Here is a 142,815-nt window from a genome sequence, read left to right as displayed (position 1 = left end):
GTACAGTACTTTAGATGTTGTTTCTTAGATTCCTCTCTTAAGATTTAGCTATGTGGTTACTTAACTAAAAAAATACATTTTCATCGTATGAGAAAAAATCCACATAACAGAATCTTAAAAGGGGAAGTTAAAGAATAACACCTAACTACTGTACCTAAGTCTTGCTCATAACTAAAACACTCCCATTGATTTTCATCTAGAACTTATTTTTCATCACATCCACCATGAGAGGACAGAAAAATTATGAAAATGAAGCTAATATAATCTAAAAAAAGAAGGAAAATTATTGAATATTTTGAGAGTACCATAAATGCATACTCCCCCCTCTCATATGAATTATGAGTCTCACCATGAATTTAATTAATAGGACGGATAATTATGTGAGAAGGGGAAGTACACATTTATAGTACTCTGAAAGTATTTAATAATTACCCAAAAGAGAAATGGACATAGAACAAGTAAAAATACGTACTGCACTCCACTACAGTTTGTGCAAACAAATGTCAAGAAAGTTGTGCAAACATATTGTGGTCCCTGCTAAAAGAAGATATGTCAGTCATAGTATCATATTATGAAATGGTATAGAGAATTCACAAACCTACACTTTTGAGAAAATGCCACTTTATACAATGTCATAAGACCAGGTATGAAGGTGCTAGTAGTCACTTTAAATCCATGACAAATGAAACATATGTTTACCAAAAAAGACAAATGAAACATACACATTTAAGATAAAATTGAAGAAAAGAAAAGAAAAGGCATGAAACAACATAGCAATGCAGGTCAATAAGAGAGAGAGAGAGACTAGTTTGGGGAATTTAAAACCCTAAAAGTGTAAAAGAGAAGGCCATAATATATACGTGTCTGTTTAGCAACAAAATTTGATGTCTACTCTATGCCTCACAAATATTTCAAACATTTGCAACATGATAGTGCCAATCCTTGGAGGCATAAAGTTCACACTCCTTATGGAAACAAGATTTCAAATAATTTAGTTTAGCAAAAAGATTTCAAATAATTTATAAAAAAATAAAATAAAATTTAATTGCTCTGGTACTTCAGTAAACTCTACAACCTTTGAAATTAAAGCTCTAGATTTATAAATAGTACAGAATAACAATAGAAATCCTTCCAAGACAATAAATTGAAACATCTACACAAAATTCATTCTCCATAACACAATCTTTCCACATAACTATACAACAGCATTGCAATAAAAAAACTTCTTGCACACACCCCCAACATGCAAGGATTTCAAAAATGAGTGTAATTTGACCCAGCAATAAATCATAGATGAATTTAAAACTAAATGCTACAAAACCCATCAATATTTTCTTTCATATTCTCCCCCACCATTCTAGCTATAAAAATACATGTTTAGAGAATATATCAAAATACATTTGCTCTTCCAGTGCCATATTGATATCACATTATCAATTCAGATAATAACAACAACAATAGAAATGGATAAAGAAGAATTTTCATACCAAACTGTTGCAATTGATACATCTTCTATTCCCGGGGTACCTCAAAAGGCCGCGGATAGTTTTTTCAATTCTATCTTCTTCTTTGGCCTTATGCCGATTTGCCATTGGTAATGAAAAAAATAAAATCCGCACCTTCTCCATCCAACAACCAAAACTTAGTTGTCTATTTTGTTAAAAAAGAAAGAAAAAAGTGCATATATAGTGAATCATAAAGCCAAGTTGTTTTTACCACAAAGTAAGGAATTTAATTCTCGGTTTATTCTTTAATTAAGTAAAGGCATGGTACAGAAGACAAAAAAAAATGTCATATTTTATTACGTTTCCTACATTTTCTCGGCCACCAAACATAAAACAAGATATTAATGAACCCCAAAAACTTAAAAGGAAAGAACTTGGTTTAAAGGCATTTGGAGAATGAACCTGAATAATTGTGGTTATACAATACAACAAGCGAAGGGAAGAGAAAGCTAGCAATTGGTGATTGATTGTGAGAGAGAAAGAGAGAGGAAATTGCAGAGAATTGTAGTTTTGGAGGGAGAGATTTAGTACGGACAGTTGGACGAGAAAACCGCTATTTTTCCTTTCTTTTTTGAGAGAGAGAGAAAGTTGGCGGTAAAAACGGTAAGGTGAGCAGTGTTTGTGGCCGTTAAGTAGTTATGTTCCTATATTACTAAACTTAATTTAATTATATACTAATCAAATGGCCAGATCATCCTGCCTATTTAAGGATATCGTTTTTGTGTTTTTGTGTTTTTTTTTTTTTTTTTTTTTTTTTTGATAGGATCATTTTGTATTTGAATTGTTTGATAGATTGAGGCTGGGATTCTTATTAATTATATTATTATATTTTAGTCTCATAATCTATAAAATTTTATTATATTACTAGCCTCATCACAAGTGCAAAGCTCCGCACGTTTGATAAGGCTTTTTTTTTTATTTTGAGTTTAATATAAGTTTTCAATTTGAATTTATCTATTGTCAGTGAGGTTACATGTTTGAATTTATCAATTGTGTCGTAAGATACATTTAAATAAAGAGTGTGCTAATTCTTAGGAAAATAATTTCTCTGGTAGGTTTTTTTTTTTTTTTTTTGAGTTATAATTTTAACCATATTTTTTTATTTTTTAAGAATAAGGATTATCTAATTAGCTTAGGAGTTTTTTGACTTTTTTGAAAATATAACTAATTTTCTGAATCCTCTTAATATATATAGAGATAGATATTATATTTTAGTCTCATAATCTATAAAATTTATATAATAAAATTGTTTATTTTACTAATATAAGTTATTCATAAGTACTGGTTAGACATGTTAGCAGTTTTTCAGTATGAATAGAGGATGTGGTCCCCCTCAAAAAAAAAAAAAAATAGAGGATGTTCCATCATACATCAATAATGTACTCTTAGCCAATCTTGACTAATTTTCTGTTTAATGAAATCTATCTGTCTTCCTGCTATTAAAAAAAATAAAAAATTATTCATAAGTAATAATTTTTTTGTGTATAGAAAACTAACGCATCTAATTATACAGTATATACATATATTGAGCTACAAAGTTCTTAACTACACAGTTGTGTACTTGAATGGCAACACTAATCAACTAAAATTATCACAATCAAAATGCTAAAATAAAAAATATATATATATCTTAAAAATAGAATGAACACTTAAAATTGCCTTCCTTCCAAAAAATAGGTAAGGAATAAGGATGCAAACTATCTGTTGAATGCGTCAGGACTATTCCCCATTCTTTCCAATAAATCAAACTATAGTACAGCTTCAAGGAAACCAATATAGCAGTGGATGCTCTTGCAAATAATGTGTTGTAAATTTTGTAATCATGCATAAGATTTTGTAACTTATTAATCTAACCAGTTTCTGGATTTATTTTTTACTAGTCGAGTTCCCGCACATCGTGCATTTTGTTAGTTTCCTCCAGTATTTCAATAATTTTACTTCTAAAAAACTGTAATATTTAGTGTTCTATTTTATAAAAAATCAAAAAGACAATAAAAGTAGTGTAATAATTTGATTATACTATATTTACAAATTTGAAAATTGAATGATGTTGTAATTGATATAGTTAAGTTTGTTTCATACCTACTAAAAAAAATGCAAATATCATTTTGATAAATAAAAATACAATATCCTTCAATAATTTTTTTTAAAAGGTAATGTGGACCATGCCACATCAGCACTTTGTAAAAAAATTGTAAAATTGTTTGTGTCTCTAGCATTACTTTTCTTTCAAACATGGCAAAGGAAGCCGCGGATAGAGAAAACATGAGAGAGATTTTTTATTCTTTTATAGTGGTTCAACAAGAGGGAGAAACTACTAAAATAGATTAGAACTTCGTAATTTATTTTAATAAATAAGAGAGAAAACACTAAAACATGCTATATTAATTAAGTAAGATAGTGTTTTCTAAATTGTTAGATTGCTTAAAGATCTACAGTGGATTAAATGTGTAATATAATTGTTTTTATATTCTTGATTGTGTGTGTGTGTGTGTGTGTGTGTTTTTTTTTTCTTTTGTTGGACCTTGTTTCCATTCTTGCAAAAGTAACTAACTTTGTGCAAGAATGTCATATTTCTAATTATTTTTTCTCATATAAATCTTATAAAACTGATATTAAAATTTCATTATACTTAAATGATTAATATAAAAAATATATTTATTTATCATATTAGTAATCTTTTTAATTACATATAATAAAAACTACAATGTTGGTTATATATAATATCACTAAAAGAAGTTAAGAAATTTAAATGGTTATAACTACATTTAGTGATTTCACAAGTATTTAATTTTTTTTATGGCTTTTATGTCAATTGTTGTCAAAACGACTAAAAATTCTAAATAAATTATTATTATTATAAATATAAATATTTTCTCATATAAGTAAGAATGTCATATTTTAAATCAAGAGTTTGACTTACCTCCAGTACTTTTTTAACTAGACATCTCTAATTGTTTTAAATATACAATGGCAAGTAGTAATGTGTTTTAATCTTCACCTTTTATTTAGTTAGTGAGTGATCTAGCAATTTCTCATTAAAACAAAAGAATATTCCAGTTAAAAAAGTATTGGAAGTAAGCTAAACCCTTAAATCAATTATTATAATTCTAAATAAAAATATTTTCTTATATTCTATATATATATATATATGTGTGTGTAGGGGTAAGGGTAGGGGTCCAAAATTGTATATTAGGCCTTGGGCTTTGGGCTTTGGCCAAGAACGTTAATTGGTCCGAAGACGAATAAGCAGTAATGAGGGTGTTAAATTCAGAGTCTCATAAGTAACGTACAAGTAGAAAGTTTGGGAAAGGTGATCCGAGGAGGATTGGCTCCTCGGATAAACGAAACACAAATCAAATGTATATCCTATCACTCAAAGTGACTTTCCAAGAAATGCCACTGAGAGGGACGTGCATTATGAACGTACTGGAAGAAGGAGAACTCAGAAATATCTAAGGGAAAACTGTTACCTCCGCATTAAATCCTCTGCAACTAACTTTCTGACTGCATTAATGTGGAGAAGACCCTTGAATAGTGCTATCTTGGCTACCCAACTCAGAGAGGGTCTAATGAGGTGTCCGATAGGATAAGCACTCAAGTAGTGGCTTAGATGATCAACAAGTGGAGGACCAAAATCGTTCAAAGAGAACTATATAACATGAGAGACCCTCCATGGAGAATGGATCGGAAATTTATAAGAGAAAGCGTTGTATCATCTTGAACCAAATCTGTAACCATTCTCAATCAATATATATTAGAACAAACCTCCTCAAATTGTGCCGAGAATAAATTTACTTAGACAACTCCAGTTCTTTCCTGTTTAATTGTTAGTTAAAATCCATTCTAACTGTTATCCTATTCAATAGAGCCTAGTTCTCCAACCCACTTTCTACAAATTCATTGTATTGGGCTTATTGGGCTTGAATCCAATCATACTTTGGGTCCAGTGTCTAAAACATGTCCCTACAATATATATAAAAGTAATCATTTAAATTCCCCTAATATATATATATATATAATTAATATATACATTTACTCCATTAGTTAATTCAATAGACTAATACTATGATGTAAATGCAAACTTTTTTGAGGTATAAGCCTAAATAAAGAAAATCTCAAGGAATACACCACGTGACAGAACCTCATGTTCTCTCGCATGAGGTCTTTGCATTTATATATACTAGTCGCTAACCCATGCGATGTACAGGAATAACTATCGGATGAATTTCAAGGGGGGGAAAAAAAGGTCATTAATTTTGAGTTAAAGCAGTAAGTGCATTAGTATTGATGGAGACAAATAGGTAAAATGCTATATTTGGCAACTTAGAGCATTAGTATTGATGGTGCTAAAAAGCCATATTGCTATTTTTTAGCACCACCAATACTAAAAAACATGTTGCAATGGTGGAGGGAAAGCCAAAAAATTTGGCTTTTGAGCTATAGTGCATTGTAGCTAAGAAGCTAAAAAAAGTACTTTATTAAAAGTTATATTATTTTATTGTGTTGATAGTGGTGGTTGTTGTTTATTGTAGTAATATTATTTTATTGTGTTATTTATATTATTTTACTGTGTTGAAAGCTAAAATAAAACCACTGATGTTAGGTGTTTTGTAAAGTGAGATGGTAAAATAGATAAGTAGTTTTTTATAGTGTCAAATTGCTAAATTTATGGCTCCACCAATATGGATGCTGCAAAAATGCACGAAATTTAAAAAATAATAATAATGATGTTGAAAGAAATAACACAGTTTTATTAGTTAGGTAGAAGAAAGCAATGTTGTTTTATGTATTAGTTTTTTGTGGGAAAGAATAAAAGACAAAGTGTTGTGTCTCTAGTTTAGTTTGTGTTGTATATATAAGATAAGTTGTAATATATATACCAAAATGTATCTACTGAATGAAAATGTACCTATTGACGAAAAATGTGCTTATTAAATGAAAAATTGTCTATTGACCGAAAATGTGCTTATTGAAAAATGAAAAGACACAACTGTACGGTATTTTTGAATGTATGCATGGAAATATATATATATATATATATATACACACACACATATATACACCACTATTTAAAGAGCTTCCCCTATTTGGACCGGATTTTTTTTTGTTCCAAAATACCCCTACAGCTTACGTTTAAATAGGGGCAAAACTTGAGGATAACATTGTAAAAATATATTTCTAACTCTCACCTAAAACATTTCCTACAAAATAGGATCACTCTCCCACTAACCCACTTCTTCAAAGCAACTATACATTTGCTTTAAAAAAAAAAAAAAAAAAGAAAAGTTAAACAACCCTACATTGCTGTTTTTTTTCTTTAAAAAAAAAAAAAAAATCATCCTCACATTTATCTTTCTATCAAAAAATTTTATTTAAAAAAAATCCTCAAGTTTATCCCCAAAAAAAAAACTAAATAAATATATACACGTTTGATTACAATTTAAACTGCTTTTAACTTCTTTTAAAAAAAATAGAAAAATAAGTTAAACAACCTACGTTACTTTTTTTTTTTGTGCAAATTATTAAATTTTACCCAAAAAATAGAAGAACCTCTGAGCATGCGACTAGTGTGTGTATATATATATATATATATTATTGAATTGATTTTAGAACTTGATTCCTCTAATGTAATGACTTCCTGACTTGTTCAATACTTTTTTTGTTTAATAGGAATCTCTTTCTACCAAAAGAAACAAAGGAGTAAAAGGTGCCTATTCCTCAATTTAGGGGTGTGCAAAAAACCCACCAACCCGCCAAACCCGACCCAATCCAACGGCGGGTTTGTAATTTTATAATCCAAACCCAACCCGACCCGCCAAATTTTTTTTTTTGTAACCCAACCCAACCCACTAAGCCTTAAAAACCGACCCAATCCAACCCGACCCGCCGGGTTGGGTTGGTTTTTAAGGCTTAGTGGGTTGGGTTGGGTTACAAAAAAAAAAATTGGCAGGTCAGGTTGGGTTTGGATTATAAAATTACAAACCCGCCAAACCCGACCCGACCCACCTATATTTAATATATATTTTATATTTAATAATTTTTTTAAATCAATTGTAGGGCACTTATATATATTTAAATATATATTATATATTTAATCATTTAAAAAAAAGCCAGCTGTAGAGCAGCATTTCCTCAGTTCCTCCTATTAATACTAATTTAATATATATATATATATATAATATATTATATAATTAATAAATTTTTTTAAATAACCAGTTCTTCCTATCCTATATAAAAGCCAATTAGTTCACACAAATTCTAATAAATTATTATTATTGTTTAATCATTAGTGTCGTTTACCTTTAAGGAGTTACATTAATACTAATCTTTAGGTTTTTTTAATATATTAATATTTTTTTTCTACTCAATTTAATAATAATAATAATTTATCAAACCCATAGGGTTCAACCCGACCCATGTGGATTGGATTGGGTTGGACTTATGTGATGGGTTGGGTTGAATTTTTTTTGACCCACCATGATAGGTTGGGTCAAAAAATCCCTTCATCCCAACCCATGCACACCCCTACCTCAATTCACATGAACACCCTCTTATATAAGGCCAAGGTCAACCAACTGACCATAACTATTGCACAGAAATAAGCAATATATTATAGGTCCTATCATACAGCCCACCATAGAGTTACTTTTATGAGAATATGGTCCTGACACAACAATCTTTTTTCTTTTTTTCTTTTTTGAGGACTGACAACAATCTTAAACTATTTATCGGTTTAGACGAAAGTTGATAATCTGTCTTAATAAGCCTTCGCAAGCAGTTTATGGATTTATATGAAGCATACACTGCATTTTTTTTTTTTTTTTCTCATTCCATAAACATATCAATCAGTGATCGTGGGTCTGTCACATTTTCACTAATATCTAGTAAACGCCAATGTTTAATTAGACAGGAAATTGTGATTCCATTCATATGGTGTTGTATTATTTGCACCAACTGCTCCTTTAATTATCGAACATTTAAAACTGAGGTTAAGGGGAGGAAAGAACCAAATAAAAAGGAAAAAAGGAAAAAATTTATGTACAAAGATTGGCAGCCAAAATTCCATAAACCCCTATAACCTGCAGGGATCAGTACATAACTGCACTGAACAAAGAACTCATGCTGGCAAAAAAACTGGCGGTAGGAACTGGGAAATCCCACTGTTGAAGCAATTCTTTCACCTCTTTTACTGCACAGCTTCACGTTAGAAGATCATTAAGGAATCTGTGATTAATGACAAACAGCCACCACCAGTGAAAAAGTATAAACAAGATCGCTTCCAGAAAAAACAATGTTAATAGCAGGCTGAAGGAATTGGTGAATTTACAGCCCTTCATCTAATACTTCATTTGCTCATTCTATCCATCACCATTTAAGTCGTCAGAAGAAGATTTGATCGCTTCAGCAGTCATCAGAGCAACCACAGCCTTGTGAATTGCTAGATCTGCTCTGTAAAGCAACCGCTGTGCCCTCTCCCTCTTGAGCTTAGCCATGTTAACTGCATGCTGAGCAGCACCAGATGCATCACGCAACTTAAACTCATCAATGTCAGAACCATCCAACTGTTCAATGCCATGCCTCAGAGACCCATCTAAGTTATTATGCCGCTGTCTTGGCCACTCAGATGGTCCCATATTCCACCGATGAACCCCATTTCTCTTGTCTATTGTTCTCTGATTGTATGAAATCACCACCGGCTGATCATTCAATGCAAACATCCCAAATTTCTTTGATTTGTTCCTCTGAAGTTTTGGGATATGATTCCTATCATAACCATCATTGCTCACAGAGAAAACTCCTGTGCTGCTGGCATCCCGCGGTGAAAACATCCTTGGCGATGCCTGTGCCAAAGGGGAATCATCTAGGGATTCATAACTATGACCCGGATATACAAACTTGTCATCCGCAAAGGCAAAACCATTCAATCTTCTTCCTGAAATAACAGATACAACCAAATTAAGGAAAAGGTTACAAGGAAAAATGAGTCTAAATAATATGGTAATAATGTAGAAGTGTAAAAAAAATACCTAAAGCATGGAAACCATCCTGATCCCCCAAGATGGCATTGCTTTGCCCAGAAACTGAAAACTTCCTATGTGACCTTTGTTTTGACCCCCTGTTGGGAACTTCCAAACCTCGTGGCTTCAAACAGAAAGCAAACATGGGTGGCTTTTCAATTGGTGCAGCCTTCTCCTGGCATCCATTAGGGATGTTGGTATTGTTTTTGTTCAAAGCTAGCTCCCACTCCTTCACTTGTTGTTGATACCTTTCCCAGAGCGGTGGCTGAATAAAGCACAATAAAATGAGCCTTGAGATACATTTAGATATAAATACAAATGAACAAGCAGATTAAATATACACAAGCAAAATATCTATCAAAATATATATAAATATACACACACACACAAGCAAAATAAACAGGAGTTGCATGAATTTCAAGTCCCAAAAAAAGGAACTAACAAAAGCAGATGACTCCCCCCAAATTGACAATATATATCAGCACTGAATTTTGTAAAATCTAAATGTAATTTATATATGTGAAAACCAGACCTACAAGGCAACATAATGATAAGAAATAAAAAGTAAGTCAAACTATTTCTTTTTCATGTTGCACATCAATTCAAATCCGGAAAATATATTCCTTCCATCAGTAGATGTCCAAATCAAATTCCTCTCTTATTCTTTTATTTTATTTTATTTTATCCAGAAAACTTCACTCTCATCTCACATAACACGTGGCCCTCAGTTTCCAAGAGTGTTTAAAAACTCTAAACAATATTACTTCATATCATTTTAATTCCAAAGGTTTCCCTTCTTTGTTTACCACTGATCTTTGTGGTAACTCAGCTTTAACGATTTTTTTTTTCTCAAACTTGTAATAGTGGCTTTGTTTACAACTAATCTAAAATTAGTATTAGCGTCTTTGTAAAAAGTAAATAAAATTAAGATTGCTTCAGCAGAAGCTGAATCCTTTAATAACTCAAGTGCACTCTCTACCTAGGGGATTACATCCACTAAATTAGCTTATATCACAGTGCTGAACATAATATCAAGAACAATAGAAAAGTGATTCAGAAGATACCTGAAGATGTCGAATTAAAGGCATTCCCTTCCTCTCTCTTTTTTGCCACCAATGCTCATAAATGGTTTTGATTAGATCCATGGGGCCAACTCCATCCATGAGGTCTTCTATTTCTTCAAATGCGAACTGATCACACTGTTGAGTATAAGCAGCCTTCTCAAACATGTCCATTATCCTTTCAAACATCTCCTCAGGGATCTTTCCAAAGCCACAGTCGTCAATTTCAGAGGAGCTTGGATTGCTCAAAACCCACTCCTCATCATCACTGTCCATGTCATATAAGACACGTGATGGATCCAAAGCCATCTCAACGTCCGTTTCAACCTGCCGGAAGTACTTAGAAGAACTGCGAACAAATGCAACTTCTGTTCCACTATCATAATTTTCCTCTATCAAGCGAACCCCAGGAATGGGAATGTTTTTTATCAAAGCAGCACGAATATTCCGATTGTAACACTCTTCATGCATCTCCTTGAAAAGAGCCCACTGACTCCTATCTGGAAACTCCAAGATCCAATCTTTTCCTCCTTTCCACATCATAGCATGAGTGTAGCGGTTTGTTGACCCAGGCTGCAGAAACTGATGTGCCTTGTACGAATACTTTGTAGTCCCTGAAAGTTTTACAGCAAGCTTCCACTCATTATGATCAAAAAGCTCTAGTACAACTTGTACCCCACATTCTCTCCATCCTCTGTCACCAAGTGTGATTAACACATTTGCATCACAAGATAAAAACTCCAAGTTTCTTTGAGAGCCTCTAGAAACATCTGCTGGTCTCTTCTCGTTAGCTCTCCTAATTCGTTTGTGGGGAGGTGCTTTCTGGTGATGACTTCTATGCTTTGGGTTCACATCAAAACCTCCAAGTGGCAATGTGTATGAAACCTGAGTTCGAGGCTTTTTAGGTCCATTGCCAAAACCATTTTGAAAGATGTCAGCCTTACCATCTGACCATCCATGAGAGGGGCATCCATATGGTGATGAATTATTTTTATTTCGATGCCATGTACTCCTGGGAGCAGTGGGGTTGGGGCTGGGGATGATGCCACCATTCATATTCCAAGACAGATCTGTAGAATGTTGAGCACTAGGTAATTCCCCATCATCAGGCTTCTCAAATTGATTAAATGATGGAATTTCAACACCAAGACCATTCAAAAAAGAATGGGAACCGGTATCGGACTTATCTCTATCAACTGAAGGTCTTTGCGATAAAGCACACTGTTCTGACTCTGAATGATGGTTTTGCCACTTCTGCGGCTGGACAATGGCATCAGTCCCAATGTTTTCAGAATCTCGGGAACCACCAGATGTGCCAGCAATGTTGACATCACCATTTTGGTACTTCCAGGGTGACTTTATCCAATCTTTCTCCTCTGATTTAGCACAAGAAAGCCATGCCTCACAAGCAGTATCCTTAGACAAAGCCTTTAAATTATTCCCAACAGCATCCTTAGAGCAGTCCTCGGCACTAGAACTTTCATCATCAAAAAGACTCCCAGAGTTTTCAGGATGCTCTACTGAATCATGGTCCTGGAAAGTGATACGAGCCGCACAATGTTCCATTAGCAGCTTCAGATGCAAACTAAGAAAGAAAGTAGGAGCAGCAGCAAAACAAAGAGAAAATGGGGGAACTTTCCCGTGCATCTCATTGGGATTAGAAGACAACTGACTAATATTCACATAGGTGCAATCCGTGGCAAAACCCATGACCCTTATACTCTGGCTAGGCCTTTTCCTTAAGCCCTGGTTGGTGGAAAAACTTACAGAAGTTAATACAAATCATAAACTAAATAAAATAAAAGTACCCAAATTTCAATGCCTAACAAGGTTATGTCAACCAAAACAAAATTTTGATTAGTAAGTTATACACACACCCAATGGGTCTTCAACCGATGACCTCACTCTCCACCCAGACTTATAAGAGGAGAAGGTGCCTATTAAGCCAGAGCTCATTGGCAAGGCTATGTCAAAAAATACTAGGGAATGTTTAAAACCTAGAGAGATGCGAAAGAGAGTTGAGGGGAAGTGAGGGCAGAATATTAGTAAATTTAGTATAATCCAGCCACCCTTTCCCTCTACGCACCCCACTCCTTCCATCATCCTCCCAAAGGAATTAAAACACGGGTTAGTCTCCTTACTTTATTATTAAACTCACTTGCACTCCAAAACCAGAAGCGAGTGTGCATCGGTTTCCGCAAGGAAGGGGGGTGGATCACTTGAAAATGAAATGCATAATGAAAAAAGGCAATAGATAGCCTAGAGCTAATTACATAAACAATGGGGAAAGCTATATATTTTTGGTAATATAAGAAGTATAACCCATAAACCACATTCAGAAAATGTAAGAAAAATAAATGGAATACCTTCATAGAGGAGGGCCGCACACAAGCAGAAGTGAGAGGTAACTGATTTCTTCCATTTTGAAATGCATGAATATTATCATAAGTGCATTCTGACAGAGGTAGTTGCCTGGTAAGCAAGCAATGCCTCTTAAGTTTACAGTCCAGGTACACCCACTTTGAATTATTCAGTTCAGAGAAGTTGTAGAATGCAAACACAAGTTGTTTTGTCAGATTTTGAACACCTGAGAATTTGAACCGAACTGAAGTTACTGGCAATTGTGAGTCTAGATACTTTCCCTGATCACTAGATCGATGAAATACTCTCAGGACTAAAGAAACCAAGGCTACAGCCTCCTTGAAGCAACCTTCAAACAAGAGAAACCTCAACCCAGCCACATTGTCAACAAAAAGCATTTCCAAATGAACCTTTGGCCACATGGTCATCACAATACCATGCTGAAGAAGAAACCCAGCTCGGAACAACCAAAAGTTCTCTGCTCCAAAATAGTCATTCAAAACCAGCTGCACTGGGAAGCTTAAGTCAAACCTGATTTGCCCTGATTTTATTGTTGGAAAAGAAAAATCTAACAACCCAACATTGTCAGCAGATGCCAAAGGCACATCAAAGTCCAACCTACCCAGTGAAACATCACATTCTTCAAAGCCAGCAATTCCATCAACAAGAGGGCCAAAAGAAGCAACAGAGCAAGGTGCACTGCTAGAGACATGATTGTCCTCAAATGCATTAGACAGTTCTGGTGCCTCAAATGCATTAGACAGTTCTGGTGCAGTGCTAAAGACATGATTGTCCTCAGATGCATGAGACAATTCTGGGCCTGTCTTGCGGAACCGCCGCCTAAAATAAACAATAGGCTGTTTGCTATCTTTGAAGCAAGTGGTGCTCTCCAGGGCAGACCTCTTTAGCCTTACAGAGTCACGTAATCTCTCTGGCAATTTAGAACTACTAGATAATTTACTTCTATCCTTATCCCTTCTCAATGAAACCTTGTCAGAACAACCATGCAGATGGACAGCTTCATCAGACAAACCTGATGACAAAGGATGCAAAGATGAATCAGATGTCTTCTGTTTCTTTGCAGCATAGGAAGGAGAAGATTTGATTCGACGAGTAGATCGAGCCAACCATGAGATGATGGGCTCCGAGTCCAAATAGCTGCCTATACAACTATCATCCTCAGTAGTCAAGTCTCTCTTTTCCTTCTCTCTTCCAATCTTTGAACCTCCTTTTCCCCCATAAGAACTTCTATTTCTCATAACTGATTTTCTTCGCTCTGCCTTACCAGGAACTTCACTAGGGAGCAGCAAAAGTTTGAACCTCTCATTTTTTAGGTTAATCCATTCTTCATCTCGGTCATCATATTTGACATGATGAAGTTTCCTTTCTTTGTCATACTCATTTACAAGGCCAAAATACCAACTCTGGTCCAAAGGCCAGAAGACCTTAATTCGCCTATTCAAAACCCAATATGCATCCAAGTCTCCATGGAAAATTTCATAAAAGTGGCGCCTTTTCCTCTGTCCCTTCTCTTTATGCTGTTTCCTTGGTCTCAATACTCTAACAGTGGTATCAACTGATGCAGATTCTGATCCAGATAAAGATCTAGACCCACGGCCAACAAAATCCCCACCTGAAGATAGCAAAAAAGACAACCCATCGGCAGATCGCAATGCAGAAGCCTTGCTGTTTGATGAAAACCCAGTACAGCTTGGATCAAACCGGGATGATAGCATCCTTGCAGCATTCTCTTCAAGATTCTCCTCATCATCTTCTTGCGAATCATCAGAGATCCTTACAGAATTATCAGCCAAAGGCACGGCTTCCTTCACTACACTTTTACAATCTGGCGCCAAATTCTTCCTTTTTCTACTATGATTCCTCTGTGGCTTTTTCAACGGTGTATCACCATTGTTTACAACCAAATGACCAACACTCCCTTCTTCCTCCTTCAAGTGCCTATCCAAATTCGACTCACTATTTCTATTTTCCTTAAACTCATCAAAAACTTTCTTTCGTTTAACCTTCGAAGACTGAACCTGGGAGCCCGAATCATCAGGACTTGAATTGGCTACCTGATCAACAAGAGCCACTTTACTATTAGACTTCCCTGCTGGCTTCAACACTCGAGAACCATCAACTTTCTTCCGCCCAACAAAACCCCGCTTACGCTTGGGGATCTGAAATCCATTATCATTTAAACTAACGGAAACACTATTAAACTCGCTACTGCTATTCAATTTCTGACTTGAACCCGACTTCTTCGAGTCCTTCAAATCGTGGGAACCAGAACTCAACTGACCACTATACACTTCTCCATCCACACTCTTTTTGCTGCTGCTATCATTAACATTTTTTAAACTACTCAGAGACACCTCTTTCCTACTCTTCTTTTTCTTCTTCTTCCTGTCATTGTTGTCCCTCCTCTCATCACCATCCTCTCCACCACTATTCTTCCTCTTCTTCAAATTCTTAATATCACCCTCTTCTATTACTCCAGATTTATACAAACTCTTAAGATCCAAAGATCTAGATTTCTTCGGAATTTCTGCGCCATGTGAGTTTTCTACACTATTTTCCATCAACTTTCCCTCAATCCAAACACCCAAACCAAAAAACCCCAATTCTCACATTCCATCATACATGCCCCTACGCATTTCTCAGATCTGTAACACCAAAACCGTACCCAAACCAAAAATAAATAAATAAATAAACAATCACAGAATAATCCCTCGCAAACCACTCAATAAATTAATCAATCAAACCCTATAACACACGCATTTATATCATTTCTTCAACAAAAATCGAACAAACTAAACCCTCAAATTGACAAAAACGTAAAATTCGTATACGTACCTCGACAAACATGTCGCTGAGAAACCGATTCCTCGTAATAATCGAGGAGATCACGAACATGAAACATGAATTAGGGTTTGAATCTGAGCCTTCTGATTTGAAACCCTAATGAAATTCCTCGATTTTCGAAATTAAATTTGGCCAATTTTGATTTTTTCTTCTTTTTCCTTTTTTTTTTTTTTTTTACCGTAAGAGACGGACGAGAGCTAGGGTTTCATTTGGTTCCACGAGAGTAAAGGGTTTAGATCGAAAAAAAAAATACCAAAAAAGAATTTTTGAGTAAATGAAAATGAAAATTGAAAATATATATATGGAGGGCTAAAATTACGCTACGTGGCGCTCTGTGTAGCGTTCGATTCCGAAGTTGCGGTGGGGATTTTGTTTTGCCGATTTATAGCCCTTCGATTTATTAACATTTCGGGGTAAACGAGAGAGATCTGAACGGTTATAAGTTGGTCTGGTTCCACGTGGAGGGCTCAGATTCAAAATTGATTTGGGAGATGTATGGTAGTTAAGCATTACGGTTTTTGCAAAAATTTGATTACGATTGAAACATTGAAAAGTTCATTTTGAGCTTTTCCATTTACTCGTTAGGAAATGACCCTGATGGTTTGTCAAATATCGGAAATGCCATTGGGCTTTTTGAGCTCTCAGGCGCCATAAAGAATGGACAGTACCTATAATACTTGCGCCCAAACAAACAAAAAAAGCGCGCATCAATATCACATTCCTACGCGCTTAAGTGTTTGAGGTTGTTGAACTCGCTTTTTCTGAGAACCACGTGGCAATAAGATGGGTTTTATTAGGGTAGTGCCATTGTTCTGAGCTTAGAAGCGAGTTGGTGTTTCTACGCGGGATATACAGCGAGAAATTTTAGCAGAGCTCCAAAAAGCTGGTAACCGTACTGTGTGACGTGATCAAAGAAATAAAATAAACAGATTGGCTAATGGCTAAAGAGACTGCGTGCTTACGGAAATGTCTGAATGTCTAACTACATTCTTTCACGTGGAAATGGATTTTCATTTTAGTAAAATACAAAGGGAGTGTTTGAAATGCTCAAAAAGTTGTTCAAAATAAACTATCAAACGGGTCCAAAACATCCCTAGTACTGGCACAATATTTAGAACCCTTAACACAAAATTTTACGGTTAAATTGATTAAAAAATCATATTTTTGGTACGAACCCTAGCACAAAAATTTTCACCTTAACATTAGCCCAAGTTTCATGAGTTTTTTTTTTTTTTTTTTTTGGTATTTTTATCCTATCATAATTATTGCAAAGTTACAAACCTTATACAAAACAAGAGAAAGTTTGTGGTAATCCCATGGATTTTTAAGTTAATTAAATTCCATTGTCGGTGTAATGGTTTCTAAAGTATAGTAAGATTTAAGAGATCCTAAACTTAAAAAGCAATGCTACTGATACAAATTTTGTCCAACCAAAAATACAAATTTTTGACAACAGTTGCATTGTGAATATGGGTTTTCATCTACCACTAACGCTATGTATGTTATTACAATAATGTTTTTCAGAAAATGTGTCATTTTCTAAAAAAAAATATTTTCTATAAAACTATTTCATTTTTTAATATTTGGTAACAACCTTAAATGAGTTGAAAAACAATCACCAAACGTCCCTTGTTTAACTTGTTGTGAGATATAATTGTTTTCCAACAAAATTTAATGGAAAACAATTTCTAAAAACAAGCCATATTTTTCTATTGACCAAGTATAGTTTTCCTTTAACTAATTTTTTCTGATGCTACCAAACACTAGAAAATGCAGAAAACTATCTTTACACAATATTTTTCATCGAAATAAACGGAGCGTAACAACTTGTCACATTGGTACTTATGAAATATTTGGTGAGAAAATGTTGCGGCTCTAGTGTTATTATGTGATCAAGGCTCCTAATTAGCATATTGATGTCACCCCTATATTGAACTACGCACACTTGTGGGAATAGTAAAAATGAAAGTTTGTGTTTGAAATGTAATTCTTCCCTTCCATATAAATAAGATTTTTTTTTTTTTAGAAACAAACTAACAGTTAAACACACACGCGCACACACACTTAATTAGACTCTTTTACCAAACTCAAACACATTACTTAACCCAAAGTATCACTACAAAAGGGGTCTAACTCTTTTAGTAGTAGAGTGGGGCTTTAACCAATAGAAAAAAGTTACACTCAAGCAATGTGGGACAACACCCACTTTATTTTTTAAAGGAACAAACTATCTGTTAAAAACACATACACACACTTAATTACACTCTCTTACAAAACTCGAACACATTGCTTAAGTGCGTGCAATGCACAATTTAATTAATGAGTATATGTAAAATAAATAAAATATTGCAAAAATATAATTAAAATTTGATGATAAAATACACAGTAATAATTGGGGAAAAAACATAGGTTTAAATTGATACCCTAATGGTACCAATACCCTTTGTGGTGTTTGGTGTATGAGATTCAAACCTCACCGAGACACTAATTTACATGACTCTTAATTTGTAACTTTTGAAACTTTAGGGTTTAATTTTAAAACACATCCCAAATTATATAGGATTTGGGTAGCTGTTTTTTAGAAGAGGGGAATTGTGTAATTAATTAAAATGAGGGGATTTTATTAATTAATTGTTTTTAGGAAAGTTTTGATACAACTTTTATAATAAATAAATAAATAATTATTGTTTTTATTTTTTATAAAAAAATTTCTAAAAGTATTTTTCTAAAAGAATGTTTGTAGTGGTATTAGGCCCAATAATATATATCTATGTATATATTGGGCTGGGTGCCCGATCCAAGGACATGAAATAGTCCGAGGAGGGGTGAACATTATCAGGGGAGTCCGTGTTAGTAAGTGAAAAGGTTAGTTTTGATCATAAGGGTCCATGAGGGTGGTCTGAAGGCGAATGCCGCATCAGCTGATCAAAGCCGAGGTCCGAAGAGGTGGTCTACCATTCAGGGCAACATTCCAGGAGATTCTATTAATACAGATAAGCATCATAAAAGCACAGGATAAAGGGAAGTCCTAAAATATCTAAAGAGAAAACTGCTACCACCGCATTGAATGCTCTGCACCTAACCAATTGGCCACATTTATGTGGAGATGATACCTAAACAGTAATTTTCAGCCTTACAGCTACTGCTAGGGACTTCAAGAAGGTGCAGATGGGACAATGATCAACACCAGCAATCTACCCTACATGTGGAAGGGAGGGATGAAAGAAGGAAGGTGGTATAAAACAGAAAGAATACCCTAAAAGAAGGGATTAGAGAATTAAGAGAGAAACACTGTAGCAATAAGAACTATACTTGTAATAAATTTCAAGAATTATATTCAAGAATTGATCTCCTCGGACTGTGCCGAGGACGATTTTCAATAGATACAACCAGTCTATTTTTACTTTATTATCATTTGAACCCACTATAATCGTTACCTAACTCATTAAAGCCTAGTTTTGCAATCCACTCTTTACAAATTCATTATATTGGGCTCTTTAGGCCTTGATCCTTTTAACTTTTAGGCTTATGATTCAAATCGTGTCCTTACAATTGGGGCCATCTGTGGGAATTCTGGTGCTGTAGTGAGCTCAATGTTCAGTTATGGTAGGTTCAGGACCGAATCTAGAAGAATCTATGGGGTCCCAACGTCAAGATCATTTTTGTTAATCTTGAGTGAAGAAGGGACTAGGAGGTTAATGTGCATACCACCCATACTAGCAGGAGCTAGTCTCGAAGTGGGAGTCACATTTCTCATGAGAAGAATACCAGAGCCATGCAACTGGAGATTGATCATTTGAAGACGAAGTTGCGCCACAAATGACAAAGGCGAACTCCCTCCAATTATGACTTCTCTTCTGACAATGAGGAGGATAGTAGTTATAGACCTAGATCAAGGACTCCTCCTAGTGAGTCTTTCTCTATGATGAGGAATACCACCATGAGCGTAGAAGCAGGAACTCATCTTCCAAAAGCTTGGGAAATGATGTGATGAGCAGAGCGCTTAACCAAATTTTCAAGTCACCTTTCACGTGCAGAATTGAGGGAGGGAAACTTTTTCGGCGGTTCACTTAGCCCACGTTCACCATGTACAATGGTCGAACAGACCCTGTAGAGCACGTAAGCCATATTAACCAGAGAATGGCTATGCACTCCAAGAATGAGACTTTGATGTGTAAGGTGTTCCTCTCCAATTTAGGGCCCGTGGCCATAAGGTGGTTTGATAGTTTAAGAGAAAGTTCCATTGATTCCTTTAAGGAACTCACTCGGACGTTTGGATCTCGCTTTATTACATGCAATTGGGTTCCTCGACCCTTAGATTCCTTATTGTCTATGGCCATGCGAAAAGGGGAGACCCTGAAAATGTACTCAGATAGATACTGTAAGATATTCAATGAGATCGACGGGGATTTTGATGATGTGGTTATAAGGACTTTCAAGGTCGGTCTGCCTACCGAGCATGATTTGAGAAAGTCCTTGACCAAGAAGCCGGTAAGGAGTATGCGTCAGTTTATGGATCGTATTGATGAATACAAGCGGGTTGAGGAAGACCAACAGTAAGGGAAAGGAAAGGCCAAGGTTATTCCTTAGGACATGAGGGATTTCAGGTCGGACAGATACAATAATAACAGACCCCGAAGGGATTTTGCTAGGCAATCTAGGTCTACAGCTCCTCAGGTGGTTAACACGGTGTTTCGAGAGCCAGTACATCAAGTTTTGGAGAAGATTAAGAATGAGCCTTACTTCAAATGGCCAAACAAGATAGGAGGAGACCCCATGAAGCGCAACCAAAATCTTCATTGCCAGTACCATCAAGAACGAGAACATACCACTGAGGACTGTAGAACTTTGTGGAATCATCTGGAGCAACTAGTCAGAGATAGAAGGTTAAAACAGATTATGTATCGGCCTAATAGGCAAGGAGACCAAGCAGGGTCAGGGGCTCAAGGGAATGCTTCTTCAAGGCCCTTTTTAGGCACAATTAATATCATTTTTACAGCTCTTGAGAGGACTAGTTCTCATCCCTCCAAGGTGATGTCTGTAGCTTGGCCACCTACCAAGGACTATAATTCTGAGCCGAAGAGAGCTAGAGTGGAGATCCGACCGACGTTGATTTTTTCGGATGAGGACAAAGTTGGAACCATACAGCCACATGATGATGCTTTAGTGATCACCCTCAAGATAAGAGGGTATAATGTGAAGAGGGTATTAGTAGACCAGGATAGCGGTGCAAGGATCATGTATCCTGATCTATACGAGAGGCTGACTTTGAAATCTGAGGTCTTGGCACATTATTATTCACCGTTGGTGAGCTTTGATGGGAAAATTGTAATTCCAAAGGATCAGATTAGACTACCAGTACAGGCGAGGTCTGAAGTGGTGGAGGTAGACTTCATTGTAGTGGATACTTATTCCCCCTACTCCGCCATTGTGGCAAGGCCCTAGCTCCATACCTTGGGAGCCGTTTCTTCCACCTTGCATTTGAAAGTTAAGTATCCGTCCGGGAACCAGGTTGAGGAGCTAATTGAGAGCTAATCTATAGCTAGGCAGTGCTTGGTGGCTGCAATTATGCATCAGCCTGGGGTTGAGTCATCGGCCTCCACTAAGAGGGGCTCATAACAATCAAGGATCCCGGTTCTATCTACGGAAGCGGTGTCAGAAGGGGCAAGGTGCGAGAAACTGGAAAAGATTGTTATAGATGGTGATCCAAAAAAGTTTTTTCAGGTCGAAGCTCAGCTGCCTCCTCTAGAGAAGGAGGAGCTGATCATGTTTCTGAAGATGAATATTGATGTGTTCACATGGAATGCTTATGAAACGCCTGGGGTGGATCCAGACTTCATTTGCCATCATCTAAATGTCAACCCAGTTGTCCTCCCTAAAAAGCAACCACCTCGATGCTTATCTAAAGAGCATTATGATGTTATTAAGGAGAAGGTAAACAAGTTTAAGCAGGCTGGGGCTATTAAGGAAGTCTTCTACCCTAAGTGGTTGGCCAATATAGTGGCAATGAAAAAGAAGAATGGGAAGAGGCAGCTATGTGTAGACTTCATAGATCTGAATAAAGCTTGCCCCAAGGATCCTTTCCCTATGCCTCAAATATATTAGCTGATGGATGCCATTATAGGCCATCTTCGGATGAGTTTTTTAGACTTCTTTCAAAGGTATCACTAGATACCTTTGGTTTTGGATGATCAAGAGAAGACAATTTTTGTTACTCCTATTGGGAATTACCACTACAAGGTGATGCCCTTTGGTTTAAAGAATGCAGGATCTACCTATTAGAGGATGGTAACCAACCAAGATGTTTGAACCACAACTAGAAAAACATTAAGGTTTATATAAATGATATGGTGGTAAAGAATAAGTTAGAATTCGAGCATGTTAACGACCTTGGCAATATCTTTGAGATATTAAGAAAACATAAGTTGCGCCTTAATACTTTTAAGTGTTCTTTTAGTGTTGGTTCAGGAAAGTTCTTTGGGTACATGGTCACTCACTGCGGAATTAAAATCAACCCTGACCAAATTAAAGCAATTAATAGTTTACAGCCACGTTAGAATCCCAAAGAGGTCCAAAAATTGACAGGGATAACTACTGCTCTAAACCGATTCATTTCTCAGTTAGCAGACAGGTGTAGGACTTTCTTCTAGTTGTTGAACAAGTGAAAGGGATTTGAATGGACCGAGGAGTGCATCCTGGCCTTCCAGCAGGTGAAGGAATACCTATCTCGGTCACCCATTATGTCCAGTTCTGAGGTGGATGAGGTTTTGTTTACTTACATCGCGGTGACTTCCTATGTAGTGAGCTTGGTGCTGGTGCAGGTTGATGGTGGTGTGCAGAGGCCGATTTACTATGTAAGCAAATCATCGCATGAGGTTGAGGTGCATTACTTACCGCTGGAAAAGGCCATTTTGGTAGTCGTGCATGCTACACATAAGCTCCCCCACTATTTCCGATCCCACACAATCGTTGTCTTAACTTAACTTCCGCTTAGATCCTTGCTTCGGAGTGCTGATTACATTGGAAGAATTGCCAAGTGGGGTATGATCTTAGGGGTTTTTGATATCAAATACATGTCTCGCACCTCTGTCAAGGGTCAAGTTCTCGCAAATTTGGTGGCTAAGTTCACTAAATCTCCATTGGAAGAGAAAGTTGAAAAACAAAACATGAATGAAAAATCAGTTAGTGTGGTCTTCTTGCAAGAACTTTTATCCTAAAGGGTGTACGTTAATGATGTAGCGAATCAAAGAGGATCTGGAATGGGGCTAGTTCTGATATCTCCTGAAAAGATCACCATTGAGAAATCCTTAAGATTGGGCTTCTCAGCCACAAACAATGAGGCTGAATATGAGGCTCTATTAGTAAGGATGACCATGGTTTAGAAAATGGGAGGAAAACAGTGAAGATCTTTTCGGATTCAAGATTAGTTGTAGGCCAGGTGAAAGAAGAGTTAGAGGCCAGGGATGTGAGAATGCAAGAATATTTAAATTAGGTCAGGCACTTACAATCAGGGTTTGAGTCCTTCAACTTGTTACATGTCCCTAGGAGTGGAAACACACACACTGATTCTTTGGCCACTCTTGCAACCTCCTCGGCATAGGGCTTACCTTGGGTTATCCTTGTTGAAGACTTGTGCAAGCCTACTAAAATGAAGAAAGAGATGGTTCATATTCATTAGATTAGGGTGGGACTTAGTTGAATGGATCCTATAGTACTATTCCTTAAAGAGGATATCTTACCCGAGGAAAAGTCAAAAGCTGACAAAGTGCAAAGAAAAGTCATCGATTCTAGTTGTCCGAGGACCAAAAGTTATACAAGCGCTCATTTTCTAGACCATATTTGCTGTGCATACACTCTAAGGCAGTGAAGCTACTCTTAGAATAGTTACATGAATGAATTTGTAGAAGTCACACTAGAGGCAGATCCTTATCTCACAGGGCCCTTACATAGGGATATTGGTGTCTAAATATGTAAAGGGAAGCACAAAAGTATGTGAAGAAATGTGATCAATGCCAAAGATTTGCCCCAAACATTCATCAACTAGGGGGAGTCCTAAATCCTCTGTCCAGCCCTTGGCCATTTGCCCAATGGGGCTTAGATATTGTTGGACCTTTCCCTGAGGTAGCAAGGAATAAGAGATAGTTGTTAGTGGGCACGGATTACTTCACCAAGTGAGTTAAAACTAAACCGTTGGCAAATATCAGGGATGTGGATGCCAAGAGATTTGTTTGGAAAAACATTGTCACCCGATTTGGGATCCCTCATACACTCATCTCGAATAATGGTCTTCAGTTTGATAGAAAGCCTTCAGGAGGTACTGTTATGACTTGAGAATTACGAATACGTATTTCATCCTGGCTTATCCACAAGGGAATGGACAGGCCGAGACTGTCAATAAGGTCATAGTAAATTGACTCAAGAAGAGATTGGATGATGCGAAGGGAAAGTGGGTGGAAGAGCTGTCACACGTCCTTTGGACATATTGGACCATACCTTATAGGTCAACGGGGGAGACCCCATTTTCAATGACTTATGGAGTCGAGGCCGTTATTCCTCTAGAGACTGGATTCCCAATACTGAGAACGAATTCTTTCACTTTGAGCAATAATGATGGACTGTTAAGGAAGAGCTTAAACTTAATCGAAGAGCGGAGAGAGAATGCCATGGTTCAATTGGCGAATTATCAACACAAGCTCAAGTAAGGGTATGATACCAACGTGAAGCTAAAACCAATAGCGCCTGGAGACTTGGTGTTAAGGAAGGTTTTGGGTACTGCAAAGAACCCAGCATGGGGATAGTTAAGGTCCAACTAGGAAGGGTCATATTGCATCACCTCGGTGGTTGGAATAAGTTTATATTATCTTGAAGATCTAGATGAAAATGTTGTACCACACCCCTGGAATGGAAACAACCTGAGAATGTATTATTATTAATAAAAGTTTTCCCTATCATATTTTCGTTTATTACATTATGCGTTATACTTCCTATTATTTATTTGCATATCAAACAGAACCTTAGTTATACTTGACTCCTCAGACCATATACTTTGGGTAAATTGATATTTTCGATTATCTTTTTAAGTGTTAAACAGAACCTTAGTTATGCCTGGCTCCTCGAATCACATGTTTTGGGTAAATTAATATTTAATGACATCTTTCTAAGTGTTAAAAAAAACTTTAGTCATGCCTGGCTCCTCGGACCACATGCTTTGAGTAAATTAATACTTAATGACATCTTTCTAAGTATTAAACAAAATCTTAGTCATGCTTGGCTCCTCGGACCACATGCTTTGGGTAAATTAATACTTAATGACATCTTTCTAAATATTAAACAGAACCCTAGTCATGCTTGGTTCCTCGGACTGTATGTTTTGGGTAAATTAATACTTATTGACATCTTTCAAAGTGTTAAACCAAACCTTAGTCATGCTTGGCTCCTCAGACCACATGCTTTAGGTAAATTAATACTTAATGACATATTTCTAAGTGTTAAATAGAACCTTAGTCATGCTTGGCTCCCCGGACCACATGCTTTAGGTAAATTAATACTTAATGACATCTTTCTAAGTATTAAACAGAACCTTAGTCATGCATGGCTCCCTGAACCACATGCTTTGGGTAAATTAATACTTAATGACATCTTTCTAAGTGTTAAACAGAACCTTAGTCATGCTTAACTCCTCGGACCATATGCTTTGGGTAAATTAATACTTAATGACGTATTTCTTAATGACATCTCAGAACCTTAGTTATGCCTGATTTCTCGGATCACCTACTTTGGGTATATGAATACCTTCTATCATTCTACTAAGTATGAAACAAAGCCTTGGTTATGTCTGGCTCATCGGACCACATGCTTGGGGTAAATAAGTACTTCTAATTAATTATTTAAATGTCAAAGAAAAGCAGCCACTCTAAATGGCAAAGATCTTCATTATAGTAACATGCTCAAATAGACACTCATGAGCATCACTTAAAACATTTGCAGTAATACTTGTTACTCGTTTGAGAATGAGTTGTCCATCTAGTCCTTTAGACTTACTAATAAGTGGGGGATTAAGTGAAGTTGGACATGTGTGGATACTACATCATTGTGTGTTTTTAAGATTAAAGCTATACTTTGCCGAGATGGTGGACTTGGTAGACTTAACTTGCTTTGCTGCTAATCATATAAGGTGTGATAACTATACTACCACTTATGCAGATAGATAAGCGGAGTTATATCTCATTGTCACATTGATTAAACGTTAAATAAAACAAAGGAAGACTTGCAATTATCATTGAGCCAAGCCTCTGAAAATGGCCATTAGCTTACAAAAGGTTGACTTGATTACAAAGCTTTGAAACAAAAACAACAGTAAAAAAAAAAGAAAAGAAAAAAAGAAAGACAATTTATGACTTCATTTTTATTACTAGCTTATCATTTGAATTCTTGGGAGGTTAGGTGGAGGCCGCTATGGTGGATGCAGGTCCTTTGCCTTTGAGGTCTTCCTTGGAGGGTATGGGAAGAGTTGCCAGCACGATCTCCATGCTTTGGGAAGCCTTTTGGGGGCGTCTGAAGGCAGGTGGGCATCTTGGGCCACTTCGCGGTGTCTACTACTTTCTTAGCGTCCTCAGATTACTCTGCCACCTCGGAGGAGATGTTGACTGTGGGAAAAGCTTTGCTTGGGCTTCCCCTGCCTTCATCTGCCTCCTTGGAGACTGAGTCAGGCTTGGAGCCCGAGGATCCCGAGGCGCGGATGGCTGGAGGGTAGTACACATTCTCTGCTTTCCTGAGGGCAGAGGAGACCTCAACCCCAGCTTAGTCAAGAGTCTCATTCCACACTTGGAGGCAGTAGAATCTGCACACCTCCGCGACCTCAGCCCTAAGGGCTTCCTCGGTCTCAGTCACACCCACCTCATATCCTTCTTGCTCGACTTGCTTTTTGGCCTTCTTGGCCTCCTCCAATTTCTTGATTAAGACCTTGATCTGGCTTCTGGCAGCGAGGTCGTCCTCAGCTTGGCGGAGCAGCTTGTGCTAAGCCTTTGCCTGCCTCTCCACCCCTTCCAAAGCGGCCTAGGCACTTTTCTTGTCCCGGTAAGCTTCCACTAGCTTAGCAGTTAGGTCTTGTGACTTCTTCTCTACTAGCTCGAAAGCTTTCACAGTGGCAACAAGCCTACCCTCTTCATCCTTCATTAACCTAAGAGAGTTGATAAAAAAAAAAAAAAAAAAGTTATGAAATCAGTTAAAGTACAAATATAATAGAGATTATTACCATGATAAATGGAAAAGGAAGGGTTGTTAGTGGACTTACCAAGGTGAGGTCCCTCTTCAGACCAAGGAATACTTCATGGTTCCTCATCGTTCTGAGGTCAGCCATGTCCCCAGGGAGCAGTAAGGCCTGCTCCACTGCATCAGCAACATAACCAACCCTCCCTTGCTGGAAGTCTCTGATCTAGGCATCAGCAGACAGGGAGGCTCCATCCAATACCATGGCTGGAGTCTAGGCAGATGTCCCAACTTGAGCTTCAGCTCTCTTATCCACCAGGGTTGGTCATATCCTAGCCTATTTAGCTCCTCTCTAAAGCTCGGCCTCCTTAGGTAAGGGGCCCTTCCCCCTTTCCACCATTTCGTGGCCCTTTTAATCCCTCTTCCTCTTGTGATCAGCAAGATCAGGTCGGAGGGGTTGAGTGGGTGGAGGGAGAGGAAGCTGGGCTTGGGTGGTTTTCTCGGGTACCTTGCCCCCAGTGGAAGAATCCATCACTTCCAGAAGGCCAGTCCTCTGCTTGCGTTTTATCCCTATGACTTCTGGTATAAAAGAATCCCTTTGTGTTTGGCTTACTTCAGCTGAAGGGAGATGACTGAAGTCACCGGAAGGGACCTCCAGGGATTTGAGTTAGTTGAAAACCTCGAAATTGTCCTAGGAGTTAAGTACTTCAACTATTTTTTCTTTTTTTTTTTCCCTTCTTCCCCTCCGATGGTTGGCTGTGAGGAGGTGGCTGTGTCCTCGGCTTTGTATTGAACGATGGGTTCTACTTTCAATACACCTTGTGGTCTCAAACCTGGGTTGAGAAAGCCAGGCATGACGATGTTGATTAAATGCAAGCGGGGATTTCTCACCTTTATCTAACGCTTTGGTGCTTGAAAGCTGGATGAGATCAGGATGTAGTCTAGAATTAGATGGGCCGGTCTCAGTTGACCATCTGTGTGGATGAACACCTCGGCTTTCAGTATCTTGTCCAAGCTCGGCTAATTGACAAGATTGGAGTTGGGGATAGCAGCGCGCTTGTCTGTAAAACCATTAGAAAAATAAGGAAAACATCGTTTGCAAAAAAGAGTACAAATCAAAGGAAGAACTCAAATCACAAGCATAAACAAAAGTTAATGGGAACATAATATATCAAGGGAGGAAGAGGTGATTTTCAAATAGTAAACCTAAACCTAAAACTCCACCTGGTGTCCCCTCTTTAGTCAGGCAGGTGAGGCCATCGTGCCACTCCCTCGAAACGATCAAGAAGTCCTTGTCTATGCTCTTGTTTGAATCGGGGAGGCATGAGATAAGCTTAACCTCTGGGTGCTTAGTTTTAAGGTAATACCCCTACCCCTTTAGGTGGTGAAGATTGTAAACCCAATTGACATCATGGTGGGTAAGGTTTAAGCCCATTCTCTCGTTAAGGGTATCTACACTGCCTAAAATCCTAAACATGTTTAAGGCACATTGGGTAGGAGCCATAAGGATTCTCATCCCTCCTTCTATAAAGGCAATCATTGGGATTACCACCTCTCCCTCCTGCCTAACCTCGTGCCATTCTCCTTCCTTACAATACCTAATTGACACTCTTGGCGGAATCCTATACTGAGCTTTAAAGTTCTCTATATTCTCTGCGAAGTCTACTAGGTAAGCAAATCTACCCATATTTAGAGAAGGGTTGGAGGTGCTAAGATAGTAAAGGAGAAACTAAAAAGGTCGAGGAGGAATAGACATAGAGAAAAAAAAAAGCAAATGGAAAGATTTGTAAAGGCTTACGCAAAGAAGAAAGGTCTCCTTAGACAGGCTCTTGAAATTTGTGTGGGCACGAGTAGATTGAATAAGTGCACAAGTTCAGTGTGTGAATGCTAAAGTGAGGTGAATGAGGTGTTTGGGTAATATTTATATCAAAGAGAGAGTGACAAGCGGGAAAATTCCCATCGAGTTCTAACAAAATCCTCAGCCGTTGGATTCGCATTGCACCGTAGAAAGTGGGAAACATGGAGCCATAAGAATTTAATAAAGGCACATTTCGGATGCCGAAGCGTCAAGAGCGTGTGTTGGGTAGTTAAAAAGATACCTACGCAGACAGGAATGATGTGTGACAAGGTACAGGGTCACTGTAGTGACATTGAAATCCTCCTTTCTTCCTGATGAGCCAGAGAGGAGAATTTCGATGAGCTATTGTAGGGGTGTTAGTCCCAGCAATATATATCTATGTATATATTGGGTTGAGGGCCTAATCTGAGGACATGAAGTAGTTTGAGGAGGGGTGAACATTATCGAGGGAGTCTGTGTTAGTAAGTGAAGAGGTTAGTTTTGATTATAAGGGTCTATGAGGGTGGTTCGAGAATGAATGCCTCCTCGGCTGATTAAAGCCAAGGTTCGAAGGGGTGGTTTACCATCTAGGACAACGTTCCAGGAGATTCTATTGATACGGATAAACATCACAAAAGCATAGGATAGAGGGATATCCTAAAATATCTAAAGTGAAAGTTGCTACCACCATATTGAATGCTCTGCACCTAACCAACTGACCGCATTTATGTGAAGATGATATCTGAACAGTAATTTTCAGTCTTACAGCTACTACTAGGGACTTCAAGAAGGTGCTGATGGGACAAAGATCAACACTAGCAATCTACCCTACACGTGGAAGGTAGGGATGAAAGAAGAAAGGTAGTATAAAACAAAAAGAAGACCCTAAAGGAAAGGGATCAGAGAATTAAGAGAGAAACATTATAACAATAAGAACTATACTTGTAATCAATTTCAAGAATTATATTAAAGAACTGATCTCCTCGGACTGTGCCGAGGACGATTTTCAGTAGATACAACCAATTTATTTTTACTTTATTATCATTTGAACCCACTATAAACGTTACCTAACTCATTAAAGCCTAGTTTTGCAATCCACTCTTTACAAATTTATTGTATTGGGCTTTTTGAACCTAGAGCCTTTTAACTTTTAGGCTTAGGACTCAAACCGCGTCCGTACAATGTCCATACGACATTTGTTAAGAAAGTCAAAATTTAAATGTCTTTTTGTTCAGTAAGGTAATTAATATACAATGGAAGCCAAATAAATGATACTACTATAAATTATATTTAATTGTACTATAATTTTATGTCCATTATTGTTCCTCCAATTTGAATATTTGAAGCACATCCTACCTTAAGGCAACTTGAAGTTACTCCAAGCCCCTTTAAATTACCTTTAAGCCACTATAAACAAACTTGTTAATAACCAATAAACTTTGAAAGAGGTTCTCATGATCTTAGAAACAAGTTATATATATATATATATATATTTTGATCAAATTATGCTTTTATTTATATATTTTACGCATTTATAGTTATTTTACTTATATGATCATTACAAGTTATGGAGTAAAAAAATGTTATCAACACCCATTCGGCACAACAACAATTTCTTAGAATCAATGATTTAAAGAGTGGAAGATAGAGTTTGAAAAAATAAGTAGAACATTATAATTTTTTAGTGTATATTGTGGAATGCATGTGGATTTAGTGTGAAGATTTCAATTATAATCATCTCAAGTAACTTTACTCCACACATTAGATTAACACTGATTACTACTTGTTTACATTATGCATCAAGAAAGTCAAAATAATGCTCATAAGCCTCAAATGCCATGTTTTGTCCTCAAGATGACCAATTTTTTTTGTTCGTTCAAAAATAAAGCATTTTGGTCATAGGACTCAAAAATTATCAACATAGTTAATTTGGGTAATTATTCATACTCCCAACATACAACGAGGGGGTAATCACTTCTCTAAAATAATACTAGGTCATACTACTTGATGATGCATGAAAATCAGTAGGCTGGAATACTTCGGGTTATGGTGATGGCTTTATGACTTGAAAGGAAGGAAAAGACTGTTAAGGGTGACCCGTGTAACTCGGCCAAGGACCCTCTGACGGTTTAGTCAGTTTTCTCTCTAGAACATAATGATGGGAAACTGTGAATGGTAGAACTTACCTTGGATGAATGTGACTTGATCCTTTTATAGAAAGTTAGGAATTTGTCTACTTGTTCGGATCCACTACCATCATAAGAGATATGTGAAGTTAATGGAGAACGTGGAGCAGATTATGAGGAATCTTCTCCACGTTTTAGAAGTAGTGAATCTTGGTCTAATTATATTGAACCCTAAAAGGTTATCTTTAAAATTCATTAAGTGTCGTCTGGTCGTCCATGCCCTTGGGCCATGGACGACTATCCTAGAACTGGATGACCTCTTTACCTATGGATAGGTCCTATTCATGCCTGCGACACTTTAGTTGGGTTTCTTTCCTTCCAAAACCTTCTAGACGTGGTCTGGTCATGGACAAACCAACACCAACTTGAACCCTATCACTACTAGATGCATAAAAACAGTTTAGACTCTCATTTATTTATTTATTTTTGGTAAATCAGTTTAGACTCTCATTATTAATTATAATGATTGTTATTTCATCAAATGTTATGAATACCATTTCGGAACCTGTTTCGGTTTGTTCATTGGAATGAAATATTTCAGTACCGGTCAATTTCGGGTACTGTTTCAGAATTACTGCTAAAATATATATATTTATATATTATTATTACTATTATATAAAATAATAAATTTAATATAATTTTCTATTAAAAAAAGTGGGATTATTATTTAAAAAAAAATTTATTTATGATTTTTTTGTAAATAAAACTCACATTGTAGGTAATTTTACACAAATGAGCTTCCAAGAAGCTTCCTATTGGCTACTTTTTCAATTTTTCCCATTTTTCAACTTCCTAAATAAATAAATATTAACAATTTTTTAGAATATTATAAGATTAAAATGTATATAAATAATGAAAGATAAAAAATAAAATCTGAAATTTATTTTTATAAAAAAGCTAGATGACACCGTGGAGTGGAGGAGGGGCAAGGGGCTAACAAGTCAACTTAAAAAGCTGAATTATAGCTTCCCTTTCAAATACTAGTTAGGCTAGTCACGTGAAGGCTCACAAAACTAAAAATAATATTACAAAAAACGCACAATAAAAAGTTGAACGGGTAAGAAAATAGCCACAACAAGAATTAGAAAGAAAGTTGCAGATGATGAAACTCATAAAAACTGAAGAAGAATAAAAAGAAGGCTACTGTGATGAGATGCGTTTCTTTAGGTGACTGGTGTTGTGACAAGATGGGTTGATCGGGTTTGATTTCAATACTGGCTGGAATTGGTATACCGGCCGAAACTCACTAAAATCAACCGGAATGACTGGAATGGCTCGGAATCAATCAGAATTCAACCTGAGGTGGAACAAAGGGGTGCTTTGTGCCGGTGAAGTGACTGGTACGAAATTTTCCGGCCGTTCCGTTTGGAACGGAACAGAATCAATAGCAATGATTTCATCAAAAAACTATTATGATTGTTATTGTAGATACTTACCATAGATCAAACTCTTTTACTAATAATTTCCTATGAAAAATAGTATATTTTTTGAAATTATAAGAAAATCAAAATTCTACTCCATCTAAAATTATATTAGTAAAAATTTCTAGTAATTTAAAATAAATTTTATTTTTTAAAATTATATATCATAATTTTACGTTTTTTTTAGAGAGAGTTTTAACTTATGTCGTCCGCTCTTAATGATAGCTTTTTATCATTAGATCAAAACACCAATCGATTTTTAGTATAGGCGGATATTGAATTATAGATCTCTTATTTAACCATCAAATACTTTACTAGTTGAGTTAATTGGATCCTACTTTTATGTTTGAATGTATAAAATTTATATATTACACAATGTACGTATAAAGTGACTCAACATATGTTTGTATGTATTATATGTCATAACATTAATATGTGTTTTATCATGTGGCATAGTAATTGTTAATATAACTTATAGTTATTTATATATATCTTTTTAATTAAGTTGTACACAGTATGAGAATAATATAAATATTAGTTATTGTATGTATATTTACGTTTCTATATATAATAATATTCTAAAAAAGTATATAAAATAAAAGAATTTAATATTTTTAATTAATTTATTTATAATGTGGTCACATAAACATCTGATTTCTAAAACAAAATTCAGATTAATTCATGATAAATTATTTTTCTAAAAAAAAAAAATCATGATAAATTATAATTAAATTAAATAAGTACTTTGTTATTGAATTTTTATACATTAATATTAACTAATTATCATTAAAAATAAACATTTATTTATTTTTATGGTAAAATACTATCTTAATTCCTAAAATTTATCAATTTTTTTCATCTTTAAACTTTAGAAAATTCACTTTTTTAATCTCTAGACCATTGAAAAGTTCGTTTTAGGTATCTAAGCTATTGAAATGTTTTATTTTTGGGTCTCAAAACTATTGAAAAAACTTATTTTTTATTTTTATTTTTATTTTAGACTCTAAACTATTTAAAAAAAAAGTTAATTATAAAGTTTAAGAATGAATATATATATATATATATATTTTTTAAGTTTAGAGATAAATAACAAAATTTTGGTTAAGTTTATGGACAAAAATAATATTTTAACTCGTTACATCACAGTGTATTTAAGCAATTTCATCCAATTTTCGTAGTTCGTAGTGTCTCACGCACACTTCCATAGCCTTCTTCTCGACACAAATATTGTTCTGCCATTATTGTCTTTTTTTTTGTTTTTTACTTGTCCACTGGATCCGTCGTCGTATCGGGACCTCTAAAATTCCAAAACCCCCCACAGCACCATTACGCATAGCTTTCGATTTCTATTTGCCACGCATGGTCACCTCGATCCAGATCTAGGTTCTCGCTCCCTCTTTTCCTCAAATTCGAACCAATTTTGAGCAATACTGATTCCGCGGCTCTAGGGTTTCAGATCTCTCTTTTTCTTGGAGGTAATTTCGTTGCTCTTTTATTATATATTGATAAGAAAATGTAGGAAAAATGAAATGTTACGTTTACTGAATTTTACCAGAAATTTTTTTTTTCAACTCGATTAAAGCTTGGTACACTAGTAGGATCAACTAGGTTTTAATTTGAAGATTTGAAATTATAATTTCGTTTTTATTATTTTGTTTTTCCCTAAGGAATTCAATAAATCAAAGATTGGGATCAACTAGGCTGAATGTGTGTGTGTGTGTGTGTGTTTTTGAAGCTCAATTTGGTTTTATTATTTGTTTATAAATGTATAGGGTTTATTGTTAGAATAGGTTTAATCTGTGTCTGAAGGTTTGCTGGATTTCAAATTTTGAAGATCTGAATGAATCTTTGTGATTTCAGGGGGGTTATGTTATTATAGGATTTGGATTTTAAGGTAGGGTTAGGGAAAATGCATGTGAAATTGGCACCGTTTCGGGATCGGACACAGGAGTTCCAGAGTATAGCCGATAGGCTAAAGAAGTCGTTTTCATCAGGGTCGTCGGCTCCGAATGGGCCGAGTAGCAGCTCAAAGTCGGAGGAACAGAGGTCTGCGGTAGCAATTCAGTCTGAGTTCAACAAGAGGGCTTCCAAAATCGGGTATGGGATACACCAGACGTCGCAAAAGCTTACCAAGCTGGCAAAGTGTAAGTGATGAAATTGAAAGTCTTGTACTAAAATTTTATTTTATCTTGCTTATTGTTTGGATTTTAAAATACAATTTGGATGAGGAATTCGTTATTACAATTGTGCTGGAATTTTCGAAGTTGATCTAATAAGTGTTGTAAAAAATAAATAAAAAAAATTGATAAAAACCATTGTTAGAAGGGAAGAAATGTTAGGACATTCTTCTAATTGGACGGTTGGAGAGTTACTGGATACTGTTGCTATCAATAGTTTTTAGAATTATGGTAAACACATTGTGTGAAGGATGAACTTTGTCCTTTTAATGTGCTTTTATTGATTTGTAGTGGCAAAGAGGACCTCAGTTTTTGATGACCCCACCAAGGAAATCCAGGAGCTGACTGCACTTATTAAGCAAGATATTACTGCGCTAAATTCTGCAGTGGTAGATCTTCAGTTCCTCAGCAACTCTAGAAATGAGAGTGGGAATATCTCTAGTGACACCACTAGTCACTCAACCACTGTTGTAGACGACTTGAAGAATCGGTTGATGAGCACCACAAAAGAGTTCAAAGAAGTTCTTACCATGAGAACAGAGGTAAGGCCAGTGTTGCTGAGTATCTTTGCTTTTTCAGTCAGGCTGGTTATCTCAGTGGGAGTCTATTTCCACCACTGTTGCTTCATATTTTTTGTAATACTATTTCGTTGAAGACTAATGGTATTTTATTGGTTTCTTAAAGAACTTGAAGGTTCATGAGAACAGAAGACAGCTGTTTTCTTCCACTGCTTCTAAGGAATCTACAAATCCATTTGTTCGTCAACGTCCGCTGGCTACCAGGTCAGCTGCTAGCTCCTCAAATGCCCCACCTCCTCCATGGGCTAATGGGTCACCATCTTCATCCCAATTGTTTCCTGGGTAAGAGCTTGTTCGTTGTTTTGGTTTGTTGGTCAGGGACCTCTTTTACTGGGTTATTATTTAATTGATGTATCATCATATAATCCTTTAGATCTGAATCACTATGTTTTTATGATTAATCAATTATTGTGTTCGTTAACGTGTATGAAACGCATGATCTAATATATCAAGAATATGAGTTAATAAAAGACTTCTGTCTAGATTTGGTCTGAATTCTGTTTGGAATCCATTCAGTCAATGTTTCTCTTATCATTTTCCTGAGTAGCTTTCGAAGTTAGCTCTAAAATTTTGCAGTTTTTCATCCCTGCTTGTACTCTTTATACCTCCAAAACATCCTAAGAAGTTACCTTCTTTTTTCCTCCATTCCTTATGATGCTGAAAGATTGTGAAATGCAATGTAGTTTATGTGGAAAATTGAATTGCAATATATTTATGTTGTTGTATCTACTTCTAAACCCAGTTAGAGGCTTTGTTACTTATCTTGGTTCAATCAAATTTTCCTGTAAAGCCAAGTTCTGCAGTGTTGAGTTGAATTGATTAATTATGATTTTTATTACACCTAAACGAAGATCCTAGGGCCTTCAACTTTGGAAATTATATTCAAGTGAAACTTTATTCATGCTTTTTAAATTTACAGGAAGCAAACAGATGGAGAGAGTCAGCCATTGCTGCAGCAGCAACAACATAATCAACAGCAACAGCAACAGCAACAGCAACAACAACAAATGGTTCCATTGCAAGACAGTTACATGCAGAGCAGAGCTGAAGCTCTTCAAAATGTTGAGTCCACCATTCATGAGCTCAGCAGCATCTTCAACCAGCTGGCAACTCTGGTTTCTCAGCAAGGAGAGATTGCTATCAGGTTTTACTTTTTACTCTCTCACACTAAAGATATATTATAGTTGACTCTTTATTTTCCTAACAAAAACGTGAATAACATTTAAAAGAAACATATACAACTACACAAATTGGCAGACCAAAGATTAAAAAAAGGAAGGAAGATCCTCTAGCTTAAGAATCTCAGAAAAAGAAAATTGGTTGGTCCATTGGCTAAGCTCATGTGGCACTCCATTGAAGAATCTACTAACCCAAAAGAAAACCAACCTGGGTTACTCGCCCCCAATGATGGATGCCGTGAACATGGGCATCAAACTTCCAAGAAATAGGACTTCCAGGATTTGAGATACAGCCATTTCAAAGTTTGAGCCTTTGCCACTTTAGATGAACATTAATTTAATGAGTTTGGTCCAAGCTTTAATTCCCTGACCCTTATGGCTCCTTACAATAATATCTAGGGAAGCCTTATTTGTACCCATGGCTACATCAGCTTCACCCAGTTTTTAGGAGCCTTCTAACAAGCCATTTTAATCTCTTCATGTAGCTCATCCCTCTTTCCCAGCTTCTCTCTGAAGGCTCTCTTTACTTTTCGTGGTGTTTCTTCTATATTTAGTGGCAGAGAATTAAAGTAGACTTGGTTTCTCAACCTCCAAATAATGTGAAAGAATTATTGCTACAAATAATGTGAACTCATATTTTGTCTCTCTGCATGCAAGAAGAGTTGGTGGGGAATGCACAATGGTTTCAATTGACTCTGTGACTGTTGTTGCTATCGTAACATCAAGCTTGAAGCTCCATTTGCATCCATGTCATGCCATTCAAGCTCCTACATAAATTTTAAATGAGTGGAAAGCATTGTTAAATGTCAACTTCCTACTCTATATATATGAAGGAGTTTTGGCCTTTTGTTGTGGTGTAATAGAAGTGCTTTGGAGAGACTAAACAATGAGCTGAAACAAATTGTTGTGTTGGGCTAGAGAGTCACGGAGTTTTTTTGTTTTTTTTGTTTTTTTTGTCTTTTCATCCTTTCAATATATATATATATATATATATATTATATCTATTGCCTAGCTGTCTAGCAGCTTTTCTTTCCCCCTGCTTCTCCCAACCACTTTTGATGCTAATGGACAAAGAGAGAGAAAAAGAGGGAAGAAGAATAATAGAGGAGAGGTTTGCTGCGGAAATCCAGGGATTGCAACCTGCTTGTGTCATGACTTGAGAAAGTGCTAGTCATATCTACGTTATACCCCAAAATGATTATTGAAGATAAATTTTAGTTCCTCCTAATCGCTTATACACCCCAATTCGACATAGTAAACACCAAATATAGAACTCTTAGCATATGCCCACACAACACACACTTATCCAATCCAATCCCATCTCTCCCACTTAAATTTCTGACATCCTCGTTTGGGCCATGTTATGCTGTAGTACCCCTAAGCGACATGGTGTAACTAGGTTGTCACAAACTTAGTTACATCTCCGCTATACCCCAAAAAGGGTGGTCAATTTATAATTGGGGCTGCTTGTAATCGTTTATATTGCCCAGTTCGACTAGTAAACACCCTATGTGGGACTAAGCACATGCCCGCATAACACACACCTATCCAATCCAATCTATATAATTTGAGTTATCATAGCTTGATTATCACAAATCGTGCGGAGAGGGCTTGGGTAGAATCAGAGAGAAAGGGGTAGCATGGGAGAGCTTAAACTCCCAACTGATTTTTTTTTAATATACTCAAGAAAAGGACATTTGGAGGAGGCTAACTGACACCAATTTGTGATCTTTAATCAAATTAGAAGGGCATCTGCAGCAATTCTCCGTAAGAGCATTTTCTATCTTTCATGTAATCGAACACCCCATATTTCCTTCCATATATTGTAGTTAGCATTGATAACTGATGTTCCACTATATGTCCCGCACTTCACACGTTAGTGTTAATATCAGTTACTTGACTCTTTCGTGAATCATGTACATATTATCATCATAAAAAACTCACAATCTTACTTGACTCTTTCATGAATCATGTACATATTATCACCATAAATGACTCACTATCTCAATTCGCACTTGCTCCGCCCATAATAAATTGATGGAGGGTGAGATCGTGAGTCCAAGACCCACTAGATGTGTTTAACCTACCGTTTCTTTTTTTAAAACTATATTTTGGTTGGAACTGTTTGTATTAGGTAATGACATCAATTAACTGAGTCAAAGCTAATTAAATGATGTGTGAGCTGAGTGTGAGTCTCAAGACAAGTTTGATTAGCTAAACAATGCCAAGTAAAATTACATAGGCTACAACTTTGCTCAATGATTTGGTTCTCTAAAAGCTAGGGTGCATTTTGACAATGTTAGTCTGTCAGATTATAGGTGGAATAGTGAAGGTAGTTTTCTCTGTACTTGCTTTACATCTCATCCAAAAACTCACTGTTTTAACTAGACATGCTATATAGATCTTGAGTTGGCCATTTACCATTTTCTCCAATTTTATTTGTTCCATATCTCTATACATTGTGAGCGTTAAATTAGGTGATTACATATAAGTTTTCAGTTAGAGAAAGGATCTATATTTAAGTTTCAGAGAAATTTAAATCAAATTTCTGATATCAATATTTTGAGGTGTCATTCTCTAAGAGCCTACATCTATAAATTTGACAATTATTTATCTTTACAAAATTTTACCATTGTCACAATATTCGTGGTGAAAGGTTACAGGCTGAATCTCAGTACCATTCCTGCCTTTAAAGCTCTCTCTCTCTCTCTCTCTTATCGTGCACACATACACATGTATGACTATCCTGTCTTCTTCTGAGAACTTGTCTATTTTTCTAATATTATAAGAACCTCTAATATTTTGTAGTGAATCTCATCAGATGATTGCTGTAGAACTTATCTTTGGTTGGCAGATGATAGTGATCTTTTAATGTCTTTTCTTCCTTCAGTTTGTCAAGACTTAAGTTGGAGATCTTTAAGAGGAACCTTATACTTCTCTGATTATTTATAGTTAAGTAATCAGTGGTTCTGCATGGTTCTTGGTATATGGGAATTTGGACAGATACATGGCCATTGAATCAGTCATAGATAATGTTTAGTGAGAGTTTTCTGCCCTTGTGCATGGATTAGCTAGATGTGTTGATGTCATAGCAACCTAGGAAGATGTTGAAATGCAGTGATTCTAGATCTTGGACCGTAACCATTGGATTCTTCATTCTTTAGCTATGCAAGATTACACACCCAAACCCTACGACCCTCCCTCCCACAGATTACTTAATTCTTATACATGATATATGTTGGCATTTTAAAAAAAGATTAATGGTGTGCAACTATTTGAAACACTTCTAGTTTAGCGAAAAACAATTCCATGCACATGCTTCAACAGTTAAGAATGTGAGTAGGCTTTCTTGAACTACATTAATATCAATGCTTCATTGCTTTCTGACCTTTGAATTTGAATTTAAATTTAAATTTGACAATTGATACTGGTATTTTTTTGTTGCAGGATTGATGAGAATATGGAAGACACATTGGCCAATGTGGAGGGGGCACAAGGGGCCTTGCTCAAGTACCTGAACAGCATATCTTCTAATAGGTGGCTGATGATTAAGATATTCTTTGTATTAATCTTTTTCCTCATGGTTTTCCTATTTTTTGTGGCATAATCACTGCAGAGACAGAATTGAAAAGAACAAAAATGTTGTGTTTCTTTGCTGGTGAATAGCCACTTATATTCGTTTCATACCCATTTTGCTTTGACCAAATATTTATGCAGGCAGAGATGAAATTAGTACTGAGTTTGCCCAGTATGATACATATGTATGGATACATGTAAGTGTACAAGGTGTTGAAAACAACGATAATTGTGAAAATTCTCCCTTCATCCTCTTCTGGGATTGTTATATGTTTTGGTGTTATATATTATTGTACTTGCAATCCTCACTCTTGAGTAATGTACCTAGGGAGATCTATTGCTTAGCTCTGCTGCATTCTTTTTCTTTACACAAAGGTGTCTTACTTTCATCTCACTCTTGAGATGTGAATTTGTTAGTGTTACTTGTAGCTTTCATGGTGATACATCAAAGCAATTGAAGTTACTTTGGACTTGGGATTCTGATTTCGGAGCTGATTTTCCACATTTTCTGGGTATGTTATGGTTTTAGTACCATGTCATCGCTGCTGTACTACACTTAAAACTTCCAGTGTCTTATATTGCTGCCACCACTGTTGTAGCTGTCGCCATGTCACATCATCTTCACTATCACCACCACTACCATGATAATCAACATCCTTGAACCATTAGTATTACTTCACACACCACCATGACCACTAAAATCACTGTATTGTCCTTGCACCATCTTCATTCTCACTTATACATCACTATTCTTATTCTGGAAGTTATACTTCACACTGCCAATGTTGTCATCTCGCAGCCACCCACAACCAAAATCTTTGTTTTTGTTAGAAATGTCTTGGCAATGGTGAAGGGATGAAGAAGAGAGTAGTTTGGTTATTATCTTAATATCAAAAAAATGAACTCCATTTTCTTATTTATAAAAATTTCGGTAGTCCATTTTTAATAAATAAAATTTGGGAAAAATAAAAACTGTTAGTTTTTGGTCTCTCTCTCTTTCTCTCTAATGTTAGTGTCTAGAACTTTTAATGTGATGACTATTCTCCTAATAGTGTGTTGAGTTTTTTTTTTTGGGCTAAACCTAATAGTGTGTTGAGTTGAGATGTAAAGTTGGTGGAGATAAAACTTGTCTTTTCTCTTATTTGGTTTACGATAGAAAATTGAGAGAAAAAGGGATGGTTCTGGGTGTTTCTTTACTGGGGCCCACCAATCATCCCCAAACCATAGAGAAAATAAAGAGGAGAAAGTCAAGTTGAATGAGAATGATGCAAATGCCCTTCTATTAATGGTCTTTTACCTTTCTCAATCCAAAATCACTGACATCTTTGAATACGCGTCTCTAATATATTAAAACGTGTGTATGAAGAGACTCACAAAAATATCTTTTGGTTAATCATTAATTTGAGGTGCTTTGCCACATCAACTAGATAGTTTGAGCGTAGTATTACTAAGGATTCTTATCAAGGTAAGGAACTATGGTAATTTAAGATACAAATTGAAATCAAGCACTTTTGATAGAGCTATACAAGAAGAAGTGTTTTTATGTTCTTATGGATGCAAAATGGATGAGTAAACAAAAATATAATAATATGGTAATATTTTTATTATATTATAATAAAAAACTAATTTTTATATACTTTGTAATATGGGTATAAGTACAAAACAATCTTTCCATCTTATTTTTCTTCTCAACCAATCAAATGAAACTTATAATTGTTTTCCATCATTCCACGTTTTCATCCTCTTCAATCAATGAAAAACTAAAATCTTTTAATTTCTTCTAACATTTTTCCATCTTCAAATCAAACAAATCATTAGTGTGTAGTTGGTTTTAGGGGTTATAACTTACAACAACATTTTAACGACTATATGTATGAAGTAATTACATTAACGCTATGTTTGTTTAGGCAAAAATATTTTCTAGAAAATAGGTCATTTTCTAAAAAGTATTTTCTGTAAAATTATTTCATTTTTTTTATATTTGTTAATTACTTTAAATGTGTTGAAAAACAATTTTTTAACTTTCCTAATTTAGCTTGCAATAAAGTTGTTTTTTTTAAAAAAAAAAAATAATGGAAAATAATTTCTAAATATAAGTCATACTTTTTATGTTGACAAAAAATATTTTTCCCTAACCTTTTTTATTTTTTATACTACCAAATACGTAAAAGGGTATAAAAGGGCATAAAAGGGCGACAACAAACAGAGCGACAACAATTACAAACATAAAAGGGCATAATTAATGAAATCAAAATTTCATGAACCAAAGTGTCAATTGCTCCAAACTTAACGAAGTTTATAGAAAAATAGAAGCACCTGATTTTGCAATTTCAAGAAAATACAATACCAAAGTTAGTAATTTTAACGAGTTTGAAGCCCCATTAGATAAAAAACAAACCCTATAAAATCTCCTCTTTCGTGCTCCTCCCCATCACGTTATCTTCTCTGTCGATTTTAGCCCTACTTCCATCTCCTCCCTCTGCAAAACGTAACCAACTCTCATTTCCTTCTCTCTCTCTCTCTCTCTTCAAAACCAATCAAACCCTAACTTTCTCTCTATAGCTTTCTCTTTTTTGTAAATCCATTCTCAGAGAAAAAAAACCTTCAGCTTCTATTCATTTCCGTCTCTAACCTTCACAATCCTCGCCAAAATCTCTGATCTCCGTGATTTTTGAATATCTCATATATCAAATTTTATTAAAAAACCAGAATTATAAGCTTTTCTTTTTTTCTTTTTGAATTTTTGTTCTTTTAGTAAATATATACTTATATTAGTTATATATATATATATATATATTAGTATTTTTGTGTTTTTTCGGATAAGATTTTGTTTGATCTTAATTTGTCGAAAACCCAAACCCTAGAGTTTATCTAAAATCCGATTCTGATTTCATTTCTTTCACACTTGAGCCCCTGAGGTTCCCTGAAATTACAGTTATACCAAAACAAAAAACAAAAAATTAACCAAAATTTTTGATCTGCGAGCGATCTGAGAGAGTGAAATGGTGGGCGGCGGAAGCAGAAGAGACGAGGGGTCGTTGGTTCTCAACAACACCAACGTGTTTGCAGCCCTCGACACGCGGCGGAAGAAGAAGAAGTCAGATAAGGACCGCAAAGGCGGCAAGGGCTCTTCCAATTCCAAGGAAAACTCGGGTTCGGCTCCTAAGGAGCCCGAGCCTCAGAAGTACTGGACTCCGGCCCCATTGAATGCCAAATCCTGGGCCGATGTGGATGATGAAGATGAGGATGATTACTACGCCTCCTCAGCTCCGGCACAAGACATCTGGGCCGGGCAGGAGCACGAGGAGCAGCAGCAGCAGCAGAGTACTACTACGGACCAGCTGAGCCACCCCGAGGTTCGCCATTTCATTTGCTTTTATTTTTTGTTTTTTAATATTATTATGAGAAATAAGAATGTCTTAACATTAGGTTGAAAGTAATGCTAGAGGCAGAAAAATTTCGCTATTGTTAGGATATAAAATTCACCTTTCACAACTCTAATTTGGGGTCGCTTTTAAATAAATCGGTTCTCGACTCTTTAAAACTTCTTGTTTACACCCTTTTCAATTACAACCATGTCAATGTCAATGTGCCTCATGTATTTTAGCCTTAATATTATTATTTTTTTTGATAAGTAGCCTTAATATTATTATACAATAGCTATGCATTGTGCGGTTTAAGGAGGACCCCCAACGTTAGTTTTATAGATTGTAAAATGGGGGGATGAAGGGAGGCATTTTGAGAGGAAAAAAATGGTGCATTTGTTTTGAAGTGTGGATGTTGATCGAGAAAGAACATAGTTGATGATTTACCAATACGAACTTCTTTGCAACTTGGAACTCTATGATGAAAAGATCATAGTTGATGGGTGTGTGCAAAATCTTGTACCCAAGATTTTAGTTATGCTGTTTTTTAGTTTGAGGGAATTGGCTAGTTGATACCACTGTGTACTTTTAGGCTGAAGAGGTTTTGGGTGACTTGAAGAAATGGATTAGTTATAGCCGCATGGACTTGCTAAATGATTGATGGAAGTGTTTTGAATGGAATGCTAACCGTAGAAGCATAGTCAGAATTAGCATGGTCATTCTTGCTTGTTGATGGTGAGGTGGACAGAGCTTGTAAGGTGCTTATTATTATATTCTTGTTAAGCTGTTTACCCCTTTGGGGTGCAGGAATGCATTCATTAGGTTTTTTTAATTTTTTTAAATTTTTTTGGTGTATGTTGTGTTTTCAGCCTCTATAGGCTGTACAGCTTTGTACAAAATGAAATTAATTGTGCGAGTCTGAAATGTTCTTTGAAATGTAAATGAGTTTTATAGATTATTGCACCCTGTAAGAGAAATAAAACTCTACCAAAGCCTTTTGAGATTACCACATTTCTAAAATTATAATTTCATTAATGTCATGCTTCTTTCAATACATTGCTTCTTATGATTAGCAATCAATTGCTGAATGGTGATGGCACGAACATTTTAGTTTTTTTTTTTTTTTTTGGGGGGGGGGGGGGGTGGGTGGAGCTGTTGGTCTGTAAACTGTTTAGTATTTCTTTATAGAATTAACTTTCCTTTTTAAAGGAATTTGCTTATGTGACTGCAAATAAAGTTTTTGGTTGCATGGTTGGAAATTATTGACGGTTTATAAATTGTTGTCTATCTGTGATTATAGGATAGTGAGAGTGAAGAAGATGAAGGGGATGATGATGTTGAGGAAGAGCATGAACATGAAACTGAGGTTCCAGTGCACCCTGAACCAGAGGCAAAGAAAGCTCTGGAAGTTGTCCCAGCTAAGGAGACAGAGAGGCAGCTTTCGAAAAAGGAAAGGAAGAAGAAGGAGCTTGCTGAGCTTGAGGCCCTTTTGGCTGATTTTGGAGTTTCCCAGAAAGACAGCAATGAACAAGATGAGTCACGTGGTAAATGTGACCTATATCTGTTGATGAAACTTTCTAATGCTTTCTAATTTTGTGCCTAGTTCAGTTTCCAGCTTAAAAAGGTTTAAGTTATTTTTACCATCTCCACTTGGATTACTTTTTATTTTTACTCTAATAAACTTGAGTTTCACATAGCCAAAAAAGCTGCAAATAATTTAATAAATGATCTCATTTCAAGAATCTAATGGAGTCTTTTCTAGGGTTGCTCTCTCTCTCTCTCACGCGCGTGTACACACACACGTGCACAGAAATGCATATATGTGCGTGTGGCACATGCATAGTGAACCACGTGTTTAGAACATTAGGCTTGGTTATTATCATTTTTGGCTGTCCTTGAATTACCACATCTATTATGCATTTTCAGAGCCAATTTACAATATGCACAAGTATATGAGTACTTAGTTTATTAGGTATGAGTTGCTTCTCATCATGTTATGGATTTAGATCATTTGATTTGATTTTTATTATTATTATTATTTTAAATTTTTTAATGTGATGATAATTATGCATTCTAAGATTTATATCAGCCCACAAGCATTTACTTAAACTTGTCTTTTGAATCAATAAATTTAAATATTGCCTGAACAAAATTTCTTGGCTTGCATTGTTAGTTGATGCACAAGAGAAGAAAGATGGGGAGGCTACTGCAGATGGTGAGAAAAAGGATAATGTTTCTATGGAGTCCAAGAGCTCTAAGAAGAAGAAAAAGAAGGATAAAACTTCCAAGGAGGCGAAAGAAGCCCAGGATCAGCCCAACAATGCAGACATGACCAATGGTTCAGATGAAGCTGCTGGTACTGAACAGACAGAAGAGGATGCATCTGCTGTTGATGTGAAGGAGAGGCTAAAGAAGATGGCATCTATGAAAAAGAAGAAATCTAGTAAAGAGATGGACGCTGCTGCAAAAGCTGCTGCTCAAGAGGCTGCTGCAAGGAATGCGAGACTTGCAGCAGCAAAGAAGAAAGAGAAGAACCATTACAACCAGCAGCCAGTGCGGTAAACGACGATTTTGTTGTGGAGACTTTTCTTCAACATCTATATATGAACATGTAACTCTCATTGTTCATATGATAGTGCGAAATAAACTTTGCTGTGGTTTTGTGAAAGATGACTTTTAGTATTGTTGCCATGGACTGAATGAGGTCTCTTCTTTGGCGTTTTGGATCTTATTGTTGGAAATTGTCATGGGACATATCATTTTGGCAGTTTTGCTCGTTGAATATTTTTCCTTGGAAACTAGAAAGTAGTTCAACTTGATAGGTCTGTGTATTGTTGTAGTTCTCTGGACTTCCCGTTATTGTTCTGATCTCTTATGAAATTTTTGGCACTATGAGAAATTATTGCTATTTATTTTGAATTTTGTGCTACTTGTTGAAATGGTAGTCCAAGCCTTTGCAAACCACTGAAAATTGGAGTTTTGGGAGAGCAATTGCAATATTGAAGTATGAATATGTAATCCAAGGTAAGAAGGCTTGATAGCTCTTTTTTTTTTTTTTTAGAAGGAAAAAAAAAAAAAAAAAGGCTATCAAGGTTGGCGAATGTCGATTTTTAACAGAAATGAATCATAAAAATATGTTCAAAATATGTTTTGGGGAGGGGTAGGGGGCAATTCATGGGATTCTGTAAATATTCACATTCCAAAAAGAGAGTTAGAGACAATAGAGATTTCTTTTTCTTTTTCTTTTTCTTTTTCTTTTTGAAGATTGGATGCAGATACTAATTTATAATATGCCATGTACGAAATGAAAACTTCATTCTCAATTCTACAAGAATTTGTGCATTTTGTTTGGGAGTTACTATTCATCCAGGAACGAAGTAGTTTCTACCAAGCAAGTTGGGAATATACTTTGGGAAGTTCATTATGTATGTCGTTAACTTTGTTTAGTTTATTGGGTGAAGGGAATTTGGGGAAAACTATAAGGGGGTCAACTTAGTGTGGTTTGGGTTGATTTCTAAAACCCTAAACCGCTCGCTGAGTTGATCACCATAGTTGATTTTGTTGATGGCTAATTGTTACAATTGATTTGGTTGTGTTACGATGATTTTAAGCTTTCTTTGTCCTCTTGATCAATATATTTAATGAGCAATCTTATGAACACAACTTTTTCCACGGCCTATTTCTCAACTTTTTTTTTTTTTGATAAAGAGCCTATTTCTTAACTTGATGAGGCGATAAGTAGTGACTTGTGCAATGTGGTGCTTTAAATTGATTGGATATTTGATTAGTTGAGTGTGTAGTGTGGTTGTGCATTTGCAAGTCCAAAATTTAATTAAAATTTTTTTTCTCTCCAATCTCGCTCTCTCTCCTAATATAATATAGCCATTTTAGACTTTGCTCTCTCACTCCCTCTCTAATTGAGAGTACCCATTCAATACATTCACTTGATTATGAGCAACAATATCCATAATGAAGACATTACCTAAAAGTAGAATAAATACAACTCTAACATGACAATTGATGGACAAAGCAATTTACACGTGTAACACACATACCGTGGGCGTGGAGGAAACAAATTTTGCAAAATTCTTCGATTTGAGAGGGAGTGCAAGAGAGACATTGGAGGAAGAAGAGAGAGAGAGAAAAAAAAGAAAAAGAATTCGAATGTTAAACATACAAAATCATTGGTTTTGAAAGGAAAAAAAAATTGGAATTAAAATGTTCAACATTCAAATTTACTTAAATGAAAATTTAAAAGATAAAATTCCGAACTTCCATGATCCAGATTCCTTATATACTATATAAATTTATTTATTATTATTATTATTCTTTGGAGAAAGTCCTAATATGTATAAATGATTGCATTTGTAATCCCAAATGTGTAGCATTTTAAAGTGCCAATTAGAAAGGGCTCTAGTGTTGTGTTGGATTGGTAGTGAAGTGACTGATCCACAATGTCCGGCATTTTAGCCTAGAGATAAGGTCATTACCGTAATAAAACATATTCTCCAGTGGCATTTTCGTGAACGAAGCCAGTAATATTCCTCTCTCTCTCTCGCTCACTCTGTTCCTCTCTTTCCCACCTAGGCAGATACAAAAGACCACCCTCCACCCCAGCTATTATTCAAGCAAGCAACCGCAAAACAAAAAGTAGCCACACCACGTGCTCTCTCTCAAGCAAAAAAAAGAAGAAGCTCTCAAAGGATCAGAAAAATAAGCAAATCAGTGCCAAATGCTCAATCCTCTCACTTCAGGTTCAATTCTCTTCCCAATCCACCATTTTTTCAACGTATTACTTGCTGAGAAAAAAATTGATGAAAATTAGGTTTTTGTCATATTTCTGTGTTTTGTTGCCAATAAATGAGTTTGTTAAAGCTGCATGGTTGTTTTCGGCTTTCTGGAATAGAAAAATTTCAACAAAAAACTTTGAACTAGTGATTTTTTTATTTATTTTTTTTTAAGGAAAAATGTTTTTGTTGGTTATTGTCATTGGATTAATCGACGTTGTCACTGTCGGTTACTATTGTATTTCTTTGTTTTTTTTTTTTTTTTTTGATAAGTAATGAAAAGTTATTTATTTATTTATTAAGAAACAAAGACAACCTAAGTACACTGGGAATGTAGTATGGAGGCAATACAATCAAAGTCCCCAAATTAGATTGGTCTAACAAAACAGAAATTGAAAAACATGAGTTAGTACTGTATTTCATATGTCTTTTGATATATTAATAAAGTTTCTAATATCTGTTAACGCACTCTTTTGGTTGTTTAAAAACATGATTAATTAATTAAATTTTCGAAACGTATGTATATTTTACTTAGGATCCCATGTTGAATAAGCACATGTACGGCGTACCTCCATTCAAATGAGGCTAATGTGAGAGGTGGCGTCATTTTTAATGATCAGTAGTTACCTAAGAAGTTATCAAATTTTGAAAGTGTCATTGTTGTTCATTTTGCATTGGTGATGTGTAACGACTTGTTTTTTTTTTTGTGAATCATCTTTCCATTGAAAAGTTAAAAAAGTTGAGTTAATGAACAGAACAACATGAGTTTTATTTAAGATTTAATGTTTAGATTTATTTTCCTTTTGTTTGACTCATTAACTGGAGGTGGTTTGTTTTACTTTCTTAGGATTTGTATGCTTGGCCACATTGTAATGTTGTGAATTGTTAGGGGGACTGAGAGCGGGTTCTTGGTCCCCGGCTGATGACTGTGCTGTCTGGTGGAGTTCTATGTTAAGGGGAGATAATGAGTGTAAATCTCCATTGCCCGTTTCTTGGGACTCCGCTTCATGGCTCTTTAAATGGTAGAAACAAAGGCAAGTTTGTTTATCTGGACAGAGCACAGCGGGGGAGAAGGGCCTTTCGAAGGTGTACATGTGCAAAACAGGATCCATGGATAACTCAGGTGATTAGGTTCTCAAATTTGTGTGGGCAAAATGTAGAGTTATTGAGGAGAGCCCTTAGGTCAAGATATGAGTCAAAGGTAGAATGTGATAAAGAACCGTTTTTCCAAAGCAAGGCTTTGATTAGGTCATTGTCTCCCTTGTGGGAAGAGGGATTTCTTTTAGTTAGGTGCTCTGTATTTGCAGCAGTGATATCTGGGGTATGCCTGTTGGTATGGTATGGGAAGACAAAAGCAAAGGGTTTTATAGAAGCCAAGCTTTTGCCCTCTGTTTGTTCAGCAGTCAGTGAACATATTCAGCGTGAACTTGAGTTTGGTAAGGTCCGAAGGATTTCACCTTTGAGCATTACGTTGGAGTCATGTTCATTTGGACCTCATAAGGAAGAATTCTCTTGTGGTGAGGTACCCACTGTGAAAATTCGTGTTCATCCTTTTGCAAGTCTAAGGAGGGGGAAGATTGTAATTGATATGCTTTTGTCCCACCCAAGTCTCTTTGTTGCGCAAAAGAAGGATTACACTTGGTTAGGGATACCCACTTCTGAAGGTAGTCTACAGAGGCACCCATCAACTGAAGAAGGGATTGATTATCATACTAGAACCAGGAGGCTTGTTAGAGAGGAAGCAGCTGCTCATTGGGAAAGAAAAAGAGACGATGAAGCTAGGAAAGCTGCAGAGATGGGTTACATTGTTTCTGAGAGAAGTCCCAGTGCATCTGAAGCTGACACTTTAAAAGAGGATGCAATTCATTCAACAGATTTAATACACTCCAAGTCTTTTTTATGCATGGATGAGAAGATGCACTGGAGTGATCATCATTGCATGGACACTGGTTTTGATTATAACATGAAGCATGCAGATTTGGAGAAATCATTTGGTATTAAGATTCCTGGTTCAGGACTTAAATTCTGGTCTAGAATGATTAAACTGCCTAGAAAGCGCAAATTCAAGAGGAAGGCTAATGGAAGTGACATTTCTGCATCTAATGCTTCTGCCAAACGAAGAATTCTTGAGCGCAGTGCATTAGCAGCACTTGCATATTTTCAGAATCTATCACTTGTAAAGTCTGCTGAGCTTTCTCAGTCATCTCAAGATTATGATGTTATGAAACTCAACGCTCTTTTGATGAAAAGTGAGGTTGATAGTCATGCTGGCACTTCTATAATGAGCAGTCATGAAGAAACTTTAAAAGTTGATAACCTTAATGGAAAACAATGTAGAGATTCAGGAGTCAAGGACCTTACTGTAAATAAAAATGATACTTCTCTTTGCAATTTATCTCCTACATCTGTAGGAGATCAGAAAGCCAGTGGAAGTTTACCGTTGGTTGGAGATGTTGCAGGAGCTGCTAACACTAATATGCGTAATGAAAAAAATGGGGGTTTAGGTGTTCATGATGAAAATTTCCAGAGTCAATGGGGCCAGACAGCTGAAAATTCCACTTTTAAAAAGCTTGAGACTTGGCTTGCAAATTACCATCCAGTTCCCATTTGGCCACTAAACCTACAATCATATTTTCCATCTTTCTCTAGGAATGTGGGGGAGCTGTTATCTTATCTTCTCATTGGTCCCATGAAAAATCTGAAGTCAGGCATGGGTCCAAAAGTTGAAGATCTTGCTGCAGAACTTGTTGACGGGGTAGATGTTGTGCAGACTGAAGGCATTGAGAAAATTCTTCCTATTACACTGGATTCTGTTCATTTCAAAGGTGGAACACTGATGCTTCTCGCATATGGTGACAGGGAGCCTAGGTAAGTGCCATGTCTATTATTTTTATCACTAATTTGTTCTGAAATGTCAGATTACCTTTTCACTGGCTTAGGACATCAAATGATTCATATTGGTTCTTTGTATTCTGGATTTACTTAATGTTAATACTCTTACTATCGTTATTGGATTCTTAAGGGGCTATTTCTTGGTTGGACTATGTTATCAGTGGCCCTACATAAACATTGTAATATGAAAAACATGGAAAGCTATAATTTTGAAAAAAAAGAAAAAGAAGCTTAAATCAATCAATGAAGGAAACTAATTCACATGTTAGCAGAAAGCCATAATGATTATGCTTTTTAGAATACTGATAATCAATGGATTAACCAAGTTCAATGACCTGGTAAAAGTTTCTAATTGGATCAACCATTCATTTCCTGTTTGAGATGATTATAGATAGCAGGAAAAATGTCTCTTGATTAAGGAACCAATGTAGCCAATGATGGTCTGTCTGTGTTACCATGCTGGCAAGAACAAGATTGAACCATGGTGGTCCACCTGCAACCTGGTTATGATATTTAGAGTTTACAATCACTACCAAATTTTTTTGCACATAAATTCAGGTGATATTAGGTCATTGGCCTTGGATTTTGATATAAGAGTGATGAAACAAGTTATAAATTTGGTGAGCACACTTATAAAAATAAATAAATGAATAAATCTGGCGAGCACAATAAATTGTAGAATTTGCTTATAGCTTTGCCCTTGTAATGAAATGTCCTCAAATGATTTAAAATTGATAAGAACAGCTGTTGGACGTTTTAATTCAGAGTTTAGACATTCTTCTTGTCTTTGCTAGGTATTATTTGGGGGCACATACCCCACGGGTTGACTGAAACCAGATATGTCTGCTTTCCATTAAACTAACAGCATAATAATTATGCATCTCATTTTTATGGATGTAAAAAGTGTTGAGGCATTACAATTTTCCATATGGGCATTAAAGATAATTAGTGCTATTGGTCTGTCTTGTACAAAATGATAATTAGTGCCAAAAGCAACATGTTCATAAAATAGCTGAATGATAATGTTTTTTTTTTTTGATAAGTAAGAAGAGAATATTATTAATAAAAGAAAACCAAGAGAAATACAAAGAGTTCACGGTAGTGGACAAAGGAAAAAGGAACAAAAAGACAGAAGTAGCCCCTAAACTATTCTAATAGATGAAAGAAAATCCAAAAGGGTAGAACAATCCGTGAAACCCCATCATCGAGACCAATCAAAGAGGGTCCGCTGGTAAAACTCTAATAACTGAACCACAGTTTTCTCTTCATCCTCAAAAGACCGCCGATTCCGTTCAGTCCAAATAGTCCACATTAAACAGCTTGGAACCAAATCCCAAATATCAGAGCTATGCTTCCCAATCCAATGATACCAACTAAATAATGAGTCCACAATTGAACTTGGCATGACCCAATCAATTCCGAACAATCGAAGCATATACATCCACAAAGAATGAGTTATCGGACAAAAAAGTAATAGGTGATCCACAGACTCCTTATTGCAACAACACAAGCAACAACGATTCACCAAAGTGCGACCGCGAAGCATAAGATTATCCAAAGTAAGAATCTGACCATGGGTTGCTGTCCACATGAAAAAAGCCACCCTTTTAGGAACCTTAACTTTCCAAATTCCTTTCTAAGGGAAAGTGGAAGGAACTGCATTTCAAATCTTATGATAAAAAGACCGAGTATCAAACTTTCCACTGCTATTAAGATCCCAACAAAGCCTGTCACACCCTCCACCCCTAAGAATTTGGGTTTGGATGAAATGAAGAAGGGAAAGGGAAGCTGCCAACTCCCAATCATTGAATTCCCTATGAAATTTTAAGCTCCACACTCTGTCATTATCACCCACTGGAGGGCTTAACACATTAGAAATACTAGTCTCCTTATTAGCCGAGCACAAAAATAACTGAGGATAAAGAATTCTAAGAGGAACATCCCCAATCCACTTATCATGCCAAAAAAGAATGCGAGAGCCATCCCCTACCACAAAAGAGAAATGCTTAGCGAAAGTGTCCAACCCTTCGCTAATACTCCGCCATAACCCACAACCATGAGCCCTAGAACAAGCTCTAGTGCACCAACTCCCTTTTCCCTCCCCATATTTCATGGCAATGACCCTCTGCCACAGATGCGAGGTTTCATGGCCGTACCTCCAAAGCCATTTCCCTAATAGGGCCTGATTAAAAGGCGCCAATTTTTGAATACCTAAACCACCCAACTCACGCGGTAAACACACATTTTCCCAAGCCACCAATGGATATTTGAAACTCTTAACTGATGAACCCCACAAGAAGTTCCTTTGAATGCATTCCAATCTTGTCGCCACAGCTTTAGGGATAGTAAAAAGAGAAAGATAATAAGTCGGAAAGCTTGAGAGGGTACTCTTCAGCAAGGTGAGTCTACCACCCTTTGACAAATAAAGCCGCTTCCAACTTGAAAGCTTCTTTTCCATCCTCTCAAGGATCGGATTCCAAACAGAGGCTGTTTTGTACAAAGTTCCCAAAAGCATACCCAAATAAATCATAGGCAGACTGCCCACCTTGCACTAAAGGATATTAGCCAAAGACTGAATATTTCGCACCTCCCCAATAGGGACAATTTCACTTTTCCCCACATTCACCTTCAAACTAGTAAAGGCTTGAAAACAAGTCAAAACCAACCTAATAGAAAGAATCTGCTCTCTAGAGACATCACAGAAAAGAATGGTATCATCAACAAATAAAAGATAAGAAATACGGATACCAATAGAATTAACGGATACCAATAGAATTAATAGGGCCCACATGAAAACCCTGAATGAAACCACCTTCCTCCATTTTCTTCAGGATGCGACTTAAAACCTCCATGATCAAAAGAAAGAGAAGGGGAGACAAAAGATCTCCTTGTCTAAGACCTTTAGAGCTACTAAAGAAACCAGCAGGAGAACCATTAACCAGAATAGAGAAGCGAACTGTAGAGACACAAGTCGTTAGCCATCTCCTCCATCTATCCCCAGAACCCATCCTCTCCAGCAAATAAAACAAAGCGTCCAAATTCACATGATCATATGCTTTCTCAATGTCTAACTTACACACCACCCCCGAAGTATGACATTTCAGTCTACTATCTAAACATTCATTAGCAATAAGCACTGAATCCAAAATCTGTCTGCCACCAACAAAAGAATTCTGTGACTCCGAAATAAGTTTATCTAGGACCCGCCTCAATTTGTTAGCTAACACCTTAGACAACAGCTTATACACACTGCCCACTAAGTTGATAGGCCTAAAATCTTTGATATTCAAAGCATTGTTTTTTTTGGGAATCAGAGACCGGAAAGAAGCATTCAGAGACCGTTCAAACTCAAAGCTCCTATGGAAATGATCAAAGAAAGCCATGACATCTATATCCACTACACTTTAGCATTTTTGAAAAAAATGCCATAGTGAAACCGTCAGGACTTAGAGCTTTGTCACCCTCCATCTCTTGAAGAACCTTTACCACTTCCTCCTTAGAAAAATCCCTCTCTAAATCAAGCTGCTCATCCTCCTCAATACTAGCAAACTCTAAACCATCCATAGAAGGGCGCCAATTATCTGACTCAATGTACAAACTCTGATAAAAATGGACCACCTTAGACCGCACCTCTTCCTTCTCCTCATAGAGAACCCCATCCACCTCTATACCCCGAGTATGATTAGTTCTTCTATGGGAGTTTGCAACCTGATGAAAGAAACGAGTATTATTGTCCCCCTCCTTCACAAATAAAATCCGGGACTTTTGTCTCCAAGAAATCTCTTTCAAAGAGGCAAGATGAGCAATCTCACCTTTAATCTGAATACGACGAGTTTGATCCTCTTGAGAAAGACCTGACAAGTTCTCCCTAGCATCCAAACCCAACAATTCAGATAAAAGACATTTCTTCCTAAAGGCCTGATCCCCAAATTCCTCCTTATTCCACTTTTTCAAGTCCTATTTAAGAGCTTTTAATTTACGAGCCAGAATAAAGCTAGGAGAACCCGAAAAGCAATACCCATTCCACCATTGCCGAACCCTCTCTACAAAGCCCTCTTCTTTCAACCACATATTCTCAAACTTAAAGGCACTCCGACCTTTATTGACACTACCCGCCACAACCAAAAGAGGGCAATGATCAGAAACAACATGAGGGAGTACCCTTTGAGACACGTTTCCAAAGTGATCTACCCAATCCACCGAAGTTAGGGTTCTATCAATTCTTGACATACAAACTGTCCCCAAATCTCTAAACCAAATAAACGAAGCCCCTTCAAGGAGTAAGTCCACTAGGTAGTTAGCCTCAATGAAGTCTGAAAAAGCAAACATAGATGGACTAAAAGCCTCACAACCAAATCTCTCACTCGGATACCGAATGGTATTGAAATCCCTAAAAGCACACCATGCCGTATTCCACCTAGAGTGCATCCTTGAAAGTTCTTCCCACAGAGCATCCCGCTAATTATCCTCATTAGGCCCATACACTCCAGAACAAGCCCAAACAAAATCATCTACGACCCCCTTCAATAAAACATTAACCGAAAACAGACCAACAACACAATCAACTTTTTCAAAAACTCTCTTGTCCCAGACCAGTAACACCCCCCCTGTAGTATTGATTGCATCTAGGACAACCCAATCAAGGAACGGACTACCCCAAAGGCTACGAACAACAAAAGAGTTTAAAGAAGACAGCTTAGTTTCTTGAAAGAAAACTATATCACACTTCCACTCTTTGAGAAGATTTTTATATACCTCTCGCTTCTGAGGATTATTTAATCCCCTAACATTCCAAGATAGCAGCCGTAAACTCATTTAAAACTGGTAATTGCCCCCGTACCTACTAAGAAGTCTTTATTCCTAAGCCCTTTTTGCTTGGAGTTCACAAGACCTTTAGAGGACCTAACACTCACAACATCAACACAGTTTTGTTCAAGAAGACGGAACAGAGCCAGGCATTGATATTCATGCTTAACAATAGGAAAACCCACAATTCTACAAAATTTTATCATCGGGCTACAAACCCATTTCGAACTTACCTCTGACCCTTGAACCTCTCCATCATCACCTTCCTGGATCACCTCCAACCCCTTATGATCATTGGGATCCCATTTAGATAGAGGTGAGCACTCCAAAAGACCATTCTCATCCTCTCCATGAAAACAACCACTAGGATTAACTACTCTACTCTTCCACTGAATCAAAGAATGCTCAGGCCCTTCTTGAACCAGCTCAACCCCATCCAATTGGCTCAGCGACACTGGCTGAGCAATAGGATTGCTCCATATCACTCCCTTCTCACCAGAAACCACCGTGGAGTCATCTTTCTCACCGAAACAAAGACCTTCCTCGCAACCCAGACCCAACAGAGGAGAAAAAGAGTTTTGGGCAGAAGAAACATCAAACCCAAGTCCAGTGGGCCTCGCCGTCGCCCCTACCCTCAACACACCAGCCATCGGAGTATGGGTCCCGTCCCACAACCTCCGATTGGTCCCCATTGCACCGGAAAACCCAAAAAAAGACCCTTCCATTGCACTCGCAGGCGTCGCAGTGGTCACCGGCGACTCGGGACCCACTGTCGCAGTCGCCGGCACCTCTTCTGTAACCGGCGATCCAGAAGCCGTCCTCAATGTACCTCTTGAGCTCTCCCCAGTAGCCCACGAAGATTGACTATCAACGGAAGCTTTAGAGGAACTGGGTTTGACCATAATACCCTTAAGTGATGTTACCGTGTCCACTAGATGGGCTTTGACAAGCCCACCAGATTGCTTAAAAAGATTAGGCCTGTCACTTAAAACCTTGGGCCACCTAGAATCCTTAGCACCCAGAACAGACACAATACGTTTCCCGCCCTCCAGCTTACACACTCTCAAAGCCAGAATGTCAGGAGTCAGCTTAAAAGTGAAGGCCCGCGTGGGTCTACCATTTATGACTGAAACTTTGCCATTTAAAACAGAACCATTTTTTGAAGGGACTCCAGGAATCCAATGCTGCCCCAAAAATGTTCCAAAATTTTCAAAATTCCTGGACTTTTGCTAGTTGCCTAAAGTAGACAAAAGATTCCCACTCCGGTCATCACCAGCAGACTGACCTCCTCCTCTACCACCACCATTTATGGAGGAAACTTCAGCCATAGAAACCGGTTTAGCACCAGTGAAAAAATTTCTCAACTCTCTCTGAAACAGAGTCCAACCTACACGATTGGTGCTTGCTGGTATCATAACACACCCTCGACGAGCCCCACCATAGTATTCAGCTAAGACCACAAAAACACGAGCCTTATTTGACTTCTCACAAAATTCCAACAACTTATTATTTTCCTGGAAACGTTTGCAGATGGAAACTTTCCCCGGCACCCAATCATGAATATCTGCAAAACCATAAATGATCACTCCAAACCTTTACGTCCTACCCAAATAGTGTGCTTGACATGCTGGTTGTTTTCATGTATAGCATACGAATCATGTCACCCACCATTGAAAGAAAAAGAGAAAAACTTAGCATCAATACGGAAAGGAATCTTTCTACCCCCATGTTCTGAAACAGCTGGAGAGGTAATAAGGTTTGAAGCTGGTTTGATAGTAGTTTTAGAAAGGGAGAAATCGGGTACCAGTGGAGGTGTGGGCACAGGAGGTTTGACAGGCAAGGTGGATGGTTGTAAGGGGTGTGATGGGATAGAGGGATGACAAAAGGTGTAAGGTGGCAATCCAAATGGTGGGAGTTGATGTGGAAAAAGAAAATGATAGGGAGGGAGGGGAGGAAAATGTGGGACAGTTGGTGGTAGGAAGGGGAAGAGAGGGGAGTTGGGGGAGGTTGGTGGTGAGGGTGTGGGTGAGGGTGGGGGAGGGAGAGAACACATGTTCAAGTAAGACACTCGGAATGATAATGTTAAGATGGTTAAGTAAAAAATACAAGCAAAGATATGATTCAAAAGGAGGAATTTGCTTAAAGATAGGGGTGACCCCTATAGATGAAAAAATGAGGGAGAGTTGCTTTACAGTTGAGATGCTTTTGGTCATGTGTAGAGGAGAGTGATTAATGCTCCGATGAAAAAGAGTTAGTCGATTCAAGTCAAGGAAACGAAAAAAGGTAGAGGAAGAATCAAAATAATATTAGTAGAAGTAGTAAAAAAGGACATGTCAATTAAGGTGGTAAAAGAGAGTATGTTTTGGATAGGATAGAATGGTGGAAAAGAAAACATGTGGCCAACTCTGATTAGTTTGTTGAGGATCCATAGTAGACCCCAAAATTTTGGGTCTAAGGCTTGTTGGGCCTGTCTTGTGGGGTTGTGCATATATATATATATGTCATACGTGAGTTGAATATTTATTTATTTATACATAGGAAATCATTTTTTGAAAGATTCTGGTTTTTATACTTTGGCGGGTCTCCAAGATCTTTTAGTGTTATACTTCCTTCTTTTTCATGTTTATGTGTGCAATTATTTTTATTCCTTGCTGAATTACATTGTACTTGAGGTTTGGATAAAGCTTTTATCTGTACATATTACTTGCATTTTTTGCATTTGAAGTTCCATTACTGGGTTTCCTCCTTTCATTTCAGCATACTGATTGTTCCTCATATCAAAATAGTTGGTTATGGCTTTTAAACTTGTGCAATCATACTTTGGTAGCTTGTATATGAAATTTGGGTGAGATTTATTGATTGAACTTTCTGAATTACATCCTCAAACTTAGAATCGTGGTTCGCGATGAAAGGCATAGTAGGATTCGATATGAAACTTAGAACTGTGGTTCATTAGTTAACTTTGTAGCTTGATTATAATTGAAGTGATTATGGATGATATGTTCTGCTAGAAAATGAAATGAAATTGATCATGCATAATGAATTCTTTTTTTGATAGGTAATCAGAGAAATATTATTAATGAAAATAGTAAGGAAAAATACAAGTTGTTCATGATGATGAACAACAGGTAATGGAAAAAACATACAACAAAGAGAAAGAAATCAAAATGCTATTCTAAGAGAAAACATAAACTCAGAGAGAGAGGAACAATCAGTAAAACCCCAGCAATGAGACCAATCAAAAAGATTACGCAGGCAAAGAACATTTAACTCTTCCAACATCTTCTCAGTGTCCTCAAAGGAGTGGCGATTTCGTTCCAACCATACAATCCACATCAACCTGGAATCAAGTTCCAAATATTCGAAATACAATTCCCAAGCCATTGATGCCAGCAAAATTATAATCCCACCATTGAGCCTGGCATGACCCATGTATAATGAATTCTATATAAAAGTCTGCAAATATGCAATTGAACCATGTATGATTTTTATATAGAGAGACAGAGAACATGATGTAGGACAAAGGGGACGAAGCCAAATCAGATTTAGAATCCTAGAGGGGACAATGGGGATGTATGATTTTTATATGGAGTTCATTGCTTCATGCACAATGAATTCTATGATGTTCCAGGGTTTTGAATAGAAATCCATGAACAATGTTAGGACTCTTTATGGGGTGTTTGGGCCTATTTGATGGATGGGTAGTTTAGGGTTTTGAAATTTTGGATTTAAGGGTTTAGAGTTTGCTAGGTTTCAAGTTGGAAATCTAAGGATGAAAAAGAAAAAGAATTACCCTCTAGGCATCATGCCTAGAATTTCCTTAGCATCACATTGATCTGCCATTGCAAGGGGGTACTTTTACTTGGTCAAATTCTTGAGAAGTTGCTTTGAAGGCTAGGCTGGACAGATTCTTGTTTTCTGCAGATTGGGAGGATAAGTTTCCTACAGTTTCTCAAAGACTGATGTCTAGGTTGTGCTCGGATCATTTTCCAATTGTCCTTGAGGGTGGATCTTTCCAGAAAGGGAGTAAGCCGTATAGATTTGAGAATATGTGGCTTAAGGATGAGGGTTTTGTGGATAGGGTTTGGTCTTGGTGGGAATCCTATCAGTTTCATGGTGCACCAAGTTTTGTTCTAGCCAATAAATTAAAGCTCTTAAAAAATGATTTGAAAAGATGGAATGTGGAAGTGTTTAGTCATGTTGAAGATTAGATTAAAAAATTGTGGAAGAACCTGAGTGTTCTAGAGAATATGGAGGATAGTCGGGGTTTGTCAGTGGAGGAAATGGTAGAAGTGGGAAGAATTCGTGATGAGCTAGAAAAATCTACTTTGTTGGAAGAAATATGTTGGAGGCAGAAATCTAGAGTTCTCTGTGTTAGGGAAGGAGATAGGAATACTAAATTTTTCCACCGTATAGTTAACTCTCACAGGAGGGTTAATTCTATTGATAGGCTTATGGTAGATGGGGAGTTATCTTTGGACCCGGCAGCTAGAGCAGATTGTATCTCTTAGTTCTGTAGGCAGCTTTACTTTGAGGATGTGGCTCATAGACCTGTTTTAGATGATGTGGATTTTTTTAGTATTTTAGTGGAAGATGCAAGTTGGCTGGATAGGCCTTTTGAGGAGGAAGAGGTGTTTGGGGTGATCAATGATTTTAATGGTGATAAGGCACCTGGGTCGGATGGCTTTTCCATGGCATTCTTCCAGTCTTGCTGGTGTGTTTTGAAAACAGAAATTATGGCTGTATTCCACAATTTTCATACTCAGGCAGTGTTTGAGAAGAGTCTTAATGCTTTGTTTCTTACCCTTATTCCCAAGAAAGTGGATGTTGTGGAGTAAGGACTTTCAGCCTATTAGCTTAGTAGGTGGGATTTATAAGATTATTTCTAAGGTGTTGGCGAATCGGCTCTGTAGGGTGGCGCATGGGCTTATTTCGGATTCACAAAATGCCTTTGTGAAGGGTAGACAAATTTTGGATTCCGTCTTGATTACTTCTGAATGTATTGATAGTAGATTGAAGTTAGGAGTTCCAGGTGTGTTGTGTAAATTGGATGTGAAGAAGGCGTATGATCATGTGAGTTGGGACTTTTTAATGTACCTTCAGCGTTGTGGTTTCTCAGAGAAATGGAGAAAATGGATAAGGTATTGCATTTCAATTGTAAAGTTTTCGATTCTGATTAATGGTAGTCCATCTGATTTCTTTGGAAGTTCTAGGGGGCTTTGGCAAGGGGGCTCATTATCTCCATTGTTGTTTGATATTGTGATAGAGGCATTAAGTCGTATATTGGATGTGGCTGCCTCTGCTGGGCAATTTTCATGCTTTTCTGTGGGTAGTATGGCTGGTCCATCAGTGATGGTGTCTCATCTTCTATTTGCAAATGACACTCTGATTTTTTGTGATGCTGAACCTTATCAGATTGCTAATTTGAGGGCGATTCTTGCTAGATTTGAGGAGGTGTCAGGGCTTCGTATTAATTTGGGGAAATCTGAGTTGGTACCTGTTGGTGGGGTGCACAATTTGGAGGCTTTGGTGGGTCTGTTGGGGTGTGGGCAGTCTTCTCTGCCTTTGAAATATTTGGGCATTCCATTAGGTGCTAAGTTTAGGTGCTAAGTTTAAAGACTTATCTGTTTGGAATCCTATCCTAGAGAGAATGGAGAGGAGATTAGCAGGCTGGAAGAGAATGTATTTATCTAAAGGGGGTAAGGTGACACTAATTAAAAGCTCACTCTCGTCTTTACCTACATGTTTCCTTTCCCTTCTTCCTTTACCGGGTAAGGTGGCAAAGCATATGGAGAAATTACAGAGAGATTTTCTGTGGAATGGGATTGGTGGTGAACCTAAAATTCATTTAGTTAATTGGGCCAAGGTCTGTAAGCCTTTGCAGGCTTGGGGGTTGGGTATAAGACGTTTGGGAAGCTTTAATTCTGCCTTGCTAGAAAAATGGTTGTGGAGGTATGGCATGGAGACTGATGCTTTATGGAGGAGGGTTGTAGAGGCAAAATATGGGAATAGTTGGGGTGGTTGGTGTACGAAAAAGGTGACAAGTGCTTATGGGGTCAGCCTGTGGAGATACATTAGAAGTTGCTGGTTGAACTTCTCTAAACTCCTTGTATATGATGTGGGGGATGGTACTAGAGTGAAATTTTGGAAGCATGCGTGGTGCGGGGATTGTACTCTACAAGAGGCTTTTCTGGAGCTTTGTTGTCCTAGTAGGTCGAAGGATTCCTCGGTGGCTGAAGTTATGGGTTGGTCTGCTGGGAGGTTTCACTGGAATGTGCAATTTCGTCGTCCACCATAGGATTGGGAAAAAGAATCCTTTGATCGGTTTATGGGGATGGTCTATTCTTTGACAGTGCGGGGGTTTGGCTTAGGTAAGGTTTGTTGGAAGCCGGCAAGGAATAGAGGTTTTGAGGTTAGAGGATATTATAGCTCCTTCTACCCTCCTACTATTGTTTCCTTCCCATGGAGAATGATATGGCAATCGAAGGTTCCTCCACGTGTGGCTTTCTTTTCTTGGTCTGCTTCCTTAGGTAAGATCTTAACAACAAACAACTTTTGTAAAAGATGTGTGATAGTGCTTGATTAGTGCTATATGTGTAAGAGATGTGGGGAGTCGGTGGATCATCTTCTACGTCATTGCTCCATAGCTTGGGAGTTGTGGTTTGTGGTTTTCTGTTTGTTTGGTATTCAATGGGTTATGCCTTATACCGTTCTTGAGTTGTTTGAGGCTTGGCAAGGAAAGTTTGCGCGACATCGTCACATTGATGTTTGGAGATTAGTGCCTCATTGTTTGATTTGGAGCATTTGGCGTGAAAGGAATGCTAGAAGCTTTGAGGGTTGTGAATGTTCCTTGCTAGAAATTAAGTCTTTTTTCTTGCACACTCTCTTTGAATGGAGTGTGGTCTTTTCTCATTTTTCTTGTTCTTCTTTTCCTATTTTTCTTGATCGTTGTACTTTTGTTTCCTGATTTGTGCCCCCATAGTACATCCCCAATGTACTCGGCTTGGCACTTTTTCTATTATAAATAATATTCTTACGTTACTTATCAAAAAAAAAAACACTAAATAGGCTTCATAGCTTCTAATTTAATATATATATATATATATATTTCTCCTTAATAGAGAGCATTACATCAATATAAATAAATGACTAATACCTATTCCTAGTGGAACTTGGACCCTAATAATCCCAAACTAAATGACTAAACTAAATACAACCAAAATAAGACCCTATATCCCATCCCTAGAAACAAAAAAGTTACAAAATTGCCCCTTGCACTTGAAATTAAATTATAATTAACTTGGCTTCTCTTGCCTGTGTCAAAACATCTTTATTGAGTAGCGTGTAGACCCAATAATGTGTTTGATTTCTTGGATTCTTTGGATTGATGTTTTTGTTTAGGAGCAGCTGAGTATATAGCTTGTACGCTTCAACTGTGTCCCTGAACTTTTATACATCTTTTAAGTTTTAATACGATTACTCTTTTACTTATCAAAAAAATAGAGAGATGGAGAATGTCAATGGACATGTGACGTTTCAAAATCACTATGGTCGTGTGCATGTGCAACTGAGTGGACACTGTAAGATGTGGAAATCGGATGTAGTGTCTGAAGATGGTGGCTGGTTGTCCACAGATGTTTTTGTTGACTCTGTTGAGCAGAAATGGCATGCCAATTTAAAAACTGCTAACCTCTATGTTCCGGTAATGTATACAGTGAATGTGATATAGCTAAAATTGTCTACATTCTGCTCTATGCATTTGGTTTAATGGATTTTTTTATGTGCCCTGTATCCTGTTTGTCTTTTTGTGCAGCTTTTTGAGAATATTTTAGAGATTCCAATCTTGTGGTCTAAAGGGAGGGCAACTGGTGAGGTGCTTCTCTAACTTCATCATAATTCTTATCCTTCTCATGTTCCAACGTCTAATGAGGACCTATCTCATATTTTTAGATGTCTTATGACATCCCAATTACAACTCCTTTACTTTGCATCCATTCTAAATTTCAAGAGCTGCTTTGGTATTTAGTCTTTTGTTGGTTTTACTTATTTCCACCATAATTTGGACTCTAGTATGTGGAGAAAGTTCTGTTGGAACTTTTTTAATGCTCCCAGGTGGGGTTTGTGTTTAACTCAAAGAGACAAGATGATTGTTCAGGTTTGGGTTTGCTGTGGGGGAGTCACTCTCTGGTTCAGAATGTGACTTTCTCAACTCAATAAAAGAAAGATGCTTCCTTGCAAAAAAAATCAGTATATTCAAAAGACGAAAGCCAATTTCTTGTTTGGTTTTTAATTTGAGTTAGATATTTTAAAAATTTGTATTGTGGTACTTTAGTAGTCCGTATTTTGGTCTGCTGAAGCCTACTGAAGCTAAGCACTACATTATAAGCTTTACTCTGCTTACTTGGAAATTGGGATATTTGGACTTCTCTCTCAATAAGTACAGTAGGCTGGCTATAAAAAAAACCTTGATATCTCTAATAATATAGTAAAAACCTTGAATAATATATACTATATTATTAGAGATATCAATGTTTTTTGTATAGCCAGCATACTTTATTTATCTCTTCTTTTATAGAGAGAGAATAGACCTTCTGAGATATGCCTGCATGGGGTAATTCTGACTTCAGATTTCTAGTTTAGATGTTGGCCGGGAAAAATCAACAGTTGTTTAAGAAATGTAGATTCTTATTGGATGGTACTGCATATGCTGTAAAGGTTGATAATAGCTGCCTTAATGAGTGGTATATGTTACACAACTTGAGACTGTAATTTGGCCATCTATTATATATATATTGTAAAAGGAAAGTGAATATGAGAATTACTTTCACAAGGATTTTGTTTGGTTATCTTATTCACTTTCTAAATATAAGTTGGTGTAGTTTGTAATTATTTTTCTATATTTTTATTTTTTTTATAAAGTAGTAGTAATTTACTGGGAACAAGGAGATACTTTCAATTTAATCACAAAAGATTCCATTTTTTCTCATAATTTGATTTACTATTGTGGATCAAATATACCATCTCTGTTTTTCAGGTTCACATGTGCATGTCAAGTGGAGAAACATTTCCTAATCTGCATGGGCAACTTGACGTGACGGGATTGGCCTTTCATATATATGATACTCCATCATCATTTTCTGTATGTCCTAGTTTCAGTTGCTGTAAAATGCTTGCCTTTTCTTATTTGAAATATTCTTGCAAAGTACCATTTTATCATATGTTTAGTTTCTCCTTGTTGCTTGTTAGCAAGAGTGCAAGACCTCTGTATTTGTTATGCAGCAGGCTCTTGAATCTCTTGCAGTATGGCTTATGTCAAGGTGATTTTTGCATTTTGGGCTATTGCTAATTTTCTTTTTAGGTTAAGTGTTGGTGGGTAGGACTTTCACTAGTGCTTGTAGGTGATTTTCAGTTTATTGAGGCTTTGGCATGAAGCAATATATCACTTCATGAGCAAAATCATAACTCCATGAACATAAATTGATGCTTTCTTGTTTTCACAAGCCATTACTGAAATTAATTGTGCTGTTTAGTGGGTGGAGAAATATGTGGTGCCATTTCATAAATCTTTAGGTGCTGGTTCTATTTTGCTGTTGTATTTGTAACTTGACACTGATAATTGGGCTCTCAAGAGTGTCTGTTGATTTGTATTCGGCAGTAATGCTAACTCCAAGGATTGTCTCATCTTGCTTCATCTTCATATCTGTTGATTAAGTTCAGAGAAATTATGATACGGATGACTATATGAGATACTTTCATCATAGTCTTATCTACCGAAAAATGGGGTGCTCTTGATCACCTAAAAAGATTTTTAGGCAGAATTGGCATAATTACTACCATGAAGGTTGAGGCATTGTGCTGCCAAAAGAGATTATCCTCTGCTTTTATATGCAGTCTGTAGAAAGAAAAAGGGGTTCTTGGGGGGGGGGGGGGGGGGCGGCGGCGATGATGACAGGATCTTGTTACATTTGTTTCTCTGCTCATGTTTTGTTTAGTCAGTTATAGTGTTAAACTTCCCTTTTGAGGTACTTGGTTGGAAAATAGTTGGGTTTGAGATCATGGCAACCTTTGGTGGGAGTATCTCGCTACTCTTGGGCTTTGGTATAGATTATACATGTATTTTAAAATTTCATTGTAAATGCGCATTTTGGCAGCGATATTTTTTTTCCTTATTCTTGCTGGGTAATTTAGGACTGTTTATCCCATTTGGGCTTGATTTTTGTGTTGGAGTTATATTTTAAATTTGGTGTCTTTTCTATGAAGGCTGGAGCAGGAAATTTATGCATTTCAGGGTAAGCCATATATACATACATACATATATATATTTTGTTGATAAGTGCACTGATTCAGGACAATGAGAAGAAATTGGCTAAGATGGGTGTGACATATCCAATGAAGATACTTATAAGAAAAAGATATCCAATGAAGACCAATTTCATTACCATTTATTGGCTGAGTAGTAGGCGTTATAGAAACTAGAGGAAGGTTTTATAGATCTTGGTTTGTTTCTGTGGGAATAGATATAATGGCCTCAGGTTTAATAAAAAGACGTACTGATCTTCTAATCTAGCCCACTTAATATTTGTTGAGTTGTTACTGATCAAAAAATATTTGTTGAGTTGTTGAATGTCATCTTCATACCATGCTTTGGCAGTACACTAATTTTCTATATTTATTTTTGTTTCAGTTTGTTGCATCACGGCTGTCATTGGGTGATCATTCATACCATATCGTGCATGCTTCAGGCTTATACTGATATATTTGTTTCCATCACTGAGTTTCAATTTTGAAAGTTAAATTATTTTTACGAGTTTTAGAATATTATGGTATAGTGTGCATGTCTCTAATGCAGGACATTTCAACAAGTTTATGTTTCCGTGGTCAACGAATATTTATGCACAATGCAAGTGGCTGGTTTGGCAGTGTTCCTTTAGAAGCTTCTGGAGATTTTGGAATTCATCCTGAGGAAGGAGAGTTTCATCTAATGTGCCAGGTAATTCTTACACTTAAGATTGTTCTAGGCCTGGGAAGATGTACTCTGAGTTCAGAAATAATTTTTATCATATGTGAAGAAATTTACTAGGATCAAAATTATTTTTCAACATCTGCATAATTAAATTGTTTTGTTTAAACCTTGAAATTTGTAATCTTGATTATTGGTGTGGGCCGTGTGGTGACCAACCTCTCAAAGTGACTTTCCCGGTTTTGTATGAGAATGCTCTTGATCGGGAAGCTTCAATGGAGTCTTTGTTGGTGTGACAGAATGTGGGGAAGAGGAGTTGGGATGTGAGGTTCCTTTGGGATTTTAATGATTGTTAATTGGAGATGGTTGTGGATTTTCTTCATCTTTTGGAGTCTGATTGTGGGTGGAGATTGAAGAAAAATGGAGACTTTGACATTTATTCCTATTATAATGCTTTGAGGGGGGTCTTATTCTTTCATTTTCCCTTGGAAGGTATTTGGGGTGTGAAGGCCTTTCGGAGGGTTTCCTTTTTTGTTTGGATGGCGGCATGGGGAAAGATACTTACTGGCGAGAATCTAAGAAGAAAAGGCTTTACTATAGTGGATTGGTGTTGCATGTGCCATAGTAGTGGGGAGATTGTGGATCACCTTTTGATTCATTGTGTTTGGGGGGGGGGGGGGGGGTCATAAGTTGTGGAGCTTTGTTTTTAGATTGTTTGGGGTCTCTCTTGGGTCTGACCATGTCCTTGACCTTTTATTTGGGTGGAGGTATTGGTTGGGGAAGCATTCATTGGATATTTGGAATTTGGCTCCGTTATGTATGTAGATTATTTGGTGGAAGTGTAACAGCCTTACATTTTTGGATTTGGAGAGTGTGGGGGATCAGCTTTTACCTCTTTTGTAGGAACTTTTTTTGATTGGGCTTGAGCTTGGGGATTCGCACCTAGTGATTACTGATTACATTTTGTTGTTTATAGAGTCCCTTTCTTCTTGTATATAATTGTTTTATTCTTTTTTGTAAATATCTTGGCTACATTGTGCCTTTTTTGCGAAGATTAATGGAACTCCTTTCTTATGCTCTTTTTTTTGATAAGTAAAAAGAAAATATTATTAGTAAGGAAAAAGCATGAAAATACAAAGGGTTCACGGTGGTGAACAAAAAGACACAAGCAGCCACAAAGAAAAACCAAGAAAAACTAATAGACGAAAGGAATTCCAAAAGGGTAAAACAATCCGAAAGACCCCAACATAGAGACCAATCAAAGAGGTCCGTTGGCATAAATCTAATAACCGAACCACAGTTTTCCCCTTATCCTCAAAAGAATGCTGATTCCGTTTAGTCCAAATAGTCCACATTAAACAACTTGGAACCAAATTCTAAGCATCGGAGCTATGCTTCCCAAGCCAATGGTACGAACAAAATAATAAGTCCGTTACTGAACCTGGCATGACCCAATCGATACCAAACAATCAAAGCATATGAATCCACAAAGAATGAGCTATTGGACAAAAAAGTAACAGGTGATCCACAAATTCCGCATTAAAGTAGCACATACAACAACGATTCGCCAAAGGGCAACCACAAAGTATAAGGTTATCCAAGGTTAGAATCTGACCATGAGCTGCTGTCCACATAAAAAATGCCACCCTTTTAGGAACCTTGACTTTTCAAATGCCCTTCCAAGGTAAAGTGGAAGGAGCTACATTTCGAATCTTATGATAAAAAGACTGAATGTCAAACTTCCCACTTCCATTAAGACTCCAATGTAGCCTGTCACCCCCATCACCACTAGGAATCCGGGATTGGATGAAATGAAGTAGGGAATAAGAAGCCGCTAACTCCCAATCATTGAAATCCCTAAAAATGCTCAAACTCCACACTCTGTCATTATCACCCACTGAAGGGCTTAACACTTCAGAAACATAAGCTTCTTTATTGGCTAAACACAAAAATAACTGGGGATAAAGAATTTTAAGAGGGACATCCCTAGTCCATTTGTCATGCCAAAAAAGAATATGAGAACCGTCCCCCACTACAAAAGACAAATGCTTAGCAAAACTTTCCCACCGTTCACTAATACTCCCCCATAAACCACAACCATGAGCCCTTCTGCAAACTCTAGAGCACCAACCCCTTTCCCCCTCTCCATATTTCATGGCTATGACCCTCCGCCATAGATGAGTGATTTCATGGCCATACCTCCAAAGCCATTTCCCTAATAGAGCCTAATTAAAAAATGCCAAATTCCGAATTACCAAACCACCCAACTCGCGTGGTAAACAAATCTTTTCCCAAGCCACCAAAGGATATTTGAAACACAACTGAAGAACCCCACAAAAAATTCCTCTGAATACATTCCAATCTAGTCGCCACAGTTTTAGGGATAGTAAAAAGGAAAAGGTAATAAGTTGGAAGGCTTGAAAGGGTACTTTTCAACAAAGTGAGTCTACCACCCTTTGACAAGTAAAGCTGCTTTTAGCCTAAAAGCTTCTTTTCCAACCTCTCAAGAATCGGATTCCAAATAGCGGCTGTTTTATACAAAGATCCCAGTGGCATACCCAAGTAAATCATAGGCAAACTGCCCACCCTACACTGAAGAATATTAGCCAATGATTGGATATTGCTCACCTCCCCAATAGGGACAATCTCACTTTTCCCCACATTCACCTTCAAACCAGTAAAAGCTTGAAAATAGGTCAAAACCAGCCTAATGGAAAAGATTTGCTCTCTAGAAGCATCGCAGAAAAGAATAGTATCATTAGCAAATAATAGGTGAGAAATACGAATATCATTAGAATTATTAGGTCCCACATGAAAACCCTAAATGAGACCACCTTCCTCAGTTTTCTTTAGGATACAACTTAAAACCTCCATGATCAAAAGAAAGAGTAGGGGAGACAATGGGTTACCTTGTCTTAGACCTCTAGAGCTACCAAAGAAACCAGTAGGAGATCCATTAACCAAAACAGAGAATCAGACGGTAGTGACGCAAGTCTTTAGCCAACTCCTCCATCTACCCCCAAAACCCATCCTCTCCAACAGATAAAACAAGGAGTCCCAATTCACATGATCATAAGCTTTCTTGATGTCTAACTTACACACCACCCCTGGAGCACAACACTTTTTAACGGTGTTCAATTAATAGAAATAACACTTTTTCATCCACCAGGGTGCAGCCTAGTGGTTGGAGGCTTGGATGAGCTCTAGACCCAGACATCCAAGGTTCAATCCCCCACTAAGAGTTTCTTTGGATTATTTGAACAGATTTTTTTTTTTTTTTTAAATTTTCATTTAATATTTGAACCATAATTTTTTTTAAACAACAATTTTGAAACAGCTGTAACAGAACTATCCATATCAACTCTTTAGCAAAAGGAAAAAAAAGTATCCATATAAGCTGGTTTAGATGTAAAGATTAAAGATAATGATGGTTCCCGTTGCTTTATTGGTCTTTGTAGATAAATTGAGATCATATACTTTTCTTCTCAAATCGATGGATTCAAGTTTTGTCAATACTAATGGAAGTTCTATGCAGTTCACTAGAATTTTGTCAGATCTAGATTTGTGGTACATAGAAATGTCTTTTGAGTTTTGTCATCATCTTGTTGTATGTTAAGAATCTTTTCATTAATTTATTCTCCCCTGAATAGTACTGCCAGCATTGGAACTATTATTAATGTTAACAGTGAGTTTGGAAGTTTTATTTTGCTTGATATGCAGTATTAATGTGAATATTTACTTCTAAAGATACTGTATCATAAACTCATAAAAGGTCCATACACTATCCTTTTTGCTTGTGTGCATACTTTTATATATATATATACACACACACACACACATATATGATAAATAAGTAGTGTAGTATTATTGAAAATCAAATAGACTTGATTTTCATGATGATGAACACAAAGTGTCAAAAAAGTACAGAAGTCTCAAAAAGAAAATCTAAGAGAGACTCTATTTTTTGGTATAAGTAACTAAATTTTTTATTAAAAGGAAATCAAACCAAGTACACTGGGGGTGTACTCAGGGAGAGATACAGTCAAAATAGATTACAATGCTCAAACATATATAAAAGAGAAAAACAAGGAGGAGAATGAAGGGCAACACTCCAATCTTAAAAGTCACGAAGGAAAAAGCTTTAAAATCAAGGATAGTTGTTCACATCCCTCAAAACTTCTAGAATTCAGTTCTTGCCAAAGACACCACATAATTCAATGAGGCACAGCCTTCCAAAAAGCTATGTTTCTATGCTTGCTGAAAGAACCTTGCCAAGCTGTGAACATCTCAAGAGCTCTCTTTGGCATAACCCATTGGAGTCCAAATAAACAGAATGCCATTGATCACAAATCAAAAGCTATAAGGCAATGAAGAAGGAGTTGATCCAGACTTCCACATTTTTTGCACGTGCAACACCAATCCAAAACAATAATACCTTTCTTCCAGAGCTTGTCAGTAAATAAGATCTTCTCTAGAGTAGCAGTCTAAGAAAAGAAGGTAACCCTAGAGGGGACCTTTGAATGCCACAGCAATTTCCAGGGAAATGACATGCCATTAGGCGAGGATAGGGAATGATAATAACCACGCACCTCAAAACCCTGACTCTTGGCAGGTGGTAATAAGTGGGTAGAATAGAGAGTGCTTTCTTAAGATTATCAAGAGAGGTGGTAAGTGGGCGTACTTGCCTTTGTCTAAAAGTGGATGTATAGTGGATCTCTTCCTGTGCTTAGTTGTCATATCAATGAGAGTATATAAGGTTCGTACTCCGAAGTCAAGGCATTGCTTTGAACTTCAACTGGTAGCTTGAAATAGCTCATTTTTTCCTTCTTTTCTTAGTTAATGTTGTATCCATCTGATAGTCTGTGTACTTTCATGTTCAGGTTCCTTGCGTTGAAGTAAATTCTCTGATGAAAACTTTCAAGATGAGGCCTCTATTGTTCCCGGTATGTGTGCTTAAGTTTGCATCTGACTTCTAAAATCTGAAAGTTGTTGATTCTTAAATAGTTGGGTGCACTTACTTATATTACTTCTATTTTAGTATATATTTTCCATTCTAGAATTTCTGAATATTGTTTTTCTAAAAAATTGATATTCTGTATCATGTGGGTTCTTTGTACAAGCCCAACTATTTATTTTTCTTTTCATTGAACTGAAACTGTTGGGTGCATTAATTGCAGTTATATTTAAGAATTTTTTTTTTCTTGATCTTTTCTCTTGCAAAAAATACATCCATGGAAGTCCACCCTAACCTTTCATCTCTATCTTCACGTCCATTTGCCTTATGTATTTGCTGCAGTTGGCTGGATCAGCAACTGCTGTATTTAACTGTCAAGGCCCTCTGGATGCTCCAATATTTGTGGGAAGTGGAATGGTTTCTAGGAAGACATCTCATTCAGTTTCTGATTTTCCTGCATCATGTGCATCTGAAGCACTGTTAAAAAACAAAGAAGCCGGTGCAGTGGCTGCTTTTGACTGTATTCCACTTTCATATTTATCTGCCAATTTCACTTTTAACACTGATAACTGTGTAAGTGTGTTGGGATACTAAGTGCATATACAAGTTAGATTGGTGCTTCTTGTTCCAAGTACAAAAAAAGATCCTGTAAATTTATTTTGCATGTGATAGGTTGCTGACTTGTACGGAATTAGAGCTAGCCTTGTGGATGGAGGTGAAATTCGAGGTGCAGGGAATGCGTGGATTTGCCCAGAGGTATCTAAAATGCTTAGAAAATAACTTATCTTGCTTGTTTGTGCTATGTTTTGATCAATTGAATGGAAACAATTAGTTGTATTCGAGGCGACAACCCTCCAAGAACAAGTAGAAAGGAAAGGATTTTTAGGAATTATATTTGCTTGCCTCTTATTTCACCGTTCATAGTTTAAATACATCAAAGGACTAATCCAAATGAAGAGATAGCAATCAACCTTATCACTTATCCTACCCAGGAAACAGAATGAATCCTATCTCTAGGAAGCTTAAATGATAACAACAACCTAACAACATCCTAATCCAATAATTCAAATACGAACTATCACTTAATTCCAATATATCCTAATCTTAACAAACACTCGAGGCAATTATCTTCAGCTGCTACTAAGTTGCATTATTTGTTCCCTTGACACGCACGTGCTCTGCAAACATAGCATTCCCTTCCCCTAAAAAATGAATCTTGTCCTCAAGATTTAGATAAGAAAATTGACGTTGTAAATCTGTGTAGTGCTCCCACATGGCATCCTCTTTAGCAAGGCCAGTTCGCTACACCAGCGCTTCCTGCAAAATCTTCTTGCCTGACTTAATCCAGCCAAAATCTATAATTCTTTTAGGTTCATGCAGCACCCTACCATCCTCTTTGATTGGTGGTCATTCCAGTGCAACATGATAAAACTTCCCAATTTCTTCTTCAGCTGGAACATGTGAAAAACAGGATGTTTCCGTGATTGCTGAGGCAAGGCCTACCTTAAGCCACCTTCCTGAGCCACTCCAACACCTGGTAAGGCCTGTAAAAAATGAGGCAAAAGATTCATGTTGCTTCTGGTGAGTTGATGAAAGGGTTGCAATTTGAGGTAAACAAAGTCACTTGGTTCAAACTCTAATTCGCGGCGATGTCAATCCTCATAATCTTCATTTGATTTTGTGCCATCACCAAATTTTCCTTCAAGAGTTTCAGTATTTCATCTCATTCCTTCATGGATTGCTCAGCCTGAGCTACTGCAGTGAACCCATGTTCATAACTGTGAACTGTGGCAGGTGCTCTTCCATAAACCACTTCGAATGGAGTCATGTGAGTGGCAGTGTGATACGAAGTGTTGTACCAATACTCCGCCCATGGTAGCCATTTGAACTACTGCTTTTGCTTGGTACCTACAAAACAATGAAGGTAAGTCTCAAGGCAGCGGTTAAGTACCTCAGTTTGCCCATCGGTTTGCAGATGGTACACTGAGCTCATATGCAATTTAGATCCTTGCAACCAAAAATACTCTGCCCAGAATTGGCTCGTGAAAACCGGGTCTCTATTTGATACAATCGAGCGTGGCATGCCATGAAGGTGCGCGACTTCCTTAACAAACACTTCATCTACTGTTTTTGCCGAATAAGGATGCTTCAAAGTGATGAAGTGTCCATATTTAGACAATTGGTCCACCACCACCAGTATTCTGAGAATCCATTGGATGTTGGTAGGCCGTCGATGAAGTCCATGGAAATATCCTCCCAAATATGGTCAAGTATCGGTAGTGGTTGTAACAACCCTGCAGGAGAAAGTGTGTCGCTCTTATTCCGCTGGCAAGTATCACAACCCCTAATGTAATCTTGAATTTCCTCTTTCATGCCAACTTAATAGAAGTTGGATGCAATTCTCTTATAAGTTCTAAACATAGCAAAGTGTCCTCCCATGGGTGTGTCATGAAACTCGTGGATCACTGCCTCTCTGTGAGGAGAGTTTCGTGGCAAAACTAAACGGCCTTTCTACCAGCCCTTGGCGCATTGTGGGTCCCCTTTTGCATAACCTCCTTAATGCTTGACAATTTGGGGTTGTGGTGTGCTTCGTTGCAGATCTCTTCAAGCCACGTTGGTTGTTGATAGGTGATAGCACTCACCTCTCCATGCATCCAGGCCAATGTTCGATTTCATAATCGTATCCCATGAGCTTTGTTGGTCCATAGTGGTAATTGAAGAAACAAAAGAAACTAGTAACTAGAGAAGAGAGGAATCAAATTATTGTATTATTACTTGCTTATTCCACTATGTACAACTCTGATTAAATAGAGAAACCCTAAACTTATAATAGGAATACAATAGCAGAAATAGGAAATCAAATAATCTCTAATTACTCAGTTTCCTTTTCTGAATATTTCCTTCTCTAAATATTTCCTTCACCTTCACGCCCAAGATTATACCATATATAACCATCCACACATACCATACATAGAATCTGTCAACACTCCCCCTCAAGCTGAGGCATAGATATCTCTCATGCCCAGCTTGTCCAAGATTCTATGGAAGTGATTAGTTGCTGCCCCCTTTGTCAAGATGTCTGCGAGTTGATCTCCAGTTCTTACATATGGAGTGCAAATGATGCCTTTACGCAGTTTCTCCTTGATAAAGTTTCTATCAATTTCCATATGTTTTGTCCGATCATGCAGAACTGGATTATGAGCAATATTAATTGCTGCTTTATTGTCACAAAACAGCTTGATGGGATCCTTACTATCATATCCAAGCTCCCTCAATAATATCTTCATCCATAATATCTCACATATCCCATGGGCCATTGCTCTAAACTCAGCCTCTGCACTGGATCTTGCAACCACAGATTGTTTCTTACTCCGCCAAGTAACTAAGTTACCTCCAACAAATAGACAATATCCAGAGGTGGAGCGTCGGTCTATGATTGACCCTGCCCAATCAGCATCTGTATAAGCTTCTATCTTCAAGTGATCATGTCGAGCAAATAGCACTCCTTTACCCGGTGAGGATTTCAAGTAACGGAGAATTCTACGAACAGCTTTCATATGTGTCTCTCGTGGCGAATGCATAAACTGACTTACCACACTTACCGCATGAGCGATATCTGGTCTAGTGTGTGATAAGTAGATTAGTCTACCAACTAGTCACTGGTATCTCCCTTTTTCTACGAGGGGGCTGTTGAGGTCTTCTCCCAACTTGACATTCTGCTCTATTGGATTATCAATAGCTTTGCACCCTAACATTCCTGTTTCTTTGAGAAGATCGAGTATGTATTTCCGTTGAGAAAGAAATATTCCATGCCTTGATCTTGCCACTTCAATGCCTAGAAAATACTTCAGATTTCCCAAGTCCTTTATTTCAAATTCTTGTGCCAAGGATTGCTTTAGTCTTTGTATCTCTTCCTCATCATTTCCAGTTAGCACCATATCATCCACATAGACAATAAAAGCTGTTATTTTTCTTTGTAGTGAATGCTTGATAAATAATGTATGATCAGCCTGACTTTGATTGTAGCCAAATTTCTACATAGCTCGGGAAAACCTTTCAAACCATGCTCTAGGAGATTGTCTTAGTCCATACAAGGCTTTCTTTAGTTTGCACACTTTACCATTAGAAGCTGGTAGCTTAAGGCTAGGGGGGAGTTCCATGTATACTTCTTCTTCAAGATCTCCATGGAGGAAAGCATTCTTTACATCCAATTGGTGTAGAGGCCAATCTTGATTTGCTGCCAATGAGATAAGAACTCGTATAGAGTTCATCTTTGCTACTGGTGCGAATGTCTCCTTATAATCAATCCCATAGGTTCCATAGGTTTGTGTGAAACCTTTTGCAACCAATCTAGCTTTGTATCTTTCCACTGACCCATTTGCTTTATGCTTAATTGTAAACACCCACTTGCATCCAACTACCCTTTTTCCATTCGGTAAGTCAACAAAATCCCATGTGTCATTTTTCTTAAGAGCTCTCATCTCTTCTTGCATCGCTTCTTTCCATTTTGGATCTCCTAATGCTTCCTGGAGGGTTTGAGGGATAGACACAGAAGATAACTTGGATAGGAAAGAACGAAATGCAGGTGAGATATGTTGATATGAAAGAAAATTTGATATGGGATGATGAGTGCATGATCTAACTCCTTTGCGTTGTGCAATAGGAAGATCAATATCATTTATGGTGGGTATAGAGAGAACAGGAGCAGAATTACTTGAGTCGGGTTCAGATGATTGCTCAGGAGCTTTAGGAGTAGTCTTACTTTTTTGGTGCCTTGAATAGACCCTTAGTTCTTTCACAGGTGTCTCATCCAGCTTATCATCAGTGGATGACAGCTCATTATTAGCCTCTTGCACTTCAACATCAATGAAATCAGCTTTCAAGTCAACATTAGTGGAGGTACTAAGAATAGGTAATGACACAGAAAACTCCTCATCACCATTATACTCCCCCTGAGGAGTTTGAGGTGAGAAGTAAAATTGTGTCTCAAAGAAGGTTACATCCATTGACACAAAGTGTTTTGGAGAAGGAGGGTGATAACATTTATATCCCTTTTGAGTAGGAGAGTAACCTATAAAGACACATTTGAGGGCACGAGGGTCTAATTTACTCCTAGATTAACCATGAAGATGGACAAAGCAGATACACCCAAAGACACGAGGAGGGATGATAAAATTAGAGGATGGTACAGATGAAAAAAGTACCTCAAGTGGTCTCTTGAAGTCAAGGACGCGAGATGGCATTCTATTGATGAGATAAGTTGCAGTGAGCAAGGCATCTCCCCAGTAGGACTTTGGAACACTGGCAGTAAGGAGAAGAGCCCGTGTGACTTCTAGGAGATGTCGATTTTTTCTTTCAGCAACCCCATTTTGTTGAGGGGTATAGGCACAAGTGGTTTGATGAATAATACCATCTGTATGAAGATTGCCATGAGCTCTTTCTCGTATGTAGATCGTCCTAAGGCTCTACCCGTGATGGCCTTACTGAAGTAAGCCACGGGTTTGCCTTCTTGCATGAGGATCGTGCCTAAACCACTTCCTAATGCATCCGTTTCAACAATAATTTGCTTAGAGAAATTTGGCAAGGAGAGCACTGGAGCTTGTGTCATGGCACGCTCGAGATTGAGAAAAGACTCCCCTGCTTGTTTTGACCATTGGAAACCATCCTTCTTCAAGAGCTTGGTAAGAGGGGCTGCAATGGCGCCATATCCTTGAATAAATTTCTGGTAATAACCGGTCAATCCAAGGAATCCACAAAGAGCGGTGGTGTTTGTCAAAATAGGCTAAGCCTCCATGCTGCTGATTTTTTTGGGATCCGCAAAGACTCCTGCTGCACTAATGATATGGCCTACGTACTCCACTTCCCGTTGTCCAATTAGGCACTTAGATTGGTTGACATACAATTAGTTATGCAACAAGATGTTAAAAACTTCCTCAAGATGAGATAAATGTTCAGCCCAAGTTTTACTATAAACCAAAATGTCGTCAAAAAATACTAGCACATACCTCCGTAGTAAGGCTTGAAATATGTCGTTCATCAATGGTTGGAACGTGGCTGGAGCATTGGTGAGTCCAAACAGCATGACAAGAAATTCGTAGTGACCATCATGAGTGCGAAAAGCAGTCTTGTGAACATCCTCAGGTTGAACCCGAATCTGGTGGTACCCAGATTTAAGATCCAATTTGGTGAAGTACGATGCGCCATGCAATTCATCAAATAACTCATCCATGGTAGGAATCGGATATTGATACTTAAAAGTCACACGATTTAAAGCTCTGTAGTCAAGACAAAAACGTCATGAGCCATCCTTCTTTTTCACTAATAGAACAGGCGAAGAGAATGGACTAGAGCTTGGTTGTATAATCCCAGCAGAAAGCATCTCCTTCACGGCCCTTTCCATCTCGTTCTTTTGGATGTGAGGGTAGCGGTATGGCTGAACATTAACAGGTCCCCTGCCTTGTTCCAAAATTATTTTATGGTCATGGTTGCGTGGGGGAGGCAAAGTGTTAGGACTACGAAATATGGGCTGGAGTTTTTGTAATAATACATCTAGTTCTTTGGTTTGGACTTGGGCCAAGTCCATCTTAGTGTCATGGATAGGCCCATTGATAGTCATAATGTAGGTTTCCAATCCATTGGCTAGAAGCTTTTGGATGGATTGAATAGAGTCATGTGTCACCTTCCCTGTATTGTCTCTGTGCAACACAAACTTTTTGTCTTCATTCCACAACTCCACAGTGAGATTACTCCAGTCGTGCAAAACTTTTCCAAGGCTTTGTAGCCATTGCATTCCCAAAACAACATCTGAACCTTGTAAATCCAATGGATACATGTTGGTTGAAGCCTTGGATTTCCACAGGTACTGCAATGTAAACTTCTTCGCAATGCAGTTTATTTCCATTGGCTACCATCACTTGGAAAGCCGCCGCCGGTTCCTTGCAACATTCCATTCGTCTAGCGAACTTCTGTCCTTCAAAATTGTGAGCACTTCCACTATCGATGAGAATGTGCAATTGCCTCCCTCTAATTACGCCTGTCACTCGCATAGTTCGGGGTGTGGTTATACCTGACAAAGCATGAAGCGAGATTTCCGGAATAGTTGCTTATTCTTCTTCCTCTTTAATTGCTTCCTCCACTTCAGTAGATTCCTCCGCATCCGCTATTGTTTCCAAAATAAACACTTGTTGTGTCTTGCACCTATGTCCCGGTTCAAACTTTTCATCACAATTGTAACATAATCCCTTATCCCTCTGTGCCTGAATCTCTGTCCAAGAAAGCTTTTTGAATGAGGGGCTACTTTGAGTTCATGAACTAGAGGATGGTGATGACCCCGCCTTTCTCCATCTGGATGGGGGACTTGGTAAAAGAGCTGGCTTGGGTGTTGGTAGCAGTGCAGATTTTGAAGGGAATGACGCACGCTTAAGCCTCTACAACTTGTCTTCTTGCAAACGGGCTAAACTGGTGGCGTGGAGAAGGGTGGTTGGTCGGAAAAGTTTGACTTTTGAACAATTTTCCTCCTTAAGTCCGCCGATGTGACTTCCAATCAACGCATGTTGAGGCCAATCTTGTACCCTTGCAACTAATCGTTCAAACTGTGGTTGATATTCATGCACAGTCCCAGCTTGTTGCACTTTGGCTAGAGCTTCATCAAAATCTTCATATTTAGAAGGTCCAAAGCAGACACATAAAGCTTGCGTAAATTCCTCCCATTGCACGTAGGCTGTGTCTTTTCATACCATTGATACCATTGCAAGGCATCATCTTGCAAGTGGAATGAAGCCAACACCAGTTTCTCTTCGGCTGTTGTTCTTTGATAGTGAAAAAATTGTTCGGCCTTGTAAATCCACCCAGTTGGGTCTTCCCCATTGAAGTGAGGAAAATCTAACCGAGAGAATTGAGTTTGTATGCCTCCCATAGGTCCTCTAGTACTGCCTTCTCCATGATTTCGATTGATGGAACTATCACCATGGTTGTCATTCTGGTTGGTTTCATTGGTCCGCTCACCCCTTGCTTTGAGCTGCTGTCCCATCTTTGCTACAACATTGGAGAGGGCATCTATACTCTCATCTATTCTTGTCAACTCTTCCCGCTGGCCATCGACTTGCCTTCGAAGTGAATGGTTATTGACTTCTAGAGCAGACAGTCAATCATCATTGGTAGTTGATCGTGTGGATGGTGGTGGGTTGGAAGTCATCTGGCTTTGATACCAAATGCTATGACCCAATCAATTGAATGGAAACAATTTGTCGTATTCGAGGCGACAACCCTCCAAGAACAAGTAGAAAGGAAAATATTTTTAGGAATTATATTTGCTCGCCTCTTATTTCACCGTTCATAGTTTAAATACATCAACGTGACTAATCCAAATGAAGAGATAATAATCAGCCTTATCACTTATCCTACCCAAGAAACAGAATGAATCCTATCTCTAGGAAGTTTAAATGATAACAACAACCTAACAACTTTCTAATCCAAATAATTCAAATACGAACTGTCACTTGATTCCAATATATCCTAATCCTAACAAACACTTGAGGTATTTATCTTCAGCTGCTACTAAGTTGCATTATTTGTTCCCTTGGCATGCACGTGCTCTGCAGACATAGCAGTTTGTGAATTAGTAAATGCATGGATTTGCAGCCCCTTATCCCAAGTGATTGGGCATAGATTATAGATATAGTTGCTTCCTCTCCATTCTGCTGTTTTCCCTTCCAATGAGTTTGACTCTTTCTGAATGGGTACATTTTTGGAAAACCAGCTCATTTTCCCCTTCCTATGGGTGTCAAGAGTGGCCCCTCTGTAGGAGATTTATCTTAGTTTTTTATGATCTGATCGTACCTTGTTTTAAATGGCAGCTGCACCCCCTTTTGGATGGCCGTCATCTTCTTATTTAGTCCTACAAGATGCACGTGTAAAGTGTAGTGTCTTAACTTTAGTGGGGTTGCCTGACTGCTTTTAGGAAATTGTTGCTTTGAAATAAGTGGTGATGATATGTCTACTTTTTCTGTTAATTTTCTTGCTGCATTTTGATGTAGAACACTTTATTTTTGCAGGGTGAGCTGGATGATGCCGCAATAGATGTGAATTTCTCTGGAAATTTGTCCTTTGATAAAATTATGCAGCGGTATATACCTGGATATCTTCATCTGATGCCACTAAAATTAGGGGATTTAAATGGAGAAATGAAAATGTCTGGATCTCTTTTAAGACCGTAAGATCCTTGGACTCCCCCCCCCCCCCCTCTCTCTCTCTCTCTCTCTCTCGTTAATTAAAATTGCTTTGCTACTGCAATTTGGATGTCCATATACTTCAACTTGGCTTATGTATCATGATTTTTTATTAGGAGGTTTGACATTAAATGGAATGCTCCAAAAGCCGAAGGTTCCTTTACTGATGCTCGAGGAGATATCCTAATTTCACATGACTACATCGCTGTTAATTCTTCTTCTGTTGCCTTTGAATTAACCACAAAAATTCAAACATCTTATCTTGATGAATACTGGCTCAGCACAACAGAGTTTGATGCAAAGAGGGTCATGCCATTTATTGTTGACGGACTTGAGTTGGATTTACGTATGCGTGGTTTTGAATTTTTCAGTTTGATATCTTCTTATCCTTTTGACTCTCCAAGACCAACGCATTTGAAAGCAACTGGAAGGATTAAGTTTCAGGGAAAGCCCTGTAGCAGTTCTAATGAGCACAACCTTGGTTCTGAAAAGAATAAGCAACTTTTGGAAATGTCAGATAAGGGAAAAACAGATGGTCTTGTGGGTGAGGTTTTGATCTCAGGTCTCAAGCTGAATCAGTTGATGGTAGCACCTCAGTTGGTTGGACAGTTGAGCATTTCACGTGAGTGTATCAAGGTAATATCAAAAATTTCAACCCCTACTCAATTTATTTACAAAATTTGATGTTAATATTGTCTTTTTAATATGTTACACTGCTTGGCTCACTCACCAAAATATGAGTATTAGGGTTAAGGAAGAGAAAATAAGACTAGGGAGAGATAGAGATTTGAGAAAAGATCTAGGCTTGGTAATCATTCCCTCACCTTAGAAAAATTTTAAATTAGGGTTTATGGCATGATTACAAAAATACCCTTATGCTAATATAAAATAACATCCTTTTTGATTAAAAAAAGAAGAAGTAACTTTAATGCTCCCCCTCAAGCTGGAGCATACAGATGAAACTTACATATCACGCTTGAAAGACAATTGCTGAAGGAGGCAGATGCTAATGACTTCATGAGAATATTGGCCAAATGATCATCTGAACGAACAAAGGGAGTAACAATCTATTTCAAAAGAACGCATGAGTTAATCGCTCAATGGGAAGATCACCCAACTGATCATCCAAACAAACAAAGGGAGTAGTAATTTGCTTCTTCATCAGTAAATCCTAAATAAAGTGACAATCAAGGTTGATTGTTTAGTATGCTCATGGAACACGGGATTGCTATCAATAAAGATTGAAAAGGCCTGATTGTCACAACACATATGCGTAGAAGTAGGAACATCAACTCCCAAGTTATGAATGAGAGATTGAACCATAACATCTCGGAAGCAGTAGGAGCCAGAGCTTGATACTTAGCTTTGACACTAGAATGGGCAACAATATTCCGCTTTTTACTGTGCCAAGTAATAAGACTACCTCCAGCAAAGATACAAAAGCCATAAATGGACTGTCTATCATAAAAACTACCAGCCCAATCAACATCACTAAAACCTATCCTCATCCAAAAGTGCTCTTCAGCTAATGCAAGATACGACAAATAGCTCCATATTGAGGTTGACTGGGAGCATGCATATACTGACTGATCACACCAACTGCATTGGTAATATCAGGATGAGTTACTATAAGGTAAATCAACTTTCTAACCATTTGTCGGTTGCGACCAACACTGAGAAACAGATCAGCTTGGTTGCCATCAAGTTTAATAGTAGAGTCCATAGGAGTATCATTAGGTTGAGCACCCAAGAGACTAGTCTTAGACAGAAGATCAAGGATGTATTTACTTCTATTTTTACCATGGACTGTGATTTATTGTGCTTAACAAGGCTAATGTGTTAACTTGTTTACATGAAATATACTAATGAGAGAGGTCAGGTATTATTAGTCATGGACCTACTCTTTTAATTCTACATAATTTTCTCTGTTCCTGTTTTACTTACAATAGTTGTTCTGAAATCTTAGCTCTGTCTATGTAATGCAGTTGGATGCCACAGGCAGGCCGGATGAAAGTCTCACAGTAGAGTTTGTAGGGCCATTGCAGCCTGGTAGTGAAGATAATCCGCAAAATGGAAAATTACTGTCTTTTTCCCTTCATAAAGGACAACTAAGAGCTAATGTTTGTTTTCGACCACTACATTCTGCTAATTTGGAGGTGCCTCTAGTTTTTTTATTTCATGGAAATTTAGTTTTTTTCCTCTATGGGAAGCTTTATATTGTGTGCAGTTTGCTTATTTAAAAGCAGCAATAGTTTGAAAATGAGTAATTTCTTTTTCATGACTTTGTGTGAGGTGGTTGTAGGTACGGAATTTGCCTCTTGACGAATTGGAGCTAGCTTCACTGCGGGGAACAATACAAAGAGTAATTGGTGTTCTTTATTTATTTCATTTTTGCGGATAAATATCTACCTTTTTCTATTCAATGCTAAGTTCTTATTTGATTCCATTGTTCCCTGTGTCTCATCCCTCCTTGATTGTCTTTAGTGTGCATGAAAAATCATTTTGAGGTGGGCCTACCATTCAACAATATTCCAGATTTGTACTGGGATTTTTTTCTTTATTGGGGGTAGAGAGCGATTAGACAAAAGGAAAAAAGGAGAGGAGAGGGGGGGGGGGGGGGGTTTGCAGGACTGGATCTCAAGGTCTAATTACTTTTGTGCAACATTATGTGTTCTGGCTCTTATATGTATTTTCTAATTTGGCTATAGGCCCGTGATATTTTGATTAAATTTGTAATGCTGCCTTCTGGAAGAAATTCTTTGCTTCCCTTTATATGGATCAGATTTTTCTTGCTGTTTAAACAGTTTATTCTAGTGACTTGGTGGCTTAGGCTTGTGTGAATGAATACAGTTTTTATTTCTTCTTCTTTTAAGTTGGCTAATTTCATGATGTTTAGGATTGGCTACCATCTGAACATAAACAGGATCTTGTAAAGATCTTTACTTATCAAGAGAAAGTAAATTTAGGGGTGGAGAGGAGAGACAATGGTGACATGGTTAGTATACAGCCAGTAAGAGGAGTTGTCCTAACAACTTTTTTTTGTCTAAATTACAAACTACACCCTTTGATGCAGGACTGTTAAGAAAGTTCAGCACTATACTAGGTTTCTTGATGAATTCTTGAATAAGGAGTGATGTTTAAAAGTTTAGGTTAGAAGAGAATGAATGTTGACAGCTGTTTGGGGCTGAAACAGGGGATAAACAGAAAATAACATAAATAACACTAGGCAATCACACCTAGGTCTTCCTAAGCATCACACCTAGGGTTCCTTGACATCACACCTCGGAGAAGTTTGCATCACACAAACAAAGCTTAAAATCAGCTGCTGAATTTTATTAATCAATCACAATATTCTAAAATAACATGACTCAAAAGAGCCTTTATATAGAGGCTATAGTTATCCTTTTCCTAGTAGGACTTGGACTCTAATTAACCTATTCCTAGAACGAATAGGAATACAAATAATAATTAAATAAAAGACTTAATAATACGTAAACATAAAATAAGACTCATGGGACTTTGGTACAGCCAAGGACATCCCATTCCAGATTTCTGGAAATTACCAAATTGCCCTTATTCTAATAGAACTTAATTAAAACTGATCCAGCAGCTTCTCAACCTAAAAGACTCAATACTGATAGATTGGAGCGTATTCAGAGGAAGTTTTTATGGGGATCTTCAGAGGAGTGTTTCAAATATCCATTGGTGGCTTGGGAGAAGGTGTGTTCACCGATAGTTTTGGGTGGTTTGGGGATCAGAAAGTTAGTGCATTTTAATAAAGCCTTGTTAGGGAAATGGTTATGGAGGTTTGGGCGAGAAGGCACTCATCTTTGGAGGGGGGTTATTGCATCTAAATATGGTGAGGGTCAAGGGGGGTGGAATGCTAAAATATGTAGAAGGGCCCACGGATGTGGTCCATGGCGTGGTATTCATGATGGTTGGAAGAGTTTCTCCAACCATGTGACCTTAGTGGTGGGGGATGACTCTCGTATTCTCTTTTGGCATGATAAGTGGGTTGGAGATAACTCACTTAAAAGGCTCTATCCTTAGTTGTATGTGTGTTCTAATGACAAGGAAGCTTGCATTTCTGACGTTTTATGCTACCAGGAGGTTGGTAGCGATAGTATCTGGAATTTGAGATTTCATAGGGATTTTCATGAAAGGGAATTAGGGGTTGCCTTCTCTTTCCTTGAGTTCATTCAATCTCGGATCCCTAGGGGTGGTGGGAATGACACTTCTTATTGGTGTCTCAAAGGAAATGGCATGTTTGATACCTGGTCCTATTACAATATTATTAGGGGTGCAGCTGCTTCTAATTTTCTGTGGAAGGGTGTTTGGAAAGCTGAGATTCCTAGGAGGGTGGCATTTTTTGTGTGGACAGCGGTTCATGGGCAAATCCTTATATTGAAGAATCTTATGCTTAGGGGGCACATTTTGGTGAATAGGTGTTGTATGTGCCATCGGAATGAGGAAACGGTGGATCATCTTCTCCTCCATTGTCCGGTAGCTCATTCTCTGTGGGTTTATATGTTTCAGATTTTTGGGACAAATTGGGTCATGCCGGGCTCTGTGGAAAGCTTGGTGTATTGTTGGAGTTTTTGGCTGGGAAAATTTAATTCAGATATATGGAATATGGTTCCTGGCTGTTTGATGTGGATTGTTTGGATGGAAAGAAATCGGTGCTCTTTTGAGGATACCGAAAAATCCTTGGTTCAATTACAAGCTCTTTGCCAGAAGACTTTATTTGATTGGTCTAGGTGTTGGGGCTTTTCGGAATGCCCCACTATCTTAGAGTTTATTTCTTCTCTTAGTATTGCTCTTTAAGTTTTTTCTTATTCTTTGTTGTTGTTTGTTTGTTTGTTGCTTTTCCTTGTGTTCACCATCATGAACACCTTGTATTGGCTTTCTTCTGTTTTTTAGTTTGTTTTATTAATATTCTTATTACCTATAAAAAAAAAACATCAAAACTAGACCACAATTCTTGAATCTTTGTAGATTTAATCTTCCTTTTCCTTGAGCTCTTCCTTGTCTTCATCACCCTCTTAACTTTGGTCAATTTTTAAGTCAGTCCTCTAATTTACTCCCACCTCCCCCCCCTTGCGCATGCGCGCGTCGTCCCAATTCACTCCTTTAACTTCATCTGTTTTCAATTTAGTCATTCTATCTACTTTTATCTAAATTTTGCCATTAAAGCTCATAAAATGACACAATTTTTTATTTTTGAAACACTTTTTTTTTTTTTTTTGTTTCAATTTTACCCCTACTCTTTTTTTCTTCTTTTTCTCCCTAGACACCCCCTAGCTCTTCCTTTACTTTGCTCCTCCACCCGTCCCTTTTCCTCTGCCCTCCCTCTGTAGATCTCTCTTTTTTTTTTTTTTTTTTTTTTTTCCTTTTTGAAACTCAATGGATCCAAAGTCAAGAAGCTTGAGGTTGAGATTGGCGGGGAAGCAAAACTTTGGGATGGTGGAGATCGGCGGAAGAGCAAAGATTTTTTTTTTTTTTTTTTTTTGGGGGGGGGTGGGGGGTGTGCTAGCCGAATTGGCCAGAGCTGATGAACTTGGCAATAGTGGTGACAACGGAGGGCAAAAGTCTAAAGAGATTCTGTGAGAAGCTTTATCGAAGAAGCTAGGTAAAAATTGGGCATAGTCAATCAAGCATTGCTTGAGAAGTGGCTGTGGAGATTCTCGCAAGAAAATAATCACTTATGGAAAAGATTGGTGAGGGTGAGGAAGAGGGATGTTAGGTCTCAAATCTAGTTTGTACAACACATGGGATGGAGTCTGGAAGGCCATTAGAGGAGGGTGGGATTCATTAAGTTGATTTGTTGGCTTTAAAATGGGAGAGGTGGAAGAGTTAGATTTTGGCACAGGCATGATGTTTGGTGCACTAATAATAACTTGGCATCCTTTTTTGCTAATCTATTTCAGCTTTCAGTTAATAAAGATGCTTGAGTAAACTAGTGCATAGAGTTGACTAATGGAGGGGTTCAGGGAATCAAGTTTTTGTGAGGCTTGCTCAGATCTGGGAATTGGAATCTATTACTATTTTTTTTTTAAGGTGCTGTATTCTACCTGGATTAGTGTGGGCTGTGAGGGTCAGGTCCTTGGGAAATTAAGCAAAGATGGGTGCTTTGGCGTTTGTTTGTATTTTGAGGCTTTAAGAAGGAGTGGTGTTTCTGACCCTTGTAAGACAATATAAAGTTTAAAGGCTCCTTTGAGGCTGGCTTTCTTTTTATGGACAGTTTGGAAAGATATTCACAATAGACAATCTTGTAAATTGAGGTATGTTTATTGTGAATCAATGTGCTATGTGCAAAGAGAATTGGTAGAAAATTGTTCGTCTGTTATTGCATTGCCTGATGGTGAGGGAATTATGGACTTTTATATTTGAGGTGTTTGGTGTGAAATGTGTGATGCCTAAATAAGTTAGAGTGTTTCAATGCTGGCGTGGAAGACCTAAATACAGTTTGGAATGTAGCTACATTGTGATATGGGAGATATGGAGAGACAGGGATAGGTGGATTTTTACAGGAAAAGAGGTGGGTGTTGAGAGGGTGAAATCCAAGTTTGTTGGGACTCATTTTACTTGGTTTTCCTTGGATGGGGGCAGACCTTTGGTTTTATGTGATTCATGGACTCATTGTATTGTATACTTGATTTGAAGGGTTTGGTATGGGTATGCAGCTGATATAATTCATATTACTCTTATTGTACCCTATGTAATTTTTGTTTTTACTACAATTGACATAAAAAAAAAAAATCTTGTTTGCGACATAGTTTTTAATCATAACTCCCTGGTAATTATAGGGAAAATATAACTGAAAAAGCTCTCTTGAACCATTTTTTCTTTCTTATTCCTGGAATTTCAAATTTTTATTCACTTTTTTTATGCATTCTCTGGATTTTTTTTTTAATGCAATCTCTGGCAATTATGTCAATGGTGATATGCTGTTTCTTCTTTCCATGCTATTATATTTATATGTAAAAATTTGAAAAGAAAATCTGCCTTTTGTTATTCACTGGAATCTTAATCTGACTGAAGCTTCATGATGATTAGTTTTTAGATGTCAGTAGTAATCTTTTTTCCTGATTTCTAGCGTTTCTCTTATACACTTCCTGTGTACTTGGATTCTCATTTTTCTGTTTTAATGAAATTTTCTGTTATTCATAAAAAAAGGTTGTCAGTAGCAATTTAAATTTGAGATTGTTACTCATCCTGTAGCTGGTTCTATACTTTCAGGCAGAAATTCAGCTTAACCTTCAGAAGAGAAGAGGTCATGGAGTTTTATCTGTGCTTCAGCCAAAATTCAGTGGTGTGCTAGGTGAAGCCCTAGATGTGGCTGCCAGATGGAGTGGGGATGTTGTGAGTACTTACGCTATAGTTTTTACCTTGAATCTATCCTTTTGGCAGGTTCATTGGTTGAGAAATTTAAAACGATCATCTCAGGTGTTTCCTATTATGAGCTTAATTAGTTGCTATCACCAGTGACGATGGTGATAGCAATAATATATCATATAATATATCATCACTATTATTGTACTGTAATAAGGTTGACATAATGTTGGCTCACTTCATAATAGCTTCAGCTTCTTCTCCACCAACTATTTTTATGTAAAGTTATTGAATATCATACTTTATAGGATTTGCCTTAATTGTCTTAAACTCTTCCTTCCAAATGCCAATATGATTATATAGAGGAAGATACAAAAGAGAAATTGTGACAGCAGTGAAACAGGATATCAAAATTTGAGATATCTGGTACTAAAAAAAAAAAAAAAAAAAAGAGATCCATCTGTTTTCCAATCTCTAATCCCTGGAAGTAACAGAAGTAAAAGGAGGCTGTTGTTCAAACAGTTGATATCAAAGATCTATCTAATCTCAATTCTTAAACTACAAAAGTAGGCCTAGATTGCATTGGTCAGTATTGTTTGTGGTAGTAATTGTGTTGGTCGGTACTATTTACATTCTACCACATTTGTACCTGAGTCTTCCAAACAGAACACATGCTCTACCTCCTACGTGTTTTTATTTTTTATGTTTTTAGCTCTTTTGATATCTTAAATGCTTTTCCACCCATTATTTTCAAAATTATTTTAGATTATATTGCTAAAATATTGGTAAATCTGTTTATTGTCAATTTTCAAAAGCTTATTTTTCCAAAAATAATATTGTTGTTATTGTTTTCTAATTTTTAGGATATGAGAATTATTCCTCAGATCACTTTATAAAAATTTTCTGAAACAAAGTTATGGCTATATGTTGCTGCAAAATAATTATATTATTTTCATTTGTTATGAGCTTCAGTATCTATGTCAGTAATTTTATTTTTACAATTACAGCATTATGAATGAAATGTTTGATGTTGTACTTGTTGAATAGATCACTGTTGAGAAAACTGTTCTGGAACTAAGCAGTAGCCGTTATGAGCTTCAAGGTGAATATGTCTTGCCTGGTACCCGAGATCGAAGCCCTGCTGGCAAAGAAAGGGGTGGCTTGCTTAAAAGGGCAATGGCTGGGAATCTGGGTAGTGTCATATCTTCTATGGGAAGGTGGAGAATGAGACTTGAAGTTCCTAGAGCTGAGGTTGCTGAGATGCTTCCACTTGCCAGACTTCTTTCTCGAAGCACAGATCCTGCTGTTCATTCCAGATCAAAGGTTGTTTTCCACTTAAATTTGTTGGAGATGAATGTAGATCATAAAAATAATCTGGGTGTAGTTTAGTAGCATATGGTTGCTTGAAATTGACTTTAACTCTCTAGGATCGGAAGTTAGCTTTAGCACAAAATTGATATGGGTAATATTACCAAGCAAGGATGAGTACTGTTATTCTCCATCACATTGGTCTATTACAAATTCCCCTACTCTGCAGCATTGTCCCTCGGGAGAATATGTGGAAGCATCAAATGAATAGATCATTCACACTTCTGTAACTTAGTAAAATCTGTGTTTAGTTTGCTATAGCATTGTGTTTCAGATTGTTAGAATTATGGTTAAGTAATTAAAATTCACTATTTACTGATAGTTTTAGCTTTTGGGACAATTGGTAATTTAACATGGTATCAAAGCAGGAGATCTTAAGTTAATCATTGTCTTCACTCTACCTCTCATTTAAAATGTTAAATTCCTATATGTTGGGTCCCCACTTATTAAGAGAAAGTTTAGGCCCACATGTGAGGGGGAGTATTGGAATTATGGTTAAGTGATTAAAATTCACAATTTCTTAACATTTTAAACTTTTGAGACAGTCGGTAATTTAACACAGGTGACCATGTTGTACTGTACAGATGAGCTGTGTCTGCACATTGGGATGGATTATGAAAATTGTTTTCTGTTTCTTTTTTACATTACTCAACTCAACTAAGTCTTGATCCCTATTAATGTGTAAGCTTGAAATTTTTATTTTATTTTATTTTTATCTCTTTCCTTTTGTCCTTTCTTTGTTTTTCAGCTTAATAAAAAATTAGGGGAAAGAAGATATATATATATATATATATATGTATGTATGTAATTATAATATGTACATTCTGAGTGTGTTAGGTTGTAGTTATTTTAGGAAGGATGGAAAAGAGTGGGAAAAAAGGGGAGAGAAAGGAGTATTTTCGCATGTTTGGTAGGAGAGAAAAGAGGATGGAAAATGGGGTGGGGTTTTATTCTTTCCTAGCCCACTAAACTTACAAATTGAGAGGAAAATATGGGTGAGACAGACAATGACTATTTTGCCCTTCATTTGAAAAAAAAAAAAAAATTTGTTTCTTATATAATTGGAATATAATAGTAAATTGCTTCAAATAACTATTTCTTTCCTCCCATTTTTCTTCCCTACCAAATAAAGGAAAGATACACTAAGTTTCCGTCCTCTCACTATTTAATCCTTCCTACCAAACACATAGGACCATACTTCCACTTATTCATCATTCACTGAGATATTTGTAGTTTTGCTTGCTATAAATAATAATTCTTTAGTATTATAAAGAGAAGAGAATACTGATTATGCATGTCTATGACTGAATGCAGGATCTCTTTCTTCAGAGTTTGCAGTCAGTGGGATTATATACTGACACTGTTAATCAATTGCTTGAGGTACTCTGTTGATCAAAAACCATATGTTCATTTATTATCAAAAGCTACAATATTTTATGCCTCTGACTTGGTGCTCCAGGATCTAATTTGTTCCTTTACCTTCTTATTGGTAATAAGATGAACCGCATTGAAGGTGCCTGAGGCTCAAAGTGTTTTGTTATTTTAAGGGCTGTATTAATATTTCAGGTTATACGGGGGCATTACACTTCTTCAAATGAAGTTATTCTTGAAGACTTAAGTCTTCCAGGTTTAGCAGAACTTAAAGGTCGCTGGCATGGCTCTCTTGATGCAAGTGGTGGAGGCAATGGGGACACAATGGTAGATATCTTTAGCTCCTTGCATACCATAGCCATAGACGTATTTGTTGAAAGAGGCCAATGGTTAAATGTGGATTACTATACTGACAAAAATACATTACCATATAGACCATTGGATGTTGGGTTGCATAAAAACTTGTGCTTGGAATAATGAGTTTCTTTTGTACACTTCTCATTTTGCAGCCACCAAAAATGTTACTCATTAATACACTTATCTAACTTGAAGGAAAAAATAATTATTTGATTTGCAAACATGTTGATGTAGGACAAGATATGGGGTTTAATTTTTATCGTTTGTTAGTTTTTGAATTTTTATTCAATTGTCATTATTTTAGTATTTAGGATTTTATTTCCTTGATTTTAGGTGTGTATTTAAGGATTTCCTAGTAAAATTAGGGTCTTATTATGGTAGGGTATCAATTAGGATCAATTGGAAAATTTTTATTTGGAATTAAGTTTTCTGAAGCATTTAAATAGGTCTGCAATATGTAAAACGAAAATTAGACTTCAAAATATCAATAATATTTTCCAAAGAGGTTTTCTCTATTTTTTTGGTGGATTCCAGGTTTTCCTTGTGGATTCAAGGAACCCTTTATGAATTTAACGGTTTCATTAAGCTAGAACAAGATCAAGCCCCTTACTACATTTCCGTTCTGCGTCACGTCTTAAAATTCACCCTTTTTTTTTGGTAATTTACCTTATGAAATCAGATTTTTGAATATTAAATGTATAGGTATTATGACTCTTACTTTTTCCTTCTACCTTGCATTTTGATTCGACGAATGTGTGAGATTGTGTACCTGTTTGTTTGTGTGTTTGTGTGTTTGTGCATGTGTCTCTGCAATCCATGATTTACATGTCTGAAGTTTACCATTCTACCATATACATACTTGCATTTTGAGTATTAGATTTTTATGTATCTTTGATATGAAAAAGTTCTTTTAAGTTCTAAGGTGGCCTCTTGGATCTCTAAGGCTCCTTTGGGGATTATTTTCATGTATTTTTTTACACTTTGGAGCACCATTGAAAAAAGGTTTCTATGAGGATTTATATTTTTTGGTTAAGATAATTTTCATTTCATCACTGCCATTAATGTTTTCTGGACTTTGCTTCCAATTTTGTCTTCTGATAATTGGCTCTCTTGTTTTCATTCTCAGGCAGAATTTGACTTTCACGGGGAGGATTGGGAGTGGGGTACCTATAAAACTCAGCGTGTTTTGGCAGGTGGTGCATACAGCAATGATGATGGTTTGCGCCTGGACAGAATTTTCATTCAGAAGGATAATGCCACAATCCATGCTGATGGAACTTTGTTAGGGCCTAAAACCAATCTTCATTTTGCTGTTCTAAATTTTCCTGTTAGTCTAGTCCCCACATTGGTTCAGGTCATTGAATCCTCAGCTACTGATGCTGTTCATTCTTTGCGGCAATTGATAGCACCAATTAGGGGTATATTGCACATGGAAGGAGATCTTAGAGGGAGTCTTGCAAAACCAGAATGTGATGTGCAAGTCAGGCTCCTTGATGGTGCCATTGGGGGCATTGATTTGGGACGAGCTGAAATTGTTGCTTCCCTAACCTCAACCAGTCGTTTTCTATTCAATGCAAAATTGGAACCTATCATTCAAAATGGTCATGTGCACATTCAAGGAAGTGTCCCTGTTTCTTTCCAAAATAATATATTACTAGAAGAAGATATTGAAACAGATAAAAGTGGATCAGCTTGGATCCCTGGTTGGTCAAAAGAGAAGGGTACAGGGTCTGCTGATGAAGCCAGTGAAAAGAAAGTTTCTAGAGATAGAAATGAAGAAGGTTGGGATACTCAATTGACAGAAAGCCTTAAAGGTTTAAACTGGAACATTTTAGATGTAGGAGAGGTTAGAGTTGATGCGGATATTAAAGATGGGGGCATGATGTTGTTAACAGCTTTGTCTCCTTATGCTAACTGGCTTCATGGCAATGCTGAAATTATGCTCCAGGTGGGCCAAGTAAAAAATATTCTGCATTGGCTCATTTATATATATATATATATATATATAAGCTCATACTTGCAATAATTTTTTTTTTTTTTTTTTTGAGGTAAAATTGCAATTTAAAGTGATTAGTTAGAGTCTGCTTACCTAACATTTGGGTACATGTTTAAAATAAATAGGTCCGAGGTACAGCTGAACAGCCGGTGCTCGATGGATCTGCATCATTCCACAGGGCGTCTATATCTTCGCCAGTTCTCCGAGAACCACTGACAAACTTTGGTGGCACGGTTCATGTAAAATCCAATAGGTTATGCATCACTTCACTGGAGAGTAGAGTGAGCAGAAGGGGAAAGCTGTTTGTGAAAGGGAATCTGCCCCTCAGAACCAGTGAAGCATCCCTTGGGGATAAAATTGAATTGAAATGTGAAGTTCTGGAAGTACTCGCAAAGAATATTTTAAGGTTTGTAACTATAACTTCTAATGTAAAGATCTTAACTAGACATATGCTCTACCTCATAGTAACTAAAGTTTGGGTATATATGTGCGTGGCTATATGCTTTACATGGTAGAATATTCTAACATGTTTTACATTTTATGATAGTGTATTGGTTTTTGTTTTGTTACTATTGAAAATAGAAATAAGATATCTATCCTCTTTTAAAGTTGTTTTTTTCCCCCTTTGAGCTTATAATTCACAATTTTTTTTTTTTTTTAATTTTTTACTTTTGATTTCTTAATAACTGCTTTCTCTGTTCATCTTGCCCATACAGAACTAACATCTTCTAAAATCAGTGGCCAGGTTGACACTCAGATGCAAATAGCTGGTTCTATATTGCAACCAAACATTTCTGGGAATATTAAATTGAGCCACGGAGAAGCATATCTACCACATGACAAGGGTAGTGGAGCTGCTCATTTTAATAGATTGGGATCAAGTCAGTCCCAGCTTACTAGTAGTGGCATCAATCATGCAGTTGCTTCGAGATATGTTTCGCGGTTTTTCAGTTCAGAACCTGCTACTGCATGGACCAAATTCTCCCCACCCACAGGTGATGCATTAGTGTTTCATAAGTTCCTTTTTGATATGTAAACCTTTTACATCAATGGTATTGCAATAAATGCAGTAAGATGAGAGTTGGCTTGATCACATGGATTTAATTTTTGTTTCCATGGGGCACTGAACCATTACTCAAGGTTTAGCTTGAAGCATTTTCTCTTGTTGAAAAATGATTTTTAACAAAAAACTGGCCTCTCAAAGCTTTTTTTCTTTTTTTTTTGTTTGGGAGGTGGGGGGGGTTCGTATCTCAATCAAGTTTTTGGAAAGAGTTAATTATCTTTTGTAAAGCACCCTGCACGGTACTTATCCATTATATTTGTTTACAAATACCTGGTTTCCCCCTTATTATCTATTCAAACTAGATTGGAAAAAAAAATGATATATCCAATAGTTTTTTCATATTGAAATTGGCTACTGATAGGAATTATCAAGTTCAATTGAAATGTGGGAAGCTAATATTTAAAAGGTACTAGAGATAAACTTATATATAAATGAATTATTGTGTGCTCTTTCATATTTTTATACTCAGTTCCAGTATGTAATGGTTTGGATCAATGTTGTTTCCAAGAATTTTGAATTAATATTGTAAGAATTATAGTTAAATGATTAAATTCACAATTTCCTAACGGCTTCAACTTTTAGGACAATTAGTAATTTGTCATAGTATTAGAGCAAGAGGTCTTGAGTTCAATCTTTCTCACCACTTTACCTCCTATTTAAAATGTTAAAAATCTCTTGTGTTGGGCCACTTATTAAGAGTGAGTCTAGACCCACATGTGAGGGGGAGTGTAAGAATTATGGTTAAATGATTAAATTCACTATTTCCTAGTTGCTTAAGTGATGTAGGAGGTGGTCAGAAGACAAATCAATAATATTTTATTTGATTTTATGTATCAAGGGCAATTTTGTAATTTCCAAATATTTTGGGATGGGCTATGCTTACTGTCCATGGGGTCTTACTTTAGTTTTATTTTAAGCTTGGTTATTTAGTTGGGATCAGTAGTAGTAAAACCCTAAGGAGTCCAAGTCCAAGTCTGATTAGGGTTTTAAGAAATCCTAGTTCAACTAAGGTTAGGTATTATGGTCTGTTTGGATACCGTTTATTTTGTTGAAAACTAAAAACTAAAAACTGAAAACAATAAAAAAAGTAATAAAAAAGTTATTGTTCACCAAATGGTTACGGTAGATATGCCTATTTGCATCGTTCATGTCCCATTTTAAAAAAAAAAAAAGGGCCCGAAACGCGTTTTGACACAAAACATGGACGCAATAATCGGTACCCAAACAGTACCTTAGTGTTTTATTTAGAGAGTTGTAATACTTTCTATTGAGTTAATTAATGTTTTCAGAATTTAAAAGCTATGAAGCTTTCTTTTAGGATTTGTGTTATGCAACCTTCTCCGAGGTGTGATGTCAAGGAACCCTAGGTGTGATGCTTAGGAAGTCTAGGTGTGATTCCTAGAATTTATCTATATTCTTTAATTTTTTCACGGTTAATGTTCACATCACTGTTCCCAGCAACCCAATCTTGATTTTCACATTTGTTTTCATTCCCAAACCCTATTAATCCTTGTCCCCTTTGGAAACCCTATAATCCCTATTATTTTCTAGCCTATTCCCCACCAAAACCTAACCCTAATTCTTCAAAACCCAAGCTATACCAGATCTGCCCTGGGTGTTCTAAATCAGATTTTTTTTGTTCCCCCTTGTCCTACATCATTAAACTTTTAGAACAATCGGTAATTATCAAATATTATTGTATTAGAGGTTAAATTGGTGGGTTTAAGATAAAAATAGCAGTAGGGTTCAGATTTACATGGATGCATTTGAGAAGTTCTGGTTATTAATTCTATGGGTTTTAAATGAAAACATAAAACCATAATCAGCATTTATGTTGTTATCTTGCAAATTTTATTTTGTTTACATTGTTTTTGCACCTTGACAGTTAAATCAGCTGAAGTTGGAAAGGAAATAGAGCAAGTAGACATCAAACCTAATGTAGACATCCGCCTCAGTGATTTGAAGCTTGTTCTGGGACCAGAATTGAGGATAGTTTATCCTTTGATTCTTAATTTTGCTGTTAGTGGAGAGCTTGAGCTAAATGGCCTGGCACATCCCAAATGGATAAAACCTAAGGGCATTCTAACGTTTGAAAATGGTGATGTGAATCTTGTGGCAACTCAGGTGAGTCCCATGTTTCTTGACTTTGTAGTGCAAACATTCTTGTACAGTGCTTGTTAATCTTAGTTTTTAATTGGCTGGCTTTTTGCTTTTCATTGAGAATGTGGAGTTGACCTTTACAACTTCAGGTGAGGCTTAAGCGAGAGCATCTGAATGTAGCCAAATTTGAGCCTGAGTATGGTCTAGATCCAATGCTAGATTTAGCTTTGGTTGGATCTGAGTGGCAATTCAGAATTCAAAGTCGAGCCAGCAAATGGCAGGAAAAACTTGTGGTGACCTCAACACGTTCTGTGGAACAGGATAGCTTATCACCTACTGAGGTAACATCCAATACTCTGGTTGGGTCTGAATTTGTGGTTCTCTCTTATTTATGTTAAACAGTTCGTCCTGTCTAGAGCCTTAACCCCATCAATTACTTTCATGCAACATTAAAGATTGACCTGTTTCAAAATAATGGTTAAATAATTAAATTCACAATTTTCATAGCTTAAACTTTTGGGACAAGTAATAATTTATCATGGTTTCAAAGTAAGTGATCTTGAGTTTGAATCTTGTCTTTACTCTACCTTCCATAAAAAAAAATTTAAAAAAATACCATGTGTTGGGCTCCACTTATTAAGTCTATGCCCACACGTGGGGGAGTGTAAAAATAAGAGTAATGCTACAGACACAAAATTTCATAATATTTTTCATAACAGTTGAGTAGGCAAGTTTTTACTAGTTTTTATCTGGACCCACTACTAGTTCGTAAGAATAATAGTTAAATAATGTAATTCACAGTTTCCTAATAACTCAAGTTTTTGGGACTAATGGTAATTTGTCAACCTATAGAGTTTTCTATGCAGTACAAGAACACAATTCTTCAAATGATGAAAAACACGATTCAACAAATGTTGTAAATTTTATCTTTGAATATCTAAAGGGTTATGAGCTGATGATCAACAGTACTCAAGTAGAAAAGAAAAAGAAAAAGAGGCAATAGCTATCAAAAAAACAAAGAAAAAGAAAATAAAAGATCAAAAGGCTTTTCATAATTTTGTTAATATACATAATTGCCAACGAGAAATTTAATTATTATAATTTACAACTTTATGTTGATAATACCGCCAATCTAGAAATTCAATTAGGATAATTGAACCTTCCTGAACTGTACATTTCTCGGTACGTCACATTCATGCATTTACAAAATCACAGGAACAAATCAAAGATCAAATTATACACTGCTTCCAAACTTATTATCAAACCAGGTTTTCAAATTTTTCCTGTGTTTGGAAAGCTTGCCTCAGGGATGCAGAATTGTACATAAATTTGTTGCAGCATGTGCGTGAATTTTTATCTATGCAATTGGAGCATTTTCCTTAGAGTTTGTTTTGTTGTTACGTGTCATTTCAGCATGCTATGAAGTATTTTGGGCTGGTAGAAGTCTCTTTGGTTGAATCTACCTCCAACTTGATCATGAATTTAATTAATAGTTGCATTTGCAAAAACCAGATTGAAATGATGTCCTAGACTTAAGGTGATTTGATCTCAGTTGCTTTTTCATCCACAGGCTGCTAGAGTCTTTGAGAGTCAATTGGCAGAGTCCATCCTGGAAGGTGATGGTCAGCTTGCATTCAAAAAGCTTGCAACTGCAACACTTGAAACATTAATGCCAAGAATTGAAGGGAAGGGCGAATTTGGCCAGGCTAGGTGGAGGCTAGTATATGCGCCACAGATCCCTAGCTTGCTCTCTGTTGATCCTACAGTTGATCCTTTCAAATCTCTGGCCAACAATATTTCATTTGGTACTGAGGTTGAATTTCAGTTAGGGAAACGCCTTCAGGTTATCTTGAAACTCTTTACACTGCATTCAAATTTTAATATTTTGATACTGATATGTCTAATCAATATTTTAGTGAAAAGGTGAATCACTAGAGTTGGATCACTGATAAATAGGGGAAAAAATTATAGAACTTTTAGATTATCATATGGACAAGTAAGCCCTTCTTTTCTCTTCATACCATTGTAGGACTAACGACAATGGCCACCACTTTAACATTTGGACTGAATAGTTTTATCCTAAACCTCAATGCCCATTTTTTTTTTTTGGGTGTTTATATATATCATATATATATATATATATATAGGGGCTGTTGGAACAGCTCAAAGAATGAAGAATGTGCTGTTTTGGTGTTAATTTTCTCTTTGATTAATTTTGATTGTTAAGTTACACACGAATTCAATAAGTCTTGAATCCACTACACACAGAGTCTTAACCCACTACCTCGCCCTCCCCTGTAACTTAAGAGGGGAGAAGGTCCCAGTCGAGTTAGAGCTCATTGGCTCATTGGCAATTCTCGTTGATTAATGTTGAGAAGAGACAAATTTTGTTATTATTTTCCTTGAATGGTTTATTTATCATCTAATGCACCCATTCTTACCTTTTCCTCTATTTATTTTCTTCATAGGCTTCCATTATTAGGCAGATGAAAGACTCAGAGATGGCAATGCAGTGGACCTTGATCTACCAGCTTACAAGCCGCTTGCGGGTGCTCCTACAATCTGCTCCATCCAAACGCCTTCTCTTTGAATATTCTGCGACATCACAAGATTAACCAACTGGCCATGTTCTGCCAACTAAAATTTTGGTACACCACATATCTCCCCTCAAGTTGTGATCAGCATTGGTCATCTGTAACATATTTAGTATTTGGCCCTTCCTACATTAATTACACCCTTCTCCCCCTAAATGAGATAAGAGAAGGTTTGCATTTTTTGAAATGTAAAGTTATTGTGAATAGATATTATTCTTTGCAAAAAAAAAAAAAAAAAGAAAAAAGAAAAAGAAAAGCGAGATTGTTCATATTTTTGGCATCCTTCCTTGCACATAGTTCAATATTAATGAAAAGAAAAATTTGCATGATTTCATTTTTTCTAAATGAATATCAACAATAAAATTTACTTTTTGTATTAGCTTTGACCCGGTTATAGCAATAAATTGCATTTCATCTATTTGTGTGATTCAAATACACATCCAATACTAGGGACGTTGGGGTGGTGCATATTGAAAAATTAAAGAAATTTTTGCAATTAATTGATGATATGTTCGGCCTCCCCTTCAAAACCTATGACCCACGCTTGTTGTGAAAAAAGGGGAAGGGAGGACGACTCCCGTAGGATTGAATAATTTCACACATCTGAGTGCATGCCCTCAACTAGAAACCATGTGAACAATTTCATGCTTCCATGGATTCAACTTAATTTTCCTGTTTGCAAATGTTTTCTACCGTAGTCCAATTTGTGAACAAGGGACCTCCAGCTTGTGGCCCAAACGCATAGATTATTGAACAAGCCGTAAATGCTCATGTGATAGATTTGCCTTTTAAAACCTTTTTCATAATGTTTGCAACAAGCTTAGTTTTTGGTTTTGACTTTTGATCTATTAGGATCTCCATTTGGTTTTGAATTAGAGAGGAACTCTTGTACAATCTAAATTTATTCTTAAGAATCTAAAATGAAAATTTTGGTTTTAAGGATCTAAAGATGTACATGATTCTTATGAGAAAAAAAAGGAAACTAAAAAGAATGCTCAAATTCAGTCCAAGGGAATGGAAGCAATGTTAGTAATCTTTTGTGATTTTTTTTTTTCGCTGCTCATCAAGGGAATGTAGCCTGTAGGTTAGAAGAGAAAGTTGAGCATCTTAGACTAGATCATGGACAAAAACGTAAAAAGCAACATATTCGGACTTAGTATCCGTTTGGATGTTGCTGAAACATGGTGCGTCTGTGTTTTACACAGTGGGACCCACACTACAGTGCCCACGAAATAAACGCAACAACTTCGGCTGAAAGGCATAAAAATAGAAACTTGAAACGGTGTTTCAATAAAACATTGCATGCGTGTACTATTTCAATAAAACTAAGCATGTACTGTTCCTTTTCTTTTCATTATTTTTTTTGGAAGGACTCGTTTTTCGTGTTCATGTTCTTGAAACCCAACCCCATCAAAACAGAAGATCAAAACAGTGAAACCAAAACCAAGATAGAAGCCACCAATCTGAGATTAAACCAATCAAATCCATATGAAAAAAAATCAAAACCGATCAACCCATCAAACCCATATGAAACTAAAACCAAATCAAACGGATCTACCCAGCAAACACAAATGAAACCCATCACCAATCTCAACCTCACCCAGCACCACCGACTTCCCATATCAAACCCATCAAACCCACTGCCGATCAACCCATCAAACCCACCGCCGAACAACCCATCCACCACCACCAACTTCCCATATCAAACCCATCAAACCCACTGCCATTCAACCCATCAAACCCACCGCCGATCAACCCATCCACCACCACCAACTTCCCATATCAAACCCATCAAACCCACTGCCGATCAACCCATCAAACCAATCGCTGATCAACCCATCCACCACCACCGAGTTCTCAAATCAGGAAACTAAAACATTAGTTCTTCATAAGACCAAACTCCATGGGAGAAAGAGAGAGGATGCTCCACCTCGTGCATATCGAAGAGAGAGAGAGAGAGAGAATGGTTTAGGTCGAGAGACCATGCTCCCCATCTCTTCTTTCAATTAGTGTTGGGAACTCCTTCACACTAGGTCTCCAAGACCTAGATGACATTTCACTTCTCAATGCTGAAAAAGCTAATGATTTTTTTTTTTCAAATTTTTATGTGGCTACTGGGAAGGGAGTGAAATAAATAAAAAATTAAAAAAAATGCGCTACAGTAGTTTTAGCCTCAAAAAATCAGCTGGCATTTAAAATTATTTGCTACAATGTTTTCAGTTTAAAAGTTTCTTTATAAAAGAATAACACTTGATTGTCAAAATTTTTGGTTTTTGCCCTATTATTAAGAATAAATTAAAGACAAAAAAAGAAAAATAAAATGGTTCACCAAAATCTCCATGGATCCTTATATGGAGGGACATAGTATTCTGTGGGAGGAATGAGGCGAAAAGAAGCCACGGTTTTCTCCAAGAAAGGCCCCATCTGCAACACACAAAAGCCAGTTTAAGCTCAGATAGATAATAGACCTCGTCTCAGTATTAAAATTTATCTTTTAATAAATAAAGATTAAATCAGCGAGATAGGGTATTTGAATCTCACGCAAACATGAACTAACTACTAATGGTTCTTTATGCGTTCTAAACAGACTCGTTTCAATTGATATGCAAATCAAAATGGTGTAATACCAATCATCTAAGGTGTAAATAGTAGTACCCCTCAGACCTTGCAAACACAAACTAACCTAAATCCCATTACACTCAAATAAAACACTAAACACCGATTAACAAACTTACAAATGAGACTCAGAATTCTAGAGCCCCAATACTCAACAATAACAAACCCTCAGCTCACAAACGTGGGTAACTTTCAATCCCAAAAGAATCACAAAACTATTCTTAAAGAAACCTTATTCAAGTTTTTCTAAGAAACTTCTCCTTTTTTATGTGAGGACTTTTGGGTTAAAGTCACTAAACTCTTTGGAGTACTGTTTATATAGAAGGCATTTTCTAACATTCCTATTAGCTATACTATTACGGTTTGTAATTGCTATTGCAAAGTAGCTTCATAAATGCGATTTTATCTAGGTATTAGCGGTATGCTCATGCTATGCACAGTAAATATATAAAAAATATCTTGCATATATTTTTGAAGTTGCTCACCAAAAATTGGTAATTAAAAAAAAAAAAACGGCTTAAGTCATGTGATGAAGTGTCTTTCTCATTGTGAGCTACAGGACTAAAGTGAACATAAAACACTGTATATTTATCAAAAGCAAAAAATGTTCTTCATGTGTCACTAACATAAGATGAGAGCTCAACTCTCCCTTAGATTATGTTTTCATTTTCATAATAAACATGAAGAAAGCATAGCGTGTAAGACTGAATCTTTGTCATATTTTAATATGTATGATATGATAATAAAAAAAATGTAATTTGACACTTAAAAAAAAAAAAAAAAATTTGCAACATGTGGCAAAACCTTAAACTCATTTGACCAGAGGATTTAGTTTTCATGAGAGCTCCACCCTCCCTTAGATTATGTTTCCATTTCATTATTTTGTTTGGATTATGTTATGAAGAAAAAAAGAAAGAAGCCCTTATATAACGTTGCAATACATGGAGCAGCCCCAAGCCCTCTTGACCAGAGGCTTCAGTTTTCAATAAATGTATTTAGATTATTGATCTACTGGGATTTATATAAACATCATTTCACAAGTAAAATAGATAGGAATTGTAATGCTAGCAAAGTGTGTTTAGGAAAGAAAATGAAAAGGCTAACAACGTGTGTGTTACGTGGTGAGTGTGTGTTTGTGTGTTTGTGTGTGTGTGTGTGTGTGAGAGAGAGAGAGAGAGAGAGGGATACCTTGTCCCACTGCTTGTTAAGGGTTGAAGCATTTAGAGAGTACAAGTAACCTGCAGTTAAGTTTTGTCAAGTCATATGAAAAATCTTGAAGTGCAAGAATTATAATCACAAGCATAAACTGAAATCCCTGGACTAGAGCAAGTATTCATCTACAATGAACAAATTAGCTTAACCATGGAATCTAACAAATAATCACAGTACAGTAGACATAAGCTCAAATTTTCCTATTGTAGTTTGCCCCCACCAATTTGAAATTGAATATGAGTAAGCTCACAAATGACTGAAGCGTTTCTTTCTCTTCCCCCCCACCCTACCTCCCCCCCCCCCCCCCCCCCCTCTCCACTACCCCACAAAAAAAAATGTACCTCAATGCTTCAAGCACTCGATATATGTATTTCAAAAAATCTTCAAGAACAGGATTAACCAAGACAGTAACACATAATTGGAAAAGGCATGACTGAGTGTTTTTAACATTCTTATACTTGCACAACAAAGAATAGTAGAACTGAGAAATAATTGGGCCATACCATCTCGTTCGGCTGTTGAAGCAACATAGTGTCGATAAAGGTTTGATCCTTGAGCCTGCACATTTTAATGGAAGCATTGATGACACTACAACAGCATATTCATATCTTTGCAATGAAAATTGCTACCGAAGAAATAAACACTTACAGTTTTTGTAGGTGATTTGCGAACAAGGTATTCATAAAACCAGTATGGCTCCCCATCAATCTAGAAAAAGTAATTTAGATCAAGTTCTACATACACATTAAGACACACGACACATATGAGTGTGTGAGATGTATGCATATGCATCCAAGTACATAGAAATGAAATTTATGATGACGATTTTGGCTGTGTAAATTAGGTCAATTTTGGGACACTAAAGTTATATAAATTTTGAGAGCTTACTTCACTAGAATGTGCATCAAGAACTGAACTCTCAGCCATGCGCTGACTTGAGGTGACTCTCTGCAAAATATAGTATCAAGTTAGTTCAAAGTATTATTGACTTCCATCAAGTCAAGCTTCTGGAAGGAAGGGAATCCAACAAGAGACGACAATGATCACAGCAGATGTAGCTCTATGATGGACCATGTCTACTATTGCTTCATCAAACCTCTTATTTGTAACCAGTATAAATATATAGACCTCATGAATTTCACTTCATAACAATGAAAAGGCTATATAGCTTTTCCTTTGCTGTCTTAAAACATTTAAATATGCATGCACATACTTCTAGGGCCATTGTCAATTAGCATAGAGAGCTTTTTGAGGTTGGCCGGTAAGAACTTAGATTTCCCCTCTAAGGTTTGTAATCCAACTTAAGTCTCAGGATGAAATCTAAGACATTAAATGGGTGAAAATTCTGAAGTTGCCTAATAAAACTTCAAGTCTTTTAGTACATTGCTTATGCTCTCCTCTTTATAAAAGTTCTTCTTAAACAGAGTGCTAGCCCCACCAAAATGCATTTCCTTAACATGAAGGGCAAGATCGTATGAGACAGGCAGGTTCAATTACCAAGGCAGACTTGTCAGACAAAACAGAATCAGCAACATCTTTCGCAATCCATGTCTTCTTGTCCTTTGTCTTTAGAAACTGTGAATTCGGGGGACCTATCTGAATCAAAGCACATAAACTAACCTTGAAAAATATCCGAAAATGATTTAACTAGAAAGTACATGGTTGTATCAAAAGTTACCGAGACAGATATGATGAGGTTATCGATAATGTCAACACGCTCTGATACAATGCGTAGGCGTGCATCGGCTGTATGACATTCAAAAAAAACATCTGGTTAGTATTAAATATGTGAGCAGACTGCATTGCTTCGTGTTTTTCATAGATTTTTATAAAAAAAAGTTCCTGAGCGATATGCCAAAAACCAGGACTGTTGTAGAGAAGTAGCATCAATAATCCAATTGCAAAGAAAAGTTAGCTGAACTTACGGGACAGTGGTGCAGCCGACGAGTAGCGTTCTGGTTTCCTAGATTCCACCCTTTAAATATATGAAAAGAGTCAGGTTTCCTACAATTTAAGGACGCACAAAAAAAATAAAGAATTACCAAAAAAGGAAGAAGAAGAAGAAGAGAAGTAACTGCCAAGAGCCTTGTAGCTTAGCTGACACTTTCTAATGTTTCCAACGGAGACATTTAGGGTTCAAATCCCCCCACCTCCAACCATGGAATTATCAAATAAAAAAAGAGAAGTAGCCTGCTTTTACATAAATTATTTCAAGAATCAAGACATTTTAATTTTGGGAAAGACTATCCTAGAGGTTCTGAACAGAAAAATCCCAATTGTAAACAAAGAAAAAATTGATTGCTTTGGTGAATTTAAAGTATATGGTTTTGAAAATGTTTTAAGAAATATAGAAACGGTTATATATTTTAAATGGTTTGAATATGAGACGAACTTGTGAAAATTTTCATATCTAGAATCCGATCTTCTCTAATCTATATAGCATTGAAAAAGACGTGTTGCAACACATCCTTAGATGCTTAGGAACAATTAGCTAATTCATAATGAAAATATTTTCCAGCATCAAAAAAACAAATTGCATGATTTTCCCATCTGTTTTAAATGAAAAGCCTTCAAAAATTTTATTTATGCAGAAGACCTACCATTTGAAGAGGAACTTCTTGGATGGCAACTCCACTGGGTACAAATAAGAATAGGAATTTATTTCATCAACTAGTGGAGCCATTTTCAACTCTTCCCCGGCAAGAGAACCTGCAAGAGAGGCTTAGTTAAATGAATTTTAAATTCATTTAAACTCTTTGAAATTTTGACAAATGAACATAATTTAGAATGTACAGAAGAAGAAATGAATAAAAAATCAATTTCCAAAGTCATTCCTATATAAGAATATCCACCCATTTGCCCATCGAAACTCTAATATCCCTCTAATGTTTTTGTTTTTTCAAAGTGTACAAAGAATCTAAAATAAAAGCAAACACAGCCTAGCTTTAACCAAAAAAAAAGAAAAAGAAAAAAGGTGAACAGGTGCAAATTACCTAAAGTTGGAAAGATTAAAGAGAATGAGGAAGATAGGCCGAAGAGCACCAAATCCCTTCTGCAAAACCCATTTTGGGAAGTGGGTTCTGAAGTAGCAAATGCACATGGTTGGAATTTGTCACGTATTCTACATTTCTTGTGCTTTAGCATAGTTCTGGTCAGGTCTCTGATTGCCAACAAACAACACAGCATTAGACCCAAAAAAAAAAAAAAAATTCTTGGAGAGGGAAAGACATGCATGCATAAACAAATTCACACATACATATATACCAAAAAAAGAGAAACTCAGAGAGAGAGAGAGAGAACCTGGAGCAGAGGTTGTGTTTAACAAGAAAAGGGTGGGTGGGTGTGGAGAGAGAAGGAGAGGGAGAGAGAAGAAGCATTGTTACTTTCTGGTAGTTCTTCTTCTGGTGTCTTTACTAACTCTTTGAGCTCCTCAGCTGCTCATCCACTTGGATTTTGTACTGGAACCCAACTACATACACACAATCTCTAAAACTATGCTACTTCTGTGCTTTGAGAAGTGAGAAGATACATTAATAGATATGGTTTGGTTTGGATTTATCATCCGCAGTTTGTAACGTAGGATTAAACTGACCAATAAAATGCTGCCATGTCATGTCAGTCGAAAGTTCCAAGACTCGTCATCTTTTCTCTAACTCTAAGAACGAATATTTACCCGGGTAAACCAACGACGCTATAGGCATTAGTAACGGTTAAACCCATTCTAGATAAAGATAATCCAAACCGGAAACATTTGTGACCCAGTGGCCAAACCGGAGCAAATGCTTTTCTTTTTCTTTTTCTTTTTTATTTATTTATATAAAGAAGTGTAATATTTTAGAAGACTATTTCAATCTTTTTTTTTTTTTTTTTTACTCTATACAAACTTATTAGTGATCTTCGAGTTTACAATATATTTTTCAACTTCATTAAATTTTAAACTCACCATCCTTTGTCTCGAAGGAACTAGAACAAATACTTGTATAATATCTACGTGACCAACAAATTAGTAATTAGTAAAATCCTAGTAATAATACTAACAATAATAAAGAATATCAAGAGCTTTGCACTTTAATTGGCACCTTCTAATATTCTTAACGGATGCATAAAATATAAATTGTCCACCCTATCATAACAATAAAATTAAAAAAATCTATTAAAAAATAAAAACACTAATAAAAAAACAAAAATAAATAAATGGTACTTTTTTATGAACAAATAAATGGTTTTGTTAATGGTGTCCTTAAGGCATTTGTTAATGAAATATTTTTAAAAAAAAATTGATACTGCTTTTATGGAAAATATAAAAAAAATGTCAAAAAAATTAATCTATACTACTATTTAAGGGGTTTCCCTTGTTGGATGCTTCATTTATGTGGTTCAAAAATACATCTTCACTCTACATTTAAAAAAAGACAAAACTTAAGGACAATCTGATAAAAATATATGTTTAACTCTCACATAAAACTACTCATTTTCAAAGTCCTATATTTTAGCCTCTTCTATATCTCCCATTTTTAATATTGAAATTTAAGTTCTCTTCCTTTTTCTTTTTTCTTATTTCCAAAATGAAAAGGCTGCACAGGTATCATCAAAATTTTAAAAGTTTGACACATATTTTTTCCTAAAAATTACTATACATGATCTCTATTTAGATAACTCACACACATTTGATACATGTTTTCCTAAAAATTAGTACACACCATCTGCGTCTTTTTTCAATTTCTTTGCGTAGGCCTTTGGATTGCATCAACTTTTTACTCACTTCATCACCATCTTCAATTTCAATGAGGTTTGTTTCCTTTGACATTGTTGATATTATTAATTTTTAGTTTGTGTATTTTTGTTTCCATAATTTTTTAATAATCTCACGCTTTTTTTTTTTTTTAATCTTTTCTTCTTTATCTCTTTCTCAAGTTTATTTCCACAGTTTCTTTGATCTCCACAATTTTTTTCTCACTTCATTACTAGGGCTATCCACGGGTTGGGTTGAATTGGGTTTGTGCTTAAGCTGCATCTGACCTAACGTGGTCGGTTGGAGCAGCCATCAACTTGTTACAGATCGAGAGACTGGTCAGATTGGGTGAATTAAACCTTTAACAAGTGGTCACCATCTTCAATTTCAATGAGGTTTGTTTCCTTTGACATTGTTGATATTATTAATTTTTTAGTTTGTGTATTTTTGTTTCCATAATTTTTTAATAATCTCACGCTTTTTTTTTTTAATCTTTTCTTCTTTATCTCTTTCTCAAGTTTATTTCCATAGTTTCTTTGATGTCCACAATTTTTTTCTCACTTCATTACTAGGGCTATCCACGGGTTGGGTTGAATTGGGTTTGTGCTTAAGCTGCATCTGACCTAACGTGGTCGGTTGGAGCAGCCATCAACTTGCTGCAGACCGAGAGACTGGTCGGATCGGGTGAATTAAACCTTTAACAAGTGGTCACCATCTTCAATTTCAATGAGGTTTGTTTCCTTTGACATTGTTGATATTATTAATTTTTTAGTTTGTGTATTTTTGTTTCCATAATTTTTTAATAATCTCACGCTTTTTTTTTTTAATCTTTTCTTCTTTATCTCTTTCTCAAGTTTATTTCCACAGTTTCTTTGATCTCCACAATTTTTTTCTCACTTCATTACTAGGGCTGTCCACAGGTTGGGTTGAATTAGGTTTGTGCTTAAGCTGCATCTGACCTAACGTGGTCGGTTGGAGCAGCCATCAACTTGCTGCAGACCAAGAGACTGGTCGGATCGAGTGAATTAAACCTTCAACAAGTGGCGGATGGGTCAGTTTGAGTCGGAGTTTTGAGAAAACGATGAGATTTCGCCAGATCCGACAAAAATCTCATTAGATTTTATGAGATTTCGCCAAATTTGATTGAAATCTCACAGGATTTGATGAGATTTTGTCAAATCCGGTTGAAATCTCATCTAATCTACTTGATATCTTGCTGAAATCTGGGTTCTTTCGCTAGGATCTGGAAATTTTTCATCGAAATCTGTATTTTTCACTAGAATCTTGAAATTTTCTTCTAGAAATTCTTAGTACGTCGGTTGGTTTGGGGATTTCTAGTTTTGGGGTAGGGAAACTGAAACCGACCCGCCAAAGTCGGTTCTAGTGGTGAAGGCTCACCACAGACCACTAGAATAGTTGAGTTGGCCGACGTCGGATTGAACCCAGTCAATTTTTTCGGGTGGGTCGAGTCTTCAGATGGCTTTGGACAGCCCTATTCATTACCATTTTTCTTTTTAAAGAGGTATGTTTCTTATACAAGGAGTAAATATGAGTCTGCGAGGATTTGGGGTATGTTTGGGCAAATTGTTATCTTCTTCATTTAATTAGTTGAAAGTGTATACTTCTCTTCTACATTGACAGTTCAAAAGTCAAATGTTAAAGAGGAATCATTAACACCAATGTGATTGTGTTTATATTTAGGTACATGTTGATTTAATTTGGTATATTCATTTATTTCCTTTTCAAGAACTTGATCCATACATCTTTACAATTTGGGTGGAACCTTGGAAAAGTGTTATTTTTTGCAATCAAAGGTTAATGTGAATTTTGAGTTGTGTTAAAACTTAAAAGAGATAAATTAATGAAAAATTATAACACTAAATCAAAAAAAAAAAAAAAAAAATTCAATGCCCATAATATTTTCACAACAAATTTTAAGTGGCAAGTCGTTATTAGTTATTATAAGTAAGCCAAAAAAAGAATTTAAGTTATAAATTCAAATTATAACAAATAACAACTTACAACTTATGATTTATTGTGAAAGTATTGTAAAAATATTATAAAAATAACACTTTTAAATAATAATAAAAAGAGCATCATCGCTTGCACGAATAGTGTGTGTTGAGGCTATTATCCGCTAAAAAGTTTCTAAAAATATTTAATTTTAACTTAAACTTTGTTTCCATAAATAAAAAGCCTATTAAAGCCACCGTTCGTGTCACAAACACCTTCCCAGTAAGCGAGTGAGTTCTGATCTTTTTCATTAGACCGCAAAAGTAGGTGTGTCCCAAATCCCAATAAGTATATACTCTTATATGGTACAACATACTAGCATAGTATATACCTCTTACTTTCTCTCTCAATCACAATTTTTTCTTTCTTTCTTTCTTTCATTCATTCGCTTTTTACTGTTTGATTTCTCATCTCAACAATTTTAGGGTTTCGTTCCCAATTTCGATTTCTCCTCGGTGAGTTCCGATCACTATTTTTTTCCAATTATTAATTTTTTTGTAAGTGTTACATTTAATTATATTATTGGATTGCTATTCATTACTTGAAAAAAAAAATTTTGATTTAAAAAATGAAGAAGATTTAAGAAATTCAAACATGGATAAGCAATTTCAAACCTTTTTTTTTAAGCTTAGTATTATCAAGTTCTTAATTGGGGTGTTGGTGTTTGTTTCTGCGATCTGATATAATGTGCTGTGCAAGATCACTTTTTGTTGTGGGGATTCAATTGGGTCTATGATCAATAGCTTAGGAATTTGATGAAACCAACATTTGATTTGATTAGGAATCTGATACAATTCATGCATGCAATTGAGAAGTTTATGGACATGAAATATTGTAATTGCGTGAGTTTCAATTAGTTCAACTGGCAAAGTCTCTTGTGATCAAATAATGAACTTGGTTTCAAATGCTGAAATCGATTGGTGTGTTGGCTTTAGCAATCATCCTGGATCGGACTGCAGGTTTCAAATCTAAATGTCTTCTAATGAAGTATAATTTTCATGAATATTTTAGAAATTGTGAGTACTTATTCAAGCTTTCTGAATTTTCTAGTTGAAAGATGGTTTTAATTTGTTAACTACATGATTGGATGACATGCTAATGTCCGTTCGAGTACTTTCATGATTACTTGAATTTCTTTGCACTTACAGTGAATCTATAATGTATACAATTTGTTATGGCTTAAAACTTTGAATTTCTGTTTCATTGAAGTTTATTTATTGTTGTGCTGTATGGTGTATATACTAATATGGATTTTCTTTCATAAAATATTTTGAAGGGAACGGTGATCTTTTTTGATGAACTGAAGCAATGAAGCAAGGAGTATCTTCCCTGAATCCATATGCAGCATCGTACATTCCACTTTCTAAAAGAAATGCAAATGATAGAACTTTTGAGACAGCAAAAGACTCTAGGAGCGGCAATGAGTCTTCATGGTTTGTAACCCCTGAGCAACTCCATTACAGAGCTTATTATGACTCCAATGCTCATGGAGCTGAAAAAGCCCCTATTCCTGATGTGGGGTCTACAGTGAAGAGCCACCATGCATATGGTTATGGTTCATCACCACAAAATGTAAATCAAGCTGCAGATAAGCAGATGCTAGATGAATTTGACATTGATTTGGAATATCTTCAGATGTCATTTCCTGGTATATCTGATCAGTCCCTTACTGATGTTTATGCGGCAAATAGAGGTGACCTGGAAGCCACTGTTGACATGCTGAACCAACTTGAGGTGTACAAGTAAACTCTTTAATTTTGAAGTTTCTAAATAACATTCATAACATGTATTAGGTGATAGGTGATTGAAGTAGATTACTATTTCTTTTTTTGGTCTTCGGGGCTGGTTCAGTTCTTTACCAACATTCCCACTTCAGATTCTGGCACCACAATCATGGTATGAACAGTGCTGGCCTATATATATTTAATATTGGAAAACTTGAACAACTTAATAACTTTCCTGATACTACGGTGTTGTGTGACTATAGCCAGCTACTATTATCTTATTAGTTTTTGTTTATGGTTCTGGATTCAAGAGAAGGCAAAAGAGATCCATCTCTTGGTGCCATGCCCATGACTAATGGGCCAAAATAAATCTAATAGGAGTTCTATATGCTTTATTTTCTGGATATATAAAGACTAGCAATATCTTTCTAGTAGCCATTAACTAGTCATTAGAAGTATTACCATGAGTTAGTCATATATGCTCCCTTCAAATTACATGCTTAAATGGAAATCATTACTTGTGTGGATGTATTCATCTTGTTGACGGCTTAGACATACTCAATCTGCTATTATTATCAAGCTACGATGTCTTAGAAAGTAAGATTGTATGTTCTATTTCGCTTTATGTCTTAAGGCTTGGTTGTTGTTGTGGAATAATCTGTCTCAGAAGACTGACTTACATATTAAGTGTTTACCTTCATTATTATTGTGAGCTTTATTCATATTGTAATATCTTATGCTTTTACAGTCATCTTTCTAATAAGTATTATCTTCTGCTTACAGTGTTACACTGTTGAGTCTTCTGAAAGTCTTCCAGACACTCTGGACATTGGCGATGTTTCAGAATTTGGATCTTCAGCTGATTGTGCATCACTGAAACTGAAGACCGTAAAGGGCGAAGCCAGTGCTGCTTCATCCAGCTCCTAAGGTTCATCAAGATTATCTCCTGATTGATTTTGCAAACAACAAATCCAATTGTTTGTCAAGGCATGGTTGGTCTTGTGGATAAGAAATATATAAATAGGGGATTTTCCTCAGAGATGGAGACATCAGTTGTTATCGTTGTATAGTTCTCAGCTGCTTGATTCACCCTTCTCTTTTCTTTCAAAGGCTCATTGTTTTTGATTGATGGGTCAGAATCCCCCTGTGCAGTTATTATGCGGATTGCAGTTTTTTCTTTTCAAAATGAAAGTCATCTTTGCTGTTTTGCTTTCCTTCTTTGTGCGCTTGTCTTGGTTGGGTAGATGCTGTGTAAGCGGGTATCATTCAAATGTCACCTGAAGATTTGAACGCGTGATGCTTTAAGCTTGTGTATTTTTTTGTGATGAAATATAGCGCAATTTCCAACCTGTTGATTTATGATGTTTAGATCAGTCGCCTATTCACCTAGGCTATCATGGCTGATAGCTGATGGGGCTTTATCACTTTTAGTCTTTTACCATTCCGAATTACTGACATCTCTAAAATGATTCAATAATTTTAGAGTTACAAAAAAGTTCACTAAAATGTAGCAAGATGTTATCAGTAAAAAAGACCTAGATAAAAACCTGAACAAATTGTCAACTCAACTGTTTTGAAAATTATTGTGCCTATATCATTAATAAAAAAGACCTAGATAAAAACCTATACAAATTGTCAACTTCAACTGTTTTGAAAATTATTATGCCTAAAACATTACTCTCTCTTCTATCGGCTTGGTTTTTAAAACAAAATGTGCACATCTTGTCAAAAAATGTGTATTGATTTGTTTCAATTTCAAAGAAATGTGTACATCTTGTCAAAATACAAATGTGTATTGATGCATTTCAATTCCAACAAATGCACTAGGCAGATCAATTTCAAGAAATGTGCACATCTTCTTATCAAAATGTGTATTGATGTGTTTCAATTCCAACAAATGTGTTTTCTTGTCAAAATGTGTATTGATGCGTTTCTATTCCAACAAATGCACTAGACCGATTTGCCATGAAATCTTCATCATTGTTTAAAAAAAAAAAAAATGTTTATCAGTAAGAAGTTCTTATATCTCATCACTTGTGAGTTTAAAATTATGAGTTCGAGTAGTGACAAGTCTCACTATTACTCGGATGGTCTCACACCAAGTCAAATTTGAGTTTAAGTGGTGGTGTCAAAGACCACACCTACCTTATATCTCATCACATTGCGAGTTTAAAATTGTGGGTTCAAGTAGTGGCAAGTCCTATTATTGCTCAGATGGTCTCACACCAAGTTAAATTTGAGTTTAAGTGGTGGTGACAAAGACCACATCTACCTTTTGTCCCATCACCTTGCGAGTTTGAAATTGTGGGTTTGAGTAGTGACAAGTTTCACTATTGTTCGGATGGTCTCACACCATGTCAAATTTAAGTTTAAGTGGCGGAGACAAATATTACACCTACCATATTTTTTTTTTTAATGATTATATAAAAAAGTGGTGTGAGAGTGAAAATAATGCAAGTATGCAACAATCTCTTAAAAAAATATACGATAACACAAAGAGGAGAGGAGTAGGATTACGACCCAGACAGGTAGCATAAACTAAAACAACATGGAACGTGGGTCGTTTGGGTTTCGAACTTGGAATTGGAGGCAAGAAGAACAGTTTCAAAGTGGAGCTACAGAGATTTGGGTTACCCATATATAGACTCAAAAACATCTCGCTCTTCAAGATGCCACGTGGCTGAAATTTAAAAAGGTAAAAACATAGCTTGTTCAAGTTCAAGGTGTGTCCTCAACGACACCGTTTTACTGCCCGTTAAACCTCTTGTTCTTTCTTTCATTCATTCTCAATGGCTGGTCATGGCTAGGGTTTATGCATCCTTCAGAAGCCTCAAACATTCATCACCGCTCTTATCTCATCTTCCCATTCTTCCATAGGAGTCATGCTCCGTTTGGTTGCCCAGAAAAGGTAACCAAAAGAAACATCAAATTTTTCTTTTCTTTTTTCTTTGCTCTTTGAATATATTTCTTTTACAATTTTGAGGCTTAGTTTATGAGTGTTATTTTCTATTTGTTTTTTAAAATTTTAGTTCATGCTACATAAAGTTAAAATCTTTTTATTTGATTTATATATACACTCTCTGAGACCAAACTTAACTCTTAGGCTTCACTAAATGCAATTCTACTTCAATCCCTTTATCTTTCAGGTTATTTTGCTTCAAAAGCTTCACCTTTTTCTTTACCCTGCAATGCTTCTTTGTACAATTCCTAGAGTTGGTTATTGCTGCAGAATTGGCAAAACTGTGCGTTTCCTCCTCAGTTTTTCTTCATCTTGTGCTCTTAGAGCTGTAGAATTTGTTGAAGAGAGTAATACCCATGATTTTAATTACGCCGAATTACAGAATAGAATGCAAAATTATGCCATCTCGGGTCACTTTAGAAAAGCTCTGGAAACTCTGAATTCAATGAGAAATGTACCTGGAAAACCTACCGTGTATGATTATAATGCTTTGATGTACTGCCATTTGAAGTCGCGAAATGTGTTGTTGGAAGTTTTGGTTGAAGTTTATGTTGGGATGAAAAGATTTGGGCCAGCCCCTAATGCGTCTACTTTCAATACGCTTCTTAATGGGATGCTATCTCTTGGTAATTTGAAAGATGCGTTTTTTATTGCCAAAGAGATGTGTGGAAGTGGATTTGTGCCATCGTTTAGTTTGTTATCGAAAATGTTGAAAAAATCACTTGGAGTGGGAAGTTTGGATGATTCACTCGGTGTATTTGGTTTGATGTTGAGGTTGGAGTATTTCCCGACTGAACCCACCTTGAACCTTTTGATTTCTATGCTCATCAAAGCTGGGAGGATTCGAGCGGCATATTCTGCGTTCTCCGTTCTTTGGGGCAAAGGCTATTTTTGTAGTGTATATAGTTATAATCTCATTCTTTGGGCTTTGTGTAAGTCTGGTCAGATTTGTACAGCTTTGGCATTGTTTTGTTTGATGAAGAAGAAGGGTGTCATTCAGAATGTGTGCTCTTATTCTGCTTTAATATGTGGTTTTGGTAGAGAAGGTTTAGAGGAAGATCTTTTTCATTGTTTAGATGTAATGCAAAGTGATGGTTGTAAGCCAAATGTCAGAACATACACTATAATAATTAAGTTTCTTTGCGATGCTGGGAGGTTTGAGGAGGCGCTGGAATACTTCGGTAGGATGGAAAGGGAAGGGTGTGATCCAGACTTGATTACATATAATGTAATTCTCCGAGAACTTTGTCATCTAGATAGAGTGGGGGAAATTTCTGAGCTCATTCAGGTGATTGATCAAAAAGGGTTTTCACCCAATCCATATACATTTTCTGCCTTTGCTGGAGGCATGTTAAAAGTAGGCAAAATAGGAATTGCTCAAAAAATATTGCTTGATGTGATTTCAAGGGGATGTGGTCTGGATGTTGCTGTATATAATATATACTTAAATTGTTTATGTTGTGAGAATAGATCTAGAGAGGCATTATCTTTGTTGAAAGGTATGAGAGAAGGTGGTTTAATTCCAAGTAGTGTGTCTTATAACACAATTCTAAAAGGTTTTTGTAGGGAGAATAGTATTGAAGAAGCTTTGGAGCTCTTGGACAGTTTTGAGTGGGTAACAAATGGGCCAGATGTAGTTTCCTTCAATACAATTTTGTCTGCAGCATGCAAACGAGGAAACTCTTCAATGATTCAGAGGATTGTGTTTCGAATGGAGTGTGAAGGGGTTGAGCTTAATGTTGTCAGTTTAACATGCCTGATTCAGTATTTCTGTACAGTGGGAAAATTTTCAGAATGTTTGAATTTAGTGGAACACATGATGTGTAATGGCCCTCAACTCACAATAATTACTTTTAATTTGCTTCTGGACAAACTTTGCAAGAATGGGTTGCTAGGAACTGCCCACCAGACTTTCAAATATCTTAGGAACACTGGGTGTGTACCCGATACAACAACATATAATATTCTTATACATTCTTCCATAAGGGAGGGTAATAACATGCTGGTGGGCCAATTGTTTAGGGACATGTACAGCCAGGGGCTAAAACCAGATGTTTATACCTATGGGTCTTTAATTGGTGGCCTTTGTAGGGAAGGGAAGATAACAATTGCTCTCCAGCTTAGGGATCAGATGCTAGGGAATGGGCTTACTCCAAGTATTACAATTTACAACACCCTACTGGGGGCGATGTTTAAGACCAATAAGGTTTGTGACATCATTTCATTATTGAAAACTATGGTAATGGAAGGGTGTCAACCTAATGAGGTAACTTTTGAAATTCTTAACCAAGCAATGTCAAAAGGTTGGATGAAGAAATATCCAAAGTTTGCGAAAGTTCTAGGGCTTGTGATAAAAGAGACTCAGCACGGAGTGATAACAAGTTAATTGATTTGGAGTCTTGGAGCTTGCTACACCCACATCTTCTGAATTTCCAAGAAAATCAAACCTGTAGTCAGGTATGCAGGATCCTTGTTGCATATGTTTTATATCTATATTTATATATATATATATATATATATCTTAATTTTTCAGATTTGAACAGCAAGAGACAATTTTTAACATTCCACGTTCATTCTTACAATTCTTTTCTCAATTTTTTCGTTCAACTTGTGCCATTCATGGACCCAAATGTCCATATAGTTTAAGCAATATATGTGATGTAAATATATATGTTTAAGGGTCCTTTTGGATTGAGGGACAGAGAGAGAGGGAGTAGAGGGGAGTAGAGTAGAGTTGGCCGGGAATTAGCTTATCTCCGACCAACTCTACTCTACTCCCCTCCACTTCACCTCCCTCCCCCCTCAATCCAAACAGGTCCTAAAAGTTTTCTGGATAAACTTGTCTCTAGTATGATTGTTTGTCACATCCTTTCGACATTTGAATTACTATTAGAGGTCCCGTATGTACTATAGTCTCAGGATAGGTTTACCAAGCACCAATTCAATTTTTCCTACTATGAAATTAATGGTAAAAGGTGTACGTTTTCACTGATATAGTTTGGATTACGATACATTTTTTCAAAGTTAGTAAGAGGTAGACAGCATTGACTGGGATAAAATAAGTAGTAAAGTAGGACAGGATTTGGAAAAAAACGTTATTGAATCTTTTGCTTGGTTATGCCATGTGTAAAGGGGTATGAGTATGATTCTATTATCAATCAGCTTGGAAGTTGCACTTGAATCTTTGGATGCACGATGGAACTGTTAATCTTGTGCTCACTTAAACCGAATCTCTCTTTCCTTGCACACTCATCCCTGCTTCCTTTTTTTTTTTTTTTTTTTTTTTTTTTTTTTTTTTTAATATTTGTGTTGGATTTACTAAATGGAGTTGTTAAATTCAAATTTTTATCAACTGTACATTTCTGAAGGCATGAAAGCAGATACTGAACTGAAAGAGTTCCACAGCCTTGAGCACGCGTGGATGTCTTTTGTGGATGGAACAAAATGGAGGGCATTGTTTCACTCCCTCGCAAAGAAATTGCTGCACAGCTATATGTGCAGGATGTAATGACTACCTTGTGGGGTTCCAAACTGTTGAAATTGGGGTATGTAGTGACTACATGGTAATTCCATCTCTTTATATATATTCAAGTAATTATTCTTCTCGTGGCTGCAATTCTGTTGCTCGTAAATATTTACTGGAGTGTATCTCACACTTTTAGCAAGCAGGTAATCGGGATCACTGGTCTGGCACCTTATTTTAGTTTGAAAGTCAGATTCTTAGAGCAACCACATCAGCTCATTTAAATTTTATGTCTATTTTACACAAAAAAACCTACTTTTTTTATTTTACACATCTACTTTTACAAAACACCCACATCAGTTTATCTATTTTATCACCTCTTTTATTTAAATAATCAATTTTCTCAATTATTTTATTATTTCTCTCAACCAACCCATTTTTATACGCTCTCTCTCTCTCTCTCTCTCTCTCTCTCTCTCTCTCTCTCTCTCTCTCTACCCATTTTTTTCTGATTTTTTGCTCTCCCTCTTCTATCTCTCTATACCCATCTCTCTCCCTCTCGGTCACAAGCACCGATCCACAACTCCAATCCACAGCTGCACTGATCCACAGCTCCGATCCACAACCACCGATCTCCCTAGCTTTGATCAGGCAAGACCCATACCCACGAGCTCCGATCAAGCAAGACCCACGAGCTCCGATCGTTCCAATCAAGCACCGATCTGTCTCTTTGTTGTTTGTCCGTTTGGGTTTGTTTGTGTGTGGGTGTATTTGTGTATCTCCGTTTTTTTTTTTTTTTTTTTAGCAAGTGTATCTCTGTGTTGATTTTTCTGTGTGGATGTGTTTGTGTGTGGGTGTGTTTGTGTGCATCTGAGGAAAAAGAAGAAGATGAGGAGAAGAGAAGTTACTGAGTTTGTTGAGCACGGAGAAGAGAGAGAAAAAAGGGAGTGAACGGGAAATTAATAAAATAATAAATGGACGAGCTACAGTAACCGTGTATATTTACGTAACCGTGTATATTTACACGGTTACTGTAGCTCGTGTAGAGATATACACATTTTTACATAATTTTAAAAGCACTGATGTGGAGCATTTCTAGATCAAAATGTGTAAAAAGAGCTGTTTTTTGTATTTTGCAAGATTATCCATGGACTGATGTGAATTCTCTTAGCTTATTTAATATAGCTTGAATTTTTTTATCTTTTTTCATGCTTGGTTTAGTTGCTTCCACTTAAAGTTCGCACCCCCCACCCCCCCCCCCCCCCCCCCCCCCCCTTTTATCAATTTCTGTTCTTTTATCTACTCTGAAGTGTATATGCTGACACAGTCTCATCTGCATTGCGTTTTCCACTCATCATGAAACTGGCATGATACTTGCCACGGATGTTAAAGTTGTTCTATTATTTGACTAAGTGGTTTGATTTTAAGCAGCAATATGTTTGAATGGGGAATGACAGGAATGACTGGTGAACCAATGAAGTACATGATACTAGGAGACTGGAAAAAGCCAGAGTGGCCTGTGAGAGCCATTATTCCACAACAACTTGAGCAGAATCTGGTCAGTCCTCTATATGACTATTGGATTGAGTTTCCAATCATGTGCTGTGTCATGGCTAATCATCACTTCTCTTCTGCTGCAGATATTCTCGTTCACCATATACACATGCACCCAGAGAACCGCCATCAGTAATTAACAAGTGCATTTCTTAAACAGCCTAGAATTTCTTTTTTCAGCCTTATGGTTGGAATAAAACCTCATGAAGATGAGTCCACTCTTCAATTTTTTCTTCTATCCTCTTTCACTGAGTTAAATCTACATTATGCTTATTGAATTGACACTGATATCTAAGGAAACCTTTGGACAACATAGATTTGCCCTTGTATTGGTAGTAGCACTTTAATGCTGACTTGAGTAAAATCAGTATGTTGATTTTTAATATGAAGCACAGTGATCATTTTAGAGAATGCCTATAGTGTTTCTGCAGGAGGCAGGTACATAGACATGGTCTTGTTACATGTAAAATGTGTTGTATTCTTAAAGTTGTTTGGTTATGGAAAATAGCCTTTTGTTATGTTAAACATGGGCTAAAATCAATTTTCTGTTGTAAAATAGCAGAAGCTCAAATTACCAAGATTGATTGTGAAAATAATTTAGACTTGTGAAAGATCTCCAAACTAACAATAGAAACGAAGAAAATTAATCCAAAAGAAAATAAACACAAAATACCAAGATTTACGTGGTTCGGTAATAGCCTACATTCATGGGCTACGATGAACAAATTTCACTATAACAAATTTGGGATAATACAAATTGGTGTAGAGACACTCACACAAATCCAAATTCCAAATACACCCAAATAACTCTCTTTCACAAATATAAAACCAAATAACCAAATACAAACCAAAGAATCAAAGATTCACAAATACCAAATACCAATTGCACACAAATCAAAGAGAGAGCCACAAATTAAATCAAAAAGTTGCAACGCACCAAGAGAGAGCAAATCACCAAACTGCAAAACCAAGACCAAGCGGTAACAAACTTCTTTCACTATTCCAAATTACAATCCACAAATATCAAATAACCAAACAAAGAGAAAGCCTTTTTCTCACACACACACACACTCTTCTTTCTATCTCTCTCTCTCTCTCTCTAATTTTCTGTAGTAATACTATGCTTATATGGGAGACTTGAGTTGGCTAGTATATCCAAAACCAAGAAGGACTAAACTTCTTTTCCACATACAAAAGGAGAATCACTCATATTCTAAATAGAACTCAAAATCAAGCGGTAGACAAGACTTCTAATAAAACTTGATAACTTCAAACAACAGCAACCCAAAAGGAATAAAATTTCTTCCTTATCCAAATCCAACAAGGAGTTGAACTCCTAATTCAAGCCATATTCTACATTTTCGTCCAATGCTTTCCCATTTTTTATTAACAAAAAATATTCTCTTGCTCTCATCAAATGTGCAAAATAATTGAAACAGTGCATAGCACGAAGTCAATGTAGGATGCTCCTTCAACCTTTCTGATAAAATCTGATTTTCTTATGTGGTATTTAAGGCAACGGTAAAGTTATGAATTCTTGTAATTGTGCATTAATAAGAAATGTGTTCTTTAAAAAACAAACAAACAAGTAAATAAATAAACAAGAAATGTGCATCGTGCATTATGTTGTTTCATCATGTATACAATTAAGGCAAATTTGGTACATTGATTACTCGAGAATAAGAATGGATATTATAAGGAAAACAAAAAACATAAGGACTAACTATTTTTATGCATTTGTTTTAAGAATAGAATATTGAATTTGCATTTCCAAATTCGGTACAATATTGCTTGATGATAGAATTGAGTAATATTCCAATCAAATTTCTTCATCTACCCTTATATAATTATTATGGTTTTGCTTAACATTCAAACTATGTATAAATTAACTAAATATATAACTTATGTCATTTTCCTTTTTGTTCAAAATTGCTACATCCTTGAATATTATTATAAAATTCAAAAAACGTTTTTTTTCTGGAAATTTTTATTATCATTTTTTTAAACCAAACACTCGAACGATGATACAAAGAAATGGTCGTTCTATTCCTACATATCAAAAGTGCCTTTAATATAATCTTAATTTTGTCCAAATACCTGTGTTTCTCATCATCTATAGTAAAATATATATGTGAAAAAATAAATGCATTTTTCTTTTTATTTAATATATTTTTCTAGAAAAATATGAAAAACTTATTTCAAGTATCAAAAGACTAAAACCCCGAGAGAGAGAGAGAGAGAGAGAGAGAGATTTAACCTATATAAAATATTGTGAGTCTTATTACATAAAAGTCTGAATGAGTGGGGTGACACTATCTTAGTATTATAAATTATTTTTCTTTATTTTAGGATCTAAACACGACCCAAGAGATTTTATTATTATTATTATTAATTTATTTATATTTTCTTATTATTGTAGGGCCTCGGTTGAAAGAGAAATAGAGATTTTCATGATATCCATTGTCCTATGTTAATGTGGCTGTCATAGAGAAAAGAAACAGGTTGCCAGAAATAACGAAGAAAAAAGCAAAATCAAGGACAGAAATTATAACGTTGTTTTAAAAGTTAAAACATGAAACACCAGAAACAAACAAATTCCGCAACTCGCTCTCGGTTCATGAATGATTGTCATTATCTAAACCAAAACTCTCACATCAAAGAAACATTATTATTATTATTATTTACAAGAGTAACGTATCAAAGAAAAAAGATACACATGACACCTAAAACCAAAGACTCATTCACCTTCTCTCTATTTCCATTCATGTAAACTTGTTCAACAAGATTCTATCAATCACGTTGGTCTCTTACCATTTTCATGGTAGCTTCTTTTTCTGGAGGAACCTCAAAAAGCTTTGACATTTAATAATTGGGAGACACGAAAAGAGAGAGCAGAGCAAAAGCCAAAAAGGGTGGAGTTTTGTTTGTGTTTTATATGATCTGGGTGTTTGTGATTTGAAAAGGTTATTAGATAGATTTGGATCTACAACATATAGATATATTATATATCTGAGGATCAGAAAATGGGTGTGGATTACTACGACATATTGAAGGTGGACAGAAATGCCACCGATGATGATCTGAAGAAGGCTTACAGAAAATTGGCAATGAAATGGCATCCTGACAAGAATCCCACAAACAAGAAAGAAGCCGAAGCCAAATTCAAGCAGATATCTGAAGCCTATGAGGTAATAATCCAACGCCTTCTTCTTCTTCTTCTTTTTCTTTCTATATTTCCCTTTCATTTTTATCTGTTTCTGTTTCTGTTTTCAGTTGGATGTTTCTTTTTAAAGGTTGCTTCTTTAGTTTTTATTTATTTAAAAGCCTGCTTTGTTTCTGGGTGATTGTGGAGAAGGAAAGAAGATCAATTTGAGCTTCTCTTTTCTTTTCTTTTTTTCTTTTTTCCTTTTTTCTTTCCTTTTGTCCCATTTAATTAATGTTGTTTTCTTAACCACACGCACCAAAAAAATGGTATGGAATATGTGAGAGTCAAGAAACAAAATAGTGGTAATGTTAGTGTTGCTTATACCCTAAATGAAATAATATGGATTAGTGATAGCAGAAAATTTATATATATATATATATATATATAATTAAAAAAAAAAAAAATGAACACATTTGTTGGACTAGAGGTTATATCAATTTAGCAAGAGTTTAGAGTTGAATATCAAAATCCTCTTCGTCAAGGTGGTGGGAAAGACAAGATTGTGTCTCAGATGAAAGAAGGGAAGAGAAAACATGGCTCTAGAGAGAATTGATTGACCGAGTTTCTGGTATTCAGTATCATTGGGATATATGGCTTTGTTGAATTCATTTCAATGCAGAAATGGAGAGCTCAACAAGACCAAATAGTTTGTGTTACGCCCAATTGATTTGAATTTTTCTGTCATTTCATGTATCAACCAATAAAATGATTTAGATATTAGTCAAGTTTCTTCTTTTTTTACAAATTTTCAGCAATCAAACAGAGATTAGAAGCATTAAATTTTACTTGATGTCAATTTGCATCAAGTCCCTCCTTAATGACAGTATCTATGAATGTCTCTTTGAGGTTAACCAAGTTAACATTACATTGCCGTTGGATTGGATGGAATTTTGATCTTAAGTTTTGTGATTTCAGGTATTGAGTGACCCTCAAAAGAAGACTATTTATGATCAGTATGGTGAGGAAGGCTTAAAAGATATGCCACCACCTGGCAGTGGTGGTTTCTCATCTGGAAATGGCAATGGGGGGAATGGATTTAACCCTAGGAATGCAGAGGACATTTTTGCGGAATTCTTTGGAAGTAGCCCCTTTGGATTTGGTTCATCAGGAGGACCTGGGAGATCTACGAGGTTCCAGTCAGATGGCTCAGGGATTTTTGGGGGATTTGGTGGGAGTGAAAATATTTTTCGAACATATAGTGAGGGCAGCATGCCAAAGAAACCACCACCTGTGGAGAGCAAACTGCCATGCAGCCTTAGGGAGCTTTACTCTGGATCAACGAGGAAAATGAAGATTTCAAGAACCATAGTTGATGCCAATGGGTATGCATTTTTCTCAAACTGTTGTTATCCTTAGCAGTAGTAGTTGTTGTTTGATACATTTTAAGTGGGGGACGGGTGATTGAAACCCTGGATGTCTCCATTGGAAACACCAAAAAATGTCACTTGACCTTAAGGTCATTGGCATTGTTGTGTGTGCGCGCGCTTTTGCTGCTTAAGCAACTGCTGTTTTGAATTAGATCTAGTAACGATGCACTGTCTTCCATGGTACACTATAATCATAGTATTTGAGATATGGATATGAACTTTTTTTTATTGAACAAGTGATCTTACCTAGCTAAGAGCCACATCAAAACCTGGATTAATATGCTTATGTTCAGGGTTTTACTCAATGGTGACCTTGTAAATTGTAATATGGCATTTTCTCTAATAATTGCCTTGCTTTAGTAAGGACCAACTTGCAGAAGGCACATCCGGTTACAGTAATTATCCCAATAGTAATCTTCACCAACTCAATAAAGATTTTTGTTGATTTAATAAGATGGTTTTCAGGGTTATGGATGAAAGTAATTAATTCTTCAAGTTAGTTCCTTCTTGTGCTGAAGTTTTTACCCTGCTGCCCTAACTGCAGTATGGTAAACTAATAATCCATTATGAAATTAAGGCAACCACCCAAATTTTTTGAATTACATAGATTTAAACGAAGATAATTCACTTTTTTTTTTTTACCATTTAGTGATCGCAATACTTCATTTCTTGATTATCTGAACATAGATAAATTGTCAAGTTGCTGGCATTGGCAAACATGTTGATTTTAATCCTTCTACATATGTAGCAGAAATTATCATTGTGACTGTGTAGTGTCATAACTAACTGCATTTTTCAGGCTAACTTGCTCCTCCTCTGACTATATTTTTTTTGTTACAGACGACAGGTTCCAGAAACAGAGATATTAACCATTGATGTGAAGCCTGGATGGAAGAAAGGAACCAAGATTACTTTCCCAGACAAAGGGAATGAACAACCTAACCAGCTCCCAGCAGACCTCGTGTTTGTGATTGATGAGAAACCCCATGATGTTTACGAAAGAGATGGCAATGACCTCATTATGAACCATAAGGTGTCTTTAGCTGAAGCATTGGGAGGAACCACAGTAAATTTCACCACACTTGATGGGCGTAATCTATCAATTCCAGTGACCGACATAGTGAGCCCTGGTTATGAGCTTCTTGTTGCCAGAGAGGGAATGCCAATAGCAAAAGAGCCTGGTAATAGGGGTGATTTAAAGATCAAATTCGAGGTGAATTTTCCTACAAGATTGACACACGAGCAAAGAGCAGCACTCAGACGTGCCTTGGGGGGTTGAGGAGGAGGACTTCATTGATCTTTTCTCTGTATGTATTTGCCACCAGCTTGGGAATCAATGAAGCCACTCAAAAAATGCATTCTGTCAAAGGAGAGATGCCATGAAATGATCTGCCTCAATTGCTATCCTCTTTATAATTTTCTGATTTTACCCGGCAGTCCCACTGTAGTTATATATGTCTCTTCTTTGTTTTTTTCTTTTTTAGCCCCCTTTTTTTGTCACTATTTTTTTGCTTTGTGTGCTTGATTGATTTTTTATTTTTATCTTCCCCTTTGTATATTTTTGCTGGGATCCAGAGCTTTGTATTTGTATAATCGCACCCCTCTGTATTCTTTGTTGGATGATGAATCCTCCCTTTTTTTTTTCCAAATAGATGTTCACTGTTCCTATTGTTTCTCTTTGACATTGCATTACCTCCCCCTCCCCCCTAGTATAAAGTATAAACAAATTTTTGTATAGGAATATTGATTGAGATTTTTTTTTTAAAAAAATTTCATGTATCAATGTGATTACAAGTTTATCAATGCCCTATTTCAGACATCAATAACCTTTCTTAAGATCTTGTTTTTGCAATCTGACTTCTTTTCAAAAATGGGTGGTTAAGCATTAACTCAATTAAGGAGACTTTCATAGCCATCCATATTAAGACTGTTGAACCATGGTACGTAGATTATCAAGGAGGTCACTGAATAAAAGCTATCGATGGAGTGTAAAAGGCTACAATCTAAAGGATAAACGAGGCCACAAGTTTGCAATGAGGTTAAGTGATCCAAAGTTAAACTACAACACTACCAGAACATATCATGATCAGCTCGCAGATAGATATCTTCACAAATTCTCATACCCACTTAGTCCACTTCCGTCCGTTTGGTTCTTTCAGTCCACTTTGGTTCATTTAGTCCAATTCAGTCCACAATGACAAAAAAAATTATTATTATTTTTAATTATTTAATTTAATGATTTGTAGTATTATGTGATACGTACAAAATTTTTAGGGAGGGAAAATAGAAATATTTAGAGATGAAATAGAATTTTGACTACTTCTAATAAATCAATAAAATATACAAAGGATAAAATTGGATTTGATCGAGGAAATCCTGAGTTCCTAACCTCTTTGGATTTAACTGAAAAAATTTGGATCCAACTTTTTATTAAAATTCTCTTGATATTCTTTATTGAAAATAACTCCATCCTATTTAAATATAACAAAATAACGTTAAAAACCTAAAATAATGGAGCACTTCTCCTAAACTTATGTCGGTATGGCCCCAATAGTCGTGCTCCTAAAACTAGGACACCACTAACACTAAGAGCATTAGCATTGGGAAATGCCAATGCCAAATCTAAAGGAAATTTAACATTTTCAACATCAAAACACTCTGTATCAGGGAATGGCAAACAGCACTATTGTAAATTTTTTTGCAATAGTGCTACAGTGCAATTCTATGTTTAGAATTGCACTGTAGCAAGTATTGTATCAAAAATAATATATTTTATGTGTTTCCCCCTAAAACTTCTCTCTCATGAAATCATTCTGCGCGGGCTCTCCTCTCTCTCTATTCATTCTCTGTTTCTCATTTGCTCTCTCCTCATCTCTGAAGCTTCATCTCCGAAATGTCAATGTGACTATCTCCGAAATTTCTGGACCCATCTCCATCTCTATCTCCGAAATTTCTCACCCGATTCACCCTCTCACCCATTCACCGATTCACCCTCACCGATTCACCCTCACCCTCACCTCACCCGGTCACCGATTCACCCTCACCCATTCACCCTCACCGATTCATCCTCACCCATCTCCATCTCTGAAGCTTCACCCTCACCCATTCACCGATTCACCCTCACCTCACCCATTCACCCTCACCGATTCACCCTCACCCATCTTAACCGATTCACCCTCACCCATTCTCAAGGGTTTTTAGGTTTGGGTTCAGATTTTGCAAAAACGAAGCTCCGTCGGTGTTGGGGGATTCAGCTCCGTCGGTGTTGGTGCTGACTGTAAGGTGGGTTTTGATCAATGTAGAGTTTTTGTGTTTGTGTTTCTTTTCTCTCTCTGCAAGAAAAAGAGGGATTCAGCTTGTGTTTGTGTTTGGGTTTTGATAAAAGAATTGTTGTTGATGTTTGCAGAGTTTTTGTTGTTGATTTAGCATCTTCGAGACCGTAAGCTCGAGTTCATCTTCAGAAAGTTTGCTCGGTTCATCTTCAATTACTAGTAAGTATCTCTCTCTATCTATTTCTCTCCCTTCTCTCTATTCTCTTTGTTTCTGTAGCCCTCTGTAAAACCGATATTTGATAAGCCTTTTTTTTTTTTTTCCTCCTGTGTAATACATGACTAGTTTAGTAATATTAAACCAAAATTTTGCTGGGAGCATCAAAACCAAATTTATTATTATAAACATACATAATCACAATGATGCTGGGAGCATCAAAACCAAATTCATTTGAGATTATTTGGTTTTAATGCTCCCTACATCACACAACACTAGTGTCGAAATTAACATGTGGCTGTATTTCTATTAGGTCCGATTAACATGTGGCAGGTTCTATATGTGTGTGTATGTATTTGGCAGGTTGAATTTGACAGGTTCTATATGTGTGTGTGGATCAGAAAAATTGGCAGGTTCTATATGTGTGTGTCTGTATTTGATAGGTTCTATATGTGTGTGTGGATCAGAAAAATTGGCAGGTTCTATGTGTGTGCATGTATTTGGCAGCTTGTTTGAATAGTTGTTGAATTTGACAAAAAAAAAAAAAAAACGTTTGCTGGAAAGAAATGATGAAGGCCAGGGAAAGATATTTGATATGTTCTTTGGAATAGACGTTGAATTTGACCCCCAAAAAAAAAAAAATGGTTTGCTGGAAAGAAATTATATAAATGGTTGTGGTGCTTTAAAATCCCTACCAATGTCCAATTGTACATGCCTGGAATATGCAACTATTGAGAGTTGTAGTTCTTTGATGTTCATTTCAAAACGCCAGCTACCTCCAACTTTGAAAAGCCTAGTGATAAATGATTGCAAGAATTTGCAATTTTTGATAGACGAGGGAGAGGCTTCTTCTTTATTATTGAAAGAGGAGAGTATTAAGAAAGCTACTAGGAACTTGCAAAGGCAAGAGCATTTCAAGGACCAAGCATGTGGACGAAAATGGTGTGGAGCCTCCACAGAGGATGTTACATGGATATGGGAGCAACCTGTTCTCAGTTGACATTGGTGCTGATCGGATAGTGTGTGCAGGGGAGGAAGGTGCTGTTAGGATCTTTAATTTCACACAAGCATTGGAAATTGAGAAGAGGACTCGTGATTTAAGACGAATACGGTTAGATAATAGGATGAGGCGGCGTAAGCTCCAAATAGAGATGAACAGTAAAGGTGGTCGGACTGATCAATGTTCAGTTGCAGCTAAGAAGAACACAGTTAATGGTGATAGGGGTAGTGCTTGGCACAATAAGCGTGGGGTGAGCAGCAAGCTGAAGGCGTAGCAGCAGATAACAAGTACTGGTTGATTTTCGGTTCCATCATTTTTTCACACTTTGTGGGCATTTTAGCGTAAGGATGGTGTAAAATTCATTTTCTAAGCAGGCAAGCTGACTTATGGCCAAAAAAAAAAAAAAAGAAGGTAGGTAAGCTGACTAATTGTGGTTTTATCGTGCTATATTTGAATTATAAATTTGATGTTCATTTAATATTAGTTGTTACATACTTTGTTATGTTCAGTTGGTTCCTTGCTGTAAGCATCTCAAATTATAGTTTCCATTCTTCTCTGGCACAAAGTTGGTTTTCTTTGTCAAATGTGGTGAAAGTATGTGAATATGGTGGTTTAGTTTGGAGCGTATTTATGTGCACACCTCTCTGTGTGTGTACATCCAATATTTGGTCTAAGGTTTTCATTCTTCGAGATGGTCACTGAACCTTTTAAAAGTATGTTGTGCATGCGTGTGTGTGGCCCAAGGTTTTCATTTTGATCGAAAGTTCATCAAATCTTCTCAGAGTATGCATATTTGTGTTAATGTGTGTGACAGAGTCTCCAAATTTGTCCAAAGCCATTTTGTTTAACGGTCGTGGAATTTTTGCAAAATTTGTTGAACAGAATGTGGGTGGTCTCTTTGTGTGCATGCGCAACTATCATGTGCATCTATATATATGTCACTGTAAGGTTGTTTTCTGGCTATTAAGGGTTGGTTACATAGATCAGGGTGGGAATGAATTGTTGGACTTAACAGTAATGCATCTCTTCTTGAGCACTTGGTTATTTAAAGGCCAAGAAAGAAATGTGATTGCTGGAAATCTCAGAATTGTACTGTTGAAAAAAATTGGCTGTTGGAACTTGGAAAGCCCAGGAAAGAAATTGGCAGTTGGAAAGAAAGTGACCGTTGGAATCACCAAAATCTGAAAAAAAATTGACAGTTGAAAGAAATAATAAAGTAAGTTTAAAAAAATAATATTTTAATACAAATAGAAGTTTGGGATGTGGAGGTATTGTAAAATAAGATGGTATAAATGATAAAGTGGTTTTTAGAATTGTAAAATAGAATAGCATTAGCATTTTCCAATGCTAATGCTCTAACAATGCAATCCAAATACAACTCAAACACCAACAAGTTCCTACTCACACTAATTACTATCTTAACTAATAGCTAAAAACATAGTAATTTCCTACAAACATGAAACAACTAATAAATAATCATTAATATTATTTCCTAACAAATTAATATATATATATATATATATGTATATATATAACATTTTATATTATGATCTTAGTGTCTCACATGAATTAAGTGTAAGCTTAAATATGTATATATAAAGCTCTTTGGCACCCCCCATTACAAGCCAGTTTTAAAGGGTGAGTTAATCACACAATTTTAGTATTTTACATTGCTTAATATTAGTAAATAGTAAGTAGGCACAACAATTTGGTAACATCTTTTATATTATTTCAATAAGTGATGATAATAGGATTAAAAATCATGCAACTTATTTGTATATGATACAATTAAAATTCATTTCTTTTTATAGAAAATGCGAGTTTCATATAATTATGAAGACCATGAAATAATGGATATGAGAGATAAATTTATAAGATGATTTGCATATTTGAATGCATGAATTTCTCAAAATTTTGAAGTTCCTAATTTTATTTAACTATATATCATTTTATTTTCATGGCTTTCATAATTTCAACCAATGATTCACAAATTGACTTCTTGGAATGAGTAAACAAGTTTAAGTCAAATAGAAATTAGGATATTGCTATAACTATGATTTTCTTAAGCTTTTAAATAATTCACCAGAGCACAAGAAAGTTTTTTTCTACTGACATGTGAAGCTCATCTCTCATCTTGCAATGTATAAGTTGTTCAACATTTCATCATATCATGATAGAAATTCCTTTATAAATAAATTTATTATCCTCTCCATTTTCTAACCAAAATGATAATATATTTTTTCATACAAAGTACTCAAAAATAGTTAATATGACAAAACAAGACCGCACGAAGCAAGCTCTTTATGTTAGTGATTTTATTATATGGGGAAAAAGAACCAAACTTTTTACCGAACAAAAATTTTAAAAATATATATCAACTCAAAAAATTGTAACCATCTCACACATTGCATGGCCTTACAACTAGTTATTAACAAACATGGGCGGCGCTAGCCATAGCCCAAGGGGTTCAAATGAACCTCCTAACTTGGCCAAAATATATATAATATAATATAAAATTTTTAATTTTTTTGATCCTCTAAAATAAAATATTGAACACTCTGATCGTAATTTTTTTTTAAGCACAACTAAAATAACCTTAAATATAATCCTATTACCAATATATTGGCATTTTTAAACACACACACACACACACACACACACACACACACAAAAAAACCAACAACAAGCCAATTTAATCTAAAACCTTGAAAATAAAAATTAGTTGTTGAATCTGAAGTGCTTTTAATTTGTTATTTGTTGAGTGAGGACCGGGCACGTGGGACTGGCCAAGAGTGATTGAGTGAAGACAAAAGCAAATGTTAACACAATAAAAACTTTCTTAGTACCTATTTGGGAATAATTTATCTAACTTTTTTTCTAAAAGTATAAAATAAGTAGGAACTCACATGAGACCTGCAAATAGTAGGAAAAAAGATGAAGTAATAAGTTGGTTTATAATCAAGACCCAAACACACTTGATACAATTACAAAGAACAATAGTTGTCAAAGTTGAGTTGAATTGTTAAATACAAGAATTGTAAAGAGTTAAAACAAACTAATAGATAAAATAATTTTGAGCAATAATAATTAAAATTCACTTCGCGATAATAATTAATATATTAATTGTATTTGAAAACAATTGATGATTCCAAGATTTCATCTTAGCAATAATAATTAGTATGTTCATTGTATTATGAAACTATATGCCAAATGAACTAATAGTTTATATTTTCTTTTCTTGCTAATACTATGGACAAATTTGTAATAAAGAAACATCATAAACCACAAAATTTATTTTTTATTTAAGATTTATCTATTTATCGACTTTTTAGAAGAAGAAAAATTCTGTAGCTGTCACTGTTAACATAGGAAAATCTTAAAAAGCAAAAAGCCAAAGCTATACGGATTTTTTGAAATCCATGATCACTTAACAAACGAAGCTAGCAAATTAATAGACAGCTAAAAGTTAATTTTTAAATATAAATGCGGTGATCATGGAACATACAGAGAGTTGCAGTGCGGAGTGGTAGCAGAGCTTTAGATATTAGTCCAGCCTAAAGTAGATTAAGCAAAAAGCGGAGGCAGAAGATCAATGCCTCTAATACAATTACATGAACAATAGTTGTCAAAGTTGAGTTGAATTGTTAAATACAAAAATTGTAAAGAGTTAAAACAAACTAATAGATAAAAGAATTTTGAGCAATAATAATTAAAATTCACTTCGCAATAATAATTAATATATTTATTGTATTTGAAAACAATGGATGATTCCAATATTTCATCTTAGCAATAATAATTAGTATGTTCATTGTATTATGAAACTATATGTCAAATGAACTAATAGTTTATATTTACTTTACTTGCTAATACTATGGACAAATTTATAATAAAGAAACATCGTAGACCACAAGATTCATTTTTTATTTAAGATTTATCTTTTTAAAAAAAATCCTAGAGTTGCCACTAAAGGAAATCTTAAAAAGCAAAAAGCCAAAAGCTACACGGTTTTTTTGAAATCCATGATCACTTAACAAACGAAGCTAGCAAATTAATAGACAGCTAAAAGTTAATTTTTAAATAAAAATGCGGTGATCATGGAACATACAGAGAGTTGCAGAGCGGAGCGGTAGCAGAGCTTTAGATATTAGTCCAGCCTAATAAAAGCGGAGGCAGAAGATCAATGCCTCTAATAAAGTTCTTTACCGACTCAAGGACTTGAACTTCGCATAGCAGTTTGGTTTACTCACGTAGTCATCACGATTTGCATAAAGCATATATATATATATATATATATATATTATGCTTTCAGGAGCTTGTGCGAAGCATAGTATATGTTACAAAGAAATTAGCAAAGGAATCAAAAGCTTTGGTTTTAATAATATTTAAATCATGTTATTTAACGATTTAAAGTTGTTGCTTCTTCAATCGGCGGTACTCAAAAGGAAAGCCTTCTCCAGCCGAGAAGACATCTGTTCAAAAACCTTAAACCCAAGTAAATTGACGATAATTCATTGCGAGATGTGGTAGTGATCAACAAAGACTTCGCTCTAGTTAAGTTTAAAAAATAAAAAATAATCAATACAACAAGCCATCAGAGTATGAATGTTACGGGCCACACATCCGACTAAAAATGAAAGAGAACTGGAGGATTATTGGAGAAATTATTTCCCAATGTTGACTAAAGACTATAGAGTATATAATCAGATGAGAATATCCTATATTCCTATGTAAATAAAGGACGCAGAATGGGGCTGGCCTATCTAATGTCAATGCTCCAAATTAAATATAGAAAGTTACAGGTATCAGAATGTCTCACCAACCACACACCCCCCCCCCCCCCCCCCCCGGCGCGTGCGCGCGTCATGAGTCATGACACGCTTAATAAGCAGCGTACCCATTGCGCAACTTAATAAACTACCATTTTGATTATGCATAACGAGGACTAGGCCTTTCTGTGGCAGTGCATTGAGGTAAAAATGGTTTTTGGTTAGCTCCGGAAACAAAAAGAAGCTATAACAACCATGTAAAACCTTTATGGTTACAGAATTTGCACATATGTAAATTAGGGGAAAGAGAAAAAAGAAAAGAACATTTAACTTTACATTAAAAAAAAGAGAAAAGAAAAGATGCTAAAAGCCTCTACTTTTGGGTGCATTTTGTCGCCAGGATAGGCCTTGTTGGCCAACACCTCGTCCATGTGCCCCATAGAACTGCCCTACTACATTGGGTTGACAACCTATATTATTCGGTTGCTGACCATTCCCTTGGACTGGAGGAACCCACCAAGTCCCTTGTGTCGCATTCATTTGAGGTTGTAAAGATTGCAATGACACCATTGACTGTTGAGGATTTGATCCCAACGGCAATGCCTGTTGCTGTTGTTGTTGGTTTACCAAGTGTGGTCGCAGTGTTGGCTGATGAAAGCCTTGAGCTGATTGCTGTTGTTGTTGGTGCTGAGGGGCTTGCGGCTGCCACTCTGGTATGTCATCATCATCATCGTTCCAAGGTTGTATCGCAGCCCCGAACCCTCTATTGTTGTTGTCCTGCCAATTTCCTGAAGGCACACCAGTTTTAGGTTGTCCATATTTGTGTATAAGTTCCCTCATTTGGTCCACAGGTCTAGATGGGGTCTGAGAAAGTGATTGAAATGGGACTGTTCCTGATGATCCCCTAGAGGGATTTTGGGCAAAATTCTGTTGGGACGATGGAACAGAGCCACCACCAGAAAAATTAAACTCAGGAAGATCATCTTCATCCCGGGCGGCACCAGGGCCAAACCCAGGAGGAATATCACCATCATCATCATCATCATCGTCGTCATCATCATGGTGTTTAAAATTGGTGGGGGTTAAGCGACTAGTAGGTTGAGTTGGTTTAGGTGCGAAATTCACATTCATATTTGTTTCTTGCTGTCTCCTAGAAGTGATATTTTGCTTTTTATGTTTCTGGTGTAATGATGAGTTGGATGATATCTTGGAAGTTAACTGAGCCTTTCTCCATACAATAACACCAATTAGGCCATTATCAATATTATTTAGTGCCTCAAAGTGTTCAGACGAGAGGATCTTGCTGAGCATTTCACGTGTTCTTTTATGTGGTGGACAAAAATAAAGTTCCACTCCATTAGCAGGCTCAGCAAAACCCACTCTCTCATCCACAACATAAGAATCTGCCACCTGCAGGAGAGGTATATATATAATTCAGGTAATGCGAATGGTTTGCAAACCAAAGGTGGACAAAACATATAGTAGAGTATAATGACAATTGTTACCTCCTGAATACTTGCATGCTCGCTCTCTAGGGACCCCTCCTTCACAGAAAAATGCATAACCTACAAAAAAATTTTAAAAATATATATATATATTAATAAAAGAGAGAATTCCTTCAATTATAGTGATAACAGAAAATAACTAGAATGAAATTCAGAGTTTGCGCGAGCAGGACTTTCTTTGTATTTTAAAATATCGTCTTCCTAATAACACATGGGATGACCTTTTTGCTTTCCTTTTCTTCCCAACACTTGGGAGTAATCTTTTTGCTTTTAAAGCAAGAGTGCCTTCGGCAATTACATGGTTCAATTGCTAGTTACAGTTTATATACTACGCTCAAAACTGCCTTTCAATTTACTCTTTCATCTTTCACTTACGTCAGGCACGTTGCTCTTCTGACTCTCTTTAAAAGAAACCGTTCAACAAAGTCACATCCACTGGACAATTTTCTTTTTCTTTTTATTTTTATTTTTATTTTATGTGATTGGCATTTTCATCATCAATTGATTAAAGCCAATACTTTAAAATAATGAGGGCACTCCTTTTTATTTGTTCAACCAGCACAAACAGAAACGCGACCCCAGCTGTTTTGGCTAGCCCTGCAGAATGTCTTTTTCTTCTCAAAAGCCTCAAGCAGTATAATTTTATTCAAATGCTTAAATATGTTTATTACTTTCACCAAATAGTCAATGATGCAACCACTTGGGCAAACATGATGGGTTAAAGTAAAAAAAACTCAACATATAATTGAGATAATTAATCCATGGGAAATGCTGAAGGTATTACCAATTTATACTACAAAAGGCTTGCAAACCAATATAGCAATGAATATGATTGGTGCCACATCAATAACATAAAACTATATCTTGATACTAATTTATTGTATGTTTTAAGAATTGAAATATCAATTTGCAAAGGACATTTTATTGTATGTTTTAAAAACCAAAATATCAGTTATAAAGGCTGTGTAGTAAGATTTATAGTAACCTATAGCACCACTCTTAACCCACAGAAAGATTAGTTTTTCTTTTAATTTATAACTTCTCTTACCAAATCTGATACATGATCTCATTGGCCTAAAATTAAGGTCATTAGCATATGAGAAGACCGTATGCTGTGTGAATACCAAAAGAAAGATTAATGAAAACAAGATTGTGGTAAGTGTTTTTTTCCTTTTCCTGAACTTATAGTAGGATACAGTAAGACAATTAAAAGAAACATTAGGTACCATGACAGCACGACTTCGGGACAATGGAAGCTCTTGAAGAAACTTCTCAAATGCATCAAGTCTAACTCTCCCCTTGATCTCAAGTGAACTGAGCCACTCATTTGCAGATGTTTTTTCACCACTGTAACAAGAAAATAAGATCAGCAAGAACCAAAACATAAAGTTTCATAATCTTTTCAGAAAATAGAATTCAATAAATATCACATTATGGAGCCTATCATTTATAAATCATACGTGATTTAAATTATGTAATACCATATTCAGGGCGAACCATGCTGACTAGAATATACTGTCCTGACTAAAACTAAAAGCAAACACAATCATGCATAACATGTCTTTTCAAATCAGATCAACCCACATCCTTTTGGGCTTCTCCTAATCCTTCCACCTTCAACCTGAATCATGCCACCCATCCACACACTGCATTCTAGTCTCTACTGCAAAAGGCCAATTATCAACCTGCAACCTTTTGGCAGATTCCTCTCCTTAGGATCTTTACAACCTTTAACCATGCCACACCACCACATCAGAACTGATGGATTAGTCTTCATTGTACATAACCAAATCATCTTTAACCTACCAGATCCAATAATGCCCCAAGTGGTATGCACAATTATGGCTCTTTTTCTCTATCTAGGGCAAACGTCACATTTGGTCCTTAAAGTTTGCATCAATTTTACCTTTTCAACTTAAAAGAGTTTCAAAAGTAGCAGTGTGGAAATTTGATCCTTTTTTTTTTTTTTTTTTTTTATAAGTAGTGTGAAAATTTGGTCAGTATGCTAGTTTGGTGGCTGATGTTACATCTGATTGGACATAATTAAAATTAAAATTATTTAGGTGGCTTAAAAATTACATGCGAGCAACCCAAGCGGATCAAAGGTGCCACATGGCCACAATGAGACCTCACTATTGCCACAAGACAGTAGTGTTGGCAAAATCTTGCCATGTGACAGCCAGCTCACAGCACATTATTCTTTAACATTTCTAATTTGGAAATCTATTGCCTATTATCCACTCTTCATCCCATTTTTGAGCCTTTTGATCCAAAAGCATCTCCACACAATGCTGTAGCTGACCATGGGTCCACTTACCAGTTACAATATTCTTTTACCCTAATGACCATTATCGCATCAATTGATTCATCCATAATAATTACTTCAAAAAGATGTTGGTAACAACCCTAATGAAAGGTTATTGCATTCTGGCACGTGTAACATTCCATTCCAATGTTGTGCATGTTCTTTTGAAATATTACCTTTCTATATATCATATGACAGATCAAATCTCTCTTGTATGATAAACAGCAACATTCAAAGCCAAATTTCCAAAAATCCAATTGAAGGCAAAACATACATTGTCATGCAAATTAAAACTCTCATCCTATGATCATGTGAGAGGGGAAGGAAGCAGAAGCACAACCAAAATATTCATCCAATAAGGATCACTGCAGAAGATATTAGAAATAAATATATAAAAAAAGAAAGAAGCAATCAAAGTTCATCATTTCTGAATACACCACCTCTACATAAGACGACACAAATTTTTTTTTAAGTGCATTCTTGATTGACATAAAATAACTTCACATTTCTTTGTGAATGCCCCAGAGTAAACCAAAATATATATTTATTCAACTTCAAACCAACCAGGCAACAAGATGCGTAGAATAAAATGTAGTAGCTTTATGAAATTATCCACCAAAAAAAAAAAAAAACAACAAAAACAAATACATAGAGTAATACCAACTTGTATACTATGAATAAGTACAAATTGGAATCAACAAGCTCTGATACATATTGGGCATTAAGGTAGTGGACTAGCAGCTAAATGAGATATTTAATGACCATCAAAAGCACAAACCTACATGCAGTTTTGACACAATACATAAACCTGTTATAGATACACAGTGCATATTTCAAAACTCAAGACACACACCATACAGTGTATATATATATATATAGGGTTGGGACACCTAATGAAACTTTTATCAATATTACACCACTCATTAACTTTATATTGGGTGTGTTATTTTATAAATCCACCGTTGGATTAAATTGTTTCCGTACACCCTACATGCATGCAAAACATCAAGACAATCAGAGATTAACAACTATGCCACTATAAAATGTTAAAATTCAAAAAAAAGAATTTAACTTAAAAAATTATATACAAAAAATGAGTTCATAAATCAAAAGGTAAATAACATCTTATTGAAAAGAAATTTGGCATGGGTGTTAAGAACATAGAAAACATGTGATCTAACAATGGATTCTCAAAATATTAATCCAACGAAAATTTATTAGGTCGTGTAATATTAGGTAAGAGTTACAATGGGTATAACATTTACCTAACCCAGACATATGTGCATAATATAATATAATAAATATATATATGTATATATATCATAAGAATTGCATCAAGCACATATAAGGTGTAGATGAAACATTTGTTGCAGGCATGCAGCACATAATCCAAAACTAAATCAAAGAACATGAAACTGAAGAAAAAATGTGGTAGGTGTCTTCCAGTTTAAAAATAAATAACTACACAACCATCTATAGCATGGAACTGAAAATATCACTCTTACGAGACTATACACACCTTTTGAAGACGCCAATTACAGAGGGCATGACTGATGTGTTCAGCTGAAGTACACCTTCCCATACATGGTCAGGCTTGGATACGACAGCAGGAGGTACAATTTCTGATTTTGCATGGCTGTCACTCAATTTCAAATGAGAATAGCTTTCACTAGATTTCACTTCAGCGTGGCTAGCTTTGGAACTCTCATCAATGTGACTATCACTGGGTTTAACTACGGCCTGACCATCATTAAGTCTCCCATTGGTCTGACCACCACTAGGTTTCATGTCAGCATGACCATCACTGTATTTGACACCAGCATCATCTTCATTGGATTGCTCAACAGCATCATCACCTTTTTCGGGTTCAGCTTTCGTAATATCAACATCTTTTGAAGTTAGCTCAGACAACTTCGACTCAGAGCCAATCTCGGGGTCATCCTTGTCTGAAATTGGGGACATTTTTCCAGCATCGACTGGTAGAATTTCAAATGGTGGCTCTGAATCAAGAGATTCCATAAACTCATCAAGAGACACAATAGGAGGAAGAAAATCTGCATCCTTCAATACGTCATCCACCATGAGCCCCTGCATTAAATCATTACCCTCATTCGAAGAAATAGTAAGTGTACATGCAGTATCCTGGTCTTCTATATTACTCTTTCCCACAGAACTATCCACTTCATCATTGGCTCCATCAGGTTTAGAAAGGTTAGGGGCTTCCATCTCCTTGGTTTTTGATTCCGTTAGAGAAGGTGAACTAGGCTCAACAGAAACCTCTGTTGGAACAGTATCATTTTCTTCAACTTCTACTTGAAACTCACCCTTGTGTGTTTTCCTCACCAAACGTCTAATATCAACATCTGCATCAGGCAAGACTACCATCTGCGCAAGCTCCTCTGCCTTTGCCATCCGCCATTGGGAAAGCTCCTTAGAAGCAAGTTCCTCTGCAGTCATCGAACAAAGCCGTTCTGGGGTAATTTCTCCAGACAAGACTCTTTCGCTCAATTCAGGATTATTACGATCTTTCAAGTTGAACAGAAGAGACCTCCCCTTTTCTTTGTACTTCTTATTCACACCGCCAAATAATTTGAAGAGTTCTTCTTCAATTTTAAATGCCAGTATCTGTGGAGTTAGATAAGTTTCTTCTTTTTTATCCCTACCCAGTTCATCATTCTCCAAATTTTTCTCTTCAGCAGTATGACTCTCCCTCTTTTCTGCCACTTCCATATCGGAATCCAATACCCAGGAAAGTCCATTCCCCTGCAAAAGTTCATCTTTGACAAAGAATTCATCACTAAAAGAAACATCTTGACCAGAAAAAACATATCTTGATTTGGTCTCTTTCCCATCAGCTTTCATGGTCTGTATTTCAGATACACTTTTGCCATTATTGTTTTTGTGTGCAGACCAATCTTCATGGGAGAGTGGCATCACTTTAGGCTCTTCAGATACAAGTTCAAGTGCATCAGTAGCACCAAAAACTGATTCAGCAGGTTGAGAATTCTCCCGCCTCAGCCCGGAAGCACTTGTGGAGTCACTCTGAGAGTTCTTTCCTGGACTCGAGGATTTGCCTTTCTGCTCAGAAACCAGTTCCAGTGCAGCAGCCAATGATTCCCTCATCTTGGACCTCACAGACTCGAAAGACTCAGTTTGAGCCCTGGGAGATGGTTGCAGCACTGCAGTTTGATTTTTTGGCACTGAAGACCGCTGTGAACCAGATTTACCGGATACCACTTTCTTATTTGGCGTTGGCAAATGCTGTGATCCAGGAGTGGTGGGCGTGGTGGGTGTGGTGGGCATGGATTGCATCTGTACAGATCTTTTTATTGGTCCAGATACTTGCTGCAACCAAGGTCTATGTTCCGGTTGTGCTAACCGCTTGTTAGGGGTTGATAACTGCTGTGCAGCACTATTATTGTAAAGATCCAGTGGTGCCTTTCGCTTACTTGGTGCAGACAAGTGCTGGTATGCTGCATTGTTCAGCATGGTTTCAACAGGTCCCAGACTATTGGACTTTGTTTCAATATCTACCGTCTGTGTGCTTGACATTGATACCCTCTGCAACGCAGGATTACTAGACAAGGGATCCACTAGCCCCACCTGTGTGTTTAATATAAAATGCTGATGAGATGCAGGACTATTTGATACAGATCCCATCAGTCCGATTTGCATGTCTTGTACTGATGGGTCCACTTTGCCCAGGGTGGGTTCCAATTGACCCATTTGCATGCTTGGTATTGGCAAGTGTTGTGATACAAACCTGTTGGACATGCTAGACTAGCAATGAATAACTTAAAATATAAGCGCTACAAATCTTCAAATAGTTTCCCTGTCTAAAACAGTTCAAACAATGTTCCTAAGGATGTACATCCAGGTAAGCCTTGAAACAGAGACAAAACCTGCATTCAAAATAAATGATAATAAGCCAAGGATCCTTAAACAAAACAAACTAAAAAAAGAACTGGCAAAATTAAACATGCACAAGACATGGATAACTACAAACTCACAGCTTCAAAAACTCATAAAAAATCAACAATCACACGACCAACCAATGCGTTAAAAACTGGAATAGCTGAAATTTATCAAAAGGACACTTGTGTTGGTGATTGTGTTCAAGTTTAACATATTCATGCAGTCAAACGCTAAAGTCTATGAACTTCATAGATCTTTTTAGCATGACCATATTACTAAACTACTTAAAACAGTTCTTTGTAAGAAAAATAAAAAAGCTGTAATCATGACTGACTGTCACCACGTCTGTAAGAAAATTTCAATCCATAACAATCAATTAAGCCTGGGAGGCATTTTTTTGGTGAAATATATAGTTCATACAGTGAAAAATGCAACAGAAATCAAAAGAGACAGATGCATATGAAACTGAGTATTAAAAATCTGGATTTTTTTTTACTGGGGATGTTTTAGAATTTTTCCCTTGAGAGACTCATGGCGAGATAAATTTACATACCCCCAACCAAAAAATAATGCAAATTTCAATTTGCTTTTCCTTTGTTTACACATACTTAGAAGCACATGTGGGCAATCTAATCAATCTACATCCAAAACCCTAATTACATAACAATCAGAACAGTATCAGCACAAAACCAGCAGACCCAAATTCAAACTCTATTTATTTGCTTTCAAACACAACTTTTTTTAACATTAATATCGGTTCTTTATTATCAAATAACATCAATTTTACTTCCAAAAAAAAACCCTAATCTTAGAAATCACACTCGAGTAAAACCTAATTCATAACACAATTAGTCCAACTCAGCAGTAACAGAAAACAAAAAATAATAATAATAATAAAAACACACAAATATCGGTCTTTTCAAACGCAAATTTCAATCAATTTACTAACACAGAACCCTAATTCAGACGAACCCAAAAAAAAAAAATCACCACTGGACGAGCAAAAAACCCCACTGCAAATGTTATCGATTCACATAAAATAATAAATAGGAAACACTAACCCTATGGGTAAAGAAAAATCAAGAATCAAACAAAAGCTGTATATGAATATATAGTAAATACTGAATTAAAAAAAAAAAACGAGTCCTAGTGGTTTGATACAAAGGTTGGGTTAGGGTTTGATAATGATGGGGAGTACCTGGTGATAGGGTTTGTTGGAGAATCAGAGAGCCGAGAACGCAGTCAGAGAGCTGAGATGTGTGTGTGTCTGAGAGAGAGAGAGAGAGAGAGAGATTGGTTATTGTGACCGGTGCTGTGAGGATTAGAAACCCTAGAAATGTGAAAGGATAAACACCGTTTTATATATAGAGAGCTCCAAATGCTGAGCGATTCTCTAGAGCCTGCCGTTACACGTGTGGTCACGTACTCGTGTCGTCCTATGTGGACATAGACCCCGCTATTATTGGTTTGTTTTGAGCCATTACATAACTTTCAAGACCCTTTTTTTTTTCTTTTTAATAAAGTGAATGTATATATTTTTTTCCAACTCATACATGGTTTATAATTTTTTTTTTTTTTTTTTGTGTTTGGTAGTATTAAAGAGTAAAAAATTAATCAAAGGAAAATTATCTTTTAACTTCCTTTATTTAACTTAGCATGAGATGGAGTTATTTTAGATTAAATTTTTCTGGAAAACAATTTTATCTCGCGCAAAACTAAATAAAGGAAATTAAGAGATAATTTTCCAACTCATTTTAAAGTCTAGGAAAATGAGATAATTTTCTATAAAATATATATTAGAAAATAATTCATTTTCAATAATAATGTCAAAAAAACCAAACTAGTTT

General features: G+C 36.4%; 11 protein-coding genes and 1 long non-coding RNA gene across 20 annotated transcripts in view; 8 read left to right on the top strand and 4 right to left on the bottom strand.

Moving 5' to 3' along the window:
* The window catches only part of LOC126708132 (probable ADP-ribosylation factor GTPase-activating protein AGD14), a 6,995-nt gene extending 5,403 nt beyond the window's left edge, over window positions 1–1,592 (bottom strand). Inside the window, exons 1-2 of the mRNA XM_050407948.1 lie at window positions 1,488–1,592; window positions 473–534 (exon numbers count right to left, since the gene is read on the bottom strand). Coding sequence (XP_050263905.1) covers window positions 473–534; window positions 1,488–1,592 — 167 coding nt within the window. The remainder of the gene's footprint in view (window positions 1–472; window positions 535–1,487) is intronic.
* A 6,813-nt stretch (window positions 1,593–8,405) lies between these two features.
* LOC126709462 (uncharacterized) lies at window positions 8,406–16,073 on the bottom strand. 2 transcript variants are annotated; one of them, XM_050409711.1, is made up of 5 exons: window positions 15,805–16,073; window positions 12,954–15,614; window positions 10,591–12,333; window positions 9,536–9,791; window positions 8,406–9,441 (listed from the first exon to the last, which is right to left on the bottom strand). In XM_050409711.1, exons 2-5 carry the CDS (start codon window positions 15,528–15,530, stop codon window positions 8,867–8,869), a joined length of 5,151 nt encoding a protein of 1,716 aa, XP_050265668.1. In that variant the 5' UTR covers window positions 15,531–15,614; window positions 15,805–16,073; the 3' UTR covers window positions 8,406–8,866. The 2 variants fall into 2 exon arrangements, with proteins under 2 accessions (XP_050265668.1, XP_050265669.1); XM_050409712.1 differs by having other exon boundaries at window positions 10,591–12,120.
* A 3,826-nt stretch (window positions 16,074–19,899) lies between these two features.
* On the top strand, window positions 19,900–20,373 carry LOC126708131 (uncharacterized). The gene has a single exon (XM_050407947.1). The coding sequence runs from the start codon at window positions 19,900–19,902 to the stop codon at window positions 20,371–20,373; it is 474 nt and encodes a 157-aa protein (XP_050263904.1).
* Window positions 20,374–33,640: 13,267 nt separating this feature from the next.
* Window positions 33,641–40,244, top strand: LOC126708561 (syntaxin-32). The gene is made up of 6 exons (XM_050408345.1): window positions 33,641–33,940; window positions 34,326–34,609; window positions 34,934–35,184; window positions 35,327–35,502; window positions 36,140–36,364; window positions 39,846–40,244. The coding sequence occupies exons 2-6, from the start codon at window positions 34,375–34,377 to the stop codon at window positions 40,003–40,005; spliced, it is 1,047 nt and encodes a 348-aa protein (XP_050264302.1). The 5' UTR covers window positions 33,641–33,940; window positions 34,326–34,374; the 3' UTR covers window positions 40,006–40,244.
* Window positions 40,245–42,397: 2,153 nt separating this feature from the next.
* On the top strand, window positions 42,398–46,258 carry LOC126708033 (uncharacterized). The gene is made up of 3 exons (XM_050407841.1): window positions 42,398–43,330; window positions 44,640–44,883; window positions 45,513–46,258. Exons 1-3 carry the CDS (start codon window positions 42,977–42,979, stop codon window positions 45,899–45,901), a joined length of 987 nt encoding a protein of 328 aa, XP_050263798.1. The 5' UTR covers window positions 42,398–42,976; the 3' UTR covers window positions 45,902–46,258.
* A 1,643-nt stretch (window positions 46,259–47,901) lies between these two features.
* Window positions 47,902–99,417, top strand: LOC126710605 (protein TIC236, chloroplastic). 2 transcript variants are annotated; one of them, XM_050411154.1, is made up of 24 exons: window positions 47,902–48,093; window positions 48,974–50,994; window positions 63,328–63,526; window positions 63,638–63,697; window positions 64,859–64,963; window positions 66,674–66,814; window positions 71,665–71,727; window positions 72,081–72,311; window positions 72,411–72,494; window positions 80,792–80,949; window positions 81,082–81,601; window positions 82,951–83,121; window positions 83,268–83,327; window positions 88,205–88,327; window positions 89,345–89,620; window positions 90,980–91,045; window positions 91,232–91,363; window positions 92,520–93,341; window positions 93,515–93,795; window positions 94,128–94,384; window positions 96,338–96,576; window positions 96,702–96,893; window positions 98,105–98,395; window positions 99,021–99,417. In XM_050411154.1, the coding sequence occupies exons 2-24, from the start codon at window positions 49,091–49,093 to the stop codon at window positions 99,165–99,167; spliced, it is 6,522 nt and encodes a 2,173-aa protein (XP_050267111.1). In that variant the 5' UTR covers window positions 47,902–48,093; window positions 48,974–49,090; the 3' UTR covers window positions 99,168–99,417. The 2 variants fall into 2 exon arrangements, with proteins under 2 accessions (XP_050267111.1, XP_050267112.1); XM_050411155.1 differs by having other exon boundaries at window positions 47,904–48,093; window positions 98,123–98,395.
* A 1,894-nt stretch (window positions 99,418–101,311) lies between these two features.
* On the bottom strand, window positions 101,312–106,503 carry LOC126710606 (psbP domain-containing protein 5, chloroplastic). 2 transcript variants are annotated; one of them, XM_050411157.1, is made up of 11 exons: window positions 106,275–106,503; window positions 105,968–106,134; window positions 105,575–105,683; window positions 104,900–104,949; window positions 104,653–104,720; window positions 104,472–104,549; window positions 103,863–103,922; window positions 103,623–103,682; window positions 103,478–103,532; window positions 102,951–103,000; window positions 101,312–101,570 (listed from the first exon to the last, which is right to left on the bottom strand). In XM_050411157.1, exons 1-11 carry the CDS (start codon window positions 106,349–106,351, stop codon window positions 101,472–101,474), a joined length of 873 nt encoding a protein of 290 aa, XP_050267114.1. In that variant the 5' UTR covers window positions 106,352–106,503; the 3' UTR covers window positions 101,312–101,471. The 2 variants fall into 2 exon arrangements, with proteins under 2 accessions (XP_050267114.1, XP_050267113.1); XM_050411156.1 differs by having other exon boundaries at window positions 104,472–104,570; window positions 106,275–106,502.
* Window positions 106,504–109,946: 3,443 nt separating this feature from the next.
* LOC126708870 (polyadenylate-binding protein-interacting protein 5-like) lies at window positions 109,947–112,790 on the top strand. Of its 2 annotated transcripts, none has more exons than XM_050408859.1 (3): window positions 109,947–110,174; window positions 110,996–111,461; window positions 112,227–112,790. In XM_050408859.1, exons 2-3 carry the CDS (start codon window positions 111,028–111,030, stop codon window positions 112,318–112,320), a joined length of 528 nt encoding a protein of 175 aa, XP_050264816.1. In that variant the 5' UTR covers window positions 109,947–110,174; window positions 110,996–111,027; the 3' UTR covers window positions 112,321–112,790. The 2 variants fall into 2 exon arrangements, with proteins under 2 accessions (XP_050264816.1, XP_050264815.1); XM_050408858.1 differs by having other exon boundaries at window positions 109,954–110,174; window positions 110,996–111,453.
* A 1,165-nt stretch (window positions 112,791–113,955) lies between these two features.
* Window positions 113,956–119,960, top strand: LOC126709398 (putative pentatricopeptide repeat-containing protein At3g16710, mitochondrial). Of its 5 annotated transcripts, none has more exons than XM_050409617.1 (5): window positions 113,956–114,351; window positions 114,590–116,859; window positions 117,808–117,947; window positions 119,297–119,423; window positions 119,506–119,960. In XM_050409617.1, the coding sequence occupies exons 1-2, from the start codon at window positions 114,256–114,258 to the stop codon at window positions 116,786–116,788; spliced, it is 2,295 nt and encodes a 764-aa protein (XP_050265574.1). In that variant the 5' UTR covers window positions 113,956–114,255; the 3' UTR covers window positions 116,789–116,859; window positions 117,808–117,947; window positions 119,297–119,423; window positions 119,506–119,960. The 5 variants fall into 5 exon arrangements, with proteins under 5 accessions (XP_050265574.1, XP_050265572.1, XP_050265570.1 ...); XM_050409615.1 differs by having other exon boundaries at window positions 113,957–114,351; window positions 117,771–117,947; window positions 119,323–119,423; XM_050409613.1 differs by having other exon boundaries at window positions 113,957–114,351; window positions 117,771–117,947.
* A 2,094-nt stretch (window positions 119,961–122,054) lies between these two features.
* LOC126709773 (uncharacterized) lies at window positions 122,055–125,666 on the top strand. The gene is made up of 3 exons (XM_050410109.1): window positions 122,055–122,607; window positions 123,540–123,946; window positions 124,832–125,666. Exons 1-3 carry the CDS (start codon window positions 122,443–122,445, stop codon window positions 125,268–125,270), a joined length of 1,011 nt encoding a protein of 336 aa, XP_050266066.1. The 5' UTR covers window positions 122,055–122,442; the 3' UTR covers window positions 125,271–125,666.
* Window positions 125,667–126,583: 917 nt separating this feature from the next.
* On the top strand, window positions 126,584–128,992 carry LOC126709897 (uncharacterized). Its single transcript, XR_007649509.1, has 3 exons — window positions 126,584–127,273; window positions 127,398–127,482; window positions 127,841–128,992. It is a non-coding gene; the product is annotated as an uncharacterized LOC126709897 (long non-coding RNA).
* Window positions 128,993–133,488: 4,496 nt separating this feature from the next.
* Window positions 133,489–142,332, bottom strand: LOC126709941 (uncharacterized). The gene is made up of 5 exons (XM_050410320.1): window positions 142,167–142,332; window positions 138,573–140,955; window positions 135,975–136,095; window positions 134,749–134,808; window positions 133,489–134,653 (listed from the first exon to the last, which is right to left on the bottom strand). The coding sequence occupies exons 2-5, from the start codon at window positions 140,825–140,827 to the stop codon at window positions 133,607–133,609; spliced, it is 3,483 nt and encodes a 1,160-aa protein (XP_050266277.1). The 5' UTR covers window positions 140,828–140,955; window positions 142,167–142,332; the 3' UTR covers window positions 133,489–133,606.
* Between the last annotated feature and the right edge of the window lie 483 nt (window positions 142,333–142,815).

Source organism: Quercus robur, chromosome 12 (genome assembly GCF_932294415.1).
Source record: "Quercus robur chromosome 12, dhQueRobu3.1, whole genome shotgun sequence".
NCBI lineage: Eukaryota > Viridiplantae > Streptophyta > Magnoliopsida > Fagales > Fagaceae > Quercus > Quercus robur.
The sequence above is the reverse complement of the archived record's forward strand: the minus strand, read 5'-3'. Positions and strand labels throughout refer to the sequence as shown.

Coding starts and splice junctions, on each gene's coding strand:
- LOC126709462 (XM_050409711.1), bottom strand. CDS start 15,530: ATGGAAAATAGTGTAGAAAACTCACATGGCGCAGAAATTCCGAAGAAA. Junction 12,334..12,953: donor TGCGGCCCTCCTCTATGAAG/GTATTCCATTTA, acceptor TCCACCAACCAG/GGCTTAAGGAAAAGGCCTAG. Junction 9,442..9,535: donor GGATGGTTTCCATGCTTTAG/GTATTTTTTTTA, acceptor CTGTTATTTCAG/GAAGAAGATTGAATGGTTTT.
- LOC126708131 (XM_050407947.1), top strand. CDS start 19,900: ATGTACAATGGTCGAACAGACCCTGTAGAGCACGTAAGCCATATTAAC.
- LOC126708561 (XM_050408345.1), top strand. CDS start 34,375: ATGCATGTGAAATTGGCACCGTTTCGGGATCGGACACAGGAGTTCCAG. Junction 34,610..34,933: donor GCTTACCAAGCTGGCAAAGT/GTAAGTGATGAA, acceptor ATTGATTTGTAG/TGGCAAAGAGGACCTCAGTT. Junction 35,185..35,326: donor TTCTTACCATGAGAACAGAG/GTAAGGCCAGTG, acceptor GGTTTCTTAAAG/AACTTGAAGGTTCATGAGAA.
- LOC126708033 (XM_050407841.1), top strand. CDS start 42,977: ATGGTGGGCGGCGGAAGCAGAAGAGACGAGGGGTCGTTGGTTCTCAAC. Junction 43,331..44,639: donor ACCAGCTGAGCCACCCCGAG/GTTCGCCATTTC, acceptor CTGTGATTATAG/GATAGTGAGAGTGAAGAAGA. Junction 44,884..45,512: donor TGAACAAGATGAGTCACGTG/GTAAATGTGACC, acceptor TTGCATTGTTAG/TTGATGCACAAGAGAAGAAA.
- LOC126710605 (XM_050411154.1), top strand. CDS start 49,091: ATGAGTGTAAATCTCCATTGCCCGTTTCTTGGGACTCCGCTTCATGGC. Junction 88,328..89,344: donor CCAGATGGAGTGGGGATGTT/GTGAGTACTTAC, acceptor CTTGTTGAATAG/ATCACTGTTGAGAAAACTGT. Junction 91,364..92,519: donor GAGGCAATGGGGACACAATG/GTAGATATCTTT, acceptor TTTCATTCTCAG/GCAGAATTTGACTTTCACGG.
- LOC126710606 (XM_050411156.1), bottom strand. CDS start 106,351: ATGCTTCTTCTCTCTCCCTCTCCTTCTCTCTCCACACCCACCCACCCT. Junction 106,135..106,274: donor AAACACAACCTCTGCTCCAG/GTTCTCTCTCTC, acceptor GTTGGCAATCAG/AGACCTGACCAGAACTATGC. Junction 105,684..105,967: donor TTTAATCTTTCCAACTTTAG/GTAATTTGCACC, acceptor CCTCTCTTGCAG/GTTCTCTTGCCGGGGAAGAG.
- LOC126708870 (XM_050408858.1), top strand. CDS start 111,028: ATGAAGCAAGGAGTATCTTCCCTGAATCCATATGCAGCATCGTACATT. Junction 111,454..112,226: donor ACATGCTGAACCAACTTGAG/GTGTACAAGTAA, acceptor TTCTGCTTACAG/TGTTACACTGTTGAGTCTTC.
- LOC126709398 (XM_050409617.1), top strand. CDS start 114,256: ATGCATCCTTCAGAAGCCTCAAACATTCATCACCGCTCTTATCTCATC. Junction 114,352..114,589: donor CGTTTGGTTGCCCAGAAAAG/GTAACCAAAAGA, acceptor TTTATCTTTCAG/GTTATTTTGCTTCAAAAGCT.
- LOC126709773 (XM_050410109.1), top strand. CDS start 122,443: ATGGGTGTGGATTACTACGACATATTGAAGGTGGACAGAAATGCCACC. Junction 122,608..123,539: donor AGATATCTGAAGCCTATGAG/GTAATAATCCAA, acceptor TTGTGATTTCAG/GTATTGAGTGACCCTCAAAA. Junction 123,947..124,831: donor ACCATAGTTGATGCCAATGG/GTATGCATTTTT, acceptor TTTTTGTTACAG/ACGACAGGTTCCAGAAACAG.
- LOC126709941 (XM_050410320.1), bottom strand. CDS start 140,827: ATGTCCAACAGGTTTGTATCACAACACTTGCCAATACCAAGCATGCAA. Junction 136,096..138,572: donor GTAATTGGCGTCTTCAAAAG/GTGTGTATAGTC, acceptor TTCTTGTTACAG/TGGTGAAAAAACATCTGCAA. Junction 134,809..135,974: donor CCCGAAGTCGTGCTGTCATG/GTACCTAATGTT, acceptor ATTTTTTTGTAG/GTTATGCATTTTTCTGTGAA.